This window comes from Channa argus, chromosome 21 (genome assembly GCF_033026475.1).
Source record: "Channa argus isolate prfri chromosome 21, Channa argus male v1.0, whole genome shotgun sequence".
Taxonomy (NCBI): domain Eukaryota; kingdom Metazoa; phylum Chordata; class Actinopteri; order Anabantiformes; family Channidae; genus Channa; species Channa argus.
In genome coordinates, this window is record NC_090217.1 from 8,450,435 (window position 1) to 8,564,618 (window position 114,184).

Consider the following 114,184-nt stretch of genomic DNA (forward strand, 5'->3'; position numbering starts at 1 on the left):
TTCTACAACCTGTTTCTCCTTTCTGTGTTTATCTTCACTCACTTTTTTCCCAACAACTCGGGCCTTTATCCTGCAGGACATTCACCTCTTTGTGGCTGCCCTCCCCGGTGCCTGCAATAAATTCTAGGAGCAGTTGGAAACACAAACATGCACAAGCCGAGGGCAAGCGGCGTAGTTGTGATAGATCCCGTCCTTGCCACCACCACCTCTTTCTCAGCTTTTCTTTCAAACAAGGGTTCACTGTGTGTGAGAATGCATCACAGGGTCTCACTTCAGCTCTCCTCTTACATGTTTACCTCCGTCACAGGTATATTTTGCATGCCTCCAGTTGTTTTGCCAGTCAGCATTGTGTGCCTGTTAATTGTATAATTTGAGACTCCTCCAGCAGACATAAACCATTGTTGTGACTCTAGTAGGTTTTGGGGAATATGTGATTGCAGTATTTGCGCTAGGCTATAAGGAAGGTTAGTTATTAGAATGTGAAACCCTTAATATAAAGTAGCTACTGCCCTGCTTGAACAAAAGGTATAAATGTCTAATGGTATTGTATCTCTACGTCCAGTGAGATGATACACTCTCTAAACCAAGAAATTGAACCAAAGGACTGTTCACATCTGGACTTTTGATTACTTTGCAATGGGAAAATTCTCACACATCATCAACCTCGATCAGCAGATCTGTAAAGTATGCAACAATTTTTCCTCTTCCTCTTCAAAAGAAGGAAGCCCCTCTCCACGGCTAACTCTATGCCAAAGTGCTGAGCCAGTGGAAAAATCCAACGTCTGTTCAAGAAACAAAGTGGTGTAGAAAGATCAGTTAACCAAAGGAAGCAATATTCATACAGTGTGTCTTCACTGTTGCGGACCTGCTTGTGTAATTAGACATCTTCATGTTTTCCACTTGCCTCGTCTCGAGAGGCACATGATCGTTGTCGTTCCATTTCCACCACCGTCACATTGCATGTATATTAAAAGAAATGTTTTCGAAATAATCAATAAATTCTCTGTGTAGTGATTTTTTTTTTCCATTCCCTTCGGCTTCTCCATAGTGCACTGTTACCTAATCAGCTCACAGCAGTTTGTTATCTAAAAACTGTGATAAGATGCAGAGTCTGCAACTAAGTTCCTCTCTTGGTTAGATCACCCGACACAGTCAAACTATGCCAGTTGCTAGACAGTGAACCTCCACTAAACCTGCAATTATTTGTCAAGCTATCTTTTCTCATGGTGTGTAAAGCTCTATCCCAATAATTAAAGTTCTATGTTGGGATGAGCACACACAATCACAGCTTCTTTCTTGTGTATTCTTGTGTATTCTCAATAAATGCTCCAATGTGGCAACACTTTTGCAGAACTGTTTGAATTTTCTTAGAAAAAATTAGTCAAATGTGTTTTTAAATCAGTGCAAAAAACCAAAACATTACCCTAAAGGCAACATCCTCTTTTGGGGGAGTTTTAGCGTGCTTCATCATTAATGCTTACTCAGACAGCATGAACAACACATTAGCATGCATAAAGGCTAATGACACTTGACATTAACTGTAGTTCACAAGGTGCTTGGGAGCATGTGACAAATTTCCACCAAGAAACTGAGTCAACAGCAAGAGCTGTGAAGGAAAATTACAAGTCTTCCCTATTTAAAAACTCTCAGTAAGGCTATGGCTCTGTGAACGTTTGAGTATTTGCTAGGATGTAATTTCCTTTTGAATAAAGCATCAGGATTAATTGAAGTTCATCTTCTGAGATTACTGCTCCGCTCTTGGTTTTTAGATATATGTAGTCTTTTTATTTTGAGGATTAAATAATGCACTGTCTCCATCAACAAGTCAAAAGACCAAACAGCTCTCAGATTGTTGTGTATACAGCAAATAAGCCCTTTGTGTGGGGGTTTCATCATCTTGCTCACTTGTGGAGTTCCAAAGTGTTTAAATGGATTGAAGTAGAGATTAAGTGGCTTCAAGTGAACAAACAGGCTCTGATAACGCAAGACAGAATTCCAGTCTGTCTGTCATGTTTAGATAAAGAAACAGTAGCGAGATACTTTCTTTTAACAGTTTGTGTTGCACTGAAATTACAGATCTATAATGTAATACAATATATTTTTAGGAGCTACTTGATCAAATAGAAGAAGTTTGTTTTGCTAAAATATTACATTTATGACCTTAAATTCTTGATATTATTGAATGAGTAACTGGGAGAGTGAGACTTTTCCATTTGAAAAGACAGGGTCACTAAAGTAAAAAGGTATCACTTCTATCTGGAATTACAGAAACAAAGAATGGGTATCTTGCCTCAGAAATCAATCATCAGCTGTGTACAAACAGCAGCTACAGAGAGAACTTTAACCTGCACTATTACTCAGGGCTTGTTCACTCTTGACACTTGAAATGACCTCCCTAAATTTCCTATGTTTCTACACTTTTTCTAAGCTTTGCTGGAAAGCAAATGTGTGTGTTCTCTCAAAAGCCAGACTATTCCTTTAACAATATGATATGTAAATCTATGACTTTCCTGCTTTTCAAGTCATCTAATCTGCTGTACTTGTTAGATATTATACTGTTCTAAGTTATTTAAATTCATGACCTGACAATAATTTTCTGAGAATTTGAGTCTATGCTTGCATTCTTAGCATTAGATTCTTGTTTGTGCTCTGCTTTCTGCAGCATCTGCAGACGTTAGGGGGGGAAGATACACAGACCGATGCACAAAGATAAGTAGAGAAAGACAGAGAAATGGGCGGCAACAGTGTCACATTTGAGGGACATCTGTTCAGGGTTTGCCAAACACAAAATACTGCAGGCTGCCAATCAGGAAGCCACCAAAACCACCGAGAGCAAACTGGAAAAATGGCAGACGTAAAAATAAGTCTTGTCTCAACATCAGCACTACAGGGGTTGTAGTCCTGTGCAGCCAAGCCTGTCTGCCAAATAGCTCACAGTAGGCTTGTGGTACTCTTGAATGTACAGGAAAAACATCAGCAGTGATGGTCTGCTGTTCATCTGAAGTTTTAGATTATGAAAACTGACAGCTTAAAAAAAAGTGTGAAGGGCGTGTCTGTTGGGGGGGTGGAGTAGCATGGCTGACACCCAGACATAACCGATTGAATCTAATCGATAGCTGCTTTTGTAAACACTGATCACAATTCTACTTAGTATTTATGTCAAATCTTGAATATTTTTCTTAGGACAATAAATCAGAACAAAAAATTAGATTAGATTACAAAATACAGGCTAAAATATCTATTTTCTTGTGGGCATGTTGTTCACAGTAAAAGAAGTACCCATTAGATGTGATAGGAGGTGATGTCTATCCATTATTTTTTAATTATATGTATGCATCTTGGCTGATTGTTCCTCTTTGTTTTTCAGTCGAATCACATAGACAGAAGACCAAAAGTTTGCACAAGTCAACCCAAGGAACCTAAATTTTTCTTTCCCGTGTCTGTTTCAGTTTCGTCCTCTTACTTTTCAAATAGCTTTTCCCTGAAACATTTTCCAAGTTTGAGAATCCACACAGATGTAAACATGTTGAGCTTTTCCCATTCACAGATGAGAAGAGGTAAATGCTTCTGTTTACTGAGGGATGTTGTGTTAATGATAAATCCCAGTGTGTTGAGACAGCAGGTGTATTGCACTGAGGTTTGACCTCAACCAGGGTTGTTTTCTGTTTATCATCTACCACTAGCTTGCCTTTTTCACCTGGGGTCCATCACGTAGTCATAAGACTTTTTTGGTCAAAAAAGAAAGAGAGAGAGAGAGAGAATTTTTCACCTTGACTGAAAAGTGCTTAAGCACATATTTAATATTTTTTCTATTTGTAATCTATTATCAATGTGCACTTTGTGCAGCATAAATATATCTAGGGGAAAGGAAAATGCAGAGCTAGACTTCTGCTTACATTTTAATGCAAAGTACTTTATTGCATTTCACTGACTAAGAACATAGAGGGTGATTGTTAAGTGTGTAACTCCTTCTCAACAGGAGTTCAGGATAGCAAAGAATACAGGCATTGAATCCGAAGAGAAAAAGAAAAAATGCGCTACGTCATGGAAAGAATGACGTCAGGTTTAATTAGGCGCCTAGGGAAGAGCGTAGCTTAAGTGCATTTCAAACAGCGGACACGATGAAGAAGTCGGTTTTCAGTGCGTCCTTTTTACAGGCTGCATCATCTGATAGGGGAACTGTTGAATAATCCTGTTATTATAAAGAGACAAGGGAGCAAAGAGGGAGTACGAGGAGATCATGACGTAACAGTTTCCATAGGCGACTGATATGCTGGCTAAGCCAATGAGAATCCACATCAGTGGCCCGTACCCATCCTCCTTTTGACGTGCATCACACGTCCCCAGCGATGTTGTGACAGAAGGGAACTGACCAAGGCGAGATGATTCGCCTCAGCACACTTCCGCCTTCGTCATACCTTCTTTCTTACATACGTTACAGAATCTGAACAATTTGACATGTGGGCTGTTGTGTCCCACGCTGTGTCCAGTATCGTGTGGGTTCCTTACAGTCTTCGTATAGGCATGTGGTCTTGGTCAGCACCTGCTCCATGAATGAATGCGGTATCACTGGGTACATTGGCTGTTGAGTATTATTTAGATGGCACAGCTGTGCGCATGTGCCCTGTGGTTTCCGGTCTAGTGCGCTTTGTTTTTTTTAATGCGGTCCAGTGGGATGGGAACTATCTTGACAGTTGAGTTGGGAGAGCTCGGTTGTGGTTGTGACAGCGCGGTGGGCGGGATTTTACCTCAGATCAGGGGAGAGAGTCTAGTCTTTGGTGAGACTGAGGGGGAGTTAAAGAGAGGAAGGGACCCGGGGCGCTCTTCAGAGAACGGAGTAAGTATTTTGGTTAAAAATATGCTGTGGTAGCGCGACAGAATGTCGCAAGAGATGGGCTGCTTCCATGTGCTGTAGACGCTGCATAGCAAACTCTGAGCAGTTAAGTCTTTGTTTTTTGTGCAGTGATAAACGAGGGCCAGCCACTGGTGGGTTGCTGCTCTGGGTAGTTAGCTTTTATACCAAGCTAACATTGTTAGCTTCCAGTATATCTTGGTATAGATGGTGACACTGGGCGTCCTGTTTTCCAACCCAGGTCAACAAGGATGCTGCCGGATTTTCTTTGTTTATGCTCACATTATTCAGACCGGTGCAATGCCCTGGGCTAAGTTTTTCGGCTTGTCAGTTTGTCAAAGTAGCTTTTGTGTATTGGGCTTCTTTACATTCAGCATAAGCTAACGCCTGCGAGCTAGTTGGCTAACACTGGACGCTAGCCTGCACCGTTGTTTTTAACATGGACTACACACGCTACCGTCTCGTGGACAGCACACAGGCGTCAGGACGCTGAGTCCCACCGTATCGAGTCTGCACGTGAAAGGACGCTCAGCACGGGATATATGGACCTCTGTTATCAACCTGACAGCCTTGCCTGTTTTTAATCCTATGGTGCAGATCCCAGGGTTGCATCGCGGTGCGTTTTAGGACTTGTCATTCAGTCCGTTTCACGTTGTCGGACACTGTCAGTGCGCTAACGTTAGTGGGAACAGTTAGAGTTCCTGTCAACCGGCCCGAGGCGGTAACGGTAGGTAATCTCCGAGCGGGGACTCTAAGCTGCGGTTCCTCACGGACCCTTCGAGGATCTCGAGAAAGCACCCAGAAATCGACATGGAAGTAATTTTGTCGTCTGTCTGTCACCACAGTGTGGGATCAAGTAAATATGTAGTTGGACGCGTGTTCAGTGATGTCCCGTAGCGTCTCCCATGCAGCCCACAATGAAACATACATTCGGCGAATTTTATTAAACTAGCCGGTGTTGTGTCGACTTGCGTTAATCCGTTTCTGTTACCTTACCCTAACCCTAGTTAAAACAAATAAAAAATAAATCTCTTTTCGTTCCCTTGCATGAACCTGGTGAATTTCAACCAAGCCCCAATCACAAGCTCAGAGGACACATCTGCTATTCCGCACCGCTTCTGTCTTATTAATTCACACCAAAATGTAATAGAGGGAACCTGACAGTTTTATTAGCGCATTCTGTAACGCTTTTCAATGGGATGAGTAGCACTGTCGGGCAAATCCGTGAACGCAGTGTTCCGCTTTGAATTACCATACCGGTTACCTTATAACGGTAATGGAGCTCGTGTTTCCTAAGCAGCTACTTGCATGTACATTATAACGTTACGCTCTTGACCTTGATGGACAATGTAACATAGTTTCTCGCTCTCTGACATTACCTACAAGTTTCCAGACTAATGTAGAGTGCAGCCACTGTGCACCTTTTGGTGTCTAGTTGAAGGGATCACTTCTTATCCAATTAAACAGCCCCGGGCTTGCTGCAGAGCCAGCACTGTCTTCCTGTGTTTGTACAAGGCATGTGATCCTACTGTGTTTTGCAAGCAGCATTATTATTTTTTTTTAATATCCAAATGCATTATATTTAGTTTGTGTTTAAAGTTTATAGACTATGAGTCAATAGCACAATGTGTGCCAGTTAGCTCAAATAGCTATCTGTAGACATATTACATAATACTGTATAATGGCAATTAAGCACCTCCATTGCCAAGTGTTATGAAGAGTACTTTGTTACAAAGTATATGTTTGATGAAAAGACAGTTTCAGTTTACAAAGATGTGTCTTCATTTTCTAAAGCTGACTAAATAGAAAAAAATATTTGGTGGCATTTCATTCCACCTGTGTAGCTCAGCATGCAGAGCTTTAGTTTGTTTAATGATCGACTTAAACCATCAGTAATACAATCGCTTGCAGTGTTTAAGCCCTTTGAACTCAGACTGTTGCTGTCACTCAACAATGACAAAAATATCCTATCTTTTCCTTTGCTGTAGCATGCGTTTTTAGTTTTTATGCTGATAATTAACAGCCCTGCTTGTCCCAGGTATAGGATATGAGTCAGTAGTTAGTTGTTATTGTTTTGTGAAAGTTGTGGAAAATGGTTCTATCTCAAAGGTGAAATCACGACCTTCTTGGCTGTGTGAGACAGCTGGATTGTTTTTGCTACTTACAGTTTTAGACCAACAAGCTTGTAAGGCTACAGCTCCAGAGTTTCCTTCTTTGTGCAGCACACATTTGTCTCACTAACGACATGGGAGAGTATGTGATTTCTACTAATTTAACATCATAGTTTGCTATTAAAAAAAATTAGAGCTCACTGTAGCCACTGACTGATGTACTGTAAAGTAATGCAGTTTATGGAATATACCTTATTCTGCCCCTTTGCCTGTCAAATCCAACCCTAACTTATAATTTATCATGGTCTGTACTCAAGTCAATTACAAACATAATTAAGAATCGATAAGTGAAGAAAAAATAAAAAATAAAGCCTAGTTTGTTCTCTTTTCAGTCTTTATATCTCAGTAACATACTGTATCAACTGCCTGCTAGAAAGCATTATTTTGGAGAGCAAGCCACTCTCGGTCATTAATCTAAGGTGACATTGAGCCTCATGTAAACTGGCATGGAAAGCTAAATATAGTTTGGTTTTGTATCATTAAGTGCAGCGTATTCACAGTACTATTTACATATGATGGTGTTCAGCTTATCTATCTTTTACTGTGTCTGGATTGTAAAACTCTGGTTATTCCAAGTGCCATTATTCCATGTCGAGGTTTTAGGTTACTGGAGTTTATTCAAATCTGCCCTAACAATATAGTAGTAAAAATGACACAGGTGTGACTAAAATTATTTTTTTGTTAGCTTTAAATTTGCTTTACAGTAAATTCATAGTTGTAGTGAGACTAAGGGGGGTAGAACTAAAAAAGTGGTAAAACTAACTGGATGAAATCTAGCCTCCTGAAAATAGTAAGACACATGCTGCGAAAGATCATGAATTAGTCATCAAAACAGCTAGAAGCTCAAACTGTGTTACAAGTCAGTCTACCAGCCATTTATGTTAGTTCTGGCATTTCTGAAAAGCTTGTGGGCTCTGAAGTTTGACATGCCACATATCAAAAATAATTTTTTACATAAGTCCATTTTAAGTAAAATTTAGACATTTTTTGTGTGTGTTTTCCAAATCTGTATGGAATGGAAAATAATCTCCATATAAACCCAATATCCTATCTATCTATCTGTTACAGATACACACATATACACATACACACGCACATCTATATCAATCTATCTATATGTGTAATAAAACCATACAGTGTTGTCGTCAAAGTGGTTACACTGTGTAACTGATTACACTAATGTCATCTTATCCTCACGTTCAAACATTTTGTGGAAGTTAATTGCGAGTGGGAAAGCCCAGTGATTATCTTGTCATACTAGTATGTTCAACGAGTTTTCATAAAATCTAACTTCCCAGAATAATAATGAAAACATCTTGGTGACATTATTTAAATGACATCAAATAATAACACTTATATTCCTGATTATATTCAGACCTTTAAAATCTCTGGTTTCTTGTCTTCAGAACACATTTTTCATCATCTACAGACTGAAAACATACTGAGATTTGTTTTTGTAATTGTTATTACAGAGGGCTCTAAATAACAATGAATATACAATGAATGTTTTACTGAGTGAAATAATGGATGGTAGATTGAATCCCTCTTAGTACAGGTATCTAATGTGCATTGAAATGTTAAGCAGTCTAAAATGTATAATGACATAGTCTTTGAGAAAGTAAACACATTAACAGTACTTGTTTTGGCCTCCTTACACAACCTGGACATGACATAACCTTAGCAACCTTATTCATTTCAAACTTATTTTACTTAATCGTATTTTTCTATAACAACAATTTGTACATGATATATATGTGCCTAAACCAGCCAATTATTTCCTACCACTTGCTTGGGTGAAGTGTGCTTAATGCTCAACATTAGTGCATCCTGGAATTGAAATAGTAAGGACAGCATCATCATACTGTGGCAGGAAATGGCACAGCGGCAGGACCTCAGGCCGCTGAGCTGCTATTTAGAATCACGTATAACAAAGAACACAGAGAGCTTCTCATCTTCAAAGTGGCTCATTCAGAGATGTTTTATTTTGGAATATTTTCCATCCCATCGAGGCTGAGGACTCTTTAATGGTTAAATGAAACCATCCCTTTTAGGTTTCATACATCTGAATGGCAAATATATGTTAGTAGCCAGGATTTAGACATGCAGTTACATTATTAAAAGCAAAATGGTTGCAGCAGAGTAGAGTTACAATAATATAGACAAATTCTGGGTTTTTCATGGTATTGACAATACCATGTGTTTAATAATACAAATTGGACAAACCTAATTATTATTTGGAGTCTAAAATATCTTTAGTACCTTTGGTCCTTCAGAAGAAATCAGTTTTAATGCTGTGAACAGTCTTTCAGCATTAATTAACCCAAGAGCAGGACTGTCTGTCGGCACTTAGCAGTGTGTTGATATTATTGAGCGAATGGGAATTTAATGATTTCACCATGTGACCTTAATTTATTTACACAGACATCTTCACAATGGTTTTAAGTTGTAATGATGTGAAGAAACATTGGGAAAGTCTAAACTTTGTGACACGTTGCATGGTGCATTCATAAGATGTTTAAATGCTGATAACTTGATAAATGCTGACCTTGGGTTTGCATTCAAAGTCCATGTTTCACACCAGCTGTATTTTTTTGATATCAAGTAACCGTTTCTTGTTTGACTTTTTCCTCTTAGAAAGATATTCTATCCAGTCACCTTCACCTATGTATGCAGAGACTGAATAGGATCTTTACTTGGGCTTGTTTAATTTGTTTACAGCAACTACACATAGATGAAACATTTAATTCCTAGTTTTAAATCCCTGTCAAAATGCTTGGATGGTTGATTTCCACTTTAGAGAGCATTACATGTTTGTCCATACACGAAGCAAGATGAGCTGGAGCTGAAAAGCATGTTGACGGTGACACCTCTGACTGTGTTCTTATGAATTGGCAGCCTGACAGCATTTGAGAGCCATGTAGAGGCTCTAGTCTGTTGGATGAAGTAGCACTCAGCTGTGAGCCATGCAGTACAAGGAGGGCTGGGTGTCTCTGCTTTGTGCCCTCCACATTTACATGGCCTGACCCAGTTCAACAACGGCTAGCGGCGGGGGGAGGGGGCAGTCTGGGGGAAGCTAAAAATACCACCCACCCCTTGCATTAGGCAGCTTCACCGCAGAGGGATCCCTAGAATTGCTCTCCTCTACTTGTATTGAGTTGTTGGCACGTAGAGGTGTACAAACTGCCAGAGGGTTTCCTTATCAAAGAAAGAAAGATGAGTGTATTTCTAAGATGCCACCTCTGTTGTCGTATCCACTATGCCCACCTGCAACAGCCTACTGGCTGTAGGATGTAGTACACAAGTAATGTGTGATAGGAGTCTTAAGTAGATTGCGTAGAGGGGAAATTTGTGACTTGTGAGTCTCCGGTCCTTGGAGGAAATCAGCATATATTCACATTCCTGCTGAGCTACCGTTTGGTCGTTGCTGTCTGAAAAGAGTTAACCTTAGGCCCTGTCACTCAGCCATACCATGCCAGCTGTTGGCTTGGAGATCCAATCACAATGATTTTCCACTGTTGTGACATGTGACCTGTTCCGCAACCTGAAACTGTCGCAGCACAGCAAATGTTGGCACTTCCTTCATCTTGGCGTTGTTGCTGCTCGCCGGATTAAGGTGTGTGAATGTGGGAGAGGGTTCATAGAGTAAGACATGAAGGCAGGGAATTACATTCATTACTATAGACTACTGCACATGTGCTTTGGCCATGTGGTGCCCAAGGTTAAGATAAGTCCTCTAGAGGCCAATTACACATTTGCAAACGGTATGTTTTTGAATGTTCCACTGACTGTCTAAATTCAAAAAAATTGAGACATGGAATTTGGCAAACAGTTTTATTGTTAGTTACAAGAAAATTTTGATTAATTTGATCGAATTTAGAAAAATCTCGAAAAAAAATCTCAAATAACTACTTTTGGCGCAGTTGCCGGGGGGATGACCTTATGCTGTTTTTGCTTTTTCAAAATGTATTTATTAATATTTTAATGTGCCACATAAACTTAGAATAAGGAAGTAGTGAACTATCAGCATCTAGTGTTTGTGTATAGAAACAAAAAAACCACGCACATGATGCTTGAGCAGTATCAACATTTTCATGCATTCATTATTTTTTGTGTTTGTTTAATTTGTCATAAATCGCTAAAATGTGGATTCACATTAAAATAACCAAGGGCTGAATGAAAGAAATAGGACATTTTAAAAACACCAGATATAATAGCTGTGAAAATTTTGAATTTAATGTGACACATTAACTATGATGAATAGCTGCTAAGTGAAAGAGATGTCTTACTTGTTAGTCACTGGGGGTTACCGAGATGATGCTTGACTGAAGACAGTGGATTTACAACTCAGTAGAAGTTGAGCGTCTCAATTTTTGTGTCTTAATATTTGACAAACAAAGAGAGTTTTAACTCACTTAGAGTATGTGTCCTACTTGGAGGATTTTTTTAAAAACCTGGACTGCATCTCTGCCCACACAATTTTTTATGGATATTAGGAAAAATAACATGGGAAAAAATGATAATTGATGCCATATAATGTTAATGGGTAAGACATGCACATGTTGTCATGAAAATTCAGAAATGATTGGACATTTCCCTAAATCTGTTATCAGTACAAGAGGTGCAAAGACGTGTACTTCTTCCTTAAAACAGGCTTTCTGCGATCTCCCACCTCAGTAATACACCCGGACTTGCAATTATGCTGTGCAATAAATAATAAATTCTGTCCTGTTTTCCATGGCAGATGGCTCCAAATAGAATCTCAACATGTGACAGAATAGTTTCCAAGAACCTCAATGGAATAAGCTGCAAGCTTTCATTTGTGCACTGAGCAATAATAAAGACTAAATTTTCTCTCCTTCTGCATCTGTGTCCCAGTTTAAAGTTCTGGCATATTTTTGACTTGTGGGTGTTAGACTGAAGTTGCATGTTTGAAGTAATGTTTGGTATTAAGACATATGAATGGTGCTCTCTCAAACATGTTTTGATCTTTGAGTTGTAGCTAGAAATGCAGAGAGTGAGCAGAGCCTCCCAAGCTGAGAGATAACTGCAGCATTTTTCCAGACAAGGAAAATGTACCTGTTTATTTGCATGGCTGCTTTTGTTTATGGACCAAATGGCTGCATCCAGGATGACTGCAATGCAGGTGACAGTCTAACATGGCTTTTCACCTGAAAGCGTAACATACGGACAAGCTTTGTCCATTCACCAAAGTTCTTTAAAACACCTGCTGTGTTGCAGCCTGTGTGATTGTATTGAAACATTGTGTTCTAGTAGTCTTGTGTTTCCATATATCTGAGCTGCACCAAGACACATTCCTATCAACCCAGCCTTCATGAATGAAACAGCCTCATTGCATTAGGCTGAAAGGACATCAGCCTCTCATTAGAATGGACTCTCCCATGTAGAGCACCATGGAGCTCCCTGATGCCACAGATAGTCTTAATTAGATTAAACAGAAGGCTTTTCCTGATGTAATCAGTCAGTTGGTCCCTGCTGACTACGTTACCCACACGTTACATTGCATGGAAGCTTTTTATTTTTTGTAATGTTAAAGTATTTAATTCTATATAGATTTGCCAGATTTTAAGTTTTAAGCACTTGCTACTCAGTGACTTGAATTACATTAAGGGTAGCTTTTTTCCCCCTTCCTAAATATTAATTGCAGCACCAATTTACACAATACAAGTGTTAAAAAAATGTTTACAACCATCCCCCCTTGTGTAATCATTCCAGGAAATAAGAATGTGCTTGTTTTTTGATCGATAGAATTTTGTCTCGTCAGCAGCTTTATTTCTCATTTTGGTTACACGCCAATAGGGTTCGGTGATCATGCTAAAAAAAATAGCACAGTCTTTTTAATCAGAATTGCGATCTGAATTGTGATTGTTGTTAAATGTGCTGTGAAGTATATTGCACATCAACACACTACTGACTTTGGTAAAAAAATCTTTCTGACATATAAACACTCAGGAATAAAAAAAATCTTGATTTAATAACATACATAATATTGTGACAGGGAGACTCTTGCAACTCGGTTTCACATCAGGCGATGGAGAAAAGATTTCTTGGTCTGTTCAAGGTTTTGAATCTAGCAAGTCAAGCACTCTAATTGGTCAACGTTGTTAGTTATGCATCTTACCGCATATTCACAGCCCTTGGTTTAAAGACAGTTGTGTTGAAATTTTCTGCTCGACAACAGCAAGTTTCATTTTTGCCTGTCAAGAGTTTAAGTCATGGAATTAAGGTTTTGACAGATGATGAGATATGCTATTTGACATTTCAATCAGCTACAGTGAGAATCAGCTAAATGGGAAGCTACTCAATAGATGTTTTCCACATTAAGCTTTGCTGACAACACAGATAACTTGTCACATTCACATACTATAAATTGTACTTAGTGGTTGGACCATAGGTCCATGAAGTTTGACAAAAGAAACGGCATCTTTAGAAAGCTGATGTAATATTTGTATTAAAGAAACAGGGCCATATTCTCAAACTAACTATTTATTTATTTATTATTAATATGCGTAAAGTGACAAGTTTGCATCCCTCATTTTATGATGTTACAAGCTATATGAAGGTATCACAAAGTTTGCAAATATAATTAGGACGATTTAAAATGGAAAAACAAACTACTAGGGTTGAACGTTGCCTAATAATGTCAGATTGCTCACCCTCACATAGCATCAATAGATCAAAATTAGGCTATAGCTGGAGTAATGTACAGGAGCCGAAGTCTTGGTGAAGTTGTGAAAGTAACAATGTTACAATGATTTATTTCTGTGCCTAAACTTGGTATGACCTGCATTTATTCCTGAAACTACTATGTTGACATGGCAAAGCACATGTTAAAGGCCATTTAGGGCCTACACACCAGTATTTGTGTTCCTTATGATCAAACCAGTAATGGGGTGATGACGTTCAAATAAAATGCAGCCAAACACAGTGAGTGAGTCCAAATCCAAAAATGGCAAGTTTCTACTAGATTTGATTTTCTGTGTAACAGAAGTATTGAGTTTGTGTTCCCAGTAGATGAACATTAAAAATGGGAAAACACTACTTTTAAATTCTCTGCAGGAAAATCCCTGGGAGCAGCTCAGAGCAGAGTTATTATTGAATGCTAATGCTCCACTCTCCTCACAATCGGCGAAGCAGAGAGCACACTACCAGTCAAGAATCAAAAGTTATTATGTTATTACAATTCAAGAGTTCAACATCTCTTCAAAAGCCAATGGCTCTAATTACTAATGGATTTTTCTAAGAGCCTCTATGTCTCCATGCTGTTAAATGTGTCAGCAAAAATGTCCATGCTTGTATAGCTGTATAGAGATGGGAAGCCATGATGACTTCAGTGTTTTGTTTTGCGTGTTACACTGAGAAGGAGTAATAACAAAACAATATGCAAAAGGTAACTCTGTTTAGGGAAACTACATAGGTAACGGGATTGTAATGACAGTAAAATATCTTTATGTATGAAAAAAGCATACAGTGTTTTGTAATATAAGCAACACCAAGCTTCCTTAAACATTTTTTGAAAAGCATCTAGTCCCCTGCTCAGCTTTTACGTTTTAAAATTTTATTCTTTTTATCTCTTTTCTTTGCAAATATTCATTGTAAAGTAATTTTGAGAATAAAAATAAGGATGAAAAATCATCACACACCAACTTGGCGTGTCAAAGCATGTAAAACAAACCTTTTAATGAAGTCTTCCCAAATATCAGACGCTCGTCATTGGGCAAACAGTAAATGTGTGGGAAACTGTGCTGTACTAAGACTTGGCGGTATCAATAACTTCTTTATTAAATTTATTTTTTTATGTTTCCTTTTCTCTTTCAGATCTGGATATATGGTGATTTCCGGCTCTGTGGGTGATCCTCAGTCACCATGAAAGAGTAGGAACTCAGCTCTCCAAGGAAATGGCTTGTTTTATACTATCCCTACCCTTTTACCTGGCGTATGCCTGCACCTACCTGTGACGGACGTGTCATCTGTTCATGGGAACTAAAGCTGTGTTTGCACTCTAGAGGATTTAAGCTTTCCCTGGACAACTTTTTCTTCTTACCCCTGCTTTCAAGTCAAAGCAGCAACATCTTGCAATAGAGTGAGGAGGCACTGAGACAATGGCGAAAAACTCATACAGTGGGGTGAAGAACTCCATGGTTGAGGCCAACCACGATGGAGAGTTTGGCTGCACGCTCAAAGAACTACGCTCCCTCATGGAACTGAGAGGCGCTGAGGCGCTAGGAAAAATTGAGGAATCTTACGGGGATATTCAAGGACTCTGCAACCGATTAAAAACCTCACCTGTAGATGGTAGAGTAACACTTCTGCTACATTCCACACAATGTTATTTAACTAGATCAAAGACAGGATGTTTTCACTACAGTGCTGATTTGCTGATAGCAAGTGCTGCTGGAATGCTAATGTGGTGTGCACATAGTTTAGGAGGCATTACTTTGGCCATGTCAATGTAATGCCACTTTGTGGATACCTTGACATCACTTCCTAGGAAAACTCATATGCCAGACAGGTGGCCAGGCAGGCTGGCTCTGACCTGGGCCAGTCCTGCTCTATTTCAGTGCCAGTGGAAATGTCCCTTACACCCTCCCTCTCTCTCTTTTCACCTCTGTGTATCTGTGTGTTCGTGTCTGTGTGTCTCTGTGCTTAGGCTTCAGACAGACCAGCTGTCTGCTTGGGCACAGCACCAGACTTCAGGCAGCCCCACATGTGGCGGAAAAAACTGGAGGCCCTAAGACTGGGTAGAAATTACTTGAACTTGTTAGAGGAGGAGTGAGTTCATCCTTTGAATAGCTCCTTTGTGTCACTTTTTCACCACCAAACTATTCCCCATGTTGATAAGATCATGCTAATGGTAATTTCCAGTTACATTTGATGTAGAACCCCAAGCCGTGGTGTTTGATAGTACTTCCATGTTTCTACTTTTCCTCTGTCTCAGTTTGACTCTCTATAGACAGTCGGCCTAATCGCCAGTATGACCTTGACTGAACTCTTACGGGAGGGGATTTTCAGTTTGATCCCAGATTAAAACTGCACCACATATTCACTGTAGCAGCCACAGTCCTCTGTATGCAGTGTTTCAAAGCGTGAAGAAAATATCCTAACCAAACAAAATACTGTAAGGCACTATGCTGTTAATAGCATAAAGCTCTGATTCCCAAACAAGTTCTTTACTGTTTAAATTCTTGTCCCTTATTTATTGACTGTATAATATGTGGAGAACATACGGGGTCTCTTTTGCTCAATATATGTTATATAGGCCATTAAGCAAATGTTTGAACTGTCAAAAAAATGGTTAAATAGGAATTTAGCTTTTTGGAGAAAACATCAGATTAGAGTATTCCAAAAATGCTTGTGGCTCTGTCAAATTAATAACCGCTGAATCCTGTCATTCACGATTCAACAACTTTATTGATCCCATAAAGGTGTGGGCAGAGGAGCGCTAGGCCTCTTAAGCATTTGAGTACATTAGGTCCAGTGTCTTCTCCCCCCTGGTTTGAAAATCCACATACTGTGTGATGGTGGGGAGGGTTGCATCATTCAAGTCACCTGTGATCATAAACGAGGTGTCCGGATGTCTGGTCTGGAGTCTGGCTGCGACCAAGTGTATGATGTCACATGCTCCGTTTGAGAAGGCAGAGGGAGGAATATAGACTGCCATCAATATGGTGTGTGAGACTCTCTGGGCATATAGTAAGGACGGAGGCCCACCGCCAACAGTTCAGTGTCCGGGCAACAGACTCTTTCACAGTGACATGACCAGTATGACACCGCCTGTTGTTGATGTACATGACCAGGTCCCCTGCTTTCCGCTTTCCGCTTTCCTCTCTCCTCCAATCCCCCTGCTCTGTACTGAAGCCGTCAATACTGATGCATGTTGGGCATACTGTCCTGCAGCCATGTGTGAAACACATTAGTCTACACTCTCTCGAGAGAGCGATTTCCTTTCTTTACCATTGGAGTCAACACGTCCACCTTTTTCTCCAGAGACCTCACGTTGCCCATAATCGCGCTTTTGAATCTTCTGACCCTCTCTCCTCTGTTTTCTTTTCAATCCCTCCGCTTTTTACCAGCTCTATGACTTCTCGCCGTTTTCCTCCTGATTTCGAAAGCAAAATTTTATTTCACGGTGCCAGTCTACTGCAGCCCAATCAGCTGTTCCCGTCTGTAAACAAATGAGCGTGCCCCAGCTCTATACAGCTGTCGTGCGCTGGTCACAGCTTGAAGCATAAAAAGTTACGCGATGATATAAACAAATATAAAACCTCATTAATTCCACCAGGTGAGCAGGGGTCAGCATAGGCAATGAGCATACACACAGCTTCCTGTGTAGATTTAAATTTCAGACACCTTTCAGTCATGGCCAGCAATAATATCTTCTGATGTTGTTCACTGTCCATTGCATCATTAAAAGCACAAGGTGGTTAATATTGGAGTGACTATAAGAAAATTCACTTGCAGAAAACTAAATTATTTCTAGACTTCTAATAACAAATCCTCTATCAACTAACTTGCTACAGTTTTTCTTTTTTTTTTCTTGACTAGGTCTATATTTTGTAGCACTGTTCCACAACCAAGTTTTTATACTTAAAGTTTCAATCAGCTCATTCGTCATTGGCTTGGGAAATTAAGCCATCATTTAAGATTATAAAAGCTTGACAATTGAAAAGGGATTTCTAATTAGCTCGTTGGTCATTTCTCCAACCCCTTAATCCAATCCTTTACTAATCCTCCATATTTCCAAGCTCTTTTCTTCCATCCTGAGAGGTTTGACTAAACGTAACAGTTCCAGCTGTGCTTGAATGTAACACTCTACATATACTAGTTTTCAGAGTCTAAGACCTAAAAGCGTGGCCTATTTGGATTAGGCCAAATCCTTCATTGCACTGCCACTGCAGTTTTCTATGCTACCAACTAAGGCTTGCAATCTGTAAAATCACTTAATTTATTTAGTTTTTTAAATTATTTGGTTGTGATTCAAATTGACTTTTGTAATTAACATGCCTATGCTCTTTGAAAATAGTTAATTATGTTCACTGCACAATGTGCTCTCTAAATTGTAACACTGAACACTGACAAAAGCCTATTCAGATATTCCATTTGTCTATTTGACAAATGTAAACCATTAACCCAGCCATGGTGCTGCAGAGTAATTAAATAAAAGGTGAAGTCTGAAGGGGATTAATCGCAAATAGAAAAGAGCAACAAAACAAAAGTACAGGGTTTTAACCAGATGTACAGGCATGTGTTCCAGTTGCGCTTGTATGATGTAGTTCTCAAACAAACTTTATTCACCACTTTTGTTATGGGAAGAGAGCTCACCTATACCTTTAGCTCTAGTAGTCAGTCTGATCTTGTTTACAAGTTTATATCCTCTTTGCATGCATATTTTTCTCTATTACTCCCTCTTCTCAGTAAATAACTGCAATGAAATAACTTCCAGTTAAGTTTTAGTTTTTTGTCTCCCTTGGTCTTTGTTTGTATCTGATGTTTTGTAGTCGCACCGTCGATATGCATACGAAGAGACAACTCCACTGCGTTTTCACTGCGTGTTTTGTGGGGCTTGAAAATTACACTAGTGCCCAGTCTCCAGTCGCTAGTCACCAGGGTTACCTTGCCTTGGGTTTAAAGATAACACATTATTAACTTAATGCCTACATCATGTATTTGGGACATAGCATATATCCATATCACATTGTCTGGATTTTACTGGTATATTCCTTCCTGTAACAAGAAAACAGACACTTTGCTGCCAATCCACAGTCAACAAAGTTTGCATCCCCTTATATGCCATTTCAGGGTTAAGGAACCAAAAGAAGAAATTTGAAAATCGGTAAACTTTCCCTTTTTACGTTTTACTGTTTACAGAGCTTTTAGGTTTGTATATAATGTAGGTCCTAATGAGTAATGTGAAGTGTAGGATCCATTAAGCCTTCTTTCCACATTTAGGAAGTTTAATGATGAGCTTAGACCAAATAGAAACCAAAATAATGGGTAGGCAGAGCTGTCAGACTTGTTACTGGTATGTCTCATATCAAGAGATGCAATGCTGCTTATATGGGTTGTACTTATTTTTCATAGTCTTCCTTGAGGAGTGAGGATATCTGAGCCTTGGCTGCATCAGTCGTGACCATTTGTTCTTTTAAACCCCCCCAGCTGTGTGTAAGCGAAATGTTGATCACTGGCGTACTGTTATAATAATATTCCTGCTATTTCTCAGCATGGAATATCACAGCTTAGGGTCAGATTTGAGCGTTATTGTCCAAACTGTTCCCACTAGACTGCAGTTGTTTTTTTTTTCCTTGGCGCCCAAATCACGAGAAATGTAAGAGGAGTGGTTTGGTCAGCTGGAGCATTCAGAAATGCTTTTAAAAAAACTTGGGAGCTGGGTTTTTGCATGTTTGGAGTTAAAAACAACAAGTGCCACTGTTGTCTTTTATATTGAAAATTAAATCACATTTTCGGATCTATGCTCAGCAGAAATTCTTTACTCTTGTAGGTATCCAGTGTTTCATGACTTACCATTTTTTCTCTTCCACAGTTATTCCCTGATGACTCTTATTTTAGTGTAGTCAAATATTTGGGTTCCAAACATTTGGGTTCTATTGATCCTATTTATTGACTGTGGATAGTGAGGCTTCCACAAGTGGACTGCAATTCACAAAAGCTGACAGGTTTTCTGTATCTGTCATTCCAGACACCGCACCTCCTCATTCAATAGGTTAGGGCTAGTTTTCTCATTGTAACTCGGTGCCTGGTGTAGCTTGTCTTTATGTCTGAATTTAAAAAGATGGGGTTATATGGGCTTGTGCCAGTTAGTGGATGTAACACATATTCAGATGTGTGTCTGTGTGCTGTGCTATTTAGTAGGAACCACAGTGGTATGTTAATCTACTTGTAATAATCTCTGGCCTGAAAACTCTGATTTGTCCGCACGGTTTCTTGTGTTTCTTTGTATTTGTAAGATGACTGAGGTTGCCAGGTTGTTCTTCACACTCCTTAGAAGAAACCATTGAGGTATTTAGCAACAACTGCATGTAAAAACTATACTTTTACTGTGGTTTGGAAGGTAAACCACTATATCATTAAGTGGTAATACTAGTGCCACAAAAGACACATACTGTAGTCTGTTTCCTGTTGTGAAATTGCACGAATTGCATTTTAGTAGTAGAATGTTCATGCTGTTATGACACAGTAACACTGCTGATGCACTCGTTAAGTATTGTTAAGCAGCTGCTTATTACCACAGAATCTGCTATGTGCACCAACAGCCAAATGCCCTGATTACTTAGAAATGAGAAAGTTTTGAAAGTCATTGTGAATGGTTGTCTTTATGTGTCTCTCTGTGTTTACCCTGAGAGGGACTGGAGAGCAGGGTCCAGGGTGTACCCCGGCTCTCGCCCAATGACAGCTGGGATACGCTCCAGTGCCCCCTCAACCCCACGCAGTTTAAGTGGTTATAGATGATGGATGGAGATTAATTGAATCCTTTCATTTAATCATCCTGGTTACACTGAACTGAGGGTATGATCATATTTACATACCCTGTCTTGGAATGAATCTTACAGCAATGCAAACACTTTTGATTTGTACGGTATTTGTATGTTGGAGAAATGTAAAGACATTTTTGAGATTTAAGCTGTATAGGAGTTCATCCAGTTAAAAGGTTTAGGGTTATTTTGTGGGGCTCACAGTGTAGGATTATCTTGACTCCTCTCTAATGTCTAAACTGACAGTACTCTGAGGGGTGGGCTGGGGACAAGCAGCCAAATTAAACGGTTAATGATTAGCTGCTTGACTTGAGGGACTCTGGGCACTAAAATGATGTGAGGGGCTGGGCCAAGGCCACCCTATTTTCTGTTTGTGCATATAATGGAAGGACAAAGTGTTGATCGTCCTCCGTCACTTGTATTTATTGCTTTAATGCAAGAGGAAAATGTGTAAAATTGAATGAGGTATTAGCTGTCAGCATGTTTTCATTAGAGGCATAGAGAATCAAAGCAGACGGTGAGAGACGGCTAGGGAGCAGCAACAGGCAGCTATATAGAATAAACCCAGTTGCCTTTTTTATGTGGCGGGTGGTGAGTCATCTCACATCGCTTTTAGAAAGACGTGTTAGTGTTAGGTTGTAATGTCAATTAAACGTGTAAAGAGTGATGTGGGATTATTAATATTTATTTATTTTTTCAATAATGAAATGGACCAAACCTTGTTCAAAGTGAGCACTGGGCAGAAAAGATGGAATGGAGACCATTCTTTAATTAAACTAGATCTTAACCAACTATGCTTAAAGAATCACTTCTAATCACTTCATTTAGAATTAAAGTGTAATTCCACTAATATATTTATAGCATTGTTACATAGCAATGTTAGTAAACAGTTCTGCATAGTGAGAGCCAACAAGGACAAAGCAGATTGCAATGCCATTCAACAAAGTGATTAGTTAGGTAGCCAATTGAAAATGAATAACCCCCAACCCCTAATTTACAGCAAAAGCTGTAAATTAATTTAAGGAAGTAAGGCTACGCCATTTTTCCTCAAAATGTAGTGGAGTAAAAGTATTGAAATATTCCAGTAGTGTGTAGGGAACCTCAAAACAGTACTTGAGTACATATACTTAATTATTAACCACCTCTGAATGTAGGTTATTTGTGTTTTGGAGCAGCACATAAGCCACTTGAAAACCTAAGGAAAACCAAACAACTTTTAAGCAATAATTTTTCACTCTTGAATACAACCAATTATGTGTGGTTACGTTTTAAAATACATTTTCTATTACAGTTGATGCTTGTAGTATTTAATGTATTGTTATTCCAGTGCTCTAAGGTTGCACAACATTGTAGTGAAAGGAAGAAATGATCGAGACACTCAAGTTTTGTGTTGCAGGAATTCAAGGTATTAAAGTTTTGTTTGACAAATTCCACTGACCGTTTACAAGCTGTTCAGTAGTTGGCCAGTCTTTGTCATTTTACCTTCGCACAGCAAAATCTGTTTATTTGCTTGAAATAACCAGAATTTGTCTACAGTCTCCGTGATCCGTGATCAGATTAACCATGTACCTTACAGTGTTGTTGTCACTGCTCAGGCTTATTATCCAAATGTGATGTCATGATTTGCATTGTACCTCTAGTCTGCGTGTGTCCGTCTCTCTCTGTGTCCTTGTATTAACCTTACTGATTCTTTGCCCTGTTAAGTTGTTGCTATTCCCTGTGCAAATTCCCTTGAGCTGTCTGTAGCTCCCTCTTTATTAGTTTCAGTCCTTGCACCCTCACACCTGACCCCCACCCACCCCTCATCTGCCTGTCAATAGCAGTTTCACACAGTCACTCTTCCCTGGCCTCCAGTTCTGCTCCACCTCCTCTCTGCCGCACACACAAACACACACACACGCACACACAGACAGCTTTATCCACGCTGCACAGCAACCCACGCACAGTCGGCATGAATAGAACTGAAAAACTGCATCATGCATTATCATCATCAAATGTGTGAAGAATATACAGTATGTCTGTGCCTTGAATGTAGAGGCATCTGAATGGGTGGCTGCAGCATGCTCTTGGCACATAGATGAATGGGACTCAACCAAGCCAACCCGTCACATAATATGTCAGAAAGTTTACTCTGTAACAGATGTAGTATGCTTAGACACCTGTGAGTCTGAAGATGATTCAACCTCGCTGGTCAGGCAATCCTTGTATGTAAAAAGGCAGCGTATTGGATTAGATATTATCCTACTGTTCTCACATTCTCTGGCTTGTATGAAAGAGGGGAAAATGTTGGACATGCGCAAAATGTGTCATTGTTGTCGCCACAGTCTCCTGTTAAAAATGCAGATTCCCTTTGGGTATCATGTCTTCGAAGTCCCAGTGAAGTGTGTGTGTGTGTGTGTGTGTGTGTGTGTGTGTGTGTGTGTGTGTGTGTGTGTGTGTGTGTGTGTGTGTGTGTGTGTGTGTGTGTGTGTGTGTGTGTGTGTGTGTGTGTGTGTGTGTGTGTGTGTGTGTGTGTGTGTGTGTGTGTGTGTGTGTGTGGCTCCCTTGCTAAGAAATGCTGTAAATGTCTACACTAATAAATACTCAAATGTGTGGCACAATATTTAAAGCTGTCTTTCTGTGATGTGAATATCTCCAAATGTAGTTTAATGTTGCATTCCAAAAATCCGATAAATTAAATTGCTTTTGTCCTCTTCTGTTTCTCTTCCCAGGTCTAAGCGGACAGCCTGCAGACATTGAAAAGCGGAAAACGGTGTTTGGGCAAAATTTTATACCACCCAAAAAGCCCAAAACTTTCTTACAGTTAGTATGGGAAGCGCTACAGGATGTCACACTGATTATCCTAGAAGTGGCAGCTATAGTTTCTCTAGCCCTTTCTTTTTATAAACCTCCAGATGCTCAAAGAGAATGTAAGCAACAGCACTTCATTACAGTCCTCTTCCATAGTCTTTGTTATTCATTAACATACCTCCATGTATCATACTGTTTATGTAGCCTATTTGTTTGGGTTTTTGAATGCCCTTTTTCAGTATCTACTTCATTTGTTATGGTAAGAATGAAACACCCGCTTAGTGTTTTATACTGAATGTATTGGTCTTGGTTTGTGTGTATCCGTTTTCCTCATAGGAAAATGTGTTAAGCTGAATGAGTATGATGTGATAGTTGTTGGTGATTTATGTTTTCTTTTGTATTAAGATTTGCCCCTGTCCCTCTGCAGACTGTGGGAAGGCTGCTGGTGGCGTGGAAGATGAAAATGAGTCAGAAGCAGGCTGGATCGAGGGTGCCGCCATTCTTCTTTCAGTTACCTGTGTGGTGGTGGTAACTGCATTCAATGACTGGAGCAAAGAGAAGCAGTTTAGGGGCCTCCAGAGCCGCATTGAGCAGGAACAGAAATTTAGCGTTGTTCGTGGAGGACAAATTATCCAAATTCCAGTTGCTGAGATTGTGGTGGGCGACATTGCACAAATAAAATATGGTAAGAGAAGATTGCCCACAGTGGCACAGATGTAATATAATAAAGTGGTAAAATGGATAAAATATAAATCTGTTCATTTAGATTGCTTAGCATAATTGTCGTTATATAATACAAGATTTTTGTACAAGTAATACTACAGTTTTTTTTTTTTTTTTTTTTTGCACTCTTTAAAAGTAAAGTTTTAATTTTGTTTCAGGTGACCTTTTGCCTGCTGATGGAGTCCTCATCCAAGGCAATGACTTGAAGATTGATGAGAGCTCACTCACAGGGGAGTCGGACCATGTCAAGAAAACACAAGAAAAAGATCCAATGCTGTTGTCAGGTAACATGAATACTCTATTTTATTTTTGGTTATAGACATTCATTACCATGCTGTGGTAATATATAAGAAATTATCTGTAATTCTTTTAGAGGTCTGATTAAACTGATTAAGCTGGGTAAAATTAAATGATACAATCCACATCATCTTTAAACTCTGGCTTTCTGCGAGTTTAGACTCTTATTAAATTTAAATGTCAGGTAACCTTTGTGCAGTTTGATTATATTAAACTGCAATACATTTTTAAAATTTGATCACATGCACATAGAGGTCAAGGAGGAAAACTTATCCAATAATAGTTTAAAAAATAATTCTAGTAATTAAAACAAAATCATTCATAAAGTGGCCTGATTCCTAAATCAATATTTGATCCACTGTCCTCAGCATTGTTAGACACCTTGTAGGTGCTTTATCGTGACTGCAATAGAGAAATCCTCACCAGTGAATTATCATTGTACTGCACTGTAGACTGCATCTCATCATATAATGGTGTTATGCATAATGGTGTTTAATATTTAATTTCCACCAATAATCTTTGTACAAAATAGAAACCAATTCTGCTTACATCTGTTAAGCACAGCTGAAACCTGAAATCTGATTTTTCAGGGTAAGTTTTGATTGCACACAAATGAGCCATTGCAACTAAATATTGAATATGAACCACCCTGCCCCAGAATTCACAAGTATTCAGTGTAGTACAGAACTCCATTTGTGATGAGAATTTGCTAATCCTTTAAAAGATAAGTCTCTGTGAATTCATTGTTGTGATGTTGATATTGTGTGATATTGTTGTAGCATGATGAGAAATTGGATTTGGTTTGAAAGGGACCATGGCATCATAGTTCTGCTCAGTGTAATTAATTCACACAGTATCTCCTACATGTAAAGCTACAGTATAATAATTTCAGTTTTGCCATAGAGAACGGCTATACAAAGCCCATTCAGTATGTGTTTATGTGACAGATAGCTTTGTTTTTAGTCCTCTACTCAGTTACCCAGTATAAGTGTATAAGGGCCCTGGAGACACCTCTTGTTTAGGTTATCTGGCTAATTTCCAAGAAAAGGGAGTGCTCCCTGTGTTACGTGTACATTATGGCATTATACATTATTCTGTGGTTATGTGGATCAAGTGAATATACAAATGATTTAGTCAGATACTGTACATACCCTTTCCTTTCCCTCCACTACTGACTGACAGTTGTGTTTTCCTCCTCTGTTTTAAAGGAACCCATGTAATGGAAGGCTCAGGGAAAATGGTGGTCACTGCCATAGGTGTCAACTCTCAAACTGGAATTATCTTCACTTTACTTGGTGTTGGAGAGGACGATGACGACGATGAAGATGAGAAGAAAAAGGAGAAGGAGGAGAAGAAGAAACAGAAAAAAAGTTAGTGGCCTTCTTTTTACAATTCTGTGCCCAGCCTGCAAGTGGATTTTTTTTATTTTGAAGATTTTATCATCTTCACTGCAGACCCTTAATTTATGGAAATTGAAAAAGCTAAACATGTGCAGAAAAGTGGTAGCAGTATTGCATGAAAACTAAGAACACAGGTTTGCCTACTTTAATGCTAATGTTAGCTGAACTAGCCATACAATGCTGGCCTAGTATCATAATCATAAAACATTAAATATGACAAAGTACTGCTTGATAGTGTTCTTTGAACATGTTGTCTAATAGTGACAGTAGAACTGTCTGTCTGGGGAAAAAATCTTTTCTTTCTTTCATTTAAATTTGGTGTTTTTTTTTCATTAAAAATAAAAAAGATCAACTCAGTGTGAGTTGAGGAGCTGGAGAACAGCAGGGGAGTTAACACTTTGTACATGGGAGTTAGTTGTAGCCGCAATTTTTTTTTGGAGTCCCCATCTAGTGCCAGTCAGCGCTATTGTACTCTAAGACACTACATTTGTTTAAACCTCAAGCCACATTTCATTTCCTCTTGGGCAGCAGCTAAAATTAATTCTAGCTTTGGTATATAGATATATCTTTAAATAATCATACAGTCTGTGATAACACATCACTGTAATCTACAGTATATTTTTAGACCTTCCTGGAGTTCGTTGACCTTTTATGATCATTACTGCCTATCTTGCCTAGTTTTTCTGAAAAAAAAAAACCATGTAGCAGTGTTTTTATGATATTTGAAATTGCAGGGTTGCACAGAATTCCCTGAGATGGGATGAATTAATTGTAGTGATTCATGTGAAGATCACACATTTCTGGAGAAACTGAATAAAGCATATATTATTTTTGTCCTATAATCTGAAGCTTTTAAAGGACAAACCTTACCCTACATACTTTAGCAGTTACAATCAGCCCATGTTGGTACGTTTACTTTTACAATGTCAAGAATAAATAGCTGCTGAATAATTTTTCTCCAGATTTTAGATCAGAAATATGAAACACTTAATTCTTATATAGAGAAGATTTGTAGTTCATGACTTTGTTTATTGCTTTGCAAGAATTGTAGGATTTTCTCTCTGCCTTATTTGGGTTAACGTGACTGTATATAACATACATACAGGATATTTTACAAAACTACTATAGTATCGCCTATGTTTTTTTTTTTTTTAACTTACCAGTATTATTTCCATGGTGTACTTTCCCACAGACAAGAAGCAGGATGGATCTGTGGAAAACCGTAAGAAAGGTGAGTTGCTCTCTCTCTCTCACACACACAGACACACACACACACACACACACACACTCTTATATAATTGCCTTCCAGCTTAGTGCCTACCTTTATGTATTAGCCTATGGCTTTGGCAATCTCTCGCTCACCATTTATCAACACTGGATGTAGGTTAAAGCCTCAATCTGTTAATAATTGGCTGCAGTTGGTTTATGCAATTAATGAGGAGTTGCATATTTTTGCGTGACCCAGTGTCAGTTTATATTTAGTACATGCTGTTCTTGCCTGTCCATTGTACTGTCTGACCCTCCTTCTGTCTCTCTTTCCTTTTTACTCGTCCTTCCCTGGCACATTGTGCTTTGAGCAGCAGGTGCTACTGAATCCAGTTATAGCGATTAGTGATGAGGGGATTAAAGCCATGCCACAATTCTGGGGCCAGAACATCTGCTTTCCCACCCATCTCTCTCTCTCGGACTCCCCCTCGGGCCCCCACAATTACATTTTTATTGACATCCCAGTCTGAACTATTCCGAGTCAAACCTTAAGACTTACAGACGTGCAATTTCAGACAGACAGCAATGAAAATGAAGCTGTTTAGTGGTAAGTGAGCCAGCTAGCCACACTCGTAGTACTGCTGGGACGGTATGATCGGCAGTGCTTAGGTCCGTGACCACAACCCTGGTGCTAGTCCCTGGTGCACAGATTCCCTCTGCCTGCCAGGAATCAACAGTAATCGTTTAGACTGAGATTACACAGGCCATGTAAGTGCAGAGCAGGCGACAGTCCACAGCAGCTGCAGTAGCCCAGTGATAAAGCCCCTTCTCTCCCTCCTGCATACATTCACACACATGAGCTTGCTACAGCCCACAGTAGACAGAGCTTTTAGTGTTTAAGAAATGGACATGAAAAGAGAATGCATAAATTTCATAAGACACCCACATAATGCATGGCAATTATGTTGGCAAAAGGTAATTCAGAGATGGGAAAAGATGTCAGTTGTCCTGTACCAGTAACAGTGGCTACAATGTCCTGCAGAGGTAAATGGTTGTATCATGGTGAGTGACACGCTAGAGACCAGCCCCCGCTGACCTGCCAGCTGCCTCTCCTTCCTCCTTTACCATTAGAGGGATTTGCGTCTCCAAGGTTACCTGATTAGATGTGGTTTTCCAATGGATGTTGACAAAGAGGTGAAAGAGATTCATGGGAACTGAACTGGTAACATTTGCTGTGGCCGTGTCCTCAAAAGAGGAGGCGATTCCTCAGACAGTTCCCAGTGCTACCAACTAGTTAACCTGTTCTTTAAATCTCTAGGTGGGAGGATGGTAATTACACTTCCAAATCTTTTAGCTAATTACCGTGCAGTCAGATCACTGCAAATATTTCCCAAGTTCCATAGATAAAAGAGAAGCAAAAAAGCCTACTAAAATTTTGATGGATGTGACATCTCTCCTTCTCTTCAAAGTCATTTTCTTTGATCGGTTATTTTGTCATACAGTTTTTGCTTATACTTGAATCTTTCCCATAATCCTGTAATTTGGTCAAAATATTGTACATTATAAGCTGAAAAATCAGAAAACCAAATAACAAGAAATGGGGCTGTGAAAAGAAATCTAAAAATGTTTCTCTTTTTCTAAATATTAAAGTTGAAATTGAAGTAAAATACAGTATATTTAGAAGCATAGCCATTCATTGGAGTAAGAAAACTGTTTTTATGTCTTGCTTTGCAAATATAAGTAAATAACAAATATGAACGAGCTTCATTTAGTCCTTAATAGAAGAATGTCTATTTGTTGCCATATGCTGATTTGCTCCAGCTGTTGGATTGTTTGAATCAGAAATCAGAATCCTTTTCATTTGAGATTATTGCTCTTTCCATAAATCCTGGAATCTGTTTTAATATTAAAACCTCGTTCACCATGCTGATGTGTGTAAATATCAACTTCTGTTCATAAAATGTGCGTTTATTACTTGGCATCAGTAAAAATGTAATGTTCAGCACATGTGTGTATTTAATTTAACAGCACTTGTTTTTTTCTCTATGCTACAGCTAAAGCACAGGATGGTGCTGCAATGGAAATGCAGCCTCTTAACAGTGATGAGGGAGCTGAAGCAGAGGAGAAGAAGAAAGGCAACCTGCCAAAGAAAGAGAAGTCGGTTCTCCAGGGCAAACTGACCAAACTAGCTGTACAGATTGGCAAAGCAGGTGAGTTTGATTAAAACAGCTTATATCACCTCAGTCACTTTTTATTTTATTACATGAATCTCTAATGTGCTACTGTTCTTCCTAATCAGAATGACTGCTGTTACAAGGAACATGTCAACATTTTGATTGTCTTCTTTCTTTACTTTTCTACCTGTTTCTTCCAGGACTTGTTATGTCAGCTATCACCGTTATTATCCTGGTGGTGTTGTTTGTAGTAGATACCTTCTGGATACAGAATCTGCCCTGGATCAAGGACTGTACACCAGTTTACATTCAGTTTTTTGTGAAATTCTTCATCATTGGTGTCACTGTTCTGGTGGTGGCTGTTCCCGAAGGCCTGCCACTTGCTGTAACAATCTCCCTGGCCTACTCCGTTAAGGTAAATTATCCCAGCCATTTGAGCTGTCCCTAGTGCTGACCAGCTTATGCTTTAGCCTATTAAAACTAGCAGGCCAGGCTGATAAGACAAAGAGACTTGGCTAACTGATATCCTAAAGCCAAGCAATGATCCCCTCTGCTGAAGTTGTTGGCCACCAGACGGCTTTATCCATTTAAGAAGCTATTAATTTTAATCTTGTGCTCACGTTTTTCTCAAAGTTCAAATTTCCTGGGTTAAGGTTTAAAGTGGCAGCCCAATAGGTCAGTTTGGTTAGGGCAGGAGACTGGTCATCTTTCATGGGATGTAACAGTTTTATGACTGCATGACCTCAGCATGGCCAAATGATACGGCAAAACATTTAACATAAATTCTGAGGTTTCATACAAGAGCGATCGGTAAGGAAGGCCGACTGTTGAGTTTACTCAGGTCGTCTTGGGGCTAAAAAAGTCACACCTGAACACACTTCATAAAGAAATTGCAAATGGCTCTGCAGACAATGTCAGCCCGTAGTCTCTTCTTGTACACTTATTGTGTGTATTTTATTTTTTTAAATCTTACAGAAAATGATGAAAGACAACAACCTGGTGCGTCACTTGGACGCCTGTGAGACTATGGGCAACGCAACTGCCATCTGCTCAGACAAGACTGGTACCCTCACAATGAACCGCATGACTGTTGTGCAGGCCTTTCTTGCAGAAAAGCACTACAAGAAAGTCCCTGAACCTGAGAACATCCCCTCCTCAACATTAGACATCCTAATTCTGGGTATTGCGGTCAACTGCGCCTACACCACCAAAATTATGGTAGGTGTGGAAAAACGGTGTGGCTCCAGATATTGTACCAACTTGAACAATGCCTAGTCATGTCTTTAGCTTCAGGAACTTAATGAACTTCTCCATTTTTCCTCAGCCTCCAGAGAAAGAAGGAGGCCTGCCGCGGCAAGTGGGCAACAAAACCGAATGTGCCTTGCTTGGCTTATGTAATGACCTGAAGCGTGATTACCAGGCTATTCGCAATGAGATCCCCGAAGAGAAACTGTATAAAGTCTACACCTTCAACTCAGTCCGCAAATCAATGAGCACTGTCTTAAAGATGGCTGATGGCAGCTACCGTATGTTCAGCAAAGGGGCCTCAGAAATCCTCTTAAAAAAGTAAGAAAACACTTTTATTCTTGGTCTTTATTATGCATGATAGTGTTTCTTTTTGCATTTTCACACTAAAGAGGTATTGAAATATATAAACTTTTTTAATCACTTCTTTCCACATAGATTATTCTACTCAATGAAAGGTTATTCCATACTTCTACTTTCTACTTGTTTCCCACTGGACAAACTTTAGAGTAAATGAAATGTGTAATGTCTTAAGCAGCTAAGAAGTTCAAGTGCATCCCACTCAAGCCCCTTACTTTGCGACTTAAAAACAGGGACTGAGAAAATGAGCTGGTAACAACTCTGTAAGCCTCTTAACCAAGCAGGCTTCTTTTTAACCCACAGATGGCTTAGTGTGACTTCTTACTACCCGCAGCTCATTCACAGACTTCTGTTGAACACTTTCCGCTTTATCTTTTACAATATTTTCTCTTCTTACAATTCCATATCTATCACTTTCCCCATTGACATTTCTTCCTTCTATGTCTTTAGACGCCTTTCCCTCTCGGAAGATTTTGAACTCCTAAACCCTCCACTTATGTCTTTTTCACAATCTTCTCCACACTTAAACACTTAGAATTTATCACCCTCTCCACTCCCAGGTGCTATAAAATCCTGACAGCAAATGGTGAACTCAAGGTGTTTCGCCCACGGGACAGAGATGACATGGTTAAGAAAGTGATTGAGCCCATGGCCTCAGAGGGCCTGAGGACCATCTGCCTTGGTTACAGAGATTTCCCTGCTTCTGAGGGTGAGCCTGACTGGGACAATGAAAATGATATCCTCTCTGGACTAACCTGCATTTCTGTGGTGGGCATTGAAGACCCCGTGAGAACAGAGGTCAGTGGGGACACATGCAGGACATCTATAGTATCAGCAGAATGTCGCATCTTAGTTTTCTTAATTGAAACACGAACAAAATTGATTTGCTGCTATTGAATTCTAATCACGGGAATTTGTCTTCATCAGTTGTTCACATGACCTCTTCAAATTCATTTGAATTAGTGTTTGAATACAAAATAGAGCTGAGCGTAGCTGCAATTGTGAGATGCGTAGTGCTAGGCAAAAATAAAATGCATTTCCTCCATCTTTTGGGTTTCTGGTTTCATTCAGGTCCCAGATGCTATCAAGAAATGCCAGCGTGCTGGCATCACTGTGCGAATGGTGACTGGGGACAACATCAACACAGCCCGAGCCATTGCCACTAAGTGTGGCATCCTGCAGCCTGGAGATGATTTCCTCTGCATGGAGGGCAAAGAGTTTAATCGAAGGATACGCAATGAAAAAGGAGAGGTGGGCCACAGCAAAGTACTGTACCACAAAGACAGTTGCAGATACATTGTTTGGATTCTGTTAGGTTTTGTCTTGTGTCTCTAGATTGAACAAGAACGCATTGACAAGATCTGGCCCAAACTACGAGTACTGGCTCGCTCTTCCCCCACAGACAAACACACCTTAGTGAAAGGTAGTATTGTTTTTCTGTCATGGGTAAAATGTGTCACTAGTTTGGTCTTTTAGGAATTTCAGGTGTCATTTTCAATATTCATGTTGTACTATTCTAGGTATTATTGACAGCACAGTGGCAGAGCAGAGACAAGTAGTAGCAGTGACAGGAGATGGTACAAATGATGGACCTGCCTTGAAGAAAGCTGATGTTGGCTTTGCCATGGTGAGTGTTTTTTTTTTATTATTTATTTATTTATTTTTCCTTTTTGCTAGACTATGGCTAGAAAAAAAATTATAAATCTGTAATTCTTAAAGGTGTGACGGTTAGTTTTGAGCAATATTGATAATTTAGAGATGTAATTATTTACATAAGGTGACTGTATGTAATCAGTTATAAACAGATTCTTGATCATCTTTCTATCTCCAGGGTATTGCTGGTACAGATGTGGCCAAGGAGGCCTCTGACATTATTCTGACTGATGACAACTTTTCCAGCATCGTGAAAGCCGTCATGTGGGGACGCAATGTCTACGACAGCATCTCCAAGTTCCTCCAGTTTCAGTTAACTGTCAATGTGGTGGCTGTCATCGTAGCATTTACGGGAGCCTGCATCACACAGGTTGGCATCAGGAAAAATCTGTCCATCATGTATTTGTTGATTCCTGAGGCTGTTTCCCGCTCATTATCAGTTTGAGACCTAAAATCACAAGACACACTTCTCAATTATTGCACTGCCCCCACAGCTTGTGAATTTCGCCTCTTATTTGAAATATATATAAAAAAATGTAACCTAATTTGCTTTCGCTCTCTATACAATTAGGACTCTCCACTAAAAGCAGTACAGATGTTATGGGTCAACCTTATCATGGACACCTTTGCGTCACTAGCCCTGGCCACTGAGCCCCCTACAGAAGCCCTGCTGCTAAGGAAGCCCTATGGCCGCAACAAGCCTCTTATTTCCCGCACTATGATGAAGAACATACTGGGTCAGGGTGTTTACCAGCTTATCATCATTTTCTCTCTTCTGTTTGCTGGTAAGGATTTTAACTTGGACATGACATGTTTCCTAGGTAAATCTATTCATTTTCATTCAACAAATACTCTCTTGACTGGCTCTGCAGGGGAGAAAATATTTGACATTGACAGCGGCAGGAATGCACCCCTCCAGGCCCCGCCTTCAGAACACTACACCATTGTCTTCAATACCTTTGTAATGATGCAGCTTTTCAATGAGATCAATGCCCGCAAGATCCATGGTGAAAGGAATGTGTTTGATGGCATCTTCAACAACCCTATTTTCTGTAGTATTGTGTTTGGTACTTTCATTATCCAGGTACAGTAGAATGGCTATCAATTTACTATTTTGTGAATATGCTTGTGACTTTTTTATATGTGGAAAGAGATTCTCTGTTCCACATGAACCTTTGAATACTAAATCTAAATATTTGCTCTGTTATTGCTCTCTTCCTGCTCCTTCAGATTGTCATAGTACAGTTTGGAGGAAAGCCGTTCAGCTGCGTCGCTCTGAACATTGAACAGTGGCTGTGGTGCACTTTCTTAGGCTTTGGCTCTCTACTATGGGGACAGGTATGATGAGACAATACAGCAGTGATTTGCAGCTGCAAAAACACGGAATGACACTGCCCTCTTGTGTTAGAGCTGGTTGGTGGGTGTTAAGAGGATGTACACTTGATTCTAAACATAACCTGAAAACAATTCATATTCAGCTAATTTTAAACATTCATCAAATGTGACAAAAATGGTCAAAAAGGATATAAAAGACATATAGTTTATATACTGAAAATTATATTGGCACAAAAGCTTGCACCCCCCTTGATTTAAAAATAAAAAAAAAGGAACTTTATTTTCTAAAAAAGGAACTCTCATACTAGCTAAATGTGCAACTACTATTTTATTATATAAATATTTATTTAGTCCTTTCGGCTTATCACGTGAGTTCAGTGTCGCTGCAGTGGATCATTGTCCACATGTTGATTTGTCATAGTTTTTACGCCGGATGTCCTTCCTGATGCAACCCTCCCCACTTTTGCACCAAAATGTGTTTTTTCATGTTAAGAACTTTGTATAAGCACCTACTTTAGTAGTATTAGTATTTATATATTTGATTGTTCTGGTGATGTCACAGTCAAAAGTAAAAGTAAAGTTTAGGATTTGTGATAGACTCCCCTCAACTCTTGCTTGACAGTAGTAGAGATTCACAATGAATGATGTAATGATGTAATTGTAGCTCACTGCCCACTCTCATCGTACCGAGCAGTGCAGAGAACATGTCATTATCCACTCATCAATTTACAAAGGGCGGCAGCGTTACTTGACAACATTAAGATGAATAGAGCTGCACAGAATGTGTGTGAGTTGCAAGAGCTGAGAGCTGAAACAGGTAGCTGTAGCAGGACCCAGAGGATTGGTAACCAGCCAGAGGTTGTCCAAATGACGTCCTCATGCTTTTTTTGTTCTCACTATGTGTGTTGAGTGGATACTGGTTCCTGCTTCTAAGGGATTCATATATGTATAAAAATTGCCAAATATGATAAACCAAATCAAAAGTTTGCTGATCTGCTAACTGATTCCTTGACTTAACTATTTCAGCTCTAATCTGATAGAATATTGCAATGGGAAAACAAGACAACAACCTTTTAAAATTCAACTGGTTTCTAAAATGGTCTTTTTTGTTGTTGTTGTTCTGCATATCATCAGATAGTGAGCTAATATGTTAATAGCAGTTAGCATAATGAAATACACTACATTACATGCTACATTATCAGCTTTGAGTTAGTCCTTTCCCAAGGTTTTGTAATCTTTTAGGTTTGGCTTGGAGAGCAAAGTGATAAGTGAGTGTGACCTAAGTGACCAGCAATACCTCTGATCTAAATCATGATGTCTTCCAGGTAATCTCTTCGATACCAACCAGCCGCCTAAAATTCTTGAAAACAGCAGGCCACGGCACACAGAAGGAGGAGATTCCGGACGAGGAGCTGGAGGACATGGAGGACATGGAGGAAATTGACCACGCTGAACGGGAGCTTCGTCGGGGCCAGATCCTCTGGTTCCGAGGCCTTAATCGCATCCAGACTCAGGTAACAAATCTATACCCCGTCCTGTGTACCGCCTAACACTGCACCCAACACCAAGGGAATCAAAAGCCATAAACCCTGTCACTCTCTATTGCTCTTGCAGCTTTAAATCCATGTTTTGTTCTTTCTCTCGGCACTCTTAAAGAATGGCTTGTGCCCTAAAAATAAAAGGCCTCGGTCTTATTTTTTCTGTTCTGCTTCTGAGCTAAAGCAGGTTCCTATGCCTATTTCTGACTCAGTCTGACCCTATCTGCTAAAATGCAACTAGTTTGAAGGTACTGATGAGAAGCAAGAATGTTGAAAAAGTATTGGCATGGCTATAGTTGGAAGTGTGGAAGGATTCTGAAGAGAAAAGAGGGAAAGTTGAGGTCAGAGCTCCCTCCAATCAGTGCCTTTAAACCCGACAATCCTCCTTTTCTTCTCTCTTTAACTATAATGTCTAAATCCCGTTTCTAAGTAACATTTTCTCCTATGGTTATTGGTGCCTCTTGTCTTTTTTTTCTTCTCTTTTCTCTTTCCTCTGGCTGTGTTGTTTTATTTCCTCTGGGCTTTCTCCTGTCACGCTGTCTGATTCTTTGCAGATGGATGTAGTGAGTGCGTTCCAGAGTGGAACTTCCTTTCAGGGGGCTCTAAGGCGGCAGGCCTCCAACTCCAGCCAACAACAGCACGATGTAACCAATGTTTCTAGCCCTACACATGTAGCCTTTTCTACTACTACCACTACTGCCCCTGCTGCCAACACCGCTTCTGCCACTGTGGGGTGTGAGTGCGTGTTCTCCTCTAGTGCATGAGACGTTTTTTTTTTTTTTCTTTAATTTCTTCTTTTCTTCTAACATCTTCCTCCTCCACTCTTCTTCTCACCTAACGTTTACACTTTTACTCTCTCATGCTTTTCCTAATGTTCCCTGTATTCTGTTAAATGAAAAACTGCGCACACAAAAAAAAACACATCTTCCATATTGCTTTGATAACACTGCTGTGTATATATATATGTACCCTGTAACAAGGTGGCTTCTAGCGTCAAGGTGTTCTCTCTGTGTCATTATGTTTTATGTTCTGCTTCTGCTTTGGTCTCGGAAATGAAAAGATTTTACTGTTACCTCAGAAGGGCTGAGGATGCGTTGTTAATATTTGACAAATTACATTCTGGATTGACAGTAACCACGTTTGTCTGCAGCTGCCTCAGTCTGCTCTGTGCCCCCTGTAGCACCCATGGGTCTGTGTTGCAGCTCTCTAGTTGGGTAAATGTTTTGAGTATATGCCCATGAGCACGGCCTAAAACAATCAGACAAACCTTGACATGGATCTATGTGAGTGTCAATGGACGTCCTGCCAGTGAGTGGTGAAATAATGTTTTCTCCAAAAATACCATGTACTTAATGATTAAGTGTGTGTGTGTGTGTGTGTGTGTGTGTGTGTGTTTTAAAGGTCTGGCAGGCTTAGCTTCATCCCACACAAATATAAGTGAGTCAAGAGCAGATGCAGGTCATCATGCCCTCACAAGGACTGTGTGTGAGGGTAGACAGTGTGTTGTTTTGGTTTTTTTTGTGTGTGTGTGGGGGGGGGGGTCTCTTTCAGATCTTCCAAAGGCGTTTTAAATGTCTAACAGATGCCATAAAAGAGCTGGAATAATGGATGGAATAAATGACTGTGCTGTTGAATGTAAACATGTGGGATTTTTCCCAGACATGCATTAACAGCAGATCTGACGTTTTGTTTCCCAGACATGTTAAAGACCATGATGCAACGCTGCAGCAACATTCAGGTGTCTGTCTCTGATGGGATTCCTCTTAATCAGCAGGTGCTTTCACATTAACCTGGGAACTTTTTCTTTCAGGTGCTCCTGTGAAGGCTTGGACCAACTTTTCTTGATGTCCTTTTCTGTGTGAACACTTGTTCGTTGACAGAATGTGTCCACGTGTCATTGTGTTGCTAAAATAACCCCCTCCAAAAAAATCATGAAAACCACTGACTCCCCACATATTCTTCTTTAGATTCTGTGAAATGTGTCATGGGCTATACTCAAAGGTTTACTATCATTGAACACAAGGTAGCGCCGCGCTCTGCATGGGTTCAAAGTCTCTGGTCTTGTTTGTGAGTTTTTTCTCTGTGCTGTTTTTTGACATGTATATCAGCTTGTAGACTTGCTTGGCTGCTACAGCTTTTTTGTTTTTACTCCACAAACATTTGCTATAACTGACCGCCCCCCTTCTTTCTCTCTCTGTGTCTTTCTCTTCCTGTCTATTCCTCTGCCCCCCCACCCCACCCCACCCCACCCCTCCTCTCCTGTGTGTTCTTATCTAAAGAACAGCATTTCTGTCGTCGCCTGGTTCCCTCTTTTGCATTTTGATTAATCATACAAGGCCCCCTACCAAGTGTTTTGTGAGATTACTACTGTACTTACCAAAACATTTTAAAATCACACATTGCATTCAGTCCCACACAGGTTTGTACCTTCTGCAAGGATTTTGCCATATAAGTTTTAAGATGTGTTTTTTTTTTTTTTTTTTTAAAGAGAAGTCAGGCTTCTCTTTACCAAAATCTAACACTGATGCTTTTCTGTTTTTTGTTTTTTTTTTCTCAATAATACCTCAATCTTCATCTCATGCCTTCTAGTTATGTATGTTAGCATGAGGTTTTTGGACATAGAAATTGCTCTGAGTTATGGGCATTATAATTTTTATTAATTCTACATTCAAGAATAAAATATGTAGGGTTGCTTGGAAAAACTGGACATGACACACAGAGACAGAAGTTAACTAAACTGAAGAATTTTACTCTTTCAAACTAAACTAGTGAGGATGTCTATAGTGGCTTTGTGGCTAACACAGACAACTTACAGTTAAATGTTTTAATAATTTGTAATTTTCCTACTAGAAATAACGTTGCACCTGCACGTGTCTCTGAGAGTGTCCCCCCTCACTGATCATTTTTCTGCCATGCAACATACAGGTGTTGAAATGAAGCACGTACGTACCATAACTGAATTTGACTGAATGCTGCTTCTTTCCCGATCCCTTCTCCCTCCCTCCAGATCCGGGTGGTGAATGCATTCCGCAGCTCCATCTCCCTCTATGAGGGGCTGGAGAAGCCTGAGTCGCGAACATCAATCCACAACTTCATGACCCACCCTGAATTCCGCATAGAGGACTCTGAGCCCCATATTCCCCTTATAGACGACACCGATGCAGAAGACGACGCTCCCACCAAGCGCAACTCCGCTAACCCCCGCAACACATCACCTACGCCACCCTCTCCCACTCCGTCGCCCACCATCACCACTGCCCCCACCACACCAGTCTCCCCCTCCCCAAACCAGAACAATAACGCTGTGGAAAACAGCAACCACCTCCTCCCAGAGGGCCCCAAATCAGCAACCCCCTCGGCCCCAGGGAGCCCCCTACACAGCCTGGAGACCTCGCTTTGATCCAACTCCCAGCTCCACACGTCACCATCACTTTTTCTACGCGCTAGCAAGGAGCTCAACTCAGAAAAAACGCATGAACACTCAGAAAGGAGTCAAAAGGCTTGGAGAGCGGAGTCTTGTGTGAGCTTGGCTTGGGCTGAACTAAAAGAACAGCAGGCATTCAGGGGAATGTACGGCTTGGTGTGGATGCTTTGGTCATTTATTTTTGGTTCTTATCAATACCCCACTGCAACACAAGGACTCTGCCTCCACCCCTCCCTCCTTGGTAACTTTTTGTTTTTCTCGATAAACAAGGGGTGATTATAAACTCAGATTGAAAGTGACCTGTTTTTATTATTCTATTATTATTTTAATTGAGATGGAGAATTCCTTCTGGCTTGAAGGTCGTCTGTAAGAATTCTGAAAGAACCTTTTAGCTTCTCTTATATCTGAATGGTGTTGTATATTTATCTCTTTGGCCCTTGCTCATTCAAAACTTATTTCTACTCCATTGGCTGTTAATATTTTGAGTTATTTATGTTTTTGGAAAAAGCAGGTCTGTTTACAAAGTTTGTAGATACTTTTTTTTTCTCGTTGTAGGCAAAAGAGCTTCCTGGTCTATGATGCAGAAAACTGGGACAGAATAAAAAATGAATGAGGATTATTTCAGATACTGCTGTATTTTCAGGAAAAAAGGGTGTTTCTATTGAAACCTAACTATTTTTGCCTGCAAGTTGTATTTGTTATATATTTGTAGATAATTATAGAACCTTCTAGCCAAACGGTTAAACACTAAGGCTTGTATAGAAAAGAGGTCCACCAGGCGGGGTGTTTTTCACAGGTGACAAGATGGGAAAGACAATTAGGGCCTCTGTCCACTAACATTGCTATAAATATTTACTTCTTCCATTTCTTCAATAGTTTTAATGTGCACAAAACCTTCTGGAGTTTCTGGATTCTCTTTTCATTCATTATGTTGTGTCCAAGGATTTCCACATGTTAATAGGTTCACTCGTTAAAAGGGATTTTTAGAAAAAATCGGGGCCCGTATTTAGCAAGCATCTCAGAATGACACCTTGAAGTCACAATGAAAGTTGAACTCAGAAACAAAGTCTTACCTCAGAGTTGGACATGAGGTCCAAATGAAGGCGCCTACAGTCACTTTTAGCAAGAAGTAGATGTTCTAGTTGTATAACAAGTGTCTTGTTGTAGTAGTTAGTAGATTTAAAAAGAGGCTGATGTATATTATTTAATGAAGGAAAAAGAAAATGGCTTCACTTTTGGGTGTATTATAAGATAATTTATGGACATTATGGCTATTTTCTCACTAAAAGCACTAAAATGACTCAAAAAAAAGGGCTTTGGTTCAATTTAGTGCTAGTTTTGAGCTGTTCAACTGCGCATCTATTTATTTTTTAGTAAGCATTATTTAAATGTGAATGTGCCTTGGCTACAATAATAATTTTGACGATGCTTTGTCCCATCATTTGCCACCTTTGGGAAGCTCCTCCTAGATAAATACTGTGAGTCCAACAGATAAAAGCAAAACTTTTAAAAATTTTAGGCCAGTCAGGACTGGTTTCCTCCCACTGGATGCTTGATAAATATGGACCCTGGTTATCTTTTTTTTTTTTTTTTTTTTTTTTGTGTTTGTTTTAAATTGGTGCATTATATTTCTTTTTAATTTAATTTTTTTGCAGCAAAATGTTAGCCCCATGCCAATGTAAAATATTGACATTTGTTTACTCAGGCAGATAAAAACTATTTAATTTAAAATTAATCTATAAAGAAATAAACTGCAGACTTTGTGTATTTAGATAGTAAAATATTGTCCTGTTTAAAAAGCAAGTGATTTTTTTTTTTCATATTTCATTGAATCTTTAGGATCATGCTTTAGGACAGAGTTACGTCTTAGTACTGAGGAGAAAAATTATTTAATTTATTTTTTTGTTTTTGTTTTTGTTTTTTTAATTAAAACCTGTCCTTACAACTCCTTTCATCACAAATAAATGTTGCTGCATTTGATTTGTTTGTAAAATATTTTTGACACCTGATGTACTGGAAACGCTAAACTATTGGACGTGTGCATTTTTCAAGAATAAAGCCTAGGCATACACTGATATCTATCTGCACAGGGTACTTTATTTCATAGCGTTCCTTGGGGAAAAATAATTTTGATACAAATCCTAATAAAAAATATGTACCTTTGTATTTTTATGACAATACTGATGATTCCTCGTACTAAATGAATTTTGGATGATTTGACACCAATCTCGTACTATGGGGAGTGTTTTGGCCACTAAAATGTGTGTTGTTCTGGAATCTTTATCTCAGGGTGCAAATGGTGTGAAAGAGAACAGGCCTCTTTTAGTTTGTCCATTACCACACTTGATTCAATGCTTGGGACGGTGCTTGTCAACCACAGAGGACAACTTGGGCAGCAGGCTGCAGAATGTTCTTGCAGCCTTCTGGCCGGCTTCACCTGAAGGGCCGTGGACAGGAGGAGGAGGTGAAAATGTTAAAATCTGAGGATATAGTTGTCTTTCTTGTTTTACAGATGATAAAACAGCAGCTAGGATTGCATAGAGAAATTCAAATTAAGCAGAATCCATGCGAGGAGTTTGTTTTCTAGCTTCTTCCTGTAATGGGAATGAATGTTTTTCCATCTGTTTTATGGATTATTATTTTTTTTATCTTTTAACATTTGGAAATAAAAGTACTTCATGTCTGTTTATCTTGTGCATTTTAAATGAATATCGTGATTGGATTTACATTTGAAACTTGTCGAGTAATGTGTATGGTTTTTAAAAATAAAAAATGTATTTAGCCTAATGGCAGGGCCATGTTTGTCATTTATCATACAGTATTTATGGAATGTAATTGCTGTACGCAAATGTGAAACTTTCATTGTTTAATAAGCCTTACATTTTTACAGGAAAGCCAAGAACTTTCTCCCAAGAAATGTGCTTTTCTGCATAATTTCCATATCAAAATGTAACCATTAGATTACAACTAATGAATAGAGCATCTCTACTTATGGTATAAAAAAATCCAAAATTCCTGACGGCAAAACTGTCTGTTATAGCTTAATGAAATTAAAAAAACAGTATTGAAAAATTGCTCAAACCCAGATGTATCATACATCTGTTATTTAAAAATAAAACAGTTAAAGCATGTGACAATCAGTATCTGTTGTAAAACTAAAACTATACAGTAAATTAATGAGTAAAGTACAAAAAAAGCAAGTTAAAAATAATTTATAAATAAATTGATTAAAATGTAAAAGAATACAAATTATAATTACAACATCCTAAAATTAGAGCAAATAACTATTTGGACAGTAAAATATTGCTTGAACGATTATAGCTCTGTGTGTGTGTGTGTACCTCTTAGACGATAGTACGCTACTCCTCATCCACACCACCAGGGGGCAGTAGACTTCGCTCTGGGCGTCTCCTACCTTTTTACGCCGTCAAACTCTTCAAAGATTATCTATTTGTAAGATGCGTCACTCTTACCATCATCAGGTGTAAAAACAACTCAACCACATTGCTGACATTTCCCAGTGTAAGCAGGTCAGTACTAAAGTTTACGTCTTGTATCGGCCGTTGTCGATTGTGATTAAAGATGCGCAAAATGTGTACAGTCCGTGGTCTCGACGATTCGACACACGGAAGCGGGGGCAGAGTGAGACGTCTTCGCGACTGCTAGTCTCCTGCGTCCCGCTCCCCAGGAATCTGCCCGGCGGTAATTGAGCCTGAACACGTAGCGCGGAGGTCTGCGGATGACAGGTGCCACCATTTCTGTGAGTACTGTAGCCCGTCAATAAAGTCGACACAACCCAGAATCAGTACGTTAGAGCAGTTAAGCTGCGTTTGTCTGTCACGAGTTGGACGCCTGTAGCTAACTTAACGTAACTGTTAGCTTGTTTGAGAGACAGTGACGTTTTGCCATGAGTTCAAACAGGTTCGCTCACCTGGCCTTTAACCCTCCCGCTGCTTGTCTTCTGTTAACGTGACTCCCGTCTGTCAGTGGCATGAAAGCGACCCCCCCTCACACACACACACTGCTGAGCTCAAGATGAGAGAGTGGTGGATCCATGTGGGTTTGATCTGCATCCCTCTGGTAGCTGTGTACCTGCACATCCCGCCGCCGCAGCTCTCGCCTGCCCTGCAGACATGGCGCAGTGGCGGACAGGTGTTTCACTTCCGAGGCAGGAAAATCTTCTACAGAGGTAACGCGGTGCAGTTTGTAGTTTAGCGCTGTGTGGTGTAAAGATCATGCACATAGCTGTAAAAAAAAAAAAATTCCATACATGCACAAATAAAGGAAGTCAAGCAGAAACGTGCTCACCTTCTTGAACTACAAGTTCCCAATGGACACGTCTTGGACTGTTTTTGTCTCCTTGTGTCCTCAAACCAGACTCCTATGGTGCTTTGGGCAGCTCAGATGTCATCATTCTTCTCCATGGTTTCCCCACCTGCAGCTACGACTGGAATAAGGTACCTGCTGCCCCTGCTCCGTGGTCAAGCAACGCACACAAGACAAAACTTGAGCAAGCTGTAGGTAAACTGTGTTTTTCCTCACAGATCTGGGAGCCACTCGCACAGCGCTTCCATCGAGTCATTGCACTGGACTTTCTGGGATTTGGCTTCAGTGACAAGCCAGTGAGTAAAGTCTGTGGTAGCTGCCTATATTGGGCAGCAAAGGAAAGGGACATGAATACAGTACAACACGTCTCTAACTGTCCTACAGGACACTGCATTGTGGCACTTAACTCCTTTTCTCCTGTGTCCAAACATCCCAGCGACCACACAGATACTCCATCTTCGAGCAGGCCAGTTTGGTGGAGGCCCTGGTGGCCCACTTAGGTCTAATCAGCCAGCGGGTCAATGTGGTTTCTCATGACTATGGTGACACTGTGGCCCTGGAGCTGCTCTACAGGTGGGTGTACCACTGAGATTATTTTAATTATTAAAATCATTAAAATGACAAACTAGTAGCCCTCACTGTTTCTCCGGTTTTCCTGCTTCTCAACCAGGAGTGAACAAAATCGCACAGGTCACCTGACTTTTAACAGCCTGTGTCTTTCTAATGGAGGTAAAGTGCAGACATTTGAGATCTAGCTTCTAAATTAAAAGAACTTCTTTTATTTTATTTGTCTCACACGTTAAATTGCACCTCATTAGTTTTTGGACTATATGACTTGTTGCAGCCCAACACTGAAATAGTTGTATTAGTAGAATAACTAAATAATTTTTTCCTTCTATTTCAAACAGGGATATTTCCAGAGACACACTACCCACGGCTGATGCAGACAGTGAGTCACCATTGTTTTTGTCGTCCTTCTTTTTATCTCACAAGGAATTCTACTAATATAAATTGCATCAAAAATCTAAAACACAGTAAAGTGTAGGTTATAATGCCAAAATGCATTTGAGCTAGCTCTTGAGAAGTGTGAACTTGGACAACACTGGCAGCAAACGCAGGTTTCAGAAAGATCCCAACACCTCCCAGTGTAATGTGGTGAAGTGTAACCAACAAACATTAAACCCAAGGTACAGAAACAACACACAGAGGAAAGACAAGCTGTTCAGCTGACATAGATTTTGTTGTTTTATCCCCAAAAGCTTCTGAAGGATTCCAGTTTTCTTGCCCCCTTCCTGACACGTCTCATCAACTACATCATCTTTCAAAAGGGGTAAGAAGAGCTGATGTTTAGCAGCAAAGCAGGAGAAATGCATGTGCGTGCCAGTGTGTGTGACATCGTCTTATTTTGTTGTTGTTGGTGTTGTTGTTGTTGACTGGCAGGATCGGAGAAGTGTTTGGCCCATACACACAGCCCACAGACACTGAGTTCTGGGACATGTGGACAAGTCTACGCAACAATGATGGCAACCTAGTTTTGGACAGGTGTGTGTCTGTGTGCTCACTTTGTGTTTTGTTGTTGCTGCTCCTCTGTTGGCTCACTCGCTTTCTCTCTTTCTCTCAGTATTCTGCAGTATATTAACCAGAGAGTGAAACACAGGGAGCGCTGGGTGGGCGCGCTCACCTCTACCTTTGTCCCATGTGAGTACACAGCTGTATCAGACATCGTGATGCGTGTGTTTGTTTGTGAGGAAATGCGGGGGCAAATACGTCTTTAAGGTTTGCTAACCCAGCGACAGCCTCAGACAGAGAGCTGCTGGTGCTAAGCTGCTTACACAGTGAGGAGCAGACTTGTAAATCCATCTGTGATACTGAACTCAGGAGGGCAGGGTGTGTGGGTGGGGGTGTGAGTGTGGAAATTATAGAAATTATATGTGTCACTCGCCCAACTTTCTTTCCCACCCCTCCCTCTCTGTTCCCTCCATCTTGTCTTGCAGTGCACTTGATCTACGGACCCTTGGACCCAGTCAACCCTCATCCCCAGTTCATCCGTCTTTACCAGTGAGTCCCCTTCCCCCACCTGCCTCACTTTTGTTAAACCGTTTTCAGGTTATCTGGAACACACCTCTCCATTCAGCTCAGTCACTGAATGTAAAGGAGAACAAATTGAAAGCATTTGGAATTAATTTTTTTTTGACAGATAACCTGAACATCTTTTTTCACTGTTCACATTTAAACAGATTCTCAGCAAAATTCTCAGCGTAGCCTATTTTGCTGTACATTGTGGCCTATTGTTTTGTCAATTTTCAGAATTAATCATATTGTTCACAATCGCCATACAGATACTTAAACCAACACTGAATGTTTCTGCTCACGTTTAGTTAGTTGTCAGCCTTCAGCCTGGATTCACTTTTTCATTGGAACCCTTTAAGCTCATTTTGTTGTCCAAAAACTAGTAAAAACAGATCAGACAGACACACCACTCCACCCGGTGACGTGTTACTTAACCACGCGTTTGAACTTTCATTTCAAATAGAGATAAATTTAAAAACAATGTTGTACAGTAAATATTAAATCATATGCATATTAGATTTTGGTCCTTGTCTTATATGGCTTTTTTTTTTCTCCTCCCCTGGCTGAACCCTCAGTGTGTCATAACTCTTGAACCAGCTTCATGCAGAGGTAATGGCAGATCTTGAAGACTTGAAGGTGGTGGTTTTTCCAAAAAGAACATAAACAATTACCTTCCTTTTGCTACACTTTGTTTCTATCTCGGCAGAGTTGGAGCTTTTATTTTCACCTATGGGGAATCTTGTTTATTTTACTTCCTTTTTTGCTCCTTTATCGCATTCGAGTCAGTTCCCACCACACTTCTTTTCAGATTGTGCACACAGGAGTTCAGAGTTAAGGCCTCGTCTTTGCAGACCTGTGTTACTAGCATTTTGGATTCTCCACCGTTTTTCCACCATCTTTGTCGGCCTTAATGTCAGGAATTTGCTTTTTAAATAGTGCAATACAGCAGTGTTTGTTTAGATGCTTGTACTTCTTTAATGACAAATGGCTCTCCAGTTTCTCTACCAGAGTAAAATTGTTTGTGTGGAGTTTTTTAGTTAAGAGGGGGACTGAAAAGGAAAAGGCAGGGATCATCATCTGTATTTGCTTCCTAATCATCACCTTAAACCTTTAGGCCAACAATTAACAAGATTATTTACTGTTTTACAGCACCAAGATTAAGCTTCTTGTGCCTTTTTGTTGTGTTAAATTTGTTTTATAACTGTTGTCCCTGCAGGCAGCTGGTCCACAGGTCCACAGTCACCATCTTGGATGAGCACATCAGTCACTATCCTCAACTAGAAGACCCAACTGGCTTCCTCAAAGCATATTTCAACTTTATTCACTCTTTCTGAAGGGACCATAAATGCAACCATCATTTTTAAGACTGATACTAAAACCTGTAAAAGTGTGATTTAAGCTACAGACCTTCTCTAATTGTAAGCAGGAGAAATGCTGCATTAATTTAAATCACGATGGGTTAATTTACCAGCATTAATCCTTAATGTCAATTATTGCTATAAATGAGCTTAACATCAAGATTAATTGTACTTAATGTAAGTGACTCGTGATGAAACCCCCAGAAGAAGCATGATTGTGTAACTGAAATTAGGTTGTCTAATTATTCAGTTTCTGTGGGAGTGTGGTTTAGTCTGATTCCCTCCGTTTTCTATCCTGCAATCAGCTACATTCTGGGTGAATTGATGATTTTCTACATGTTTCCTGATGGAAATGAAATAAACTAAGTGACTTTTCTTTAAATAAACCTAGTTTTGTAAAAAAATAAGTTACTTCAGACATAAAACCTGATGTACTTTGACAGTGAAACTTTATTGTAGGTCTGACAGATATTAAAACTGCAAAGAAACATGAGAACTAGGAGACAGTAAAGTAGAAACTTTATATACTATATGTAATGTTTTTCGAGTTGGATGGTGTAATGACAATAGCATTAAACATTTAATGTTGGAGCTGTGGAAAAGGTTTCAGACGGTCCGTCACACACAGATAACAGGTCTGGTAGTTGCATTGGCACAAAGCTGCACAGTCAGCACTTTAGCCCACGGAGGCCAGGATGACATCAACAACTGTCTCCTCACTACTGCGTACAGTCACCTGCATGGTGACACCATCGGCTAGCGCCAGGCGAGCACGAACCAGCGTGTCATGGCCTCCACGAAACACACCTGGAGAGGAGTTTGAGGAAGATCAAGATCCTTGAATCTTCAGATACGTCTGAAGTACTAAAGTTCTATTTAAAATGATCCTGCATTCCAACTGAATATCAAGAGATTTGCTAACAAATGACCGGGTCTCGTCCATCTAAATGTCTGTGTGCGTATATGTAAAACTATTGTATTATATTTAAAAACTGGGGGGTTTCAGGGTGGATAAAATAACTATAAGTCTTTACTTTTAAAGTTACATTTTCCAAATAAACATGATATATCTTTGAAAAAACGGACTAATGTCCAAGCATTCAACACCTACCAGCAAGGACGAGGACATGTGAGTTCTTGTTTTCAGGAACCTTGTCTGAGCGCTCACATGGCTGCATTCCCAGGAAGCTAATGATGTTACCCACCGCCTCTGTACATGCAAAAATCCAATAGATTAATATATTACATTCTTATTTTCAAATAAGTGTATGTATTTTCTAAACTCATGCCCTGATTGTGCATACCGTCTAGAGTCCGTACAGACGCCAGGGCAAAGGTCTCTTCCTTCTCAAATTCATCTCCTACTTCTTCCCACGCTGCTCCAAAGTTTGGTTTCAGAACTTTCTGGATGTGGTCTGAAACTGTCACTTCCACATCCTCCAGCTACAACAGTAGTGCAGGAAACAATAAAAACAATGAGAAGATATGGTTTAAGGAAAAGAATTTTTAATAATGAAATATAAAAAAAAACAGGTGAAACCATTTCTGCTTGGTTACAATTTAGTAGTTTGGTCATGTGATTACGCACCACGTATTCATCGTCATAACCGTCGTCATCAGGCTCGCCCGTGTTGGGGTCACAGTCCCTAACCAGATACTTCATAGTACAGCTGAAGGTACAGGACACTGTGGACAGAGGGAAACATGTACATCAGTCTTTTTTGACCAGCAATACAATCCTGCTTTTAAGTCCAGTGACGCCCATGTCTACCTACCAGCAGTGGGGTCGTCATCAGGCAAGCGGACCAAGGTGTAGCAGGAACTAGGCTGACTGTAGGGGAGGTTGGGTGCGGGGACGTAGTGTATTACCTCATACGACTCTGACGGCTCCATCTGTACGACCACCTGCCACAAACAACCACCAATCAAATTTGCTCTGTGTCTTTACCTTAGCTCAGCATAAATATACAGAAGTCTCTGTCCAGTTGGTACCTTCTGCAGCAGCTGATCATTCAAAGTGTTTGTGCAGTCAAACTGGAACACCATGTGTCTAGCGAAGGTGTGTTTGATGCAGCGAACCACATATTCTGTCTCAGCCTCTGTCAGCTGCAACGGCTCGGAAGACTTGAACAGTGGGCCAAGACCCTGGAACTCTGGGATTGACGCCAGTTGTTCTGTCAGGACAAATATCAGAAACAGATTCAAACTAAACTAAAAGACAAAGCAGGAATTTTGTTCATTACAATTAAACCAATAGTGTGAAAAGGTGAAATCAGTGTCTCTTTGCATCATGGATATCTTTAGGACAGAGTGTCTTTGTAGTTTTACCCTGATAAATATCCTGGCGTGATGGAGCCAACTTTTCTGGTAGTTTGCTGGTAGTAACAGGGGCGATTTCTGGGAGGAAAAAAAAAAAGACACTGTCATGCAATCCAATAACTAATGACCGTGCTAGCTTCACAGTATACATGCACATTAGTAATTGTACCTGTTTTCTGTTCTGTAATGGGGGTGGTGGCCAGAGGGACGGTTTTCATGTCGAAGGGCTTTTCTGTCGGCTCCAACGTGTACTGGTGGAGAGACTTCTCCAGACCCGGGATTGAAACAGAGAGACCTGAAAGCAACATACAGAAAGGGAGAATTTTAACACTCAACTCAACACCCAACAAAGGCCGTGTTAGCAAACACTACTGAAGTGTGTTTCTTTACCATTAAAGATGTAGGCAGCATTCAGAGCCTTCTGCTTCTGCTGTAGGACATTCATGTAGAAGGTGGCTCTGTCACGCACCTCATCATCACTGTCCATCATGCACCTGTGCGAAAACATCATCTTGCTTCACTTATTCAAACACAGGACATATAATACATTTAAGTAGACTCAGAATGATTTGGCTGATAAGTGCATAATTAAAGTAGTTTTAAACTGACAGATGAATGGTGGGGATACACAGAGAACATAGCAAACCAATGAAAGCAAATGAGTACCTCTGCATAAGGACCAGGACACTTGGCAACAGATCATCATTCTGAGCTCCAAATTTAGCCAAAGCACTGACCGCAGCTAAGGGTGGAAATAAAGTAATGTTTGAATTGATTACAAAGTGTCATGAAAACACTACAAAGTCTGCCTCTAGAGTTGACAGGGGTTGAGATGAAATAAGTGAAACAAATTCCCAATTCCCCGTGTTTCACCTGCACGAACAGCCTCGCTCTCCAGCACCACTCTGTTGAAGATGAAGCGGATGTACTTAGATGGTTGAGGGGTGCGTGGGCCCTCCTTGCCCAGCAGGTGGAGGATCTTTGTGGCTAAAACTGTGTGCTCACAGTCCTCAATGAACTCGCACAGATGAGCCAAGCCTGTCTCTTTGCTTTCTGGGTTCTCCTCAATAATGCTGATGATGCAGTCAACAATAGCCCGCTTGTATTCAAAACCACCCTGCAAGGAGATTTTAACAGTGGTTCTTGTCTTCATCGCAGAAATGAAACACAACTGCAACATACACCGCTGACTTCATTAGCTTATCTTAGCAAGCAAACACCACAGTGTGAAAGACAATCGGTAGTCTGGTAATGATCAGCTTACATCATCTCTGAGCATGTTGGACAAGAAGTTCATCATGACGCTGTGCTTCCTAGGATACTTCTGACAGAGAGCACTGATGGCCTGCACCACCACCACCTAAAATAAAGAAGCAGAGGCAGATTTAGGACGAGAAAATAGAATCCCAATAATAAAGTAATTTGAAATGAAATTCACATTATATTCTAAAACTTTTGTGGGGACACATGCTGAAAACTAGAGAGTTAAAAAAAAAGAAAAAGACTGCATTCAGTCACATTCACACAAATGTTGTATTACAAAGCCAATACGTACATTCAGGGACAGGATAATGGACCTGGACCTGCATTTCCTGCATTTGCAACTAAAAGTTCTGCTTGATTTTGACTTACAAAGTGTTTTAACTGCATTTTGGATTCAGTTGAAGTTATTTTTAATCCAACTCATTTCAGAAGATAACAAAATGTCTGTATTGTTTGGGACACAATAATAATAATAATAATAATGATAATAATTCATATTCGACTGAAAGCAAAAGGTCAGACCTTGAACTCATCTGAGATCTCAGAAACAAACGAGGAGATCTGCTTCATCAGTCGGTCCACGCTGCTCTCACTGCCAGTCTTAAGGAGAGTGGTGATGGCCAGTGTGGCAATGCTACGGTTTGAGTCCGTGATTAGATTCTCCAGGTCCAGATTACATGCAGTGACGGCTGATGGATGCTTCATTGCCACCTGGTGGACACAACATATGTCACTGTAGTTCATGAAACAATAAAAAATGTATACTTCATCTACATGTCTTTGTCTACATGTCTTTGTCTTTGATTATTTTGTGATAAACATTATTAAACCATAGAAATGAGGGTTGGGGAGAGAAGCTGTACCTTGTTGAGAGTCCTGACTGCAGCGTATCGCAAGGCAGCTTTAGGAGAACTGCAGAACAGTTGCAGCACTGCAAAAAAATAAATAAAAAATGCATGGACTATGAGAAGAATATCTTATTTTATTACAGCCATTAACCATCACTGCTTTCTGTCAGCACAATAAAAAGTGAAACACAATGGATGAGATGTGGGTCAAATACTGACCTGACACAGCTGGGGCCAGCTCCCTTGCAGTACAGTTGGGCATATGGACAATGGCAGAAGCAGCCTCATACACAACCATCTCATTCTTGTTCCTCAGGCAGCTCTCAATGAAGTCAAACAATGGACTGTCATGACTGTAAACATGAAGATAAAACACATTGTTCAACATGCCATCACAATGATGGTGTTTTCAGCATGTATTTCTTCCCACTTACAGAAGCAATAGATGCCAACAAATAACTTACCAGTAGGGAATCAAACATACTCTGCAAGTACCCAGATGTCCCTGTGTTACTCTACTAATGTTCCAAATTGCCAAGAAGACCTACTTACCCTCCCTCAGTCTCATCCAGCAGTTTGCTAGCAATCCGGATGAGCATGCAGTAGGCAAAAGGAGACTTGAGGCCAGACTTGGTGAACTTGTTGAGCATCTTGGTGACAGCAAGCCGGTCATTCTTCCTGAGGTGATAGAGCAGGCCTAGTGCATGGTACTGGAGGACAAGACACACAAGCAGCAATGCTAAAATGTAGCTGTCAGAAGGAAGCATTTCAGTTAATTATATATAATGCTTCTATGTCTGGATGTATATCTTTATTATCCACCTGGACCATGATGTTGTCACTAGAAGCAGCTTCCTGGGCTTCATTCACCCAACGCTTCACTACATCGTAGCTCATCTTCACCATGTGCTGAAGACAAACAGAAAAAGAGAGAATTTAATTACAGCCAAGCAATGGAACAACAATATAGAATCACAAAAGTCTTTTTAGGGGTTATCAAAGTGAAATTTGTAACACGCCATACCAGTGAGGAGACCAGGGCTGAACTTGACACACTTGGCACCTTGTCAACAATAGCCTGCTTCATGTACCTTTCAATGGCTTGCAGCATGGTTGTCTGAGGGGAAGACAGGAAAAACGTGTAGGTGAACATACAGTAAGTGTTTATGTATTTGATGTCAAAATGAAAAGAAGAAAAAAGATATGGGAGAGAGGAAAAAACTAAATAAAATGAAGGAGCACTTACATCTGTAATCCTGCAGAGGGCTCTAATAGCAGGTCCTCTGTACACATCTTCCTTTCCAGTCATGTCCTTAGTCAGGCTGTTAAAAAAAAAAGACAAACAAAAATAACTAAGACACTTTGAACTGGAACATCACAACAATTACATAATAACACATTTACAAAAAGTTGGTCTCTTCTACAGAGATAAGCTGTCTTTCAGATCTCATAACAACAATTACAACTTAGACAGTATATCCTGATGTTACTGTGTGAAAAAAGTCGCATGAAGCAACTAATTTCAAGGTTCCTTACACTCAGCCAAGAAAATGCTTTCTTTTTATTCAGAGAAGCCTTAAAACAATTTAACATCTTGATACAAACCTGCTGGTGACAATAATGACATCCTCAGAGATGTTGGCCATCTCTTTGATGGTCAGATAACACATCCTCCTCAGGGTTTGCTGAGAAGCAAACAGTATAAATTGACTATGCTTATATTTCAACACTTACACAAGCACACAACGGACGAACTGATGTGGAATTTGAATATCAGAATAAGAACAATAAATAAAAACATAGCAGTGTCTTACATCATTAGACTGAAAGAGCCTGGTCATTGCAAAGAATGCCTCGGTGGCCTCTGTGGTCCCAAAATGTTCTCCCTAAATAAACATTGGCATAGAAGTGCGGTAAGATAATACTGGGGTGGACAGACATTGCCTCAACATAATGTGGAGGTTTTGACAAACAACCATTTACCTGATTGAGGAGGTAGATAATCTTGGTGAGAATATGGAGGCATCTTCTTGGGTTGATAGGGGTCTCATTAAAAATGCGAGCCTGAGTATGAAAAATATCATCTTTCTGAAGTTCCATGATCACTCTAGTTTCATACCTTACTTGTCATGTGTCACAACTTAACAAAATTAGGACCATACTTTACCTCCTGCAACACAGCACTCTTCTCTAGGTTTTGGAAAGGGTTAGACCCACTCCCTAAAAGGCAAAACAGCAGGGTCAGACGTCCATTTAAACGTAATTTGTGTATTGATCGTCATTCAAAAGACAAGTACAAGTAAAGGACATGGAATATATGTCGGCGTAAGCCACTTGTATTTATTGCAAATAACTCAATTCCAAGAACAACAAAAACATGCACACATTGAGTACTTCTTTAAATTAAAGCGTTACTTTTGCATGTCTCTGAATTGAGGATACGTATACAAACGAAGAAATACATATCAACATTCAACTGCTATAGCCTAGCTTGTAATGCTAACACAAAGCTCACCTCACTCCTGTTATTTCTACGTCAACAAAAACAATGGTTGGAAAACAACTAAAACTACGTAACAAGTGCATTCCATAGCAACTATAAAACTATAAATTGTCTTTCAAACCGCCACTCAAGCTCATTTATTCCTGACAGCTAACGTTAACTTTAGCAAGTAAGCTAGCAAACTAGCATCGTATTAGCTTTTAAAACGCTCGTCGTCTTCAGAACCCAGAACACTTCTTTTCTCAGCCAATGACAATATTCATATTAAGAACTCTGCAAGCTTACCAGACTCCTCGTCTTTCTTATCAAACTTTTTAATCATGTTAGCGAACAAAACTGACGGATGAGGGCAAAGATGCTCTCAGCCTCGGTAGTAAGAGACGCTACTTCCACGTAGCCAAAATGAAAACTATCTTCCTGTTTCAACGTCCACGTCTACGGAACATACGTCAGAATCTTTAGACACTGTGACCTGTAGGGGGCGCTACTGTCTGTGTTCATAATTTACATATCATCATCTTTTGTTACATTCATAAATGTGCAGTATTTCGTTAAAATTTATAGCACTTAATACAACATTATTTGATGCTGTTTATGAAAAATGGTGTCAGTTATTTCAATGTAATTTGATAAAGCCAAAAAAAAAAAAAAGGTTCGGAATGTGAGTGGGCACAGTATGATCAAATGACATGAAAAAGTCGATTAAAATACAGACACGCAGGATCCTACATGAACCAATTAATGTGGGTTTGTTGTGTGCTCTTCTTTGTATTGCCAGACAAATTTGCAAGCAATGTAACAAAGTTAACCTGAAACCTGCTGGAAACCTCTGTACCTGGGGTGTAGGTAGCACGAGTTACCACAGGGTGTCGACATTGTTCTGCGCCCTGAGTATTGTCCGAACCCAAAGCTGCTAATTTTGGTTTGTGGAAATATTAACATAACTGACAAAATATTTAACAGCACGATTCCGTGATGTTTCCTAAGGTACACAGTTAGATCAAACTCACGAAAGTTAATAATGTATGTCCATTTTCCATATAGGCCTAAGACTTTTGCTAAAATGTTATTTTGGTGGGCAATGTATTGGCTCCTACATGACCTAGACTGTGATCAAATTCTATTCTGTCTGTATAATGGCCACTGATATAAATTATAAAATTGATCAATTTTAGTTTTGTGTGAAATGAAAAAATAATAAGATTAAATATGTCTTGGTGTTTTTAGATTATTTTAAAAAATGTAAGATGAGAAGTAAAAAAGAGCTAGTCACTGCACTCTGGGGGATCAAGTGTCACTTTCTGATTCACCACAGGTGGTACAAGTGTCTCAGACATATCTATATGCAGTTTGTTGCTTCTCACTGACAAACATACACAATGATTGTATCCAACAAAAAACTTGGCTAATACTGTTAGTACTGTCAGGGCATTAAAGCTATATAAAAAGGCAAAGGTATATTGTTACATCTGCTTTATTTGCGGAAAAATAATCCTTTATTTTGAGTATAAAAATACCAGACATCTGATGAAGACATACATTCCCATGCATTTGCATTTTACCATATTTCATGATCTTGTACAGGTTTATTTTTAACTGTAGATTGTTGTTAGTGTTGTTTTTTTGCCACTGTTCGTGTTTCACACTTGAATCCAGTGGCGTTAGAGGCTTCACTGTGAACTTCTGAACTTGAATATAATAAATAAAGGAAGCAGCAAATAAAATAAAAACAGTATTATTTAAAGATTCTCACTCTGAAGTCTTAATGAGTTTGAATTTTTATAATAAGATTTTTATTCATCTTTTAATAACATTAGGATTTTGCTGACTCTGGGCTAAATTAAAGGCAATAAAAAATATCTTTACTCAAGAAAACCCATTTGCTTTTTGCTGCAAGCAATGCCTGTTACAAGACAATGAATGTTCATCTTCAAAACCTTCTTCTTTAAGATTTTAAGTGAGTTTGGAGAAGGCTGAGCTAATTGCATGTACAATTACATTTCTCAATGAAACGACCAATAATCTTGACACTGGCTGAATGACTTTTGACGTTGCTGTGTCTTCATTCAAGATAGTTGTACCGTTACTGCAAACGCACAGCAAGCACATGGCAATCATGGGTCCGAGCTGTCACACCACGAAACTTCAAAAATAAATGTCATGAGTACCTCAAATGTTGTGAAACTGGGCCAAAGATCAAATCATCATGCTAATTTTTTTTGTCATAAAGTTTCATTATTTCACAGCCATTGATGGGTTTCCCAGCGGGTTGACTGGTGCGTAAAGATGACAAGAGACATATTTCCGGGGACCTCTCACATTAGCGGAATTAAATCACAAATTCTTATTTCTTTTTAAGAGAAAACGCCGCCCCCCTGAATAAACAGATCAACATCCTAAAGTTAAACGTGAATGTGAACCAATTCATGACACTTGAACAGGTGTATTTGTCTGTCTGCTGAATTAAAGTTGTCCATCATCATCGTCACTTTCTCCGCCCAATCTGCGCCAGGAGACGCGCGTTCTCTGCCGCCTTGGCTCGCAGGTTTTTGGCCTTGGCCACATCAAAAAGGACGTTCATTATGTTGGTCGGGACGTCCAGGGACAGGGTCAGCCTGCTCCTCCGATCCCCTTTGCTGCTGTTGCGGAGCATCTGCCCTCGGAGCTTGGTCCGGCTCGTGAACCGGTAGTTTGCGGGACTTGAAGTCCTTCTTTCTCGGCTGGATTTGGCAGAAGCGGACGAGGAGCTGAAGTACACTGCAGACTGCAGGAGGGAGCCCAAGCTGTCCACCGGGGAGTAGCCCAGCTCGTCCTCAAGTCTCCGGACTCCAACTGCCACCTGGTCGTCGCACAGGAGGTCGGAGCGGGTCTGGTAGAGGCGGAGGCACAGACTGGAGGTCGGTGTGCACAGGACCGAGAGCAGCAGCAGGGTCTTCAGGGACGACAGCATGCCGTGTCCTTTGGGACCAGCACAGGTGAAGAGAGAGAGGAAAAAAGAATACATTATAACAATATATTTAATTTTGTGCAGCAGTTTAATCAAAAACTAAAAGGCAGTTTTCACACTGCTTCCAGTAACAATTCACAAGCCCCCTTCTGTGGTGAAATAAACTTAAGCCCCGGTCTTCACCAAGGTGTTATTATGTCACAATAAATTGTAAGCCTTCATTTTATTATAACTTACCGCTCGTGTCCTGGAACAAAGAAGAAAGTGAGAAAGTTCAACCAAAAATAATAATAACAATAAAAAAAAAAAGAAAAATCAGAGAGGCAGGGCGCTGTAGTGAAGAAACTTCGGTGAGAAACCCTGAAGAGGTTGCTTAGCTCTGACCAGCAGTGTGTCCTGCTCGTCCATTCACAGCGTCTTCATATAGTAGGAGCCATCAAACCGCAGCCCTGCGCCACCGACAACGTCATCACACTGACATCCCGCTTTGCGATGAAGTTTTCCATTGGTTGTGATGCAGTGATGTAGTGGTTTATTTTAAAAAATAGAAATAAAAAAATAAAAAATAGAACGTTGCTGAACACGACCAGGACCAAAGATAGGAAAAAGGTTGGCCCAAGACTTTCTGAGTATGAAGGGTCTTATTTATTTAAGTAGTAGCCTCAGGAGTTCTCTTTGACCAGGATTTGTCCTTTACCCTGCACTTAAAACAAATCTATAGAACAGCCTTTGTCCACATACGGAATAGTACAAAATTTAGGAGCATCCTGACTCAAACTGATGCTGAAAAACTAGTCCATGCGTTTGTTACTTCCAGGTTGGACTACAGTAATTCCCTACTTTTGGGATGTTCTAAAAACTCCCTGAAAAGCCTGCAATTAATGACTTGTTTGCATGACATTAACTTTGTGTGTTTTCTCCCTTAGTTGTCTTTCTCCTTCTCTGTCTCCCTCTTTCTGTCCCTCTCTGCAAGTGTCCCCGGCTTTGGAGCTGTGTTTTTTCACTGCTCATCTACTGGTCCTACCAACTTGCCCAATGTTTCATTGTTGCTTTTGTTGCTCTTTTCTTTTCTCTCTCCACTTTCCACTCACCCCAACCGGTCAAAGCAGATGGCTGCCCACCCTGAACTTAGTTCTGCTGGAGATTTCTTCCTTTGAAGGGAGTTATTCCTCTCCACTGTTGCCTAGGGCTTGCTCAAGGGGGATTTATTGAGTTGCCTCCACATAATAAAGTCCAAACTATATGTAGTATATAAAGTGCCTTGAAATTACTTTGTTGTGAATTGGCAAAATATATAAATAAAGTTGAATTGTCATTGAATTAAATAGATTAACAATCATCAAGCCAATATTTATGTTTTATTTAACGACACGGCAGCTCTGTAAAATTGCTTGTTCAGGACCACGGACAGTTCCATCGTTCAGGAACCTCTTTGTTAAACTTAAAGCAAATAAAGCAGAAGATTCCTACTCTTTATTTTCATCCAGTGTCACATTGAAGTCATGTGGAAAACACAGGACTATTACATTCTATGAACTACACTGAACATTGTTTAATGTTGGTTTGCTTACTCGTTCAAAATGGCGAAAACTGGGATTTAGCAGGTAGATGATAAATATCTGGTACCACTCTCTAATTATGTATCATGTCTGCAATAATAAAATTTAATAAGTCATTAAATACTTTTCTCACCTTGCACTTCACTATTCACAATTTTAAAACTAAACTAAACCATAACGAAAGCAAAGGCATATTAATAAATTCCCCTTCAGGTCAGTAAAAGTGAACAGAAGATTGAATGGGACTGTGGGCTCAGTATGTATGTTACATGTTGGATAGACGGTTATTTGATTTCAAATAGGGAAAGATGTGTGAGATATCTAAAGAACATTGTGTTTTAATTAAACCCTTGAGTGTACGTGGAACACACAACAGCATAGAGGCCACCCGCAGTGGTGGAAAATGAACAAGGAACTATGGAGGGGCAAGAGGATCGAAGGATGTTGGGTCAGGCTCTAATAAGCAGCTTCGCTGACTTCTGAATCTTCAGTGCTGGGGTAATCACAGTCTCTGACACGCTGTTCAGCTCTTGCTTCTGCTCTGATCTGTGAAACTGAATTACTTGCTCCTCTTCAACTTCGATGAAAAAAAATAAGATATTAACATTTACTGTTGTTTGACACAGTCTCTTTGCCTTTTGCTCAGCTTATAGATGTGACAGTCTATAGTCCACATATCAAGCCCTAACAAGTACAACAAAACCTACCAGTTGATTGAGATAATTTTTAAAGTCGTGAAGTGAAGCCATCTGGTGTATTTAGAGACATAAATGCAGATCAAGTAAATCAATTTTCTCAATAATCTCTTTACTATACGAACACATTTTTATTCCAAAGTTAAGGAGATTTATGCATTAGTGTTCTCCTTTTGTCCTTGCTTTTTTCATGGGATTGTAGTGGTGTGGAAAAGATGATAAACAATAGTGAGCTAGTGTAAACCAACATAGCAGAGGTCACAATTAACTCTTTCTCACAGAAAAGCATTTTAGAGACAGTAAAAGTGGTGACAGTTTTTAGAGTTTTTTTTTCTTGACAAAGAACAAGTTCACTCAGTGCACAAGTGTGGCTCACTCATTTTACAAGTTTCTGTACAACAACGAGGTCTATGGCACAGCGTAAATAAGCTCCTGGATTCTGACTTAATGATGGCAATAAATCAAATTTTAATCTACATTTTAAAATGGTCCTTAGATTAAGATAACTCAAAGCTCGATGGCAATAGATCCAATAGTTACTGAGACATTTACCTTAAAATCTTTAATTCAAACAGGGAAAGTGAACATGTTGACCTGCAAAATTAATTTTATTGACAACTGACAGAATTTCCTGGATAGTAGTGTTGCATGGCATATTGTCAGTTGGTCCAGTGTCACAACATCTTGGGCACCACGAATATCTGTACTATATTTTGTGCCCATCCATGTATAGAAAGCTCAAATATGTGTTTTTAAGTTGGATGTGTTTTTTAATTGTGTCTAAGGACTTGATTAGTTGTGGTTGGCAGGGGACGTAGCTTAGTGAGAACAGCCTGTCACTGTAAACCGTGGAACCACATTTCCATGGGTGAAGCATCTTAGCATGTGGGAGTACATTGCAGAGCAGAATCGTGACTAGCATGACGGAGTCTTTGGAGGGTAGTTGATGATCGACTCACATGTCACTTTGAAATGAATGCAAATTCTGCTGTAAATAGTGATTTCTTTCTCTGAGCATCCTTTACAAGAACTGACTGGCACAGCATGTTGAACTAAAGATGTTAAATTATAACACTGAATGTTGACAATTAGAGTTCAGCCCACAGTACAACAATAATAACATGGTATCCTCTTCAAAACACCAACCAATGAAAAGCTGGTAATCTACGTTTTATCACATGTTTTTCACATGTGACCAAAAAAAAAAAAAACTTTCAATGCGTACTGCCCACACATCAACTCCCACACAGGAATCCCCTGCTACTGCTGCGTTGGTCTGATGGAGAGTCCTCTAAATCAGTCTCTGCGTGAGCTCCCTCACTGGGACCCTGTTGGATCATCTGGCACTCAGCCTGACCCATGACACCCCCTATGACAGGAACATATGTAGTGGTGAAGGAGGCAGCAGGCAGTCAGCTACCAGCTTCTGATTCTATTTGGGCCACACAGGATGCAGGGCAATTGACATGAAAACACAAGAACAGTGTTAAATGAAGTGGTGGGACGAGGTTGACAAGAATCTCATTGTAATTTCTTTGTGCTTTGTCCATACAACAAATGAAGAAGCAGCTTGTAAAATATATAAATAACAGCAACAAACTAATAACATTTTACACTGTTATGTACAAAAATCTTGTCCTGCATTGCTGTCTTCATCTCCTGGGTTCGGTACCTGTGAAAGGGTAAAGTTCTTGATCACTATTATTGTAAAGGTGAACAGAAAACTGTCTTTTAGAGAGCATTTTTACATTTACACAGCCAGAATCTCTTCTTAAAGACAGAACATATTTTATTTTACATGTTACCTGTTACAATGCAAAACTTGAGTGATGAAATTGATTCCCTACCTCTCCTCTCCTTCCCACACCATCTCTGGCACTCGTCTCTCGAGTAGAATCTGTTTCGGTTGCCACCGCAGCCCCCATACACAAACGGTCTGCAGTCCCCTGAGTGTTGGTGGAAGTACCAGAGCAGAACATATTCTGAACAGATCCCTTCTGACATGGGCTCAAGGCAGCGCTCAGTCCCTGAAACCATGTACAATAAAAAGATTATTTTAAAAAGGTTAAAGCTGTTCTACTCATTAAGATGATGCCGCGTCTGCCTCAAAATTACCTGAACAGCTATAATTAAGAAAGTATGTAAAGACTCCAGTTAACACCAGAGTATGTCTGATACGTAGTACAGATGAGTAATTATATACAGAGTTGCTGGATGCCATCAATTTATGCCCATTTTACTTTGAATCTTTTTATAATTGCAATTTATAAATTATTTCATGAAATCGAGAACAGGGCTGTCAAACCGGATTACATTTTTGGTCTTATCATTTTCTCCCACCTTATGCTCCTAATTCCAGCTCATTACTCGTACAGTAGATGAAGTGAAAATATAAAATAAACAGGTTACAAAAACACGTTTTGATACACAGAGCAAGTAAACAAGGCAAAGAGGAGAGGAAGAAAAAGATAAGAAAATCAACTGCCTTGGCCACTCACCAGCAGTGTTTGTTCCAAAAACCCTTCTTTTCTTCCTCGTTTCCCACTTCAAAGCCCCTCCCTCAAGGGAATCTGAAGCCAGGAAAAAAAAAAGCCATTATTTTCTTTTTTAAATTGATGCTGTACACTTACACTCGGACGGGTTGTTCCAGTCACATATGAGCCACTAACTGTGAAGTATGAATAAAGCTGATGCCAACCATGAATGGCACTCTTCCTTAATGTAGTAGCATGCTTTAGTAGTTTGATTAATCTGGCTATATTCTATAATTTTATAATAAAACAATATCTGAATGTATTTGGGGTCATAAGGGGTACAAAGAATTCTCACCCATATCTCCAGAATCCCACACCTTAAAGACCCTCATTGTCTAGCTGTCCAGCCTACAAATGTGCTATCTTGGTTAGCTTTATTTTTAGAAGCAACAGGTTGTTTTCAGTGAAAGTTTCCTTAAATCCCACTGTCTGCAAATAGCAGACAGACACATTATCGGTTGCTATAGTGGAGCATTTAGCAGCTTAGGACTCAGACATGTCCCTCGGGAGTCAGTAGAGACCAAAAACAGAGCTAGAGGACAATAACAATTGGATTTCATTCTGCAAGAAAAGTTCAACTTCTCGTTAATCTGTAAGAGATGGATGCAAAAATAAGCACCTGTTTTCTGGCATATCTATTCAAAAGGGATATGTCAATGCCACAAAACATCTGCTGCACAATCATTACAGGTTTAAATAGAACTAGAAAGTGAATTATGATGAACAATGGAAATGCCTCTGCCTCTGGAAGAAAGGTAAGTGTTTTTCTTTAAAGAAAAACATTGACCCTTCTGCACTGACACAGGTGACTCTACTATGTCAGTGTTTAGGGTTTAGAGTGGGCAGTGTTTTAGAAGAAGAGAGAATATTATTTCCTTTGAGTGCTGTACAACAGATTTACACAACTCGGAGCCATACAAGATTAAATGCAGTGCAGAGCTGATTCAAGTAAGATTTTTTATTTATTACAATTAAAGTCTCCAAATTAAAGTGTAAATATTGAGCTGTGGCTCTCTGTGCTTGTGCACAGTTATTTTGTATACAGAATGAATAAACAGCCACTGTGTTACACTTCATTATTGTAATTTATGAATAAACATGCTGACTTTGGCAGTGGGCAATGACAGAATCACTCTTTGATTCGTTTTCTGGTTATAGCTACCTAGAGCTAGAGCTGCAATAATTTGGGAATGTAGAAATATATTCTCGCCTGGGGGCCGTGTTCACAAATGAGCTTGGTGAAATATTGTCTGATTTCTTGGTATGAGCTGAAGCTTTTTTACTTTCTGGCTTCATGACCTCAACTTCACACTTTTTGATTCTTTCTTTTTTTTCTTACCATTTAACTACAACTGCCTACATCACAGCTGTTACACATGGGCTGACGTATGATGTGCGTATCCATTCAACCATGACAGAGATTTGGTCACACTTTATAAAGTTGTTGCTGGGACATTTGGGCAATCATTATAAAGCATCTGTGTATGTTCCACCGGGGGCTTAGACCCTGCTCATAGTTACTTGTGTGGACTTTTAGTATAATGATAATTATTGTTATACCAGTGTGGTTTGGTAAAATCCCCTCTTCTCCAAGAGTCACAGGAGCAGGACTGGTCGAGTCTTCCACCTTGTCGCCGTAGTCTTCCTCTTCTGGCTCATTTTTACTGTCAGTCATTGTGTTTGTTCCATCTGGATCCACAGACTTTACCATGAACTTGTATTCCAAACCTGTAATGATGCAACAAGACAATATGGGGCAGGTGTGTATGTGAACCCAGGGCAAAATAACACAAACTGGGCCAAATAGGGAATATGGGGTTCCAAAAGGAAAATGGTAAAGGGAAAATTAAAAAAAATTCTTTAAAATAAAAAAATAAGAAACACATAGATAAATACAGAAGGGATCCACTAAATGCCTTCGAAATAAATGACGGCTTTGAGATTAATTTAAAACCCCCAACTGAGTTTCCTGTAAACCGTGGACAGGTCACCAGTCTATATCATTTATTGTGAATTCACATCAACCTGAAGTGCTGGCCAGAATGTAGTAGAGTACAGAAGAGCAGGCAGATAGGGGGCTGGTCTGAGCAGAGTGGTTTGAGTCTCATGCTGGCACTAGGTTAAGTTGCATATTGTAACTTTAAGTACACACTTAAAGTATAGTGTAAGAGTATAGTGGATTCTTGGTGAAGTGTCCCACGTAATGTCAGTTTCATGTTTGTGAATGGCTCTTCTGTTGCATGCACCATAGGGTGTGTTCCTCTGAGAGAACACAACAGATGGCACAACACACATGGTGCCACTCTGCTGCCACAAGAGCTCTACAATCAGACGAACACATACACAATATGTAGATCCATCTAGTGGCGTATTGACGGAATGCACACTTGCATACATGTACAGAAAAGTACGAGCATGTGTACTGTACAAGGTTCAAAATGTACAACAGCATGACACGATCCAAACACCAACCCACACACTCAGGGATACGGACGCTTACCACATTTTTCTACCACCTCCTCGGTGACTAGCTCCTTCACTTCTTCAGCCTTGGGACAGACAAACGCAAGATTCAAAGACATTTCATTCACTTATTCATTACTGTATGTGTATTTTCTGTATGCGTGTGGTTGTATTTGTGTGTGGCAAACACGTACTGAGAGTCCAGGCTCTCCCTTGTCCCCTTTGGCTCCTTCAGCCCCCACTGTACCCTGCAAGAACAAACACACAAAATAAATGTGGCTAAATGATGGACGAATGACAGGCTTATTTGCCATTGTTACAATACATGGTGACCTCACCGATTTAAAAAAGTGTTTTACTAGCTTCTGCAATCAAAATAAAATCTGTCCTTGTCAAAAGTTCAACAGTGCATCAAATGACCATGTGTAATGTTATAGGGGTCACTTTCCATTTCAGTATATCTGTATGGAGCCTTTAAGCATGTTTCAGCTCAATGTTTTGTTTTTGTTGTTCATAACTTTACATTTTTGGTTTTACTCTCATTGTTCGCAACAGTGTTTCCAAATGCAGCAGGCAGCCATTTGCATTGAAAAGGCTTTAATAAATCGACTGAAGCATCACATACCACAGCTAAAAGAGGCCACGGTGCCAGACACATGTGCCAGAAACACATGTCCAAATAAATACTAATGTTGTTCCATATATGAGGGAATGGTTTGCTATTCATGCTAGTGGAAGTGTGTGTTAGAAGAGGTGGATCCATGTGTGTATCTCACACTATCTCCTCTTTGCCCCGGTGTTCCAGGTGCTCCCCTCTGACATGGCTTCGACCTACCTCTTCTGCCCCTCTCCCCCTGTCAGAGAAAAATCATAGTGCACATCAAGGAAACAAAGTCTATGTTTTGGAATTCTTCCACACAGCACTTCTTCGGCAGTAAGAGTAGTAGGTAGGTACATTCTGAAAAAAATGCTCATTGGTGCTCATTTGCAGCCACTCTGTCTGTGCTGTATCCAGTGCTGCAGTATGCTGCCACTCTCTCTGAACAAGACACGGACATGGTGATGACTGTAATCAAGCTCTGCTCATCCTTCTGCCCTCTGTGTTGTGTCTTCTTTTTTTGTAGGTTGGACTTCCAGAATGCAAGAATGTTCAGTACAGTGCTTAAGTGAGCAAGAGGTATCTATTGTATATATGCTGTTTGTGCAGCTATATGTAAGAACGTGTGCCGGTTCTTCCCTAAAATGATGAAAACAGTGTTTTAAGTTCTTACTGCAACTAATATTTGTCGTCACAAGCTCCACTGAGAATATGTTTCTTTTAGCTATGTGTTAAAACATACGAATTTCAAGACTCCAATAATAAGGCTGAAACAAGTTGATATAATTTAATAATTAATGTTGATGAGGAGACCAGTTTTTTTGCCATTTATCATCAGCAGCACAGTAATGCAATATTATTACAGCATACAAATAAACGGTCAGTGTCATACTCTCAACACACCATAAGAGTACAACTATTGTACCTTAGACCCCGTGTCACCACGGAGACCTGGTGGTCCTGGTGCTCCAACATCGCCATCAATGCCTGGGCTCCCTGTTGATCCCTTAAACCCTGGAAAACCTGGGAAACCTGGTGCACCCTGAATTAAGAATTAATGAATACCCACAGAAATGGCTCCTTTCTGTGTTTAATACAAGGCAAAGATTTATTCCTGGAGTGAGTCAAAATATGCCTGTGACAAGTGCATAATCAATACTTGTACTCACCTTTTCCCCTTTCATTCCTGGCTCACCATCATCACCACTAAGCCCCCCTTCTCCCTTGTCGCCCTAACATTTCAGATGGCCATAAATAAAATTGCAAAGCAAAATAACAAATCTGTACACAGTATGTGTGGGGAACAGAGAGAAATAAATGCACACATGATTGCTTACCTTGCGCCCTGTTAGCCCATTCAGTCCAGGTACACCAGGGGTGCCGGGTAGCCCCATATCTCCCTGTTTTCCAAAGGCCCCATGTTAATGTGCCACATACACACAGGTAAAAAGGTTGTTGACATAATCTTTTGGCTTTCAATGATACAGTGCATTATACATAAGGCCTAACCTTTTCTCCATCCAGGCCCGGATTGCCAATGCGTCCAGGCAAACCTCTGAACCCCTGCAACATCATGTAGGCAAGCATTATGAACTACAATTATCACATGTAAAGAAAGCCTGAATCTCAATACAGCAGCCATGTGGTTCAAATAGACCTTCTCTCCTTTTTCCCCGTTGTCTCCTGGTAATCCTGGTTCTCCCGGATCACCCTGTGATACCACAAGACCGAAAAATGACAAAAAAAAAGCTTAAATTTAAAAAATAATCATGATGCTTATATATTGTTTTTCAGTATACCTGATCGCCCTTTTGGCCTTGCAATCCTATGTCTCCTTTGTCTCCTTTGGCCCCATCCACTCCATGATCCCCATTACGACCCTTAAAACACATCATGCATTACCGTGCTGTGTCTTCTCTGATATGAAACTGCTGCAAAATTTTGTACATATTATAAAGGGACTGAATAAGATGTGTATATTGCTACCATCACTCCATTGAGTCCTGGTTCCCCTGCCTCTCCCTGTAGAAACAAGTGACAGTTTCAGACACAGTACAGCCGAAAAATAAAATAATAATTTATAGGGAGAGTACGCAATGTCTTACCTTCTGGCCTACTGGGCCTCGTGCTCCAAACCGTCCCAGAGCACCTTTAGTACCTGCACCACCTTTAACACCCTTAACAAAACAATTTAAAATACTTCATATAATATATATTTTGTTAAGTGGCAAATGGTTTGTGTATTCTTTTTCAATCTTATTACCTTGACTCCAGGAGGACCATCCTCACCCTTTTCTCCTTTATCACCATCAAAACCAGGCGGGCCTCGCTCACCCTGAAACCAAATGTCTACTCAGATCTTCATAGGTTTCGCTTTAGTTTACTTTGTGTGTTATTAGATATATTTGGATATTTAGAGTACTAAGTATTTATTACTCATTTTACATATACTGTAGCTTTCTACTCCTATGATTGTTATACTGTTGTCAATAGGAACCTGTCATAGGCTTAAATAATGTTTTATGAAACGGCTTCGAATTTGAAATTTGAGCAATAAACTACTGGTTCTAGAGAGTCTCACCGCCTCTCCTTTGGAGCCCTTGAACCCTCGAGGTCCATGGATTTGAAGCACACTCCCCTGTAAAAGGGAATCAAAATGTGAACTCGTGATGTAAATGAATCTAACAATGATGTTGGTCTGATTTTATACATGTTATGTCATCATACCCTTTCTCCTTTGACCCCATGAACCCCACGATCACCCTGAAAAAAAGCATCAAACAGTTACAATAACTGTTTCGAACTCAGGTGTCAACAAAAATACTGATGGCTTTTATGCTGTTGCAGGTCTGCATGAAAGGAAAACTGCTTACACCTCACAGCCTTTTATTAAATCCCTCCACTTCACAACTTATCCTTGTTCAATATCATTCAACTGTCAGTGAACAGCATCACTAACAACACACGTTTTAGCAGTATTTGATGGGTATGAGAATGTTAAATAAATCATCCAGGGACATCTCAGTTGTGACACTTCAATAGAGAAGAAACAACAAAATGTGACATCACTCTTTACAGCAAAACCTGGACTTACTGACACTTTAAAAAGAATGGAAAATTGCTGTCTCAGAAATGAAAGGAGTCCCTTTGAGTATCTAGAAATTCAAATGTCAAATGTCAATATTGGCCTTTTCAGTCAAACATCGTAGTTCACCTTTGACGCAAACAAACACAACAGTGAGTCATGTATAAATTCAGATTAAGTACATGCAACCCGACAAGGTCAAGAAGGCTGTTGGTGTTGAAGCATTTAGGAAGCTGCTGCACATTCATGCCTCTTGTGCAATGTGGTGTATAGATTTAAAAGAAATTGCGAACATAAATAGAAAAGGGAATAGTTTCAGTCCTCTGGGTGAAAACACTTTGGTGATGAATAAGGTCAGAAAACAGCAGGAAGTAAACCGGTTAAAAGTATGTAAGATGTCTGGTTCCTCAGCTCGGATTTTGTACAACACGCTGACACTGGGTCTGAAGTCGGCACAGATAAAATGAGCCCAAACATCCATCTCCCATCCTCCCTGCTGTTAATGTGCTGGGTGGTGGTAATATGGTGAAATATTCCGAGACTTAAAAACAAAAATACTGGCATTTTACGCTTTACTAACCAGTGAAGAGAGACGGCAAATAAGTTGAGAACAAGAGAGCTGCATAGCGTGCAACAGAACGTCAACTCACAGCTCTAACATGCAGTCAGCTTACGTGTCCGACATAACTGTGACAAATTATGAGACAGCTCACCTTTTCACCCTTGCTGCCACGCAATCCTTTTGGGCCCTTATTAGAAAGATAATCAAAGGAAATTAATGCAAACGCTGTTGGTCTTACGTACATGAAATGTAGCAGGCTGGTTTTGAAAAATTGCTTACTATATTCCCTGAAGCTCCTTTAACACCTGGAGTGCCTTGTTCACCCTGAAAGCAAAAGGCATATTTTACGTTTTCTGCATAATCCATCACTGACTGTAGTGTTTAAATCCTCAAGGTGTAAACCTGGTGAGTCTATCGAAAATGTAGGTTAATACTGAGACAAAAACATTGTGTGATGAATGATAACAGGGTTCAAACACTTAGAGATAACAAAAATGAAGACATTTTACTTTCCCAACGGATATAATCCAACAAGTGTGTGTGTGTGTGTTTTCATTTTAATTAAAGGTCTAAAAGAGATGAAGAATTTACATATTTATATCTAAACATAAACAAAATCTGGAGGTCACTTCTTACCCTTCTGCCTGGAAATCCAGCCAAACCTTTGATACCAGGCTCACCTGGAATAGTGTCTCCCTGATGGAAATAAGAAACACATTACTAACTAATGAATCACTAAAACAATGGCAGTATGATGCTGCTACACACACAAAACTATCATGTTATCATATATACAGTATTTGTACCTTCTCTCCTTTTACTCCAGGCCCACCAGGGGGGCCCTTCAGTAGAAAGATACAGTGTTAGAAAGTCATAAATTATCATGACCATCATTTCCAGTCACCAATCACTACATTTAAAAAAACAATTAAACTTACAAAGCATCTAAAATTAAATATGACAGAAACACTTCTGATCAGTTTTAAAAGAGCCCAAACTGAAATACACAATACTGTATATTCCTTTGCTTGCAAAGATCATTGACATTTTCTCACTTGAGCTCCGGGGGGTCCTCGAACACCAGGAGTTCCAGGTGAGCCGTTCTTTCCTCTTTTACCCTGGTCACCCTGCATCAACACACAGAACCACTTACTGTTTGTCTTTTTAAACTCAGCAGCACAATGTTTCTGCATTCATCCCCAATCATAAAGCATCTTTTTACAAATGCTCCCTGTTTCTTTTTCACTCAAATAAAAATAGCTGGCAACATGTAATATACAGTAATAAATAATGATGTACCACTCTGCCTGGTTCCCCTGGGTCTCCTGGGAGACCTCTTAGTCCTGGGGAGCCCTGGATACCTGCATTACCACGAATACCCTGGATACCCTGTGCACCTGAAGGCCCGGGCTCACCTGGTTCACCCTGAGGTGAAACAGAGAAAAAAATAAGCGAACGAGAAAAAGACAAATGTTTGGAAGACAATCACAGTTGAAAGTCATTTGTTTCATGTAGTGTTATTATTCAGTTCTGCTGGTACATTTGAATGATTGCTTTCCCGTAAAGTCCTTCTTTCCTTTATCAAATATACTCTCAAGCACAAATGTAAATGAGCGACTGAGTCACTAAGCCAATTAAATTCCCTAAATTAAAACAGTGATGAGAAACAGAGTCAATCAAACTGAGAGTGATGGAAAAGGCCATGGGAATAATTGAATCAGTATTGCTTGTTAAAAGTGAGGAAGGAGGCAAATTTCACCTTCTGTCCTGGAGGACCAGCCTGGCCTTCTGGCCCTCTGTGGCCAATACCTGGTTCTCCCTACTCTCACAAAACAAACATGTCAGCACAGTGTTTCATATAAACATATCACATCTTTGTTATAAATGAGCATTACCTTTTGTCCCTTTTCACCAATTTCACCCTAAAAAGTGTGCACACAACAAAACCATGTAAGTTAGACAACTGGAAAAATAAACAAAATATTTGGAATGAAATATGACATAAAAAGAAATAAAGAATAAGCAGGCCAGTCTGCATGTTTAACAAGGGGAATTATTAATGTCTGCTTTAATCTGTTGTCTCACAGTCAAACAGAAATAGACCAGGGGGGGGGGACATCAAAAGCCTGGACTTGACTGGCTTGGCTGACAGGCGAGATGGGAGACAAGCTCTCCCTGAGCTCTGATGTCATCTACTGATGCAATAAGGGTTGGAGGAGAGAGCACCGGTGCTATTTCTATGAAATGTGCTGCATTTTGTGTGGCGGCTCAATTCTCTTCATGGGGTTTGGCATTGAAATAAACTAAAAACAAAGAAAGTCATTTATGACCCACAACATTAAAATGTACTGCATTACGTTATTACACCTGCAAAAAATCTATAAGTTATTATTTGCCCTGCACAAGACAAAATGGATTAAAAAGAAACCAGTGAGTGGTTTGGTTATAGGTTAGGGTAACACTGATGCGTAAGGAGTTTTAGTTCATATAATGTCATTTGGAGAAGCAGGTTTAGCAACAAACGCTCCACAGCTTAAGAAACAAAATAATGTGTTCTGAAGTGAAAAAAAAAAAGAAAACCCCGCTGCAATGTCATCTGGAGTGCTTTTTAATCCAAATCTCATTTTGGGGAGTTCTGGTGGAGCAAACTGACAAATAAAGCCTGACATTATATGAAAAGAAAAAAATCAACATGATTCATATGATGTAATCTGGTGCATTTCTGGAGCAGCAGGTCGACCAGTTCCACAACCTCCATCGAGTAACCAAATGATATCATCTGAACCTCAATAAAATCTGGATGACATCATCTGGAGGAGTTTCCTAGCTAGAAGCAAAGAGATATTCTAACATAGGGAAATAAGCACAGGGAAGTATATGTACGTATTTGTACTGCACTCTCCAAACTGAAACTATCAGAAGCAAGTTGTAGAGAGTATTATGTGTCTTTTGAGTGCACTGATCATTTGCGCTCAATGACAATAAAGGTTGTTTTTTTTCTAAATCAAGGTTACCAAAAAAATAAGCCACATTATAGTTTTGTTTAGCTTTTCTTACTAACATTAGGACAAATATTTCACTTAGTAAACTTACTGTGGAGTTTTGTTCACTTTTACAACATAGCATTGGGTTGGTCTTTTATTTCAATGTATTTAAATTATTTAATTGTTTTAAATATCTGTAATCACCTTTGGTCCAGGTTTCCCATCCTCACCTGTCTGTCCCTAAGGTAATAGAAACGTATGTTAACAGAAATGTCTGAACATGTTGAATATTGTATATGATGATGAGCTCGTGAAGATAACAGGGTGTACTTTGTGCCTTTACCTTTAGGAAAAAATACTCTGGAGGGTATGGGTATGGATGTCCAGTTTCTTCATCGTAGTCTCCTCCTCTCCCTCTTTCCATCTCCACCCTTCTCCTCTCCCATTCCTCCCTCACCCTTTGCATTTCTTTGTGCCCCTCCTGCTCTGTCCTCTTCCTCTCCTGCTCATTTTCACTTTCAAGTTTCTCTCTCTCCAGCTCCAGCTCGACCTCCCTCTCTCTCTCCAGCTCCTCCCGCTCTCTCTCCATCTCCAGCCTTTCTCTCTCCCTCTCCCTCTCCAGGACTTCCTCTTCCCCTTCTCTTTCTCTATCCACATCCTCTTCTGTCTCCCAGTTGTAGTCTCCACTACTTTCCTCCTCCCCAAAGACTTGATCAGGGTCTGTTTCTGTATATCCATCTGGATCTGCTCCTCCCTTTATCTCCCACTCTTCTACTTCTTCAGCTTTGCCCTGTTCATCTCCTCCAACCTGTATTTGTCTCTGACTCTCTCTTTCTATTTCACTGTGTCTCTGCCTTTCTTTCCTCTCTCTCCTAGAGTGCTTTCGAATGTCAGGATTTTCTTGCTTCTTCTTCTAGAATAATAAGTTTTATAATAAAAAAAACTATATGTGTGAGTCACACCATCGTAAATTGGATTAGTATTTTTTATCTAACATTTATTACAAACTTACAGTCCAGCTGTTGTAACCATGAACTCCAGAGGACAGATACTGAAATCAAAATGAAGAGCTAAACTTATCTGGTTTATACTGACCATGAAATTTCAAGTTCATGAATTATTTAGTGTAATTTGGGTCACATATGAAGGTTTAATTTTTAAAGGCTAGAAAAGTCTGGAAGAAGCAATTACTTTTTGTGCCTCCTTGAATCGATTTCTTCCACCCGGAGCACCTGGCATGAACACCTAAAATATTAAAATAATCACTACCACGTGCAATTTATATTATATATAAATTGGCCTCCTATAAAACCAGGCTACACTTACCACAGAATCAGGCCAGGGGGCCCCTCTTTTGCCTCTGATTATAGATCGAAGCACCTGTAAAGTCCCGTCAAACTTTAATGAGCAAACTTAGGCCTGCAAATGTGATGCTTTCTATTAAACAGTTGCAATAATGTGTGTGATGACACCACTGTATGAAAGAATGACACATAGTTAGAAAGTAGTTTTAACGTCTTTACTGAAGGATACATGCACAAAATGGTGAAACACAAAAACAATCTAATAACAATGTAACAGAACAATGTAATGTAATAAAAATTTCACCAGTGAAAATAGTGTTTGACTTGGCTACAAAATGATTTAGTGTATAGTGTTAGGCTATGTTATGAGTAATATCAGTAATATTCATAGACAAAAATTTTCTATGTTTCAATAAATAAAAATTTAAGTACAATCTTTAGAGATGGAATAAGTAATGAAATTGCTGGCACATGTTTGAGAAAGCTTGATGTTGTATTAGATTCAGGGAAATGTTTCACTTAATAAATAAATTAGGACAATCACAACACTGTCAACATGGGAGCACAATCATTAGATCGTAACACTGGTGCCTGAATGGGAATAAAACTCCACTAACAAAAGCCCTGTTACAAGAATGGCCATGCTAGGACCATGGCTTTGGGTGAGTGACATCGTCGCTGACTGACAACGTTCCCCCGCTCGTGAAACGCTGGCCAGGTTCAAGGCTCCTCACCAACAAAACAGTTCACAGTTTATTCACTCTCTCCATGTAGTGTGTGCTTTCTTACGATTGCTTAACACTCTATAGTCACGGTCTCGTGGGAATTATGAGATGTCCTGTTTAAAAAAAACAAACAAACAAACAAACAAATAAAAAATAAAAAAACGAGAGAGAAAAATATTAAAGTAACTCTCTGGAGTCTTCTTTGTCAGGAATTCACTCGAGAATAATATTTGTTCTCATTCCCATTCAGACAAGATTTAGAGAAGTCATGCTTAATGCATGCTGTCCATGTCTCATGCTTTGCACTTTTTGGGCACTAAATTCATATTAGCCTTCAAAACACTGCAACTTTTGCACTGGTGAAATTTTCATACAGAGTAGAAAGAAAATAGGTCTGAGATCGAATGCTTAAGCTGTCACTTAAATACAGGTTATTTACTGTATGTATTGCATTATTTTAGGACAGGGAGAAAGTGAAGTCAAGCCTTCATTTTCTACAAGCATCCATCGCATTCAGACCTTTGGGGTAAGTATTAATAAAACAGCTTTGCATTCCGAAGCATGCAGGGATCTTCAGACACAGACAGCTATACGATTTAAAATCAAAAACCTCACCTGGTCTGGTTCATCTGTTGTGATAGGAGGTGTACTCAGTGTCACTTCATCCTGGCCGCAAGAATATAATATTTAATAAAAATGCAACAGGAGAAATAGCATGTCAGTGACTGTACACTGAGCCGAAAGGTGACATTTCCAGGCAGTACTGACCTCAGTGGGTTCAGATGGTGGCTCTGTGTCTGCTGTCAGGACAACCTAGGGGCGGCATTAAACAATACAGCATGTCTGAATTCACTATGCAGAAATAAGAACGCAAGGATTTGTAAATTCTTTGACATTTTATGACTGTTATGAATTTTATGATTAAAAAAACATTACAAAAATAACATACCCTATGTTAAAACTGAACACTTGGATTGTTCTTTGACCAGTATGTATCGGAAAAGTTGCGACAGGGACACGTTTAGCACTGTGATAGCATTTGGGATTTAAAGAGACCAACTGCTTTAATTTTGAAAGCCATTTTTCCCCCCCTTTTAATAAATAGGTATCAAATAATTTGCAAATCATTCCTTTTTCTTTTTATATACAGTGTCCTGACTTTTTTGGAAATGGAGGTTTTAAATTAAGCTCACTGGAGATCTCATGGCTGTGAGAGTGTACAGAGGAAGTGTAATTCTACCGTGACAGATGACCGATGGACACTACAACATTTTTGCCATGGACAATTATTTGCTATATTGGTACGCTTAAGGTTTTGGTATACCTATATACTTGCTAAAAAATTTTTAACTATAACTGAAAACATGCCATATCTAGTTTTACCTGTGCTATTTCTGTGTCTGAGAGAGATGTTACTGGATGACTGGTGGCTCCTGTTGATGCTTCTACATGGACAGGACTGGCCGAAGGATCATCTGGGGAAAGTTCTTCCTGTTTTGAACAATATACATAAATTCTTTTAAACCCTCACAACCCACGAACACTCCGGTGTAGAATGAGCACAGCCAAAGCAGGGGGCTACAATGACATATCATTTTATACTTAATAATTAATTCGGGTAGTGGGCGTGTCATTCATCAACTCTCCAGTGTTTGGTGTGGGCAAAGATATATTTCTGTCCCTTAAGACACTGCTATTAAAAAACAGCCTACTTGATTATGAGTTTGACAGACCCATTAACAAGTAGGCATCCACTATGACAATGCTCCAAATTTGTAACAACCCCACGTCACCAACCACTGCTTTACATCAAAGTTTCCCACGGCGAGCAAATTAGTCATTCGTTTTAGCAGCTGCCTACCTCATATTCATAACTGTATTCTTCACCGTTATAAAACTCCTCATCATCTTCTTCTTTTCCTTGCTTGTCTTCTTCACTTGTCTTCGCATAAAGAGGAAATGAAATCGTTACAGTGACAATGTTACAGATGATCATTTATCATTTGTGTGGATCGCTGGAAAAAACAATGGCAAGCAATCACAGAGTGACTCATTCATCAAATTTATCAGAAGTGATGTGTAACGAGAAGCACGACAGCATTCAGACAAACACATGCTTTTAGTTTTACTTGCAACTAAGTGGTTAATTCAGTTATAAATTATATATAATTATTAGGTTTATTTTTATTAAACAGTTTGGTACTAAAGCAGTTAATTCTACAAAAAGTAATGTTATTGTCATGTTAGTGGGTGTTAGAGTCTGTGTTTAAAATCTGTGAGTTGAGATGATTGTGTTAGTTGGTTTATTTATAACTGGGATGAGAAAGCAAAGATCAGTTCCTAGCTTTATTTTGACCCCTTCAAGGACATTTACCAGGCGTTGTCTCTGCCTCTTATGTCGTCCTTTATTTCCTTTGGCCTGGTTAAGACGTTCACAGTCAGAGAGAAGAAAAGATAAAGGTTTCTCATGCTTCAGACGTTGCTGATGATCAAGTATGAAACTATGAGTTGATACTGTAAGTTTAGGGAGATATTTAAGAGGGGGATAAGTAGTTAATATCAAAAATGATTAACACCTTTTCCATTTAGATGCTTAGGAGCCCTTAGTCATAAAGTTTCCACATGGTTTAGAGTTATTTGTATTTATAGGACCACACTGGATGTTTTACATGTTTCAGGCTATTGCTTTCAAAGTGCATGTGCTTTACATTAGTACTGAAATTGTGTAAGGAATCGATAAATTCGATAGAAAAAAGACAAAAGTTGGTTACATGTTGGTGGCTACACTTTATTAAAAAGTAGCTTAAAAATGTTGCATACAAATAAAATTGCCTTGTTTACTCTTGATTCTAGATTATGTAGCTCCTATCTGCAGAGGATATAGGAACATTTAGACTTAAAAATCAGCTTATTAAAACTTTTGTATGGTATTTAATCCTTTACAGTGAACATTTTGTTTAGATATTCTAAAACTCATGACTTCAGCAGACCCTGGACACCTTTATGTCGTTAAAGATTTTTTTATTAAAAAAAATATTAAACCAAACTAAGGCCATAAAATGTTCACATTTCCCTATGTGTATGTTAGGCACAAATCCCTGTAAGACGATTTTCATACTACAGTGACATCAGTGCATAATTGGAAGATAGAAGGAACCAGCTAAAATATCAAATACTGGTATGGTCCGTTTTTATTAAATATATTTAATAAAATTATAACGGTAGCTTTACCTTCCCACGTTCCCTGTTCCTCTTCTTTTGTCCTGAATTCTTATCCAGAGACTCTTCCTGATTGAGGAGAACAGTCTCCACCATAGATTCAGGTAACCCTGAAACCGTCTGACAAGCAGAGTTTAATAACTTTATTGTTATTTGCATTTCGAAAAAAAACAACTTAACATACACAGTATAGTTTCCAAAGCCTTGATTCATCCCTAAAATGCAATTTACAGAGATTCTAAACTTTTAATGTTCATTACTCAGTTTTGTTTTGCCTTTCAGCAAAGATGTGGCATACATTTGTAAAATATCTTTACCTCCCCAGTCATAGTAGAATTAAAAGTAGAATTAACTACAGTCAGATTCATTTTGAGTGAAGACGCATCATCACTGTTCAACATCTCTGTCCTTCTGGATTCCTTTAACTTGGTGGTAATTCCGTCAAACGCTTGCTCTCCATTCAATGTGGTGATGGTCCATAAAGTAGGACTCTCTGCAGTTTCATTCAAAGGGTCCTTTACATTAAAACAGAGTGAGAGAGTATGTACCTTTAGACCAGCACATCATTTTTGACAGGATATGTGAAAACTTTAGTGTAATTGTGAAAAATCAACAATGATCAAACATGTTATTAGGAATCAGCAGGGGATCTGATTTTAATCTGATTTTAAAATTCAGGAAAGTGTACGAAATTCGAGAAGCGTCATGAAATACACTGCTTGGTTACTTTATTTATGAACAATAGTAAATACAACAAACTTAATGGAACCAAATAAAAAGACCTGTCTTATTTTCTTATTCTCCACCATTTTGAGCTTACTTACAATGGACTCAGCATAATCTAAATCTGAGTCTTCAATGGTGTCCAACTTAGACACAGGCTGGTTGATGAGGTCAAATTTCACTGAACTCTGTTGAGAGAACAAACCCACTTTTATATCATGATATCAACAAATGAATAAAAAAAACTTCACTCCACTCGGTGAGATGCAGACACGGATTTATGCATGGACAACATGCCACAGTGTCCACACAAACATTTGTCTCCACACATTACATTAAGTACAACACAGTAGGAGTTCTGACTCTAGACAGCTGTTGCCTGAGAAGAGTAGGAGGGCAGTGGGAAGGTTACTGTATATCTAATCTGCGTAGGTACTGATGAGGAGACGCAGGTAACCATCGTAAGACTTTGTACAGTAGCTATAAATATTGTAATTGATGTTAAACTGCATTTCTTTGTACACCGGTTGCTTACCTGCACAGACAATATGTCACCCAGTGGAGCAGTGTGTCTGGCTAAGTAGAGTCTGTTTCATTGTCTGGATGGTGATTGTGGACATTATCATTAACTTGCCCACAATGCCCACAATTACCCTCTAAAAATGAACATTTTTATCTAAACCTTCTGTTCAAAAATGAGGTTTTTCTTTTTTATCCCCTCCACCTACTCATAGACTCTAATGAACGACTTGCCGAGAGTAACGCACTGTTTACATACTGTGTACTCAGTAATGACGTTGGAGGTGTGAGTATCTGTGTTCTCCTTTGTTTTCTTGGCTGTGCCGAGCACGTGGAGCAGCTCCTCTATGCCATCCTGCAGCAGCCTGTCAATCAAAGCCTTCAGCAAAGGTAGCTGGGGGGAAAAAAGTTTAAGGTTAAATATTAATGCCATTATAAATTCCCTTATCCTCAAAATGCATACGATGTCAAACTTACAACTCACCCTTATGCCGTAGGCTTCAAACATTTCTTCAATGTCCTGAGGAAGAGGGAAAATGTGTTGCTCTAAAACTCAATAATGCAAATTGAGAACATAAAGTACATCCCAGTGGAGGTGTAATCACCTTTATCCCAATAGATTTTCCAGGAGCTCCAGCATCACCCTTTAAAAACATGAAAGTGAATGTAATGTAATTCACATTTCCATATACATGTGTTTTTGAGGGATGACATTGCTGAGCACTATACCTTCTCTCCTTTTAGGCCTCTTTCTCCTTTATCACCCTGCAAAAAAGTAGGCAAGTGAGCTAAAAAGTCAATACTTGGCTGTTTTTATAGCTCAACTATAATATCATCTTACCTTCACCCCCGGTAAACCCTAAACATAACATAAAAAAACAGAAGTCAGATATTGGAACATGCATCTACATGCATGGAATCAATCTTGCCTTATCTCATAGATTCAGAAGGGAGACACATAGATTTTGTTTTTGTAAATTAATATTCACAATTTATTCCAAGATTTGTAGTTGTAACACAACCCTTGTGTGTGTGCCAAAAAGATTTGTATTTGTAAAAATTATTTGTATTTGCAAGAAAAAGTGCTGTGCCTCTGTAGGACAGATTTGTAGTCACATTCAGACACAAAGCTGATAATATGAATAACACTAATAAGGCTCAACTTTCCCACAGTGTGTGTTAGTGATGTGAGGACTAATCCTGAAATACCAAAGCCAACGATTCCTGTTCTAGGGTCAATGCTCATATTAAAAGATTCAGGTAATGTGCATCATTAAAAATGTGGGGATATGTGCATCATTATCATTGACCTAAGTCCACCCTGTGTACACGTGTGAGCAACTCGGGATAGTGTTGACATTCACCATAAACACTTAAAAATGCAGAGAGTGATAATGTTATGAGATTGATGTCTGAGGAGGTTCAGGAGAAGAAATGCGCTGTTAGGGAAAAAAACAGACGTCCATCAGTGAGTCTTTTGGCAGCGGCACCATTCTTCCGGTATCCAGTGTGTAGCTATGGCCACACTGAAGATTAGAAAGTGATTGATGTCGGGTTGGACTTTGTATTTTCAGGTTCATACTATGGGAAGCAACAGGCCCTTACAAATATGCCATTTTTCTCTGTTGTCTGGACTCATACCTCTTCCCCCTTTATGTTGCCACCCTTTTATGTTTAAAGTATCAGTAGGTGGCATCTCACATCACAAGAGCAGATGTTGAAACTGTCTTTTCACCCGAGTCTGACTGGAATAAGCAAACAAATAAACAATCTGAAGCAGAGTCAAACTATGTCCAATTTGCAGACAGATGGTCTAGTCCAATCACAAGATGAGAAATTGTGCTGGCTCTCTCATTTCGAAATGCAGCTGAGTTTAATTAATAATGCTGTAGAAAACATTTGTAAAAAATAAACATGCTCTTTAGGCCAATTTTATTTAAGTGGCTGTTTAATTTAAGGGTGCATCTACCCAGGCTAAGGTTGTAATAAAAAGGTCCAGTCTTTTAATCTGCACAAAAAGCCAGGAATGCTAAGTCAGCTAAGTGCCACTGTTAGGAAAACAAACCCCAAACCATTTACCCTCTGCCTGCTATTGTCCAATCGTCTTTAGATGTAAAGAAAGGGTCAAGATGCATCCTTGTAACTACATGTACAAGCGCTGAGTTTCCTATAAGCACCAGTCCTTTCTGCACATGTTATTTTTAGGAGTACAAATACTTCCTACCATCACAAAATCTATGTGGCTCCCTTTGAGCACATAATATCTGACTGATAATGGCACAACACATTCCAACCCACAATAAAAGTATTATTATCATGCCTGAATGATGACTCAGATGCCATGTAAGCAAAACCCAAATTATGCCATGCAACAGCTGAAATTAAGTCCCATTATTCCTGAGCTATAAATATGTAGAAGCATGTGCAAGTGTGCAAGCATCGAACTCACAGTAGCTCCTGGAGGACCCATCGGGATTGGAAATGCTTGTCGGATTTCATCAATGGTGGCAGTCTGTGCAAAAACGAGTAATGTGTAAACAGACGGGCAGGTCTAGAGGGACCTGTATGATGTTTTCCGTATCATTGCAAAATGCAAGTGAGCCAAAGTGATGATGATTATTGGTACAACCTGACTGAATGCAGTTTCATATATTTGATAAAAATAGAGATGTTTCATTTGTTTAAAAAAGAAATCTCTGAAGATGTAGCTTAAATTTACCTCTGAGGTGACAAGCACTTGCTTTCCAGGCAGACCTGGAGGGCCTGGTTCCCCCTTCCTGCCATCTTTACCCTGTGAAAGGACAAAATACTAAGAGCTGCAAGCTCAATTTCCCTAAAAATATATTTTAAAAAAGTTCTGCACCACTTACAATTGCACCTGGCTCTCCTTTCTCCCCCTGGAATTGAGCAGAAAGCATGTATATGTAATGTAGAACACAACTTTGTAATGTTTTGACTGGTTTTAGGAAATTTTAAAGACCTTTTTGCCATCTCCCTTTGCTCCTGTTTCTCCCTGTAAAAAGAAAATACTGTATTAAATTTCTATTATTTAGCTAAATTTAGTTTTAAAAATATAAATAAAAAGTCCAAATATATTTAAACATAAATGTAAAGCATGCGATTAATCCAGCTGGTATCACACAGCATAGCGCTGTACTGGTTCTTACATCTTTTCCTGGCAGGCCCCTCTTCCCATCAACGCCAGGTCTCCCCTGTGGAGCGGATTGATCATTATGGTGGAAAAAAACAGAAGTCTCTTAATCTGCCAATGCTAATTACAGGCTTAAACAACAACAACGACACTTTTTGTTATTTTGCCTCGATTGTCATCTGACTGTCAAATATATGATGAACATGTAACGTAACACTCACTGGTGTTCCCGGTAAGCCAGGCATTCCTGCAATCCCAACCCGGCCTTGGTCTCCTTTATCTCCCTTCTGTTCAAGTGCACACACACAAACAAAGGGTTTTTCATTCAATAAAATCTTAAACAAAAAAAATGAAGCTACAGTGTTATAAATGTTACAAATAACAACAACAAAAACACTGTTATTAATAAAATGAATGTATGTAACATACAATTGCAAACAGTTAAAAAAAGAATACTTACTGGACCAGGTTCACCCTTTTGTCCATGTTCACCCTGCAGTTTTTATGAAACACCTTTTTCAGTGAGCTCTTAAAGTGAAGCTCTGTGCAATTTACCAAAACATAATGATGTGCATTAAACTGAGTGATGATTATTTTTGTATTACCTTGATTCCTGGCTTCCCTGCTAAACCGTCAAGTCCGTCTCTACCAGAGCCACCCTGCAACAGTTTCATATTTCAACAAACATATACATAAATAAATGTAAAGCCAATGTAACACATGTGCAAGTCTCAGTGATACACAATAGCCCCATAAATGAAAAATGTGGAAACATACCAGAGATGGTCCTGGTGATCCTGGTTTACCTTCTGCACCCTGTGAAAAGGGGAAAAAATAGATAGTGAGAATATTCATAATAACAATATTTTTTCATTATAATTATGTGAGATCTAGATTGTTTGCTTGAATAAATAATTATTTTATATGGTGAATGAAACGTTAAATGTCTTTGCATATTTGATCAATGGTACAAAACAGTTCAAAGATCTCTAATTATATCAATCTACAACCTGGAAAACCACCAGAGCATCATCAACTCAAAGGAACTGAACTAAAATGACAGGTATTCTACCTGGTATTTTTGATTGAACCATGAAACAATGTATTTATTGACCAATACCTTATTAATAATTGGTCTAATTGTTTTAGCTCTATGTAATACTCTGTGGGTTTGCACTACTAACAGTCATTGTCTGGATCAAAGTGCTTCTGGACATACACACTAAAGAAAGGTAGAGTAAGGTAAGGTGACACTTTTTTTTTCGACGGGGGGAGGGGGATTCAGGCACCATGGCAGACAACTAAAAATTATATGACAAAAGGGATAGATTTGATAACCAAAATATGTGAGTTATTAGTTGAGATGTGAGTTATAGATGAGTAATCAGGCAAATCAGTCCTCTGTTATTCAGCATGTCATAAATACTGTATGTACAGAGGTATTATGGTAAAAACAGGTGATAGAATACTCACTCTTGGTCCAGGCAAACCTGTTTCTCCTCTCAAACCAGGCTGCCCAGGCTCTCCTGGTTCACCCTGATTAAAAGGACAGGAAACGATAACAGAAGAAAAAAAAACGCAGACAGAAGATTTTAATTATTTCAAATAAATAAATGAACAAATGTAGCAGTTGCATGTTATTAAGTTACCTTAATAGCTCTGGTCAGTATGTTGTTGTCCGCAATAATCTGGAAGAACAAAATGAGAGTCCTAAATTGCTAAATGAGCTCATGGAGCATAAACTTGTTATGGATGACTGGTGTTCTTTCTGTATGAACTTTGTTACAATGAATGCCTCAGTCAAACATGGCTGAGCTGATGAGAAGCTGGCAATTGTGTTAATAAAAATTTGCTCACTTGTGTTCCTGGAAGTCCAGGTTTTCCCTATGCGACAACGTCCGCACACGTAAGAGAGGAGACAAGACGAGTTAAAATCTAAGCCGTCACACTGCTAAACACAACAAATCATTGCAACACAAAGGACTATGGTAGGTGCACTGAAGGGCGGCACAAACAAAAGTTAATTACTGAGCATATCAGAACAGAAATCATGATATCATGGGTGGATATCAGGTTGTGAAGCTTTGACATGGTGAGTGACGCAGAAGAATGATCAGAAGCCAGTCAACGTCAAACAGGAAGAACAATAAACGTGCTTGTCACTGAGGGAGATGGTGAATACAAACATACCGGTTCTCCTTTGTCGCCTTTATTTCCACCAGCACCCTTTAAACCAAGAAAAAAGGTGAATTATTTAAGTGATTTACTGTCACAAGCAGTGGGATTTGGTCTACCAGAAGTAGCTGCTACATCTAAATACAGTAAGTAGGTCTAAGCTACACACAGATTATAATGTCATGGTGAACAAGGCTCAGCATGGCCACTCTGAGCAGCCAGCAGCAGCAAAATGTCATACACTGTGGTACAAGTACTCAGTACTCAAGTAACAGTATTGGTTTAAAAGTTTATCTACTTCAAATCTTTTACTCAAGTAAAAGTACTAAGCAGATTATCTACATTTTACTTTTTAGTATTTATGGGAAAACATGTGCAATAAATAATTAAAAATAAGGGTCAAAGATCACTGTTGATAAAGGTGGAAGTGGTTTTTACCACTTTATGTGCTGACAGGTGATTAACCTACAATGATACATCAGTATTTATGAAGTCATAATATATTTATACATTGAAACCACCAGGTGGTTTTAATGTTGTGGTTGATCAGTGTGATTTTCTAGGCTGCAGGCTCATTACACAAAGAACTTACTGGAGGGCCAGACTTCCCAGTATCTCCTTTTTCTCCTGGGTCTCCTGGTCGTCCTGGTAACCCCAGTGGACCCTGATCAAAAATGAGCATAGAATTAAAAAGATAATGAAGTGATGTATAACAGCAGATACAAACAAACAAACAAAAAAAAAACACTTAAGGGAAAATAAATCTTCATGAAAGCTAAATTATGTGAACGACCTGATACAAACATGTTTCCTCAGCAAGAGCCTTACAGAGCGGAGGCTGTATATTTAGGTCTTAATGAAAGAATGAGTCTAACAGCATTTTCAGTGTAATCAAACTAATTTAGATTGGATATTAGAAGAAAATGCATTATAAACAAAACAAATAAACCAGAAACAAGCAGTGAATCGCAAGAACATATACATAACTCTACATAAGAATTTTCATACTTTGGGTGAGCAAGCCTGACCCTGCTGCAGTGATCAAAGTCAAAGGTTTCACTCAGACTTACTATCTGGCTCACTAAATATACACACTTCCACTTCCATTCTTTTTCATCTTTTTGTACCAAGTTATTGACTTGGGATAATGCTCTGGTGTGTGGCGTGCCAGTACGTGACCAGATGATAAACACAGATGAGGGTAACAGGAGGGTAACAATGTCTCGTGTGGAGTTTTCTTGCTGTGTCAAATATAAATTATTACTTTTCACCTTTCAGCATTTATCTGACATTTTGTATTTGAAAACACTACTAAAGGAAATACCCTGATTCCTCGTTCACCAGGCTCTCCAGGTAGTCCTTGTTCACCCTGGAATATGAAAGACCAAAACAACTTTTTTTCACTTAAATTTTCAAACACTGACCAACAAAGCTAACAAACACTTAACAAGTGGGCTGTACCTTTATGCCTTGGTCTCCATTAATTCCTGATGAACCCTACACAAAGTCAACAGTAATTGTCAACAATATTGTCATGTTGATATTTAACTAGCTGTGCAAATATAAAAATAAGTGATGACTTTTAATTTTATTTATTAATATTATTTACAAACTCTAACGCAGCAAAAGAAAAACAGGATAATTTCCTGAGCATTAATGAAATCACACCCTTAATGTGTAAATGCCCCACTCTGACGTCCAAACAGGTGCCATGTTCTATTTGTATATTTGTACAATGGACTTTTGAAAGATGTTATTCCAAATAAACACTAAGAAATATGAAGTTAATCTCTATTACTTTGTGCCATACAGGGAACCTACATCATGTGACAACCACTTAGGATTTACTTACATCTTTACCTCTTAATCCTGGTTCTCCAGGATTGCCGGGAAACCCAATGTCCCCTTTGTCACCCTTAGCGCCATCATGTCCCTGGACAAATACATTTTCATTGTAACATTAACAACCTCAGTAGAAGTCAACATCTTTTTAAAGGCAATAACGGTTCTGTAAAAATACACAAATATTTTTTTAATAATCAATCCATTATAAAACCAGTATAAAGGAATATTTTTGGCCAGGGTTGGGTTTTGGGAGCACAAGTGTTGAATGTGTTAGTTGTTAGCAACATTGTTATTTCTTTGGACCTTTGTTTGTGTCCACTCTTGATTTAGCAGTGGTTTGGTCTCCACCAACTTCCAAGATAAACTTTCTAGCTGTTAAGTTGTCTACAATGACCAACAATAACTTTTCCTGTTTCCTGTTTGGTGCTTATTGGGTGTTTTTTATTACTATAAAGTAGCTGCTTTCTGCATCTGGAAACAAGGTTAATGCAGTTTTACAGTTTTCAGGTTCAACTGGACAAACAAATCAATAAGTAGAAAGACAATAAAACACAACATAAATGTAGATCCCTTTAACGCTGGTACAAAAATATATGATAAGTTAAACCATCATTGTTCACTTACCTTTGGTCCCGGTTTTCCAGACAAACCAACATTTCCCTGTAATTGATAAAAATGTAAAGTGCAAACAATAATAGTTCAATAAATTACTACAGAACAACAAAGCACATGTGTTATTGGAGTTTTTTAAGTGACTCACCCTCTCACCGTTCTCCCCCTTTGGTCCCTGCTGCCCCGGAATCCCAAAGCCAGGGCTGCCCTGCACACACCAAGACAAAGCATAGCCACACTGTACTGCCATACTTTATATAAACATTTTCTACAGTTTAAAGCAGTTTGATTTACATTATTACGTCAGAACTAATGCAATGATGTGCAGCATATTTCAATATTAACCTTTTCTCCCTTGTCTCCCCGTTCACCTTTTATTCCCTGTGGGCCCGTAGAGCCTACTGGTCCGATGTCTCCCTAAAAAACAGAAATTAAACATGCACACACACAGAACATCACTGAGAATGATTCTGGTCACCTCTTAAACACAACGGTTTCAAAACAAAACTCTCTTCTTTTTAAATGACACCCTGTGGACTGAGATTAAAGCGGGCACATCCAATGAAGCTTCCAGTCCCACTGCAAAAGCTAATGAGAGAAAATCTTAATTGTGTTTGATAAACGGACCCAGAGGACAGAGTCTGAGTGTGCAAGAATACCCGAACAATAAATGAACTATGTTTTGACAGAATAAACCATATGGAGAATCACTTCCTGCTGGCTGACTGTTATTTTTAAGCAAGCTAAGATACATACAGACAAACAACGTTGAAACACATATGATGTGTCGTGACAACTCAAGAACTTTCTAAATGTGTAGCTGGGCAGCCCAGCGGTCAAGCTGATGTCACTGAAAATACTGCAGTTTTGACTGCTTAAAACATAAAGTTATTTCATTTCGATCAGGTTGGAAAGAGGCCTGCAGGTTGTTTTGTCACAGAGTTCTGTATATATGGGATGTTCTGATATCCCATATTTCCTTATACACATTGTTCTCAGTGTACTCAAGTACTCCAGAGAAGTGGAGTTGTACAAATTACTGTGATACACAGAGCCACACAGATATGTTTTCATGAGTGAATACAAGTAAGAAATAATTAAATGTAGCTCCTCACCCTGGCGCCCTTTTTACCGGTTGGACCAATTATCTGTTGTGATGGAAAAAAGAAAAGTGCTGAATGTTAGTTGTTCGAATTTTTAAAAATAAAAAATGACTGAAACAGTTTTCTTACACCCTTGGCAGGATCTCCAGGGGCTCCTCTTGGACCCTCGCCTCCTTTTAACCCCATCGGTCCCATGGGTCCCTGGAAAATGATAGCGTTTGTAACTTCAAGCTTTTTTCCAGCACCTATTACTTCACATTTTGTGCCACATGACAAATTTCTCTGTGCTATAGTCGGTTAAGCAGCACCTTCTTAGCTCGGTCTTCAAAGCTGAACTTTATCAATCAAACAACTCAATTATGTAAAACAGAATTATGGGCCTCAGAATGGCGTTTTTATTTTTATTTTTTTTTGATAATCTGTGCTGACTATGAGATCACGCTGTCTCAAATTAAAAATGGCTTTATTTGCCCCTTTATAAATCTAAATGGCTGTTTGGAGATTTTAGAAAACAGCTAATAAATACAGTAGTTCTTCAAAGTTGGTGCCAGATACATTCTGCATCTTCCTCAGGCTTTTGATCAAATTATAAAGTTGATTTTACTATGCTCACGCAGACTTACAGCAAGTATGATTATATTGGTTTAGTGGAAGATTACAGTTTGTGTTCTAATGTGCAAGAACTATTTATTACAATGTTTGTGAGGAATACTTTGCCACAATATCAACCACAAGTGGCAACAAAGCATGGATACAGTTTGTGTGTTGTCAGCTTTGGCCACATTATGTAAGATGAAACCCTCACTCACTGTGGGTCCTTGTGGTCCTGTTGGTCCAATGTCTCCTTGTTCTCCCTGCAAAGACAAAAATGTGTGTTTTAATTTAACACATACACAGGTTTATTCCAGTGTGACCCCTGACTCATAGCTGAATACAAATTGTCACTTTAACATATGAATTCTTGACAATTTTTTTTTTTTAATAAATAGAGATAGTGGACACGTGTGTGGGACGAGCTCACCTTGTCGCCTTGCTCCCCTTTGTATCCCTTCTTTCCCTGCGGGTACAAACAAATCACCACCTCTGAATCCTTTCATCACTGATTCTTACACAATAATTGCCCTTCACTACAAAGATGCACTTCCATCTCATTAGACTGAGCTAAAATTAATTCATAGGCATTTGAGGGTAAAATGTTTCAAACCCGAGGTCCAATGACTCCTTGGATCCCTTGATCTCCATGATCACCCTTGAAAAATAATTTGCATGACAAAATTATTTTTCAAAAACATTTCAAACTTATTTTAAACCAAAACATGTCATATTCACTAAACTGAAAACTTTATGCCCAAACTAATCGCCTACCTTTGGGCCGACTGGTCCTGTCAAGCCGATATTACCCTGCAAGACAGTTCAAACAGAGAAACGGAAAAAGATTTTTTTTACAGTTATGCATTCATAACAATCCGCTTTTACTGTCTAAATCCACCCTATAACAAAAGGAGCTTGCTATTCTCATTATAACAGACAACACAGGTTATAAAACCCTCTGTGTGACTCTGTGGACACTGTGCACGCAACAGTTTCATTTCAGGAGGCTTTATTTGAATTGCAAAGCTTGATTAGCTGTAGGAAGTCGAACACTGAATCTGTAACATTAAAAAATGATCTATTGATGATATATGAGCCTGAGATTGTGGTACTTCAAAATCAAGCTTTTGATGTTATGAATAAGATTGGCTTTCTACTCTAAATAAAATGACTATTCTATGTATTTTAGTTTGCTTTCTCACTTTTACATTCATTTATAAGCACCTTCTCTCCCGGATCTCCGCGAGGACCTTGAATACCTTGAATGCCAACTCCTTCTTCACCCTGTGATAAAATAAGTGTATTTTTCAGACCCATTACTCTTACATTCATATATTTTTAGTAGACTGGTGGTCACATGCATAAGCTGTCCTTTTTATATTAATAACTTTACCTTATCTCCTTTCTGACCTGGTAATCCTGGTACCCCATCAAGGCCTATGGGACCGGGCAAACCTGCTGTACCCTACAGTAGTTTGCATATAAATTTGTATGGGTGCGTGTGTGTCACAGTTTATGTGTAAGAAATAAAGCAACAAAGAAACAAGAAACAAACACTTCAAAACATGCAAATAAATATTTCACACGGCAACTCTGAATAATCTTTCATTTCTTCTCTGCAGTGTTATTTGCCACTAATGATAAATTTGTCAACTGAGCACTTACATCTTTTCCCAGCTCTCCTTTGTCTCCTTTCACGCCCTGCTTCCCACGTAAACCCTTTCAAAAGTAACAAAAGTATTATCAGATGCAGAATGAAAAAATGCATATTAAATAAATAATGTGCAAGAAGATGAAATAGAAAAAGAAACAACTTACACTGTCTTCATCAAGTAATTCATGTCTTAAAACAAATAAACTAATCTAAAAACAGGCTGCGTACTTACTTTTGCTCCTGGCTCTCCTGGATCTCCCTACAAAATACAAACAGCAAAAGAAACTATGTTTCTACTGAACATTGTATGATGGCTTTACATTATACGATTCAATTCGATGCATGACTCAGGCATTATGAAACAATATACAAAAAGTCATACTACAATAAATTTAGAGGTTATGAATATGTTGCTTTGCTTTTTGCCTGTACAATGTGCAGCTTTTCTGATTTGTCTGAATTTTTGGTCCATTTTACCTTGACAGATACTCCTGGTGGCCCTGGAGCTCCTGGCTGACCGGGTAGACCCGGAGATCCATTGACCCCTGGTATGCCAGGGGGTCCCTGTGGACCCTGTAACATGGAGTAAACAAACTGTAAGTTAAAGTTCACGGATGTATTTGGGAATACATTTTTTTTCCTATAGACTCACTGAGGATCCTGGTTCTCCTTTTCGCCCAGGGACAAAATTAGCATCTGTGCCCGCTATAACATAGCCAGGCTCTCCCTGAATGAAAACATAAAAAACACACTATTCCATTTCATAGATATTGTAGCATAAAATCATTTTACTAGTAAGAACTGTGCCATGAACAGAAGTTAGGTGCATTCATTTAGACTTACTCTCTCGCCTCTTTGTCCCTTTGGACCCGTGAGTCCAGAAGGACCCTGCCATTAAAAGTGACATAAAAAGGAATTATTAAAATGATGTATATAAGCAATACTGAACAATTTTTATAATACTGAGGACATCAAAGGATGCCTTGATTGATTTTGAACTTGCTTCTCATGGTTCTACTTCTGATAGTAAATGATAGTAAATGCCATTAAACTTGTCACTGACTTTTCCATATCAAAATATCCCTCTAATCTTATCTGAAAAATGCCTCCTTCAGAACCTTCAGTTCAGATTATGTGATCTTGTTGCTCACACTATGGAGTTTGTAACCATGGTCAACCTGCTTTTTCAGAGCTTCCACAGATGACATCATCTGAGCTTCTAATGCTGGAAAACTCCTCTGGCTGATGCCATCTGGATAAATTTTAATATAGGCAAGTTTTTAATATAGGCAAGTTAAGTATTAACGTACATCTACACCCTAAACTAAATCCATAGAGAGCAAGGTGAAATTTGGTAAAGCCACCCTTTAAGAAGTTTGATATGAATATAAAACTCCACTTCCTGTCTCAAATTATAAAAGTTGCCTAATTAAGATTAGTAATTAAGATTAGGAATCAGTTTGATAAAACTTAAAACATTTTTTTAAAGTAAATAGTAGAAGAATGGCAAAGGAAGAAGGTTCATAGCGACATTGAAGTGCATGACATGGGCTAATATAATCTGAGTTTTAGTCGATCAAGTGAACATATTCATCCAGGTTTCCTTTTTTAAGGGAATTTGTCATTTTGATCTTACCCTTTCACCTGAGATGCCTGGTGAGCCCTGAACAAAAAACAACAGAATTTTCACAATCACTCCTAACATAAATCAACTTCTGTTATTTGGCTTTTTTCCCCACAAATATAGTTACCCGCTGGCCGCCGGAACCTGGTGGTCCAGTTCTCCCTGGTCGTCCTGGTAACCCAGGTACACCATCTGTTCCTGAAGGACCCTGTCAAAATAAAACATGATGATCCGAGCTGAAAAATATGATGTCCAACATGGTCAACAGAGTCACGCTCACCCACACAGCCACAGCAGGATTACTGGACTGGAGAAGAACAAGAGTATATTGAGAAAGTGAAATGGGATGTGCCACACCCAGCATAGTTTGGTCTCCACACATCAGTTCACTTGTGATTTTATCAATATCCAACAGGGGGCAGGGATTTATGTTTGCTGTTATGTTAACAGGGTTTTAAATAAGACTGCTCTGATGTTAATTGTTTATTTCCTCTGTTTTGACATGTTTAATGTAAAGTAAATATTAAATGTCTGAAATTTACAATACCAAAATGGAAATGAATACATTTATTGTATCTCTATAAAGCTTCAGTGGTGGAAGTGAGTAGCATGTGTGTGTTTGCATTGTCATGGTGATTCTTACCCTCTCTCCTTTCTCTCCTTTGGAGGAAGTGAAAGGATCATACTGTCCAGGACTTTGCCTTAATTTCTACAGAAACAAACAAAGAAAAAAGACCCATGGGTATTTTTAAAAGCTTAGTTAATGACAAAATTATTTTGAAAGTCACATAGGCACACAAATGCAGGACAGAGAGAGGACAGTTGAAGGTCTCGATGTAAAGGTTAAATACTGTAGAAAACATATTAACATACCAGACTTCCAAAACCAAAACCATCTCCCTGAAATGATGAGAATGAGATTATTAAAATGAATAACACGAGTTTTGCAAAAACTTAAACACGTCAAAATCCTTAACGTGGGCCAATTCACTCACCTTTTCCCCTTTTTGTCCCTGTGAAAATAAATAATCATTATTAGTAGTGCTTGGCTGTTAACAAAGAGAAGAACTTACTGTAATAATCAGCTAGAACATTCAACAAGTAAAATTCAAGATAAACGGCACTTATCAGTGAAGTCAGGGTGCAAATAAAGAAAAGACACATTTTGCTGCTTTTTATTTGGCTCCACAATTACTGTTGAAGTGTTGATGACGAAAACAACAATGAAGATGCCAGTAACAGAGGAGGAGGATCATATTTCTTAAGCACCAACCTTCACACACTCGGAAGGGCACGGACCCTGAGGCTTGGGCCGCTCCTCAGGGTCGTCAGTCGGGGTGTCCAACTGAGCAGACTGAGAATGAAAATGAGCGATGAGAAATGTATTATGGACTGTTTAACAAACTAAAAAATTATATCTAGGTGGATTTACAATACATGTGAAAACATACTATGAGAGTTATCTGATTACAAGGTTTTAAAATAGTTTTTGTTCTAAATTGTATGTATGAATTAAGTGTAATGTTTCTGCTCAACAAGTTCGATATATCTATAAAATGTCCATGAAATAAGAACTTGAAAGTATTGGTCTGTTTTTGTCTCACCTCATCGTGTAGCTTAAACTCAGAGAGGAGTTCCTCACTACAGATGCTCTTGATAAAATCTCTCTCTATAGAAGGAAAGTCTTCAAAGGTCGGGGAGTAGAAAATATTCTTGTAGCTGGTGGGCGCTGCTATGTTACTCAGCTCTTCTATGTCTGCATTTGAAACTCCAATTGCCAGGATACTGACACCTATAAAGACACCGGTCCAAAACGGTATGATCTCGGCTGGACATTCAGATATGATACATACACAGAATTTGCTCAGATTAGTTGTTTTCTAATTGCAGTTTTGACGCTTTAGGATAACTTTGAACTGACCCAAAGCACGTGCGATTCTGGAGGGTGGCACCACATTATCCTGGGCCCTGCCATCAGTGATCAGAACCAGAACATGGGGGACATCCTGCCTCATCCCTAAAGACTCCTGGAACAGTTCCTGCAGAACGTAACTGATGCCTTTTCCTGTAAATCAGCAAAAAAAAGTGCAAAAATGAAAAATATTTAATTCATTATTTGTGTGTGCGTGTGTTCATTTATTTTTTATAACTATTGGTAGCAGAATCAAAAACTGTGACTTGTCAGGACCATAGGACCTTCATTGTATTGTAGTAAGGAATTTTCCTGAAAAGAGCCAAAGCAGTGTGCACATTTGTACGTGTCCACTGTGTGAACATTACTAACCTGTTTTGGTGTTGCCTCCTCTATAGTGCAGTGCTCTGACTCCCCTCAGCACAGAGCTTCTGTCTTTGAAGTCACTTAGACGGAATTCAATTCGAGGCTCATCGCTGTAATGAACCACAGCTATCTGAGAGCAGGGACGGTGGAGAAAATGCACATCATCATAATATCATCATCACCACAGCTTTTCAAATTATTAAAAATAAAATGTGATAAAACTTTAAGCTTTGAAACTCATTGGTTTTAGTCATGGGATACATTTGGCTCAGATGCCACTTAGGCAGTGACAAGCAATGTGGAATTTTGTCTTGCTTGTCTTTTCTGTCTTTTCTTATCCTGCTTAATTCTGCCCTTCCGGTGAAAGAAATACACACCATGCTCATGCTAATAAAACTGGCTTGTAGAGTAGCTCTCACTGCAATTTACTACCTTGCAGGCATCTCTTATCATTAAAAATCATTGTCATCCTTTCCAAAAGTTTAACTGTCCTGCCACCCTAAGCAAGAAACCACAGAAGTGGAACCAAGTACGACCCATATTATTTTCCACATTAACAACATTGCATGAAAGAACAAAAACACTAACCTGTGTACCACGAGGACCAAACACAGGGAAATAAGTGGCTACCCGGAATATGAAGTCTTTCACCTTGATAAAGTTATTAGCGCCAATGCTGGAGGACTCATCCACCAAGAAAACTATATCTGCTTTGGCCTTACCACACACTGACAAAAGACAAAAACACATGAGTAATTCAACTGCAAACATTAAACCTACAGTACATCAAACAAGGCAACATTGCGCTTAATCATCACTGTAGAGAGTCTAAAATACCTGGTTGTGGTGGAGCTGTTGTCTGTCTGCTAACCGTGGTTAACCGTGGTGGGGTCACTGCTGCTGCTTTGGCTTCAGTGACACTTGGTTGACCTGGAGGCTTCTTGGTGGTTATGGCTTTAGTTGGTGGTACAGCAACAGGGTGCCTGGAGGTCCTTGTGGTAGAGTGAGTGAGAGTAGTGTTGGGGATGGAGGCAATGTGTGACGCAGTGGTGATACGAGAGGAATGCGGAGACACTGTGGCTGATATAGACTGGACTGTTGCCACAGGAGGATCTTGTCCCACTGAGATGCACAGAGCCAAAGGATAACAGGTTAAAAAACTTAAAAGAAACTCTGAAGATTTCCGGAGCAAAGTGAGAGGGAATCCCACACAAACAATTGGGACTAAACAGCATCTAGGATGTAGTATTGTACACATGCAAGGTGGAGATTCATGGATGTTTAAGAGCTCAAAGTAGTGAAGTAATGGCTTACATATTCTTTGGTAAACAGTGCTTATAGGCCCCTCCACATCTCCATACAAAGGTCTAATGGTGAAAATATATGTTCTGCCGTACTGGAGATCGCTGATCTTATAGGAGGTGAAACCAGGGCCCAGGGTCTCAGTTTTAGTGTCCAGCACTGAAAGTGGCACAAAAAAACAGAGGTTGTTATCGTGTACTGTAGATAAAGTGCAGAGTAAACATTTGTATTGTATTAGATTAAATTAATATTTAATAGGAAAATGTGTCCTAATCAAAGCTAATTGTAAAATGGAAATTATAAATGGAAACTGTGATTTTTAAATCAACTGATAAACAAATGTGCTAAGGCACAGTGATGAAATGAAAGACATACTGTGTTAACTGGGTTAAGTAATGGCTCCCTGGGAACAGATAAAATATTAGGAAAGAAATGACTTCATGAAATTTTAATTTATAAAGACGTTGTGTGTGTTGTGTTTCAAAGTGGACACAAAATTTTTTTATTTTATTTGACACAGCTATCTCATTCAACCATGTTTATTCAATTTGCAGAAACTTTCATAAGCTCAAATAAACTAAGAGCTTGCATGTATTATTAAATATGAATATTAGTACTGTGGATGCTATTTCTTAATTTCTCCCTTTTCAGCAAAAGTTTGCTTATGTTGAGGCTCAATACACATTGCAATAACACGTGCCATGTTACTTTCACTTCAGACTCTGAGGAAGCCTGAAACCAATGATTATTATTAAAATCATACGGTACTTGGGTCGACTGTTATGACTGGAAGTTGCATGAATGTTAACACAACACTAAATCAAAGTGTGAAGCAACTGACCTGAGATGTGTCTCCAAGAGAGGATGTAACCAGAGGCTGTTGCTACTCGTGTCCAGTTCAGAACGGTGCTGCTGTCCGTAGTGTCCAAAGCAGCAAAACCATTCACTTTTGGAAGATCCACTAAAACACAAAAAACAAACATCGACGATTAAAAAAAATAAATAATAAGGGGGAAAAAACGAGCCAGCACCCTTCAAGTTAAGTGTCAGGCCCTCTTGACTTACAAAAGCTCTGGATTTGCCTCAAAGCTGCTTTAGCAGACTTCAAACTGTGGCAAGTTATACCAGCCTCTAAGAGATAGAGCCCTCTATGGACACATCCATGTGTGTCATATGTAGTTGTTATATCTCTCTGTCCATCTCATGGTGTTCTTCATTGTGTGAGGCGGACTGGACTCACGGGTGCGCGCTGTAACCAGGACTGGACTCCCTTCCCGGTTGCCCACCAAGCATGAAACCTGGATTTTATAAGCTGAGCTCTCCTGCAGGTTGTGGATGGTGAAGCTGGTGGAAGCAGCAGGCACCACATGGGACTTCTCATCACCCCCTGAAGATTTTTAAACATCAGCATGTGAAAAATACACTCACTGGCCACTTTATAAGGTACACCTGTGAAATCGAATGCAATCCAATACAGCAGCTCTGCCATGAATCTATTTATAATTTCTCAGTTATTAAGTTGAAACTGTCAGAAAGGTGAAAATTCTACTTTATTTATCATTAAGGTCATAGTGGGTAGTGGAGTCAGACAGTAGTTCATTATAAGAAGAAATGGTTCTAATGTTTTGGCCACCCTATTCAAAATTACGGTCACAGTATGTGTTTCTTACCCAGAAAGCGGATCCATGATATTTTGTAGCCAGATGCCCCTGGTGTTTTCTTCCAGGACAGGGTGAAGGAGTTGACTCCAACGTCCAAGACTTTCACACCCCTCACTGCCAGGATTGGCTCTGAGTCTGAGACAGCAGCTGCACAACAACACCATAAACCCTCTCATTTAATCCTGGTTTAATTTTACACCATGTGATATTGTCCATTTTAAACCATGATGCCAAAATGGAGTCTGTCCGAACTGGATGAATTGGTGTGGCCTTACTCACACACTCCACCATTCATCAGTGTAACAAACCTGGCACTTGGATCTTGGCACAACACACTAATGTTAACAGAGACAGTGATAAAATGATAGCAGCCTTGTGGTGACACACAGTACAAGTGACACGGACAGGAACTGTGGTTAAAAGAGGAAGCCCAAAGTACATGACTTGTCAGTCAAACGCAGACACCACAAGGGTGCCGGGACAGGGGATGAGGAACTTCTGCTTCCCCACCCATTTAATTACAATACAGGCACAGCTGCACAGGGCTATTTAAACTTAAAGACAAATCATGAGAGGCCTCACTTCTACTCTGTACCTGTGAGCTGAGACAGGGAGATTTCTGGTCCTTCTGATTCGCCATATACTGCACGGATGCTGATGGTGTAGGTTGACTCTGGGTTCAAATCCTCAATACGATGGAAGAGAACACTGTGGTCCAGGTAACGAGACTCGGGGCTGCTATTATCTGCAAGCACACAGGTGCACACGCATGCGCATAATTAGCACTGTATAGAATACTGTGAACATAAAGTCCTCAGAGAAGCTGACATACCAGAGCCATTAACACGTTCAATCACTCAGGTAAATACATTACCTGTGTTCCAAGAGAGTTTATACTCGGTGGCCCCCACAATGGGACTCCACTCCACATTTATGGAGGTGCTGGTGTAGGATGTCACCTTAAAGTTGGACACGTAGCCCAAAGGAGCTGAGAAAGGACAGGAGGGTGATTGAAAAGATTGTAATTGTTCTCGTTAATACCTCAGAGTGAGAACTAAGCTACATACAGACCTGTGAACTGCTCAGTAGAGCTACTGCAGTAACTAGATTTTTTTCTATCGTCTTCCATTTTTGTATTTTTTTGTATTAGTTATGTTCTAAAATAAATCTAAACAAAAAAAAAATTATTTTTTATAATTTAATAAAAATTAAATGAACGCAAAGATAATTTATTGTTCTTCAAAACCACCAGTTCGCCATCGGTAGCATTGCCATCAGAAGTGATGAATGTAGGGACATACTCAAAATAAAAATCTTGCAAAGTCTTCAACTTGAAGTACGCTGCCGACTATTAAGTGATAATAACCAGCACAGAGGTTAAAAAGCCACATGACTTGTTTATCAGATGCCACTAAAGTGTTCAACACACCAAAACTCACAGTGTCAAACATTACATCACACTACAATATTTTGGCTTTGCATCATGCGTGCTAAATGAATGGGTGGGTACTCACAAGTTCTGAAGGTAGCTGTGATACCAGGTCCCACCACTGACCCAAACAGCACATAGAGAGTGAGGACATACTCGGTGTCGTGGGCCACATTCTTAAGCTGGTACTCAGTGGTGCTGCCATTTAGGGCCAACTGCCTGGGACGATCCCGACCAACAAATTCTGGAAAAGATAGAACAATGCTGAAATGAGTACAGTTGAAATGAGTTTTAAAAAATCTAGACTGTGTGAATCTCTCACAGTGAAAAAAAGAGCTGGGCACAGATACTACATATTATCTATTTTACACGTTTCATGCTGAATGTAAATAAAATAAAAAAAACATTATAAACAATATTGCAAAAACAGGAAGGACTCTTATCAGCATGTAAACATTACTAAAATATCTAAAATCACCTGGGGTCGGCCCCCAGGCCAGTCTGTATCCTGTGGCTCCTGGGACTCGGTTCCATGAGACGACGGCAGTACTTGTGCTCACAGCAGACACCTTCAAAGTCTGCACTGCACTGCTTTCCACTGACAGAGAGGGACACAAAAAGAGAGATGGGGGTTGGAGGTCTTTAATACCACAACAAGTCATGTCTGTATTTTTGTACTCCCTTCTAGTTACATGTCTGGATTTTTGTGGTGGTGACAGGCCCCTCCACATCTCCAAAGACCGGGTTGATGGTGATGGTGTACTCAGAGCCTGTGTGGAGACCCTGGATCATGTAGAAATTGAAGTTGTCCCCTAGGTTTATGTTCTCTATGTGATCATCTGCAGGACACAGTGAGACGCAGAGGCAGAGACACTGAATAACACGGAGCCCCTGCACAAACAGGTCACCACAAAACATCAAGCTCTATTTCACCACAGTTAAACACGGTACCTGGGGAGGCCCATGTCAGACGGTATCCTGTAGCACCTTTAACCGAGGCCCACCTCGCCTGGACAGTGTCTGTGGTGGCGTTTTGGACCAGGAACTGCTGAACTGGTACCAGCTTTACTGTTAAACACATATATACACAGAAATAACAATATCTCATTCAATAACCTGATTTAGTTTATTAAATGTAATGAATATACTTCATTTATTTTAATATAAATATAATATATAGGTAATAAATGATATTATTGATCTATACATTAAGTGAAGACCCATTGCATGTATGTAATCAGCCGGATGCTTACTGCTTTTTTTCTTGAACATCATCACCCTGCTGTGGATGTAACGTAGTACTGCACCTTGATGCTGGCTCTCATGTCACTGTTTATTCATGACTTTGCCCACTAATATTTTGATTTATCAACTCTTTCTTTGTATTGTTTAGAGAAATGTAAATATAAAATTGGTACAAATGTCAACCCACATGTCTTGCCCACTGCTGAAACTGGCTCGCTTGGTCCTTGGGGGTATACAGCATAAATACTGATCGTGTACTTCTTATCTTCGTCCAGGCTGTCAATCACATGAGAAGAAGTGTCTCCAGGAAGCAGCTGCTCGTAAGTTACTCCTGGTCGGTTGGCTGCAAAACAAACATAAATCAGGAAGAATCGATACACAAGAATTATACCTTCCAAACAACTTGTTCCTGTGATGCACACTGCCGGGAGTTATGTTGAATAGGTGAAAAGCAACTGTGACTCTTATTCAACAAAACATATTATAGTCCACCCACTTATTTAAGGTGTGATATCTGGCGGGCTTAAATTTATTTAAGATAGTAGAGCGATAAAACAACTCTAAAACTCTGGTGTCAAATATTAACTGTGTGTGTTAGCATACATCTGGGAATGAAGATCTTGAATCCATCAATCTTCCCTAAAGGAGGTGTCCAGCCCAAACGGAGAGAGAACAGACCCTCCTCAATAACACGGAAGTTTGACACCAGGGGCAAAGGAGCTAAAAGACAGAAGAGGAAATTGTTGCTCGGTGTGAGATCCAAAACCTATGTGAATAACACATTTGTGGGTTTTTTAACAAGGTCATGAGCTAATGAGCGGCATTGACTTGTCTGGGCGATGGTAGATGCAGAGTCTCCTGTGAGGCTGGGATAGATGGCGTAGACTGTCAGGGAATAGTCAGTTTTAGGACTCAGCTCAGTCACAAGAACTGTGCTCACATCAGCCTTCAGATCAATCTGTTAAACGAGGAACAAGAGAGAGTGAGAAGAAGTGAGCGAGACACAAAGCTTGACACAAGACACAAAGAAAAAAAAAATGAATTGGCAGGATGACATTTATGATATGCTCCATTGACATTATAGCAGAATCCATGTTCTGTTACATTTCTCAAAGGCAACACACAGCTACCATCATACATGTGCACACACCTGTCTCTGCTGTCGGGAAAGCTGGTGTCCCTTGGAGCTGAGAGGGGTTACCAGGAGGCGATACCCAGTGACATCACCAGTTGCCAAGCTCCACGTCAGTCTGAGGGAGCTGTGGCCCAACTCACTGACCTGGAGATCTCTGGGGCCCACTACAAGCTCTGCAACTGATAGAGAGAGAAGGCAGAGGAAGAACGAAGAGGCCAATAAAAAATATGAGGAAAGGGGAAATGCAGGTGAAGAGAGACAAATTCACACTGGTTTAAAATGTCCTGGAAAGATAAATGTATCTCAGTAAGAAAGCTCCAGAGTCGAATTATTATTCAGTCGTAAACTTTCCAGGTGCTAGAGTGAAGTACAATTGATCAAAGTAAACATTTTTAACATATTTGATTCTCAGGAAATCTCAGCTTTTAAAAATCTGCTTTCATGCTGTGCATGTACTAACGCACCAGGCTGGGGAGTCCTCACAGACCGTGGTGGTTCGGACGCAGTAAAACACACTCGGCGGGCCAGTTTGGGAAGGACGGTTTCCAGGAGAGAGTAATCGGTGGCCAACAGTAGATGCTCTTCATAGGGCTCTGTCACAGTCTTCCTCAGCTCTGCTGCATCAGCTCCCCTGACACCTGGTCCCGGGAAATACAGTACCAGAAGGGAATGAGACCAAATGTGGGATGAACCTATTGTACAGCAATGGTACTTCCCTAAAGGGTTACTTTAATACTAGATCCCAAAAGGAAGAATATAATAGCTTTTCAAATTTCTGATTTCCCCCTTTAATACACACAAAAAAACCAAGCAACAGTCAGCTACAAGGCAACAGTCATGCGATGACATTTTCTTGGCACTTTCTCCACACCCTTTTCTACACTAACCACTAGGGGGCACTGTGACATTTCACTTGATTAATTTTAAATCGTGGCCTCTATCTCACATTACAGCATTCCATGTGCTCATCAGGACTGCCTGTGGAAGTGTGCCCAGAAAAAACACCTGGATCCAATCTGGGCACACAACGTTGTACTGTCTTAATGGAATAAAAAAAAATCGTTCTAAAAAAAATTATTGGAAGCAGATGACTGTGTTTCAAGGTAATTCACAGTTACAGTGTAACACCTGCTACAGGATACATGTTTTTTGTTTTTTTAGTGTGCGTTTGTGTCATGCTATACAAACATACTGGTTTTGCATTGGTACACAAAATGCATGTGTAGCATTTCTCTAAGTGTGATAAACAAGTAGAGCAGACCTATGTGTCAGAGGTGAAGATGGGGGACTGTGAACCGCCGAATGAAAAATGGCTGCGATTAGCACGCCATTGGCTAATGAGCAGCAATTACTGCACTCCTCCCAGCTGAGAGGTGAAAGCTGCCAGCCTGTGTGCTCATCCATGAGTGTAGGAGAAAGAGGGAAGGATACGTGTAAGTAAACTTGTGTGTAGACAGCAATGTGTTCATCACCAGGGAAAAAGGTGAAGGCTAAAGTAGCTCTGCCGGTGGAGCAGTCTGTATTTGAAAATGCAAAAACATACCCACACACCCGCATGAGTTCTCTCAGATACTGGCAAACAACAATCTCTCACACACAAACACAAATAGCCGTGCTTACTCCAGTGAATTCAAATGCTGCGGACACGAATTTCTAACTGCAGATAAGCCAGCTGAGCTGAGATAAAATCTAAAGGGGTCGCTGCAGTGGGGATGTCGAAGGAATTCACAATAACAACTTCAACACTCACCTACTGCAAAGAGAGAAATCCCATTGTCGGCCACAGCTCTGGCTGCGGCATTAACCTGGTCGTCTGAACGCCCGTTTGTGATCAAAATAGCAATCTGTACACAAAAGAGAAAGTGATCCACAGCATGTAATGTCATTCAGTATAAAGATATATTACTAACAAACTACTATTTATTAACTGATAGACTGCTTAGGATTTTAGTACCAGTGAGCTTTATTTGTACTTTATACAAAGTGTTTGATATAAATGGTCTACATGCAAAAAATGAAAATGATAAAGCAAACATTTTCAGTAGCTTAGTTTCCATCTTTAATGTATATTCTAAAAAGCATTAGGTTTTCCCTCACGTTGACATCACTGGGGGTTTTATTCCACTCTCCAAACAATGTTTTGTTTGTGCAGAAAGAGCAACCTTGTAAACAGTATTATGCTCATAAAAGACCCCATGGACCTAACATGGTTTAGCTCATAATTGAATACATAATTAAATAAATCAAAGACAAAGTGGAACTCAAGGATGTTGCTTTGCAACTGAGACTGATTATTTGCCCATTAAAGAAAATTTACTCAGGTCATTTAAAGTTCACCCTTTAGTCAATAAAGACGGAAGCTAGAAATCATCAAAATGAGAATGTAGCTGCTTCTTTGGATGTTTTCTGGTCGTACAACTCAAGCCTAATCCTCAATTCGCTGCCTGCCCACATCAAGTGTGCTGCTGCAAGATGATTTTTGCTCACACACACACTCATAGATAGAGAGATGATTGGAATGCTAAGCAGCGGTGTTACACTGACTCGACACTGGAGCATTAGACTGTCAGAGAAATGTAGCTGACAGAAACTTAGAGGTGTTGGAAGCAAAGTGCATTTAGGTTGTTGATGAGGCTTATTGCATTAGGGTGTGACGTAGGGTGGGTGAAGGCCCTTTGACTTAGCAGATCAATGTCTGATTAGCAAGTTTAGTTTCAGCAGTGAATATGCAAATTGTACTGCTTCTTTCCCAAACAAAAGCAAAAGACAGAGAAAAACAAAATAAAACCGGTTACAGATTCACAGTGGTGTGAATATGCATGCATGACGGTGGCCAGCTGGAAACAGTGGCGTTTGCAGTTGTTTGTGATTCAGCACCGTGTCAAACGTTTGACGAGATTAAAGCTCTAATTGCATGTAAGATGCTGATGGTGTTGTAGATACTTAGCAGATGAAACAGCAAATACCCTGGTTGGGTTTTGCATTTCAGTGGTTGGACACTGTACTGTACCTTTGGGGCATGGTCTCGACTGATGACGGGGCTGAACACCGGGTCAACCAAGAACTGGAGGGCATCACCGATCCTCCTGGATCCGCCCTCATAAGGGAGGTCTCTGATGGCTTTGAGCACCTCCCCCAGTGAACTGTAATCAGTCAAAGCAATCCGCATTCTGCAAAGACGGGATTAGAGGGAAGAAGTACATCATGTAAAAATGATGAAATAAACATTTTTATGTGTGTGGATGAGTCAGTGACCCGAAAATGGAGGAGTTTGCCAATTTTTATATGTTTTACCAGATTAGAAGTTTTCAACCAAAAAATGTGTACAGAAATTGTATAGATTAATAACAGGATTAATAACAGGTGACGTATACTATACATACACAGTCACTTCAGTCTGTTCATTTTTTGTTTGAAAAATCTGCAGTCTTCTGCCCACTTCACTTCACTGCCTAAGAGAAACTGTGAAAAAAATGTAAAAACCCCTGGACTTTTTCATCTCATTGGCCATTTTACCCCAGTCTTCCTGACAGATCCCTCTAACTTCCATCCAGATTGTTTGGGAAGTGTCTGTGAGCATCCATTGTCAGAGGCTCCACAGAGGCTGTTGGGTTTAAGTCTGGACTTTAGCTGGGCAACTCAAGGACAGTCACACACTGGTCCTGAAGCCACTAAAGCTATGTCTTGGCTGTGTGCTTTGGATCATGGTCACGCTGAAAGCTTTAAGCTCCCCCGAGCCTCAGGTCATATACACTGTGGAGCATATATTCATTTCAGCATATTTTCATTTTAATTTTCATGTATTTGACTCATTTATACTTCTCTACATTGGTCCATTGGTCTCTCTGTCCATTCTACTTTGCAGGCTGTCCACAGCATGACACTGTAGTGATGGTATCAGCCAGAGTGGGAGTTGGACTTAATGTTGTGTCACCTGATCAAATAATCTTTGAAATCAAGATCCCTAAGTATTTTAAATGGTGTTTGGCAAATTTCAAACAGGCTGTGACTTTCGTCTAATCGGGTCTAATGGAAAGTTTCTGAATTGTCTGTCCTTTTAATCAGGTTTTCCCATCTCTGCAGGGAACCTCTGAAAGTCTGTTACACTGGGTTCCTCCTCACCTCCCTGACTAAGGTCCTTATTGTGTGGTTACTCATTATGGCAATTCTGGAAAGACTCTGGGCAGTTCCAGGATTCACTTTCACAGTTATTGAGACTACAGTGTTCCTGGCAACAATCCTCTGAGTCTTACAAATGTTTATACACTTGATCTATGCCTCACCACTAGAAGAGTTCCGTAGACTTCACAGCTTGGTGTTTTCCTCACGTGTGGTGTGAACTGTGGGCCGTTATATACCACAGTGTGTACCTTTCTAAACTATGTCCAGTCCATTTAATTGGCTTCAGGTGGACTACAGCAAATTATAGATTCATCCAAGAATGCATCTGATCACATTTTGCTCCACCACAGCAAAAGGTTTGAAGACTTTTTTTAAATAAGAGATTTCAGTTTTTCATTTTTGAATAAGCAGCAAAGTGAAAACAGATTTTCACTTTGTCATTAGACCTTATTGGGTGTAGATTGATGGCGATAAATACATGTAAAATATGCCAAAAAAGTGAAGAGAATGAGGTTTTTGTTATTATTTAATAAAATGTAAATGTCAATACTGATAACGTTTTTTGGCAGTAGTCACTTTTGTGGCAGTAGTCAATTAGTGCAGTGTCTCACAATTTTGGATTTCAGTTTTACCTTGGGACATCCCCAAAGACAGTCACGCCAAAGCGGACCCCCTCTGCTCCCACCACACTGTCCTGGAAGGAGGACATGACGGCTGAAATGAATTCTTTGACAGTGGAGAAGCTGTCCAGGCCCACAGTCCATGACTCATCCACCAGAAACACTATGTCTGCATGTACCACCGTCCTGCATGCTGAGGGCAGAAGAAAGGTTGAGTTTTTGTGGGCACTATTACAAAGAAGGCGTGAGCCATGTAATTCCAAATAACATGATTTTAAAGGTTAATGGGTGAGAAACGGGTGAGAAATTTAGGAAGCTTCTTTTCCTACATTGGCCACCAGATGGCAGTGTTGTTCCACCACATTGAGGGTTTTCTTTTCATTTGGTTCTGTCATGCATCCAGAGCCGCACACAAATCCCCATGAATTTTTAATGAGACACAAGTGAGCCAAAGAGACTATCAATATTCTGAGCACTCCAGCAATAAAACCTTAGTACAGTGATGAGAAACGCTTAGAATAATAAGGTAAACACACCCAAAATCAGGGTCAGTCCCCTTGCTCAAGCTAACAAACACATTTAACATAAAGATCTGCTGCTTTTGGAAGGATTCCGATGCTTGTTCATGTTGTGCTTAAAGCCAGACACACATGTTGTACTCGGTGTACACTTTTGCATTGACTTTATGCACATAGATATGCAGCACTACACTGGCAAACACACACACTCCACACAGAAATCTACCTCATCTGCACATAGCCTTCGAGTCAATATTCTGAGATTACGTATGCAATAAACTACACCGATGACAACATTGATTAGACTAGTGAATTAGAGATAGGCACCGCTGATTGTTCTGTAAGTGATAACTCAGCTTCTCTGCTGTCCTCTATTTCATTACCGAGCTTTGTCCCCTCTATTATCTCGCCCTTCTTCTTCTGGCTGCAGTCCCAGGATTCACTGGGGGTGACATATGTCTCCAGCCCATGGCGACCTAACATTATGTTCTCCCTCACACACCTATACGTGTCTGGCCTGGCACCAAGGAAACCAAATGTTATTGGGAAAATCATTTTGGATCCTTCTTTGTGGACGCTTTGTTGTAATAGTAGATTCATGGGTGATGCTGCGTCACAGCATATAACATTGTTGATCCTTTCCATTCTTAGGTAAGTGTATTATAGGCAGCAGACCACCACAGCAAACGTGTGGCTGCTCCATTTCTACTCCACAGACTTCTGTAAAAGCACATAAAACAACACGGTTGAGACTTTGAGCAGGGAAGCAGCTGGAGGTTGGTCTATGTCAGACAGGCACAGACTGAGGAGAAAAACAAGATCAATTATCCAGAAGTTTGTCTGTCTGAAGTGGCAGGTGAGAACCACATGCTTGGGATAAGGAGACAACACATGCTGAGGGATTAGGAATGGTTTCCTTGAAGGTTATCTATGCTGATATCTCAGAGATTCTATACACCTCCGTGTTAGAAAATCATTGATTTACGCATTATATGAACCTCGATGGCTTCAGCATATGCTGCAGAAAATTCTGCCATAAAGAAATCATTTTAATAGTGATGCATTACTGCCATCAGCTCCAATAAGATCAAAAGCAAAGATGGAGACCATCAGAGAGCGCGAGTCTGAGAATTTAAGGGTAGGGGTTCAGGTTTTGTCCAGACGAAGGAATGTAAAAGTTTCTGAACAAAGAAAAGCAAATGACAGGACAGAAATATTAAATAAAACCGAATATTGCCAGAGTTTCTAACACCTAATGTGACAAATGTATGTTCCCAGAGGAGCTGTTTCCAGCAGCTCACTCCTTGTGGGACTGGCGAATTAGTCTACTGCTCTACTCAGACTGTTGTGGTTTGTATTTAAATTTCGTAGAGTTGTAGTTAGAAACATAAAGACGGTGGGAGCAACCCGAGACTGGCTGAGAAAGTGTTGACACCTGGTTCAGCTATAGAGTGACTGATTCTGAACTTATGATCAGTCACCTCATTAAATGAAGTCAAACTGTTCTTGGTAGAGCACATAAATTGACTTTTTACACGTTTCAGTATGGTGTCTGTTTTAGTCTGCTGGATCTGTAACTTTACTCACCATCTAATCATTATATTTACGTGTGCCTTTTGATATTTAGCAGGTAGTGCATACTACTGTGGGTTTGTCAGAGATTACTGGCACAACTGCTTGCTGAAAAGGATGCTGACTAAAGTGACTCAGACTAATTCCTACTGTAATTTAGTGGGCCTTAAAACAAAAGTGTTGACCTAAAAAAAGCTAAAAGGCACTGCTGCTGTAGATAATTCTCTGAGGGTCCCTCACTGTGAGAAAACCCAACCACAGAAGCCATTTGATTCGTTGTTAATATAAAAATATTGATTAAAGGAGCTTTAGGCTGTCCGTTGACTTAGTGATTCAAAATCGACCAACAACATACTACTTATGGTGTGTAATATGGGAAGTAACAGGCAGCCTTATAATAGTAGCTGTCAAATATAAATAATAACAGATGCAAAAAGTGTTTCAAAGTTGTTTTGGGGCTATTTGTATCCCCTCATTACAGTGATCCTGTGAGCTTATGACACTGCAAATCGAGAAAACACATGCAAATGCACAAAACTCAAGCAAATTAAAAACAACATCAATCAACTTGACAACACAGACGTAGCATTCAGAAACATTCTGCAAACAGCCACGACGCAACCAGGTGTTGAGACGTGCTGGAAAAGCCCCAACACATTGAAAATGGCTCTGGGAGCAACTTAAAGAACATTCACAAATCTAAATGTAAGTCGCTTTTTAATGTCCCCTGGAGACATTGACAGGACACTTGTCTACGGTTCTGGGGGACACTAAAAGTGATGGACATTGAGATTTGTAAATGTGTTTTTGTTGCTCCCGGAGCCATTTTCATTGGGTGGTGGCTTTTGCAGCGCGTTTCTTAATGCTGCGCCTGTGTTGTCAAGTTTTTTCACTTGCTTGTGTTTTGTCTATTTGCAGTGCTGTGAGCTCTCAGTGCACCACATCTCATAATTCTGCACAACAACTTTAGCACTAGGCTACTTTCTGCCAATGGCTTTCCAGGCGGAGGACATCTAACTTTGTATAGGCTGATTGACCTTTCTGTGACATCCAACAGCACCTGGGGCTAAGGTGCTGTATCTGGGGGACTGGTTTGACAGGCTGGCAGACAGAGTGCTGTTCTCTACATGAGGCTAGCAGATGTTTAAATTCCCTGACTAGACACAATCTGGAGAGATACTGGAGCTGGGTTAGTGTCTGCCCCTTCAGTCCAGGTGTGGACATTTAATGACTGATCACTCATGCAGACCGTGTTCATTGAGCACCTGCCCTTTCTTTGGCCCGAGCATCCAATTCATAGATCTCACTGACAGTCGGACATATGGTTATGACTCATACGGAAGCAACTAATGTCACAACAGACTTTACAAAAATCAGGTAAAGGGTGACCAAAGAGTGACTTAGATTTCGAAGACGTGAAGCAAATAAGTAAAACAGTAAAGGAAATGTTTATAATCAAATTAACGTTAATTATTGTATGTGAGTGTGTCACCTGTTACCTTCAGTTTGTGCTGTGATGCTTTGATGGAAAAGAGAAAGGGACAGTAGAAAGGCCCACAAAGACTGGCAGCCCATACTCTCCCTCTCCTCTTCTTCCTCCTTCAATCACCTGCTCCTCCTCCCACTTCTTTTCTTCACAGATGCCCTTCTTGAATTCGACTCCACAATCATATATTCCAACTGTTCTTTGCTCTTATCTGAAAATATACAAATGAATAGAGAATCCCCCCCAAAAAGTAATTAAAAACACGTTAAGATAAAAACCCAATTTGCAAAGGACATCTAATTCTTATACAAAAGTTTTTGCAGGTGACTAAGAGTTTTTCCTTCAAGTGGGACATATAGATTTCTGTGCAAATGTGGATTTATTTCTACCTGTATCAACTTCTGAATAACATGTAACATTTATAGGCGTGTGACTTGATATCAAATTTAACATGGTCACAGATTAACTATAAATACATAGGAATTTGCTATAACTGCTAAATCATGCAAGTTGAATGCATTCAGCCTTACAATTAGGCCAAGGTTAAGTTTAATGTTGTGCTATAGCGTTCCCATCAGTGTGTGTGTGTGTGTGTGTGTGTGTGTGTGTGTGTACAGCTCCAGACAGGTGTTCTCCTTGTAAACAATTTTACAACACATTCCAATGACACCTAGGAAATAAAAGCTTCAGCAGGGTTTTAAAATTGTCCAATATTAACCCTGCTATTAAAAGTAGTTACCGGGTCTAAACAAAGATGAACATTAAAAGTTATTACCCCAGTAATCTTACATTGCACAGCCTCTTTCAACCTGCACATTAAGCTGCATGAATGCAGTGGTTTTGTTGACATTGTTCCCCCTGTTCATCAATATAAAATCTGTCATTTTTAAAATTGAAATTAGTTCCTTAAGTGTTTTCATTTATTTTTTGCTCCTGGGGACAGTTGTGCAACAAAAGATGGACTCATCATTGCAACTCATCATTTTCAGACAAAGACATGTCCTCAAGATGTTTACCAGCATTTGCTTTGCAAGATAGCCTTTGCATACAAAATGATAAGACAAAAATTGACTGCTGTTTTAACACTTTTATATCATCAGATTCTCATGTTGCTTAGCGAGACCGTAAAATACAACTGATAAGAAGCTTTTTATGTAAAAGATTAATTACTTACAGTATTTCTCTCAAATCATAGGGACAAAACAGAATAAACTAACTTCTGAACTTGCTCTCCTGATGTACAAGGTCCTTTAATACTGCAACTGAAAAGTCATTTATGCACTCGAGGAAGAACGAGAATGTGTCTAAGCATTCTTAATTACTGAAAGAGAAAAAAAAACTATTCATGACTTGAAATTGAAAGTTCACATACACCTTAGTAATATTGAAGTTGAAATGTTTTGTGTTTATTCATTTTGGATGGAAAAAAATGTAAAAATGTGTAATTTATCAGTCTGTTAAATCCCTACTGTGAATACAAGTATTTATTGGGAAACTTGGGAAATAGCTAAAATAGCCCCTTCAATGAGTTTAAGTTGACTGAAAGGTTTAGGGAAGCTTTTGCATGATTGCACCAAACCTACCCAAACCTGTGAGTAATACAGAAGTGCACCTGTTCTCGACCGAGAATTACCTACTAACTCAGTGAAAGCCCACAATGCCTTGCAGAGGTGAAATACAGAGCTAGGCCTGAGACAGCATGGCTAATCACTTTGGATATGTAAAAAAAATGGTAAAAAAAACAGGGGAAAAAAGAAATCTTCAATAACCGGCACCTAACTGTGTCTATTTTAAGGTTCCACCTGCTCTCTGTTACAATTTGTGTACATGTGTTTGTCGTGGTGCATCACGTTTGACCATGACACAACAGCAACACTGTGGGAAAAAAAGGAGCGTGTGAATGACATTGACATGTCAATGTGCATGTGGGCATAACATCACATGCTTCCCTCTCACACACTTATCTATAATTTAATGCTCTCTTTTCTTCTAAGTTTCATTTGCAGAACAAAACACACACATTGTAGCTTCCTCAGTCAATCGGTTATTAATTATCAAACGGTGGATGTGTCTGTGTGTGGGAAGAACAATAAATGGAGATGGTCCTGGGCAGTGTTTCTAAGAAATGACAGCAGGACAGGTACATTTAGAAAGATGAGCCTTGCTGGTGAAAATGCAGCCATTCGCCACAGTAAATCGAGATGGCAGGAGAGTATTAGCTGTCCACGAGAGTAAATGGAGGTACAGTAACGCTGTGAGGTACAGAAAATCCTCCTCATTTTCTTTCCTGACAGACAGAGGAAACTTCAGCTTAGCATGAAAGAGGTTAGACCTTAGGCTGCAGTTTCTGACTTGGCATAACGGTAGAAATAGTTCATTCCCACTGAGACATTGCAGCTGCTTTACTTGCATAATATGTCCTATCGAAGACATGTACATTTGAAAGTAATATTGAACAGCAAGCATGGCAGCGTATTGCAATTAACTTACTGTTGGATCTATACTGCATCCATGCTGATCTGTTTTGCTCAGCTAAAATGTGCTGTGTTAAAACCTTCCCTTAAATGTGTACTGAGCACCACATAAATGTATCAACATGGAGAGCTACAACATTCACTTAAGTGAGCATAATCGATGCCTAAGTAGAATAAATCCAAACCATGAATCAGCACACGACGCAGTGGCAAAGGAATCACGCAGCAGTAATGGATTATCCCATTTGAAATAAACGAACTTCCATCAGGGAGAACACACATTCAGCACATTAGCTGTGATCTAGGGAAACGGTTTGTGCCGTTATGTTTTACATTAGCTCGCAAACCCCTGTGTCTCCACAAAAGTGTGTGTTTGGGCATGTGCTTTTGCAAATTTATCAGCATAACATCAAAGCAAGATCTGCCTTTCACTCAACTGCTACACATGAGATGAAAACATAACCGATTTCCTTTGGTTTAAAGAGTCACATTCCATCCATCAAGCTATCCACCAATACAGTTCATCATCTCCAATGTTTCCATAGGAGACCATATTTCTGTACAACACCTTTAAATTAATATCATACTGACATGAAAACCAGATCCATGTGACATGAATTAAATTCCAGCAAACTGTTCAGTGTGCACTGACCACCTGGTCTGAAGAAGCCATAATGGTCGAAGGTTAACTTGTTTACAGCCTCTACAGATGGATGTACGATCTGGCAGGGTTTGAACTCTAATATACTCAGGCAAAAATCCAGACTCTCTCCCCTCACATACCAATGCACATCTCAGATCTGTCTCTGCATGTATCTTTCAAGCAGGGTTTCATGGGTGTTCAGACAAGCAGCAAGGGAGCAGAACAACTGTACAATTGACATGATGAAATAATTTAATAGAATTGCATTTTAAACTCAACTACAGTACTTGACAATTAAAAATGTGACGTGATGATGTTACAGGAGAAAAAGTCAGAGGATCACCACAATAGATCTATTGGGGACCATGAATGCTTTTAAAATGTCTAAAGGTGGTTCAGCGTGGACCAAATAAATGGAGCAAGCAACTGACAAGAGAAACGTAGTTGTGTTTAAAAAAAAAACAAACAGCTAATTTTAACAGTACCTCAACATGATCCTGCAAAGCTTAAAATCATAAACCTCAGTCGGATACTCAGACCAACATGCTCTCAATGACCCCACATCAGAAAACACGCATGAGGCTACATCCAGCCGTCACACCACGCTGGGATCACAAGCGGTTTGTCCAGCCTTACTGAGGAAAAAATGTGTGTTTTGTGTCCGAGGCCTTTAGTTTATCACTGCCCTGAGAGGATTAACCAATGTTACAAAATGAAATTTACTGTCTCTGGCAACTCCCCGTTTATTCCCTATCTCCGTTTCTCACACACACTCTCACACATCGTATGCCCTGCAAGTCTAACTGCACGTCAGCTATTTCTACATAATGGTATTTTCCACCTCACCACTTCACAGGAAGGATTATCCCTGTAGGTGGGAAACTGGTAACAGTGAAAAGGCACACACACACACACACACACACACACACACACACACACACACACACACACACACACACACACACACAGAGATCAGAACTACAACATACTGAAGCAGATGTCTATGATGCAACACATCACATGTACAGTTAAAACACACATTTATGAAGCACATGTACTCATACACAGCTCATAAGCTGCAGCAAACTGGCCAATATCACTTTAAATTAGCAGTCACACAGCTCAAACAAGTCTATGCATGGGAAGAGAAAATACACAATTCATCCTACATAGCTTCACCCCCTGATAACACTGTCACAGACAACCTGGTTTGCTCTTATTTGTGAACACACACAAATGTGACATGATTGTCAAATGCACAGCTCAGTGTGTGTGTGTGTTTCGCTCCAGAGTGTTCATGTCAAATACAAACACACATATACAAGCATGCGGGGCATTTGTATTGCACAGATAGCTTGCATTCTTACATAGAGTGAAATGGCACATTTGCAGAAATCACTGTACTTTATCACATAAAAGCAATACAGACAACAAACTGCAACTGTAACACTGGAGAGGTAATGCAGTTTAAGGAGAAATTGTACTATAAAGAGCTGTGAGAAGGTGCAGTATAAAATGCGCTGGCCTTACTCCAGACACTTAGGCTGTAACAAGGGTATCTGAGCAGTTAAGAATTCAAAACGAGTCTATAAAGCACCATATTAAAGGGCAGTTAAAGTAATGGGTTTTGACTATGGCCCTAAAATGGCCACACAATCTCACTTACCACTGCAGACAAGTGAATCATCGTTATCTTCCCAATCCAGGTGATTGCTTGAGGGCTGAGAGGGGAAAACTATCCCCTAAAATACACAAAAAGTTTCATCCAAGTCAAGCAAAAAAAAGTCTGCACTATTATAGAGTATTCCTGCACAGGTATCAGTGATAATGGACGGGATGGTACATGAGGATCAATGTGTGTATCAAGGTGTCTGAGTGGAAGTAGGTGTGTTTGACTGTGTGTAAGAGTGGATGAATGATACAGACTTTGTTTCCTGGGCTTGGTTGAAGTTTGGAAAAAAAAAAAAACTTGGGAAGAGGGGGTGGGGGGGGAGGCTGCTACAACCTGTTGCCTCAAAGAGGGAGAGAGAGAGAAATAGACAAAGAGAAAGACAGGCAGAGATCAAGGTGGGAGTTATGGAGATTTGACCCAGCTAGGAATGCATTACTGTACAGTTCGTATATACTGTATATATATATATATATATACCGTATATGTGTGTGTGTCTGAGTGTGTGTGTGCACTGAAGTGCAGACACAGTCAAGCTTTCTCCTCAGGGTGACAGAATAAATAGTGGAATGAAATTATGTTAAATACCGGCAGGTAAAGTCAGCTATTATCCACAATCACACGGTAAGTTGAATCTTCCGACAGTCAGGAATGTAAAAAATTCAGCTACACTGCCCCGGCTACACAAATAAATGAAGACAAGAGTCAGCCAATAAATGTCCTCTGCATGTTGGTGCAAATACTACTAACCTACTGCTGTTTATATCTTGCTTTTGTCATTTGTTTGATTCAGTCAGCAACAAAACCTTCAAACAGGTCCCTGTTGATTGATTTAAACTCCATTTTTAGCCTGCCTTTATACGTTATTCTGTTCATTATAACTTTAGGCTCCTTTGTGAAGCATCAAAAAGCAGAATACCAGATGATAAAAGCTACAAACACAGCCATAGTCAGTTTTTTTGAAGTTCTGCCTGAGTTGTTGTATCCTCCCTTGCCTTTGTATGCTCACACTAAAGCTTGTAATGTTTTACAAGCCCCTCTCAGTTTGTGTGTGTGTACCTTAGGGCCACTGTGTCACCTTTTAAGAGTGGACCCTAAGGATGTGGTGACCAGTTTAACAGCTGTTATTGACATGCTCTAAATCAACAGCAGTGGTGTCTGGCTGAGGTGCGGATTTAAATGAAGGTACAGAAATACTACATTAGTGTGTAAAGTTGTCTTCCTCTCTATTTATGCTCGCACAGTGCTTGTAGCAGCACCACTGCTGTACATTCCGAAAACGAATCCTGCAAATCAAGCTGAAAAACGCATTTTCACAGCAGAGCCGCTCTGCAGCACCAAACACGTATATTCAAGGACTTCTACAGTGTGTGTGTGTTTGTGTGTATGTTCTGATGTGGAGCAGAAAGGTGGTATATTCTGTTTTGGCCTCAGGGCTGCCTGAGCTGTACGCTGCCCCGCCGCCGACCCTCAACACATGTTAAGGAAGTTCAGGAAGGCAGATTAATCAGGACCACTCTCACTAGAAAGTCAAAGGTGAAGGAGTCACCTGATGCTGTAAATAGGCCTCATTGTAAAGACAGTTATCTACTACTGCTGTGAGTACAGAATTCTCTTCACACTTTGAGAGGAGTGGATCATATCTACACTTTACGCCAATTTACAGTCTTCATAAGCTCATTTCCATCATGGGTGAATGAGCCAAACTGTCAAACTGCGGCAGGTGTGATTAGAAATCAAAGGTGTTATGGACCTGTTGGGGGTATTCAGATAGGGAATATTACCTAGTCTTCTCTCAGCTAATTGCATTCTTTTTCCAAGTGTGTGGAAGTTCCCCCCTAGTCACAAGAGGCGTCGGCTCGAAAGTGAGCTATTATTCAATTTACGCTGTAAAAACTGCAGAAAACAACTGCGTGCATTGCGAATCAAATACAGTCGGGAAAATCTACAGCGAGCACAGTAAATTAGCAGTGTGAGTTGGGTTATTATGACTCA

General features: G+C 39.6%; 5 protein-coding genes across 14 annotated transcripts; 2 read left to right on the top strand and 3 right to left on the bottom strand.

Moving 5' to 3' along the window:
• Window positions 1-4,684: 4,684 nt before the first annotated feature.
• atp2b1a (ATPase plasma membrane Ca2+ transporting 1a) lies at window positions 4,685-40,751 on the top strand. 5 transcript variants are annotated; one of them, XM_067490970.1, is made up of 22 exons: window positions 4,685-4,837; window positions 14,860-15,336; window positions 23,243-23,440; window positions 23,749-24,006; window positions 24,203-24,328; window positions 25,550-25,711; window positions 26,934-26,972; window positions 29,002-29,157; window positions 29,322-29,536; window positions 30,097-30,339; window positions 30,446-30,687; window positions 31,287-31,524; window positions 31,798-31,977; window positions 32,062-32,149; window positions 32,247-32,353; window positions 32,558-32,749; window positions 32,951-33,164; window positions 33,252-33,463; window positions 33,610-33,717; window positions 35,040-35,228; window positions 35,807-35,896; window positions 38,260-40,751. In XM_067490970.1, exons 2-22 carry the CDS (start codon window positions 15,144-15,146, stop codon window positions 38,650-38,652), a joined length of 3,843 nt encoding a protein of 1,280 aa, XP_067347071.1. In that variant the 5' UTR covers window positions 4,685-4,837; window positions 14,860-15,143; the 3' UTR covers window positions 38,653-40,751. The 5 variants fall into 5 exon arrangements, with proteins under 5 accessions (XP_067347071.1, XP_067347075.1, XP_067347073.1 ...); XM_067490974.1 differs by having other exon boundaries at window positions 35,807-35,987; window positions 38,260-38,454; XM_067490971.1 differs by lacking the exon at window positions 4,685-4,837 and adding an exon at window positions 4,922-4,939.
• A 1,386-nt stretch (window positions 40,752-42,137) lies between these two features.
• Window positions 42,138-46,834, top strand: mest (mesoderm specific transcript). 2 transcript variants are annotated; one of them, XM_067490978.1, is made up of 13 exons: window positions 42,138-42,436; window positions 42,664-42,865; window positions 43,054-43,133; window positions 43,221-43,298; window positions 43,439-43,575; window positions 43,673-43,731; window positions 43,911-43,951; window positions 44,262-44,332; window positions 44,443-44,544; window positions 44,624-44,700; window positions 44,997-45,060; window positions 45,648-45,681; window positions 46,289-46,834. In XM_067490978.1, the coding sequence occupies exons 1-12, from the start codon at window positions 42,416-42,418 to the stop codon at window positions 45,655-45,657; spliced, it is 942 nt and encodes a 313-aa protein (XP_067347079.1). In that variant the 5' UTR covers window positions 42,138-42,415; the 3' UTR covers window positions 45,658-45,681; window positions 46,289-46,834. The 2 variants fall into 2 exon arrangements, with proteins under 2 accessions (XP_067347079.1, XP_067347078.1); XM_067490977.1 differs by lacking the exon at window positions 45,648-45,681 and having other exon boundaries at window positions 42,146-42,436.
• Window positions 46,835-46,860: 26 nt separating this feature from the next.
• Window positions 46,861-53,803, bottom strand: copg2 (COPI coat complex subunit gamma 2). The gene is made up of 24 exons (XM_067490976.1): window positions 53,649-53,803; window positions 53,028-53,080; window positions 52,844-52,924; window positions 52,675-52,746; window positions 52,466-52,545; window positions 52,107-52,182; window positions 51,885-51,977; window positions 51,683-51,769; window positions 51,413-51,570; window positions 51,080-51,213; window positions 50,876-50,943; window positions 50,535-50,723; window positions 50,014-50,109; window positions 49,623-49,866; window positions 49,416-49,491; window positions 49,140-49,243; window positions 48,919-49,044; window positions 48,759-48,827; window positions 48,423-48,604; window positions 48,206-48,335; window positions 48,019-48,116; window positions 47,735-47,873; window positions 47,542-47,640; window positions 46,861-47,237 (listed from the first exon to the last, which is right to left on the bottom strand). The coding sequence occupies exons 1-24, from the start codon at window positions 53,683-53,685 to the stop codon at window positions 47,107-47,109; spliced, it is 2,622 nt and encodes an 873-aa protein (XP_067347077.1). The 5' UTR covers window positions 53,686-53,803; the 3' UTR covers window positions 46,861-47,106.
• Window positions 53,804-54,639: 836 nt separating this feature from the next.
• On the bottom strand, window positions 54,640-56,786 carry ucn3l (urocortin 3, like). The gene is made up of 2 exons (XM_067490979.1): window positions 56,548-56,786; window positions 54,640-56,321 (listed from the first exon to the last, which is right to left on the bottom strand). Exon 2 carries the CDS (start codon window positions 56,311-56,313, stop codon window positions 55,849-55,851), a length of 465 nt encoding a protein of 154 aa, XP_067347080.1. The 5' UTR covers window positions 56,314-56,321; window positions 56,548-56,786; the 3' UTR covers window positions 54,640-55,848.
• Window positions 56,787-57,750: 964 nt separating this feature from the next.
• On the bottom strand, window positions 57,751-112,432 carry col7a1l (collagen type VII alpha 1-like). Of its 5 annotated transcripts, none has more exons than XM_067490967.1 (108): window positions 112,187-112,432; window positions 107,417-107,614; window positions 103,840-104,020; window positions 102,096-102,255; window positions 100,836-100,929; window positions 99,550-99,723; window positions 99,101-99,264; window positions 98,779-98,908; window positions 98,554-98,670; window positions 98,138-98,293; window positions 97,657-97,773; window positions 97,398-97,544; window positions 97,184-97,303; window positions 96,791-96,949; window positions 96,151-96,264; window positions 95,872-96,021; window positions 95,286-95,423; window positions 94,856-95,002; window positions 94,457-94,576; window positions 93,628-93,774; window positions 93,151-93,435; window positions 92,902-93,041; window positions 92,320-92,443; window positions 91,957-92,100; window positions 91,640-91,827; window positions 91,309-91,389; window positions 91,031-91,048; window positions 90,909-90,935; window positions 90,679-90,744; window positions 90,163-90,243; window positions 90,048-90,074; window positions 89,255-89,299; window positions 89,064-89,138; window positions 88,889-88,984; window positions 88,644-88,670; window positions 88,423-88,476; window positions 88,151-88,222; window positions 87,982-88,041; window positions 87,532-87,567; window positions 87,371-87,415; window positions 87,188-87,223; window positions 86,976-87,020; window positions 86,296-86,367; window positions 86,179-86,211; window positions 85,409-85,480; window positions 85,212-85,271; window positions 85,076-85,111; window positions 84,459-84,539; window positions 84,068-84,103; window positions 83,931-83,975; window positions 83,199-83,270; window positions 82,622-82,657; window positions 82,289-82,315; window positions 82,081-82,119; window positions 81,905-81,967; window positions 81,209-81,247; window positions 81,037-81,090; window positions 80,892-80,924; window positions 80,653-80,718; window positions 80,448-80,492; window positions 80,261-80,293; window positions 80,151-80,177; window positions 80,000-80,071; window positions 79,730-79,792; window positions 78,122-78,139; window positions 78,010-78,045; window positions 77,886-77,924; window positions 77,765-77,800; window positions 77,540-77,674; window positions 76,863-76,949; window positions 76,356-76,553; window positions 76,051-76,158; window positions 75,194-75,238; window positions 74,681-74,761; window positions 74,203-74,310; window positions 73,588-73,632; window positions 73,435-73,485; window positions 72,117-72,170; window positions 71,982-72,035; window positions 71,803-71,841; window positions 71,134-71,700; window positions 70,995-71,030; window positions 69,702-69,728; window positions 69,566-69,625; window positions 69,106-69,231; window positions 68,862-68,933; window positions 68,613-68,648; window positions 68,443-68,502; window positions 68,086-68,130; window positions 67,958-67,993; window positions 66,887-66,922; window positions 66,741-66,797; window positions 66,423-66,494; window positions 66,265-66,336; window positions 66,146-66,181; window positions 65,959-66,039; window positions 65,817-65,870; window positions 65,669-65,722; window positions 65,497-65,559; window positions 65,329-65,391; window positions 65,085-65,201; window positions 64,338-64,415; window positions 63,756-63,809; window positions 63,599-63,647; window positions 62,659-62,826; window positions 61,063-61,134; window positions 60,412-60,591; window positions 57,753-60,236 (listed from the first exon to the last, which is right to left on the bottom strand). In XM_067490967.1, the coding sequence occupies exons 2-108, from the start codon at window positions 107,490-107,492 to the stop codon at window positions 60,217-60,219; spliced, it is 9,012 nt and encodes a 3,003-aa protein (XP_067347068.1). In that variant the 5' UTR covers window positions 107,493-107,614; window positions 112,187-112,432; the 3' UTR covers window positions 57,753-60,216. The 5 variants fall into 5 exon arrangements, with proteins under 5 accessions (XP_067347070.1, XP_067347068.1, XP_067347069.1 ...); XM_067490965.1 differs by having other exon boundaries at window positions 57,755-60,236; window positions 71,134-71,703; XM_067490966.1 differs by lacking the exon at window positions 112,187-112,432 and adding an exon at window positions 111,006-111,255 and having other exon boundaries at window positions 57,755-60,236; window positions 71,134-71,703.
• Window positions 112,433-114,184: the final 1,752 nt, after the last annotated feature.

Bases quoted from the DNA above. Each gene is read 5' to 3' on its own strand.
- atp2b1a (XM_067490970.1), top strand. From the start codon at position 15,144: ATGGCGAAAAACTCATACAGTGGGGTGAAGAACTCCATGGTTGAGGCC. The intron at 26,973-29,001 runs GTGAGTTGCTCT...TCTATGCTACAG, and splicing joins TGTGGAAAACCGTAAGAAAG to CTAAAGCACAGGATGGTGCT. The intron at 31,978-32,061 runs GTGGGCCACAGC...TTGTGTCTCTAG, and splicing joins TACGCAATGAAAAAGGAGAG to ATTGAACAAGAACGCATTGA.
- mest (XM_067490977.1), top strand. From the start codon at position 42,416: ATGACAGGTGCCACCATTTCT. The intron at 43,134-43,220 runs GTACCTGCTGCC...TTTTCCTCACAG, and splicing joins GCAGCTACGACTGGAATAAG to ATCTGGGAGCCACTCGCACA. The intron at 44,701-44,996 runs GTGAGTACACAG...CTTGTCTTGCAG, and splicing joins CACCTCTACCTTTGTCCCAT to TGCACTTGATCTACGGACCC.
- copg2 (XM_067490976.1), bottom strand. From the start codon at position 53,685: ATGATTAAAAAGTTTGATAAGAAAGACGAGGAGTCTG. The intron at 52,183-52,465 runs GTTTGTATCAAG...TTTTTTTAACAG, and splicing joins GTCATTATTGTCACCAGCAG to CCTGACTAAGGACATGACTG. The intron at 48,117-48,205 runs GTAGGTAGACAT...CTCTGTCCACAG, and splicing joins TGATGACGACCCCACTGCTG to TGTCCTGTACCTTCAGCTGT.
- ucn3l (XM_067490979.1), bottom strand. From the start codon at position 56,313: ATGCTGTCGTCCCTGAAGACCCTGCTGCTGCTCTCGGTCCTGTGCACA.
- col7a1l (XM_067490965.1), bottom strand. From the start codon at position 107,492: ATGGGCTGCCAGTCTTTGTGGGCCTTTCTACTGTCCCTTTCTCTTTTC. The intron at 100,930-102,095 runs GTACAGTACAGT...TTTTGTGTACAG, and splicing joins GTCGAGACCATGCCCCAAAG to ATTGCTATTTTGATCACAAA. The intron at 91,828-91,956 runs GTCAGTTCAAAG...GTGTCTTTATAG, and splicing joins CAGAATCGCACGTGCTTTGG to GTGTCAGTATCCTGGCAATT.